Raw genomic sequence first — 140,700 nt, 5'->3', positions numbered from 1 at the left:
TTTGTATAAGCCCACAACCTTTTGCTTTATCCTACTACCTTCTGCTCCGTTTATGCTTCCTCTGTTCATGATATAAACTGTAAACCATGCCTTCAACTGATGCACCTGCACATTCAATGAATAAGAACATTGTTTGCAAGCGAAAGTTAAGAGAAAAATATGCTTCCTTATCAGTGGAAGAAAAAGAAGCTCGTAGAGCTAAACAAAGAGAAGCTTATCAAAAAAGGAGAGCAAGGAAAGCTGCTGCATCGATATCTTCTATGAATCAACAACAAACTGATGGTATCTAATTCAGTTTTGCCTTTATATTGTGTTTTTGTATGTAGCAGAAAGCAGTCATGCATCTTTTGAAATAAAAGAACAATAACGTAGTGAATAAAGGTGCTTCTCATGCATGCAATACTTAAACTATTTTCTTATGAGAAACCTGCTCACAAGATGCAATACTTAAAGAATTTTCTTATGAGAAACCTGCTCACGAAATAACTAGAATTATTATAAGAACCAACCATCAGTAAGACCAATTACAATCATATTACTAATCTGGATTGTAGCGTACAAAAAATATAATACTAAGTGAGCAGTACTTGAAATGTTAATACAGCTAGCAGAGGTCTTAAAATTTATAACAGTTGATGTAAACATTTGTTTTTGCTAAAAACAAACGTAAAACAGTTAGCTAATAAACATGAGATGTCTTCTTGAATTAAATAGCCGCTATTTTAGTATACATGCTTTCTTCATAAAGCATTCCAAAATTTATTCAACCCTGACGACCTTCGTGATGGCGCAGAAATGTTTTCATTGGATTAATTGCTCAAGAAAGTCATGAATGTATCAGCTGTAATTTAATGCATATAAATATATATCCAGCCATAAACGTGATATAAATGCATATCACCATAAACATTTGTTTTTCCCGCTAAGATTCCATATCATCCAGCCCGTCAATGCCATGCACCTCTTTTTCAATCACTAACTTATGCTTCTAAATTACTTTCTTCATAAATATAGAGGAGAAAAAAGAACTTCTGAAAATTTTCAGTGTTCTCTTTTGTTACCTTAATACTGAATAAAAAAAACTTCTATAAGCAATGTGAATTATGAAAATCTTGTAAATCAGGTATAGAACTTCCAGTTGGGTGTGACGTACAGCAGAAGAATGAGTACAATAGCCAACAGAGTATTGCTGTTAAACAACTTCTGCAACAGAATAGAAACAAAGACACTAATCTGCAACAATTTATTGCTGTCAAAAGTAATTCTCTGTGCAAAACCAATGCTAAATCAAAAGGCAAGCTGAAAAACCATGATTCTGTATTTTCAACATTTGAACAAGGTTTGCCTACACAAATTAATTCTGTATTCTATGTTTACACAAGTAATTATGTATTCTACGTTTACCTTAATTCTGTATCTTTTTTGCCCTTCTAGGTTCTTCATCAAAAAGCCGTCCAGCTATAAATGCAGAAGAATCAACAAACGAAATGTGTCAGGTATAACTTGTTATAATAATATTTATCACTCTATGTTTCATATAACAATTTCTTTGTTTTTATCTGGTAGGTGATCCTCCTATATGCGATAGCTGCTCTAATTTCTTGCATCAAACAGTTGATAATCTTGCAGGTTTAACCCTTTAATACTATTTTTACAAATATTTGCTCAGTGTTGGTTGGTTACTGAATTTGATTTATGTTCTTATGCTTTTTTATTTACCTAATCAGGTATATCAATGACAGTAGAGCCTCAGCCAGTAGAAGCCAATGTTTCTAATGTCATAAAAAATCATCCAAAAGGTATGTATAACTAAAATGTATATGAAAATGTTGCAGAACTTATTACTTCCTGACTAGCGACATTATTGTCCTGTAGGCAAAAGTTCAAGCCAGAGGAGATCAGGTATCCGAGCAAACAAAACTTACATGCAAAATAAAGGTACCATTCCTATTTCTTTATGTTATATCTGTTCATATACAAATAGTTATAGTTCTTTCATATGCATATAACATAGTGATAAAAATGCAGCATCTAAAAATGCAGCTGGTGTAGACGCTCTGAATTTCATTAGCCATAATGCAGACCATCTCCCTGATGTACCAGATTGTAAATATTGTGGAGCGAAAAAATTCTATTTAGAAACAGCAAACTTTTGCTGTTCTGATGGTGAGGTTGTGCTCCATGAAAATAAGCTACCTGATGTATTAATTGAACTTTTTACTGGACAGAGTGAAGAAGCTATATATTTTCGAACCTATGTCAGGACCTATAATAGTATGTTTGCATTTACTTCCTTTGGTGTTCACTATGACAATCTCTTTGCAAGAGGACAAACGGAATCTATACATTCAAGATACAAGGCCAAACCTACCATTTTATCAATGAACTAATACCGCATGGAGGATCAGGAATGTATCTTCAGCTTTATTTCCATGACACAAAACATGAAATTTAGAATCGATTAGCCATATCAGAAAGGCTGACAGAAAATATTGTAGTCAAGCTAATGGAAGTAATGAAAGAAAATCCATATGCTTGCTTCTTTAGGAGTTTGAGAAATGTACCAAACTTGGACTCATATCAGATACTATTATAATCTCACTCCGACAATGACCAGCGAGTGTTTAATAAACCCGCTGTATCTCAAGTTGCGGCTTTATGGGTTGAAGGAGACAACGCTAATCAAGGTTATTCTAGACACATACAGATATATACAAAAGAAGGACACAGCCACCGCATTCAATATTACTATGGCTGCTATGACCCTCTTTAGTATCCACTACTTTTTCCATTTGTAGAAACTGGATGGCATCCAGGTATAGAAAGATCAGGAGGAGGCAATCCAAAAAAACGCAAAAGAAAAACTGCGAAACATTCATGTACAGCTACATTGTCCAGCTTTAAGTCGCCAGAAGAAATGATTAATCTTGAAGAAGAAGGTAAGACATTTATACCATTCATTATATATAATTGTATTCAATTGCAGTCACCTCTTCTTTGACAAATATTCTAAATCTTACAGCTTACAAGACATATGAAAACTCCAAGGAATATGTATCAATGAGAGAGTATTATGCATATAAATTCCAGATGAGAAAAAATATTGGGCCAAATATTTTAAATGCTGGAAGAGCTTTGCAACAATATTCAGTTGACATGTATGTTAAAATAGAGACACAAAGACTAGATTTTTATCGAAGTCGACAACAGCAAATACGTCAAGAGCAGCTACAAGGAATTATGGACAGCGTAATACAGGGACAACAAAATGGATTTCCGATTGGACAGCGAGTAATATTGCCTACATCATTCATTGGAGGTCCTAGAGATATGAAAAAAGGTATCTTGATGCTATGAGTTTGGTTCAGAAATTTGGGAAGCCAGATCTTTTTATAACTATGACTTGCAACCAATCATGGCCTGAGATTAAAGAAAATATGTTACAATCAGATGAAGCACAGAATAGGCCTGATCTTATTGCTCGTGTGTTTCATGCAAAGTTAGAAATTATGAAACAAGAGTTATTCAAAAAGTAAATATTTGGAGAAGTAGCAGCATATACTTATGTTATAGAATTTCAAAAACGTGGTTTACCTCATGCTCACTTTTTGATTATCCTCAAGCCTACTTTCAAATTATATACAACAGAAGATTATGATCGCATAGTTTCTGCAGAAATACCTGATGAAGCACAAAATAAGCATCTTTTTAGAATGGTCAAGAAACATATGATGCATGGGCCATGTGATTGTTGACTGTCTTGTCTCCTTTTGAGTAGTGGTAGTAGCTGTCCACTTTAATTTGTCTCTAGTGGTCAGGAATCTGATTACATTAGTTTGATCGCCAAATTCTTGATTGAATCCAGTCCACCATTTTATTTTGAATTCTCTTACCAATGACATTGGCAGAGGTTTTTCCAGTTCTTGATGAATTTTGAAACTCCAGCAAAATATCCATGGCACTTTGAATTCCATGTGGAATAAAATGGTGGACTGGATTCAATATGTGTGGATCCGTTAAGTCTATTGAAAAATTTGGAGCACAGTTAAAATATATTGGTCCATTACAAACATTTGTTTGAATCATTGATAATAAAGAAGGTTTATATCTTTTTATTCTAGTATCTCTTAATGCTAAATATATTGGAGCATCAACTCCTAGATGGAATAAAGGTTTTACAGCAATCTGTATTAAACCTATATGAATATATCGATATTCTTTTCTTAAATATTTTTGAATTGTGCTATGATTTAATAGTTGAATAGATTGATATTCTTCTTGAAGAGATATGGTTTCTTCATGAGTTTTAACTGATAAAGCAGTTTTGAAATCTAAAGGGCCTATTCTATAAATATGTTCTATTTTTTCTTCTGGAATAGTCCAATCTGAATTATTTATAGGCATATGATATTCATGACTTTGTTCTACATTATCTCGTTTTGAATTTGATCCTATTTTAATTGTCTAAGAAATGCAGCCATGTTTATTATTTTAATTAAATTTTTACCTAGACGGGAACAACCGAGCACTATGCCTGGAACATCCTTCTTCGGACTTACCAACGGACTAACAAGGCCTTAAGTCTTACCAACGTTTTCAGTAAAAGTTTAATAAAATAAATGAACATAAATGCATGAAATAGATAATTTAAATAGAGACTAAATTCAAAGTTAGAAAATGTAAAGACGAAGTCTAAATATACTTATGCAAATAAGGGTGTGGCTCTGATACCACTTCTACCCAGGACTTTGCAATTATTCATATACGTTAACTAAAAGCAAATATTGTAGGGGTTTAAAGTGTAATAAATGAAACTTACTTGACTTTTGAGAGTGCACAATCGGAAGCTTGAATTCAACAATGGAAACTTGCCAAACTTTATTGTAATGATGAAATCCACTTCTACAAAAACTTTTGAGTACAATGGTTATTTAGAGTGAGTGGGAATAGTAGGAGAACTAAGAGTGAGTGGGAGTGGTAGGAAAACTAAGACAAGTCTATTACAACTTCTGATATTTGTTCGCCGATCCCTATCTTCTGAATTTTCAATCTATTTATAGAGGCTCTGTTCTGCATTTCATCTTTATTTGAATTTCAATTTTGCTTTCATTTGTTGTGGCCGACATTTTTTTTCAAAAGTCGTTTGGATTTTGTCCACCGATGGGATCATCAAAAGGATCAAAAGTAGATTCGGATGATCCTGCTGGCTCCTCTATTTTGTCTTCTTCTTTTGGCTTTTGTAAATAATTCAGATATTCTTTCAGCATCTTGGGATTCTGCATAATTTGCTTTATCAAAAAGTTACTGGCTGTTTCTTCGGATGCCATTTCCGTCACTTTTTCTTTGTCTCTTTTTGGAGTGACTGGAGTTGGTGTAGTGGTTGGAATGATTGTTGACTGTCTTGTCTCCTTTTGAGTAGTGGTAGTAGCTGTCCACTTTAATTTGTCTCCAGTGGTCAGGAATCTGATTACATTAGTTTGATCGCCAAATTCTTGATTGAATCCAGTCCACCATTTTATTTTGAATTCTCTTACCAATGACATTGGCAGAGGTTTTTCCAGTTCTTGATGAATTTTGAAACTCCAGCAAAATATCCATGGCACTTTGAATTCCATGTGGAATAAAATTGGTCTTGTATATTCTTCCCCCTTTGCTCTTTTTAGGTACGTTTGAAATCCCATGAGAACATTCGGAGGTAGAATTTCGGGTTGAGGTCCGAACCATTTCCACCAGTGGTTGAACCAAATTGGAAATTCTTTGTTACAACTTTCTTTGAATGTAAAAAACCAGAAATGATTGAATGGTCTAAAAAGGAAAGCACGATACCATGCCATTTTGTAATCTTGGTATGTGAATCCATCTGGAATGAAATTCACTGAAAATGATTTTTTCGAATAAAGAGAAGTCCATTCTCCAGGAGAACAAACTTTCTTTATAATACACTTGGAATGACTAATAATGTTTGGATTCTTTTTATCTGGAATGGGGTAAATCTCTACAGATTGAGTATCTGTAAGGATTAATTCATAATAGTCTAGATTTTTTGAAGGGTCATCTGGTTGCCAATAGCATTTTGGAGGAAAGATCCTTTGAGTAACTTGATGAAGAGAAGAGTATATGGGTATTTCTTGGAATCTGGTTAAAGTAATATGTTGAGTAAATGGCTTTGTGAAATAAGTATTTCCTTGAGATTTTTCTGGGGATTTTGCTAATTGTTGAATGGGTCTAATTTGAGAAGCAATTGGAGTAGCAGCTTGACTATAAGTCAATGCTGGAAAATCTGATAATAGTTGAAATCTATTTTGAGAAACAGGAGTAAGACTCATCTCATAATCCTGAGGAGTCTTTGGCCTGGAAGTGCCTGCTTTTGAATCCATTTTCCTGCAAAATTAATAAACAACATCTTTAAGTTGGTCAGATAATTGTCTATTCTGGTCTTGGTAATATTGAATAAATTCGTTGTGAAGAAATTCTTCACTTCTGCTTGCTCTTTGATGGGTAATGAGTCGAATGGTGTTTTTCTGAATTTGTCTTTGAATAAGAAAGGCTCTTTCTTTTGGAGTAATGGTTGCATAAGGGCTTTTTTGAACATAAATTTCATCGTATTTAGGAATTTGGTAGGCTGGAATAACTTGTCTTCCATTCTGGGTCTGAATGGAATATACATATCCTCTGGATTGAATCACTTTTTCTTTGTTCTGAAGCTTTGGAGAATCTCGTTGTGATCTCAAATAATTTGAATATTCACGAGCATTTCTTCGAGCTATCATTGCTGGATCCATGTCCTTGTAAAAATTCTCTAGTAAGAAAATCTGGTAAAGAATTATTTTCTCCTTTGATAAATTCAATCTCGAAATCAAATACAGATAAAATAGCTTGCCATCTAGCAAATATTTGTTTTGAAACTATATTTTGAACATCTTTTTGTAAAATTTCTTTTGCAGATTTACAATCAATTCTAATCAAAAATTTCTTATTATATAAATCGTCTTGAAATTTTGATATGCATAAAACTATGGATAAAATTTCTTTTTTAATGGTTGAATAATTCTTTTGAGGGTCAGACCATGTTCCTGAATGAAACCTAACTAATTCTTCTTTAGAATTATTTATCTTTTGTTTTAGTATTCCACCATATCCTAATTCTGAGGCATCAGTTTCTACTATCATGAATGCTTTAGGATGAGGTAGGCATAAACATGGTAATGACTCTATTTTTTCTTTTAAATATTTTATTTTTTGAGTATGTTCATCTGTCCATGGTTTTGGGTTTTTCTTTAGTCTGTTAAATAATATAGAACATTCTTGTCTTAATTTAGGAAAGAAATCTGCTATATAATTTAAGCATCCTAGAAATCTTTGTAATTGAGTTTTATCTTTTATTTCATTTGGAAATTTAGTAGCAAATTCTAAAGCTCTATTAATTGGTTTTATTGTTCCTTGATATATATTATGTCCTAAAAATCTTATTTTAGTTTGAAATAATTTCATTTTTGGGGCGGAAACAACTAATCCATTTTTCTTGACTACTTTTAAAAATATACTTAAATGTTTGAAATGTTGTTCTATTGATTCTGAGAATATTAATACATCATCTATGTATACTATACTGAATGAGCTGTAAGGATTGAAAATATCATTCATTATATTTTGAAATTCTGATGGTGCATTTTTTAATCCAAATGGCATAACTTTCCATTCATAATGTCCAAAAGGTGTTGTAAATGCTGTTTTGTATCTATCTTTTGGGTCTATTATTATTTGCCAATATCCTGATTTCATATCAAATTTGGAAAATATTTTTGCATTGAATAATCTATTGAGCAAATCTTTTTTATTAGGAATAGGATATCTAATCCATTGTAATACTTTATTTAAAGGTTTATAATTTATTACTAATCATGGAACTCCTCTTTCTTTTTCAGCTTGATTCATGACATAAAATGCAGCACAACTCCAAGGTGATTTTGAAGGTGTTATTAATCCTTTTTCTATTAATATTTTTATTTCCTTCTTACAAAATTCTAGTAATTCAGAATTCATCTGTATTGGTCTAGCTTTTGTTGGAATATTCTTTTCTTCAAAGTCTTTTTCATAAGGTAATTCTATCATATGTTGTTTTCTATCCCAAAAAGCATTAGGAATATCTGCACAAATTTCTTTTTGAAATAATTCTTCTAATTCTGATATTCTTTTTTGTATTTTAATATCATTTAATTGTTCTTCAATTTTTAAATAAGATTTTTCTTCTTTAATATAATTTATTTGTTGTTGTACTTTAGTAATGGTATTTATTGTTTTATATATTGAAGATGTTTGTAAGGTTTGTAGTTCTTTCTGTCTTATTGGAGTTAAAAATTTGAAGGTAATAATTTTTCCCATTATATTTACTGAAATTCCTTCATGACTTACTACAAATGGATATATTTGAATTAAAAAGGGTGTACCTAATATTACATCATGATTTATATTGTTTACAATTATGAAATTATGTTTAATACAATATTCATTATTACATATTGAACCTTTTGTAAATTTATATTTTACTTCTAAATCTTGTCCATTTGCTGCCATTAGTTTTTCTTTTGTTCTTTCACAATATTTAGTGGGAATTATTCCTTCTTTAATACAACTTGTATCAGCTCCACTATCTATAAGAGCTACAAATGTTTCTTTGAAATCTTCTACTGTAATAGTTACTAATGCAAACCATTTTTGAAAAATCATTCTTTCTATAATATTTATATATTGGTCTTCTTTTACTGGGTTTTCTGCTATTGATATTTCGTCTGTTTTGGTATTAGAGGTTGAAGGTTGATTATTATTTATTAATGTTAATTTTGATTCTATTTCTAAATCTTTTAATTTTAATTCTATTATTTCTTGTTGTAATTGTTTTACTTGTATTTTAAGATTATTAATTTCTAATTGAAGATCTTTAGTAGTTTCTTTCTTCATTACATTTATATTTGGATATTTATCTATTAATTTTGATATGCTAAAAGGTTCTATTATCATTGGCATTTTATCTTCTTGAATAAGTAAGCTTTTTAATCTTTCCAAATATTCTTTTTTAGCTATTGGATCGTCAATTTTTTCTATTATATCTAGTAAAAATTCTTTATCTTCTTTTTTAGTTATTACATTGATATATTTTGGAGTACAATTACAATCTTCTTCACTGTCTGAACTGGAAATATCATCTAAATAATCATCTTCTATATTTTGTTCTTTTTCATTTATTAATAAATTTATTAATTTATTTTTTATCTCTTCTTCGTTTACACAAATTTCATTTATTTTTTCTTTTAGTTTACGTTTATTTGCTTTATGTCCTATTCTTCCACATTTATAACAAACAATTTTCTTTTTAATAAATTTTCTCTTTTTAGTTGGTTCATTTTCTTTAGAGTTTTTATACCTTGTTTTCTTAGAGTATTTTTTAACTTTCTTTTTGTATGCTGATGGTGATTTAATTCTTTTAATTCCAAATGCATCACAGAATGATCCTACTTCTTTCTGTTTTGATCCATATTTTATTTGTAATCTTAATTCTGAACATAACATTAATCCTTCTTTTTTCACAAAAGCAAATAATTGTCCAAAAGTAATATTTTCGAATGAAATGACATCTGTTCCCATTTCCTTTTGTAAATTATCCATTATTCTTTGTGAAAATAAGCTTGGTAATCCAGTTATGAATCTTTCTTTCCAGAATGAAGCATTACAATCTGATCTTCTTAATACATTTGTTAAGAACATATCTTTATACCATCTAAAATCTGATAAAGTTGGACATCTTAAATTTGTTAAAAATGTTTTATTAGAATTTAATTCCTCTTTTGGATTTCCTATAAAATACATAACTATTGTTACAATTAAAAATTCTGCAGCATCTGATTGTATTTGAATATTTCCTTGATCATCTTCTATTTCTTGAGTATGATCTAGTATTGATAATTTATCTTGTAATGTTAAAGCATTATCCCACCAATTTTTTAATTGTCCAGTAAATCCTGAAACTAGTAAAGTTGCAATATTTCTTTCTTGAATATTTTTAATTTTATAAGCTAATCTAGCCATTCCCATTTCTTGTAAATTATTTAATACTTCATATTCAGCTTTACCATCGATATTCCATTCATATATTGAATCTCCGTCATATTTAGTCGTTCTAAATTTTGATCTTTTTTCATATTGAATATCTGGAGGACTTGGTCTAGGATAATAATTTTTTGAACTTACTATTTTCCAATTTTTATTATTATAATTCCTTCTTTTTATTCGATTTATTTGATTATCTTCTTCTTCAAATTGGTTTTCTATTGGTAAAAGTATATTTTCTTCTATATCTGAATCTCTTGATTCTTCTGATAAATCTTCTAATTCTTCTGTAGAATTTTCTTCTATTATTTGATCTAATGTATTTATTTTGGGTGTTGTTGGTTTTGAATCTGTAGTTAGATTTTGTAATGCATTAGATATTTTATTTAATAAATTATCTGTATTACTTATCTTCTGATTACTAATACTTTGTACTAAATCTTGTTCTTTTTCTCTTGTCAGACTTCTTGGTTGGAAATGCGGTGCTGATATATCATTAGGGAATTTTAAATCTGGTTTCTTTAATGTATCAATTTTGGTATTTAATACTTCCATATGTTGAGATATTGTATGAAAAATTTGATTTGTATAATTATTTTGTTGGTAAACTTTTTTAATATCTTCTAAATTTATGGAATTATTTGTACTTGATTCAGCTTCCCTTCCCTTTTTAAAAGGTGAGGCTATTATTTCTCCTTGTCCTATATTTATTTTTACTTCTTGTAATGGGGGGTGTATTGATGTTAGTATTTGATCATCTTTTAATTTCCATTTTTTATATAAATTAGTTTGAACATTTATTTGAGGAGTATTATAAACATCATTAATTCCTATTTTTGAAATGTAAAATGATAACCAGGTAAAGAAAGGAAAATCAAATTTTCTTTTTTCTAATTCTTCTTTCCATTCTAGTATTAATTTTTCTTTATATTTTGATTCTAATTGAAAAAACCAAATTCTTTTTTCAGTATTTTCTTCATCATCAAAATCTTCTTGTAAATATTTATGATTTACTTTATATGGTTTAATTATAACATTTATTTCTCCTTTCATTTGTGAATGAGTCGGGGAATAATCTGATTGATTTTGATTTATAACTTCTGGAACAGGAGTTTTATATTTGAAAGTTGAAGTATTTTCTACAGGAAAATTTATCTCAGTAGATTCATAGTTAGAATGTCTAGCTGGTATCCATAAATAACTTGAACTGGGTCTTTCTCTTAATGAAGCAAATCTTATTAAAGTGTTTCCATCAGGTTTTTCTATAATATCTTCAGCAGTAGTTTGTTCTATATTTCTTGCTATTTGTGGGTTTTTGATTTCAAATTCACTTGGTATAGTTATTTCATTCCATTTTAATCTTTTCGGAGTATAAGTTGTAGGTCTATCTGCATCTACTTGTAATAAAGTTGTTTCTTCTTTAAGGGTTGGAGTCATTATAAATTTGGGATTTAAATGAGATGATAAGGGTCTATAATATAATCTGTATATTATTGCAAAATTCTTTGTATGTTTTTCAAATTCATTTCCTTGTAGATGAATATCTAATATGACTGAATTCAATATATGAATGGAATATCGATGGTAAAGTTGAATATGAAGTATTAAATAATTTACAAGAAATGGGAATGGCTAGATTAGCTTATAAAATTAAAAATATTCAAGAAAGAAATATTGCAACTTTACTAGTTTCAGGATTTACTGGACAATTAAAAAATTTAATTATTGGAAACGAGATAGGATCAAATTCAAAACGAGATAATGTAGTACAAAGTCATGAATATCATATGCCTATAAATAATTCAGATTGGACTATTCCAGAAGAAAAAATAGAACATATTTATAGAATAGGCCCTTTAGATTTCAAAACTGCTTTATCAGTTAAAACTCATGAAGAAACCATATCTCTTCAAGAAGAATATCAATCTATTCAACTATTAAATCATAGCACAATTCAAAAATATTTAAGAAAAGAATATCGATATATTCATATAGGTTTAATACAGATTGCTGTAAAACCTTTATTCCATGTAGGAGTTGATGCTCCAATATATTTAGCATTAAGAGATACTAGAATAAAAAGATATAAACCTTCTTTATTATCAATGATTCAAACAAATATTTGTAATGGACCAATATATTTTAACTGTGCTCCAAATTTTTCAATAGACTTAACGGATCCACACATTTTCCACTTCTACCCAAGACTTTGCAATTATTCATATACGTTAACTAAAAGCAAAAATTGTAGGGGCTTAGAGTGTAATAAATGAAACTTACTTGACTTTTGAGAGTGCACAATCGGAAGCTTGAATTCAACAATGGAAACTTGCCAAACTTTATTGTAATGATGAAATCCACTTCTACAAAGACTTTTGAGTACAATGGTTATTTAGAGTGAGTGGGAATAGTAGGAGAACTAAGAGTGAGTGGGAGTGGTAGGAAAACTAAGACAAGTCTATTACAACTTCTGATATTTCTTCGCCGATGCCTATCTTCTGAATTTTCAATCTATTTATAGAGGCTCTGTTCTGCATTTCATCTTTTTTTGAATTTCAATTTTGCTTTCAATTGTTGTGGCCGACATTCTTTTTCAAAAGTCGTTTGGATTTTGTCCACCGATGGGATCATCAAAAGGATCAAAAGTAGATTCGGATGATCCTGCTGGCTCCTCTATTTTGTCTTCTTCTTTTGGCTTTTGTAAATAATTCAGATATTCTTTCAGCATCTTGGGATTCTGCATAATTTGCTTTATCAAAAAGTTACTGGCTGTTTCTTCGGATGCCATTTCCGTCACTTTTTCTTTGTCTCTTTTTGGAGTGACTGGAGTTGGTGTAGTGGTTGGAATGATTGTTGACTGTCTTGTCTCCTTTTGAGTAGTGGTATTAGCTGTCCACTTTAATTTGTCTCCAATGGTCAGGAATCTGATTACATTAGTTTGATCGCCAAATTCTTGATTGAATCCAGTCCACCATTTTATTTTGAATTCTCTGACCAATGACATTGGCAGAGGTTTTTCCAGTTCTTGATGAATTTTGAAACTCCAGCAAAATATCCATGGCACTTTGAATTCCATGTGGAATAAAATTGGTCTTGTATATTCTTCCCCCTTTGCTCTTTTTAGGTACGTTTGAAATCCCATGAGAACATTCAGAGGTAGAATTTCGGGTTGAGATCCGAACCATTTCCACCAGTGGTTGAACCAAATTGGAAATTCTTTGTTGCAACTTTCTTTGAATGTAAAAAACCAGGAATGATTGAATGGTCTAAAAAGGAAAGCACGATACCATGCCATTTTGTAATCTTGGTATGTGAATCCATCTGGAATGAAATTCACTGAAAATGATTTTTTCGAATAAAGAGAAGTCCATTCTCCAGGAGAACAAACTTTCTTTATAATACACTTGGAATGACTAATAATGTTTGGATTCTTTTTATCTGGAATGGGGTAAATCTCTACAGATTGAGTATCTGTAAGGATTAATTCATAATAGTCTAGATTTTTTGAAGGGTCATCTGGTTGCCAATAGCATTTTGGAGGAAAGATCCTTTGAGTAACTTGATGAAGAGAAGAGTATATGGGTATTTCTTGGAATCTGGTTAAAGTAATATGTTGAGTAAATGGCTTTGTGAAATAAGTATTTCCTTGAGATTTTTCTGGGGATTTTGCTAATTGTTGAATGGGTCTAATTTGAGAAGCAATTGGAGTAGCAGCTTGACTATAAGTCAATGCTGGAAAATCTGATAATAGTTGAAATCTATTTTGAGAAACAGGAGTAAGACTCATCTCATAATCCTGAGGAGTCTTTGGCCTGGAAGTGCCTGCTTTTGAATCCATTTTCCTGCAAAATTAATAAACAACATCTTTAAGTTGGTCAGATAATTGTCTATTCTGGTCTTGGTAATATTGAATAAATTCGTTGTGAAGAAATTCTTCACTTCTGCTTGCTCTTTGATGGGTAATGAGTCGAATGGTGTTTTTCTGAATTTGTCTTTGAATAAGAAAGGCTCTTTCTTTTGGAGTAATGGTTGCATAAGGGCTTTTTTGAACATAAATTTCATCGTATTTAGGAATTTGGTAGGCTGGAATAACTTGTCTTCCATTCTGGGTCTGAATGGAATATACATATCCTCTGGATTGAATCACTTTTTCTTTGTTCTGAAGCTTTGGAGAATCTCGTTGTGATCTCAAATAATTTGAATATTCACGAGCATTTCTTCGAGCTATCATTGCTGGATCCATGTCCTTGTAAAAATTCTCTAGTAAGAAAATCTGGTAAAGAATTATTTTCTCCTTTGATAAATTCAATCTCGAAATCAAATACAGATAAAATAGCTTGCCATCTAGCAAATATTTGTTTTGAAACTATATTTTGAACATCTTTTTGTAAAATTTCTTTTGCAGATTTACAATCTATTCTAATCAAAAATTTCTTATTATATAAATCGTCTTGAAATTTTGATATGCATAAAACTATGGATAAAATTTCTTTTTTAATGGTTGAATAATTCTTTTGAGGGTCAGACCATGTTCCTGAATGAAACCTAACTAATTCTTCTTTAGAATTATTTATCTTTTGTTTTAGTATTCCACCATATCCTAATTCTGAGGCATCAGTTTCTACTATCATGAATGCTTTAGGATGAGGTAGGCATAAACATGGTAATGACTCTATTTTTTCTTTTAAATATTTTATTTTTTGAGTATGTTCATCTGTCCATGGTTTTGGGTTTTTCTTTAGTCTGTTAAATAATATAGAACATTCTTGTCTTAATTTAGGAAAGAAATCTGCTATATAATTTAAGCATCCTAGAAATCTTTGTAATTGAGTTTTATCTTTTATTTCATCTGGAAATTTAGTAGCAAATTCTAAAGCTCTATTAATTGGTTTTATTGTTCCTTGATATATATTATGTCCTAAAAATCTTACTTTAGTTTGAAATAATTTCATTTTTGGGGCGGAAACAACTAATCCATTTTTCTTGACTACTTTTAAAAATATACTTAAATGTTTGAAATGTTGTTCTATTGATTCTGAAAATATTAATACATCATCTATGTATACTATACTGAATGAGCTGTAAGGATTGAAAATATCATTCATTATATTTTGAAATTCTGATGGTGCATTTTTTAATCCAAATGGCATAACTTTCCATTCATAATGTCCAAAAGGTGTTGTAAATGCTGTTTTGTATCTATCTTTTGGGTCTATTATTATTTGCCAATATCCTGATTTCATATCAAATTTGGAAAATATTTTTGCATTGAATAATCTATTGAGCAAATCTTTTTTATTAGGAATAGGATATCTAATCCATTGTAATACTTTATTTAAAGGTTTATAATTTATTACTAATCATGGAACTCCTCTTTCTTTTTCAGCTTGATTCATGACATAAAATGCAGCACAACTCCAAGGTGATTTTGAAGGTGTTATTAATCCTTTTTCTATTAATATTTTTATTTCCTTCTTACAAAATTCTAGTAATTCAGAATTCATCTGTATTGGTCTAGCTTTTGTTGGAATATTCTTTTCTTCAAAGTCCTTTTCATAAGGTAATTCTATCATATGTTGTTTTCTATCCCAAAAAGCATTAGGAATATCTGCACAAATTTCTTTTTGAAATAATTCTTCTAATTCTGATATTCTTTTTTGTATTTTAATATCATTTAATTGTTCTTCAATTTTTAAATAAGATTTTTCTTCTTTAATATAATTTATTTGTTGTTGTACTTTAGTAATGGTATTTATTGTTTTATATATTGAAGATGTTTGTAAGGTTTGTAGTTCTTTCTGTCTTATTGGAGTTAAAAATTTGAAGGTAATAATTTTTCCCATTATATTTACTGAAATTCCTTCATGACTTACTACAAATGGATATATTTGAATTAAAAAGGGTGTACCTAATATTACATCATGATTTATATTGTTTACAATTATGAAATTATGTTTAATACAATATTCATTATTACATATTGAACCTTTTGTAAATTTATATTTTACTTCTAAATCTTGTCCATTTGCTGCCATTAGTTTTTCTTTTGTTCTTTCACAATATTTAGTGGGAATTATTCCTTCTTTAATACAACTTGTATCAGCTCCACTATCTATAAGAGCTACAAATGTTTCTTTGAAATCTTCTACTGTAATAGTTACTAATGCAAACCATTTTTGAAAAATCATTCTTTCTATAATATTTATATATTGGTCTTCTTTTACTGGGTTTTCTGCTATTGATATTTCGTCTGTTTTGGTATTAGAGGTTGAAGGTTGATTATTATTTATTAATGTTAATTTTGATTCTATTTCTAAATCTTTTAATTTTAATTCTATTATTTCTTGTTGTAATTGTTTTACTTGTATTTTAAGATTATTAATTTCTGATTGAAGATCTTTAGTAGTTTCTTTCTTCATTACATTTATATTTGGATATTTATCTATTAATTTTGATATGCTAAAAGGTTCTATTATCTTTGGCATTTTATCTTCTTGAATAATTAAGCTTTTTAATCTTTCCAAATATTCTTTTTTAGCTATTGGATCGTCAATTTTTTCTATTATATCTAGTAAAAATTCTTTATCTTCTTTTTTAGTTATTACATTGATATATTTTGGAGTACAATTACAATCTTCTTCACTGTCTGAACTGGAAATATCATCTAAATAATCATCTTCTATATTTTGTTCTTTTTCATTTATTAATAAATTTATTAATTTATTTTTTATCTCTTCTTCGTTTACACAAATTTCATTTATTTTTTCTTTTAGTTTACATTTATTTGCTTTATGTCCTATTCTTCCACATTTATAACAAACAATTTTCTTTTTAATAAATTTTCTCTTTTTAGTTGGTTCATTTTCTTTAGAGTTTTTATACCTTGTTTTCTTAGAGTATTTTTTAACTTTCTTTTTGTATGCTGATGGTGATTTAATTCTTTTAATTCCAAATGCATCACAGAATGATTCTACTTCTTTCTGTTTTGATCCATATTTTATTTGTAATCTTAATTCTGAACATAACATTAATCCTTCTTTTTTCACAAAAGCAAATAATTGTCCAAAAGTAATATTTTCGAATGAAATGACATCTGTTCCCATTTCCTTTTGTAAATTATCCATTATTCTTTGTGAAAATAAGCTTGGTAATCCAGTTATGAATCTTTCTTTCCAAAATGAAGCATTACAATCTGATCTTCTTAATACATTTGTTAAGAACATATCTTTATACCATCTAAAATCTGATAAAGTTGGACATCTTAAATTTGTTAAAAATGTTTTATTAGAATTTAATTCCTCTTTTGGATTTCCTATAAAATACATAACTATTGTTACAATTAAAAATTCTGCAGCATCTGATTGTATTTGAATATTTCCTTGATCATCTTCTATTTCTTGAGTATGATCTAGTATTGATAATTTATCTTGTAATGTTAAAGCATTATCCCACCAATTTTTTAATTGTCCAGTAAATCCTGAAACTAGTAAAGTTGCAATATTTCTTTCTTGAATATTTTTAATTTTATAAGCTAATCTAGCCATTCCCATTTCTTGTAAATTATTTAATACTTCATATTCAGCTTTACCATCGATATTCCATTCATATATTGAATCTCCGTCATATTTAGTCGTTCTAAATTTTGATCTTTCTTCATATTGAATATCTGGAGGACTTGGTCTAGGATAATAATTTTTTGAACTTACTATTTTCCAATTTTTATTATTATAATTCCTTCTTTTTATTCGATTTATTTGATTATCTTCTTCTTCAAATTGGTTTTCTATTGGTAAAAGTATATTTTCTTCTATATCTGAATCTCTTGATTCTTCTGATAAATCTTCTAATTCTTCTGTAGAATTTTCTTCTATTATTTGATCTAATGTATTTATTTTGGGTGTTGTTGGTTTTGAATCTGTAGTTAGATTTTGTAATGCATTAGATATTTTATTTAATAAATTATCTGTATTACTTATCTTCTGATTACTAATACTTTGTACTAAATCTTGTTCTTTTTCTCTTGTCAGACTTCTTGGTTGGAAATGCGGTGCTGATATATCATTAGGGAATTTTAAATCTGGTTTCTTTAATGTATCAATTTTGGTATTTAATACTTCCATATGTTGAGATATTGTATGAAGAATTTGATTTGTATAATTATTTTGTTGGTAAACTTTTTTAATATCTTCTAAATTTATGGAATTATTTGTACTTGATTCAGCTTCCCTTCCCTTTTTAAAAGGTGAGGCTATTGTGAGAACCCTGAAAATGGATATATAAGTTAGTGCATATTTCATTTGCATTTCTTTTATTGTTCAATAAATCCTAGTATTATTTTTAACTGTTCGCAATTAAGTGTGTAAAAATAGGTTTACGTGAAAAATAATATAATTTTTCCAAAGTCATGAAATTTCTTGGTTTTATTTGATTAAATTAGTATCTTTAAGGTTGGTATAATTTTTCGCCTCAAAATAAAATGTTAGATTACTTAGTTCTTTTATGCTAAAATTGATGATAATTGAGTCGTTAGATTTATTATCTTTAAATAAATTATTTAAGTGCTATGATTAATTTCAATTAGTTACTAATGGAATATGTTAATAAGAATTTCCGTGTTAAATTGAAAACCAATGAATTTTAGATAAATATAGTACCAATATATTAAACATGCTTAAGGCATGAAAATTCGATAAATATATCCTTATCTTTCCTTATTTTCAAATAAGTACGTAACAATAAATTTTGTGTGCAAATTGACACCCTTGGATTAAATTACTATTTCATTTGGCCTTATATTACTAAATCAACAAATTTCGAGTTAGACTAACCCCACTTCTTGAGAAATAATAATTGGAAATTCTAATAACTAATTTAATTGCTAAATCAGGTTGGGAACCTTAATATTCAAGTTTAATCGATAATTTATTCGCTAGAAATGGTTTAGGTATGTTAGAGTATATTTAAGCGTTTGAATCACACTTGGGAATAATTTTTAGAATTAAGTAGGATTTGCGAAATTAAGTCGAGGTTAGGGAGTAAAGTGAAAAGACTAAATTACCCTTACCTTACCTTTCCATGCAAACCAAACAAGACGTATGACACAAATCAAATCACAATTGCTTTTAACCATTTCGATACGCAACCGATGTTATACGCAATCCATCCTCACACGTAAACCGCTCTCACAAACTACGGCACCACCATACGTCCAATCTATCTCACGACTTAAGACCACAGATTCATTTCCTTCCCTGCACAAGACCAAAACCGCAAATTATTTCTTCCTCCTTCCAAACCGCAGCATTATATCTCTACTCTTTGTTCTTATACCACAAACCACCCATATCATTTGCTCCACATTTCCATTTCCTTTCTGCCGTGAGCTGCGGGCGGAGTGTCCAAGGGAAAAGAGCCGAGCTTTCAACTTTTCTTTCCTTTCATCCGTGAACTAGAAAAAAAAAATAAAAATGGTGAACCCTGCTGCTCTATACTCGATCCAACCGTGAGGTAGTGAAGAGAGCGGAGAGCTAAACCTTCTCCATTTTGGTTGCAAGCTTGGACAAGAGATAAGAGGGGTGGACGAACTGAAAGTTTGGACGGATCGAGAAGGAAGGATTTGCAGAAGCTAGTCGTGTGAACTAAACTTCAATCTAAGGTAATTTCTGGACTTATATGAGTTGTTGTGGGTTGTTGAAGCTGTCTATAAACATGCATGTGGGCTGGTGAGGTTAGATGAAGAATTAAGATTTGGGAAATCTGGTTTAGAATGAATTGAAGCTGCCGAAAGTTGAGCTGGAAATTGTAACTTTAATTGGATAATCTGTGATGATCTGAGCACTTGAGTGTCATTAGCTGAGTGAAAACTTGAAGATTAAGTCCATGCATGTTGAATTGGACATTCGGATGAAGTGTTAAAACAGAGGAAACTTCTGGTTTGGGTCAAGAAATTTCTGCCGATAGCTTAGCTTAATTATTGCAGCTTAGCTTGGTTCAATTTTGTTGCGGTCAAACTGATTTCTGGTCTGGATATGATAGCTAGTTAATTCAGCAGTTGTGCATGTGAATTTTAAGTGCAAAATACAGGATTTAACCGGGGAAAAAAAAAATTGATTTGTGACTAAACAAATGCTGGAAGAATTTCTGCTTTGACCGAGAGCTTAGCTTAAGATTATGCAGCCTGATTTGGTTTAATGCTGATGTTTAGATTTATAACCATGATTAGATGATTTATAACAAGTTAATTAGGCTCTGCATACAGCTAATTAGTTAGTTTAAACCAGAAGAATAAAATAAAAATGAAATCTGTTGCATGTATGTTGTCCGAAGCTAGCTGTGCAGAAATTCTGGAAATTTTGGGGAATTGCAGCGGTTGTTTGAGTTAAATTTTGAATTGGAGTTATTAATTAGCTAGATGAGTTTTTGCATGACTAATTTGGGTGTTTAAAACCAGATTTTAGCCAAGGAAAAGTTGGATTTTTGAAAACATAGGTGCTGGAAAATTCTGGATAGCAAAGAGGTGTGAGCAGAAATTTCAAATTTGTTTTCTTTTGGAATTTTAACCTATTTTTGGGTTTTCCTTGGATTAAAATGGTTTAGTCATACAGGGAAGCTGTAAGTTTTAAGTGGTATAAGTTGTTTAGCAATAAAATGTTTGCTAAATTGAAGTTGGAACTAGAAATGTTGGGTTACATGCTGGAAATTTCTTATGTGACCGTCAAATGGTGAATTGGAACCTTAACTTGACGTTTGAATTGTTCCTTGAATCATGATGGATGGAAATGCTTGGAAAATGTTGTTTTGAAGTTTTATATGAAGTATATAGAAGGTTTGAATAAAAACAAGTTGGTGTTAAAAGAGAAAAGGCATTTTTCACAAGTGAAAAATTGGAATTTCAGATTTTCGGATGGCCTAACCAGTCTCAGAAAAATGTTTATATCTTGGTGTAGAAAAATCCGTTTAAGGCGCCGTCAGTGGCATTTAAAACTAGAATCATAGGCCTTTGTACTGTAGAAATTTCAGATTTTTCCTACATGTATACTGCTGTCTGTGAATTTTTAAAGTGGACTGTTTTGCAGGAATGTCCTGTTTCTTGGTGAAACAGAAATTGGGTTTTGAATTGAGATTTTAGCCTACGTGTGGTTTAAATTTTTGATTAAATTGTAGTTGGAAATTGTTGACAGTGGGCTCTATGAATTCCCACACTTGGATTTACGGTTGGAAATTTTTGACAGTGGGCTCTATGAATTCCCACACTTGAATTTATGGATGAATTGTTGAAATTGTTTAGAAAGCTGTGAGTTGGTACAAGTATTATATACAAGTGCTAAGTATTGACTAAGCCTTGGTTAATTTTCTTGCGTGTGCTCGAATGATAAATTGTTGAAACCTAGGGCTAATGGTTGACGAAGTCCTAGTAATTTGCTACGTGATTTTTGCCATATTTTGATCTCTAATAATTTCGAAACGGAACCGGAGCTGTGCAAGTCGTTTCGACTTGGTGAACTCGAGTAACTGTGATCAAATCAATCAAAAATATTTTCCAGCTAGTAGTATAATATAAAAACTCAATATCTAGTGTTTCACCTAAAACTTTTCGAAACCGATAAGTTCCTTTAGCTTAAACTAGTCTTGATAGCTATAGTATTTTAATACTATAGCTTTTGAAAATTCTAAGGCGTATTTCAATTTCTTTTCTTTCCTTAAGCTTTACATTTGGATAGCTAACTTTAGGAAAAATTCAAAATACGAGTTTTACAAATTTTAGTGAAAAGTCTGGGAGTCTTGCTCGGCAAGAAAACTCTATTTTTTTTAGGAAAAATAGTTTTTGGGAATAAATCTTGCAAAAGTCGTATCTTTAGAGAAATGTTCAAAGTAACTGTCTAGCTTTGATATTCAGAGGTTTATCGACTTATTTCAATAAAATAATACTAGTTAATTTATTTTAGAAAAGTACTTCAAGGAAAACTATAAGAAATATCTCTTCTACTTTTATCGAGTTTTAATCTAAGGAACCCTTGATTTTTTTTCTAAGGGAAAGTGAACTAGTAATATATTCAATATATCTTAATGTCTATAAGCTTAAAAATTGAGTAGAAACTTATAGTTTCAAATTTTGGTTTTTAGGGTTTTTCGAGGACACGGATTTCGATCCCCAACTTGATATCTGAACTCCACTCTGGGTGAGTGTCCCTGCCTGTTCTATGCCTACTCGTTTAAAGTACTTTCTTGATTTGTTATGTGATAAGTTGAAAAAAAAAAAAAATTGGTTTCTGATCCATCGAAGTGAGCTGTGTGTACTTTATCACACTAGCCGTTCGAGTGGTGACTTGTGCAAAATATTTTCTCCTAAATCCTTGATTCAAAATGTAGTTACGTCGTTGGGTGAATCCCTCGACGCATGAATCTAACTACCATGAATCTAAATGTAGTTACGTCGTTGGGTGAATCCCTCGACGCATGTATCTAACTACAATAAGTCATTGGGTGAATCCTTCGACGCACGTATCTGATTGCAATCACGTTGTTTGGTGAATTTCTCGACGCATGTATCTGATTGCAATCACGTCATTGGGTGAATCCCTCGACTAATTTTATACGGGTATATCTCGAGTATACTGCGTCGGTAGACGAAGTTCGGGCCCGAAGCAGAGGTATGAACGGTGACGGGTTAGGATTAAAATAAGTGGATCTACATGGACTATAAGTAGTGAAAGTTGACGGAGGGTCAACTACGATGGTATCTGATCAAGCGTGGAAAATGGCTCCTGAGAGCCCTGTATCCTACCTTGTGCTGTTATTCGCTTTCCTAATTGATTAAATTTTGTTTAAATTGTTATCCGTTGTTTGATTTATGTAATTGCATGTTTTGGGGCACCACTGAGCTTTAGCTCATCCCACGTTTATTGTTTTCCTTAACAGGTTTTGGAAACTGAAAGCTGGAGGCTTAATTATGTTTTCTTTTGGGCTGTACTTGAATTCTATAACTTGTTCTGTGGGCTGTAGCGTGTTATTGGAATAATGTATTTTCCTTTTTGGATTGCCACTTGAAGCTGGAAAATGTGTAAACCCTAATTCGATTACTTGGCTTGTAAGTTGTATTATGGATTTATGCATGTTATCTATCTGGGTTGTTATGATTTTGTACTTGGTATGTAGCACGTAGGGCGTTTAAGGGCCTCGACTAGTTATTTTATCATTGCTATCTCTGAAGTTAATGTGGTTTTAGGTATGATGCTATTCGGGGAAAAATTGTTTTATAATAGATTAGTTTATTCTTCGAAAAGTTTCTAGTCAGATTGCTCGCGTGAGTCCTGGCGAGAGTTGGGCAGACGGCCCGCCAACCCTTTGGTTCGCCTCAGGGGGAAGTGGGGTCGCCACAGGTGGTATCAGAGCCTAGGTTAGAGAAATTATTTGAAAGACATATTAGTTGTGTTAGAAACCCTAATCCTCTCTAGAAATAAGTTTTGAGACCATTAGAAATACCTTAAGTAATATATGATCCGGTTAGCTAATTAAGTTCTAATTTTTAAGTGTTGATTATTTTACAGGTATGGAGAATGGTAACGGGCATGCTAACGGTAGTAGTGAGGCTAATGGACACGTAGAGCCGCTAAGGTCCATTTCCTATAGACCTCGAGGAGGAGGAGATCGAGTTCGATACTCCCCAGCTGATAGGTACCCTAGGTGCCAGTGTAGGGCCACCTATGCGTATCCCAACACGTTGGTGTTATCTCTTGATGATGAGCGCCGCCACTTGTGGGACGCTAACCACACCTTGACCCAGGATGTGGAGGAGCTGAGTATCATGGTGGATACTCAGTTCGATCGCATAGCTGACTTGGAGATTAGGCTAACTGCTGAGCATAATATGCTGGAGGTTGCTCGTTTGGAGATAGAGAGGCAGAGGTCTAGAGTGACCCGACTTGCTGAGGGGATCAGAGATAGGAGTGCTGGCATCAGGGCTGATGCTTCTATGCTTATGGATGAGGCCACTAGTTACCTTCAGGAGGATGAACAGGCAGGTACCGAGGAGGACCCGGAGGAGGACCCAGAGGAGGATCCGGAGGAGGATCCAGAGGAAGATCCGGAGGAGGATCCGGCTGAGGACATTGCTCCTGATAGCCCTGCTGAGGGTTAGACTGGGATTGACTTGATAGTATTAGCTTGGTAGGATCAGTTCAGGAACATTAGTCAAGTCATCAAGTTTTGTCTAGGTGAATGACTTGCTTCCAAGGCACCATATCCCTAATTTTGTGCTTAAGGGATTATTTGTATGTATTTTTGCTAACTTGTGTGCCTTACTTTAGGAAATGTTCCAACTTGCAAATTGTATGACTGTTCCACGGAAATATATGTTAAGTGTTTCATTTTCTTTTCCTCTATTTCCATGTTGATTTTAATCACGTAACGAATCATAAAAATTAATTATAGGTAAATTTTTGCCTAATTATCTTACCCTTCAGTATTAGGCATAATTAGGCCATGGATCGCCAAATAGTAGGAAGAGGCCGTGGGAGACCCCCTAGACAACGCCCGGAAGCGGGTGGTGATAGGGAACCCGAGGTCAACCAAGACCAAGGGCAAGAGGGAGTGGCCGGAGATCAAGTGGCCACCGCAATTAACCGTATCACTGATGTCTTGGAGCGCTTGACTGAACATCAAGCCTCTGGGCCAGTGCACCGCCAAGGAGGCCCAACTGATTCTGAGGATCGGGCATTGGAGAGGTTTTTGAAATTTGGACCTCCTAAGTTCTATGGAGGACCCGAATCTGATATAGCTGAGGGGTGGTGGGAGAGAATCTCCGACATCTTCGCAGCTTTAAACTACACGGAGGAGCGGCAGGTGACTTTTGCCGCATTCCAGTTCGAGGGAGCTGCTCGCTCCTGGTGGAACCTGATTAGCACTAATTGGGACAGGAATCATACTCCAAGGACTTGGGCGAACTTCACAAGGGAGTTCAATGCCAAATTTCTTCCACCTCTTATCCAAGAAAAGAGGGAGGATGACTTCATAAAATGTAAGCAAGGGGCGATGAGTGTCGCCGAATATGAAGTCCAGTTCACAAAACTATCCCGTTTTGCTCCTGAATTGGTGACCACGGAGCAAAGGCGAGTCAGAAGGTTTGTGCAAGGTCTGAATGTAGAAATACAGGAAGGTTTAGCTGCTGTAAGGATTGATACCTTTGCAGATGCTGTCGAGAAAGCCCAAAGAGTTGAAGTAGCTAGGGCTCAAGTGAAATCTTTTCAGGCTAAGAAAAGATTTGCTCCTAGCAGTAGTCGGGAGCCGACATATGGAAATGCTCCACCAGCTAAAATGGGCCGAGGAACCCTTGGAGCAAATCGTCCTGGAGCACCACGAGGCGCCCAAGCAAGAGGAAACGGGACCAGGAATGCAGGGGGACGTAGTAATGGAAACCGAGTGGGACCGATTGGAAGGGGACAACCCAAGAATACTTCACAAGGAGGCCGAGCAATAGTTTCCCAAGTGAGTTGTACATTTTGTAAGAAATCTGGCCATACTATAGATGGTTGCTGGAAGAAGCAAGGGAAGTGCTTGAGATGCGGAAGTAGCGAGCACCAAATTTCTGGATGTCCAAAAATGCAGGAGGGGGGTACTCCATACGCTAGACCAAACACTTCTGGAGGGAGCCGGCCAACAGTTCCTGCCAGGGTATATGCTATAGATGATCAACCTGTACCTGATTCCTCGGAAGTCGTGGAAGGTACTCTCCCCATTTTCCATCGATTAGCTAAAGTGTTAATTGACCCTGGTGCAACTCATTCATTCGTAAATCCATCATTTATGTCTGGAATAGCCGTGAGACCTGTTAAATTACCCTTCGATCTTGAAGTTAGGACACCAATGGGTGATAAGAGGATAATCGCTAGCTTAGCCTTTAAGGATTGTGAATTCTGGATTGGAGAGCGTAAAATGCTAGTGGATCTAATCAGTCTGGACATAAAAGGGTACGATGTTATCATAGGAATGGATTTCCTAGGTCAATATCATGCTAAGCTGGATTGCCGAGCAAAAGTGGTAGAATTCTGTATACCTGGAGAGGCAACTCTGAGGTTAGATGTTAAGGGTAGGTTAGCATCATCTGCTATGATCTCAGGGATACGGGCGAGAAAAATGTTGTCAAAAGGAGCTCAAGATTTCTTAGCTTTCATGATTAATGCTCCCAGTGATCAAGTGAAGTTGGAAGATGTACCAGTGGTACGGGAATTTTCGGATGTTTTTCCAGAAGAGTTAAAAACTCTACCGCCGGATAGAGAAGTGGAATTTAAGATTGATTTGGTGCCTGGAACGGCTCCAATCTCTAAAACTCCGTACCGGATGGCTCCTGCCGAGCTGAAGGAGTTGAAAATTCAATTGCAAGACCTCTTGGAGAAAGGTTTTGTGAAGGAGAGTGATTCACCATGGGGAGCGCCCGTTCTATTTGTTAAGAAAAAGGACGGAAGCTTGAGGTTATGTATTGATTACCGAGGGTTAAATGAGGTTACAATTAAGAATAAATACCCTCTACCGTTGATAGATAGTCTGTTTGACCAACTGCAAGGATCAGTAGTTTTCTCTAAGCTGGATTTGAGGCAAGGGTATTATCAGTTAAAAATTAAGAAGGAGGATATACCTAAGACTGCCTTTAGTTCAAGGTATGGACATTTTGAGTTCGCAGTCATGCCTTTTGGTTTAACTAATGCACCAGCAGCATTCATGGATTTAATGCAGAGAGTCTTTAAGAAGTATCTAGATCAGTTTGTTGTGGTTTTCATTGATGATATTTTGATATACTCTAAGACTCGAGAGGAACATGTTAAGCACTTGGAGATAGTCTTGCAAATATTAAGGGAGCAGAAGCTGTATGCCAAATTCAGCAAGTGTGAGTTTTGGCTTGATGAAATATCTTTTCTAGGGCATAAAATTTCTAAGGAGGGAATTGCCGTGGATCCAGCAAAAGTTGAGGCCGTTATGAATTGGAAGCAACCAGAAAGCCCAACTGAGATTCGAAGTTTCTTGGGATTAGCAGGGTACTATAGGCGATTTATCAAGGATTTTTCGAAAATTGCTGGACCCATGACCGAGCTAACCAAGAAAGGGAATAGGTTCACTTGGACTCCGAAGTGTGAGTCAAGTTTTCAGGAGTTAAAGAAGCGATTAACATCCACTCCTGTTTTGGTGTTGCCTGACGGAGGCGAAGGTTATGCCGTGTACTCCGATGCTTCTGGAGAAGGTCTAGGGTGTGTTTTAATGCAAAACAGTAAGGTGATTGCCTATGCTTCCAGGAGATTGAAGCCTCATGAACAAAACTACCCAACTCATGACCTGGAGTTAGCAGCAGTGATTTTCGCCTTAAAGAAATGGAGACACTACTTGTATGGCGTGACTTTTGAGGTTTATACGGATCATAAGAGCCTTAAGTATTTGTTCTCCCAGAAGGAATTGAATTTGAGACAAAGGCGATGGGTAGAATTTTTGGAGGATTATGACTGTTCAATTAACTACCACCCGGGAAAAGCTAATGTGGTAGCTGACGCTCTAAGTAGAAAGGCCCAAGTAGCGGGGTTAATGGTTAAAGAGTGGGACATGTTAGAAGAAATAAGTGGTTGGAACCCTCGTTTGGAGAAACTGAAGATATTACTTGGGAACTTATCGTTAAAATCATCTTTACTAGAGCGTATTAAGGAGGCCCAGAAATCGGACCCTGTGACTCAGAAGAATCTGGAGAGAGTGCAAAAAGGGGAAAATCTAGATTTTAAATTGGGGTTTGAAGGTGTATTGAGGTTCCGAGATCGTATTGTGATTCCGGCGGATGTGGAGATAAGAAAAGAAATTTTGGAAGAATCACATCGATCAAAATATACCATTCATCCAGGTGTGACCAAGATGTATCATGATGTGAAGGGATTGTACTGGTGGGAAGGTTTGAAAAAGGACGTGGCAGAGTTTGTTCAGAGATGCTTGATCTGCCAACAAGTAAAAGCTGAGCATCAGAAGCCCTCTGGTTTATTGCAACCGTTAGAAATCCCTGAATGGAAATGGGAACATATTACAATGGATTTTGTAACGGGATTGCCTAGAAGCCAAAAAGGATTTGATGCAATTTGGGTAATAGTTGACCGACTCACTAAGTCTGCACATTTCCTACCTGTAAGCATGACCTTTTCTTTGGAAAAACTGGTCAAGTTGTACACAGAGGAGATTCTAAGGTTACATGGTATTCCTGTAAGTATCGTGTCTGATCGAGACCCAAGGTTTGTCTCACGTTTTTGGCAGAAATTTCAGGAGTCTTTGGGGACCAAGTTGAAATTTAGTACTGCGTACCATCCCCAAACCGACGGGCAGTCGGAAAGAACAGTTCAAACTTTGGAAGATCTGCTGAGGTCGTGCATATTGGATTTTGGAGGTAAATGGAGTAATTATATGACCTTAGTGGAATTTGCGTATAACAACAGTTATCAAGCCTCAATTCAAATGGCACCCTATGAAGTTTTGTATGGAAGAAGGTGTCGATCTCCGATTCATTGGGATGAAATAGGAGAAAAGAGGATTGTAGATCCAACAGCGATACCTTGGATAGAAGAAGCCCAGGAGAAAGTGAAACTAATTAGAGAAAGGCTTCAAACTGCTCAGAGTAGACAAAAGAGCTACGCCGACACAAGGAGAAAAGATTTAGAATTTGAAGTAGGAGACAAGGTTTTCCTAAGAGTTAAACCCTTGAAGAGCGGAGTAATATCTAAAAAGGGTAAGAAGCTAAAGCCAAGGTATATCGGACCTTTCGAAATTTTGAAGCGAGTTGGAAATGTGGCATATCAGCTGAAGTTACCCGCAAGCATGGCTAAGGTTCACGATGTATTTCACGTTTCCATGCTTAGGAAATATTATTCCGACCCAAGTCATGTGCTGCCACTGGAGGGAATTGAAGTGGATGAGACGTTAACGTATGAAGAAGGACCAGTCAAGATTTTGGAAAGAGAGGTAAAGGAGCTGAGAAATAAGAAAATTCCTCTGGTAAAGATTCTATGGAAAAATCATGGACTTGAGGAAGCAACTTGGGAATTAGAGGAAGAAATGCAGAAAAAGTACCCTGATCTATTTTCTTAGAAAGGGTGAATTTTGAGGGCAAAATTCTTGTAAGGAGGGGAGGATGTGAGAACCCTGAAAATGGATATATAAGTTAGTGCATATTTCATTTGCATTTCTTTTATTGTTCAATAAATCCTAGTATTATTTTTAACTGTTCGCAATTAAGTGTGTAAAAATAGGTTTACGTGAAAAATAATATAATTTTTCCAAAGTCATGAAATTTCTTGGTTTTATTTGATTAAATTAGTATCTTTAAGGTTGGTATAATTTTTCGCCTCAAAATAAAATGTTAGATTACTTAGTTCTTTTATGCTAAAATTGATGATAATTGAGTCGTTAGATTTATTATCTTTAAATAAATTATTTAAGTGCTATGATTAATTTCAATTAGTTACTAATGGAATATGTTAATAAGAATTTCCGTGTTAAAATGAAAACCAATGAATTTTAGATAAATATAGTACCAATATATTAAACATGCTTAAGGCATGAAAATTCGATAAATATATCCTTATCTTTCCTTATTTTCAAATAAGTACGTAACAATAAATTTTGTGTGCAAATTGACACCCTTGGATTAAATTACTATTTCATTTGGCCTTATATTACTAAATCAACAAATTTCGAGTTAGACTAACCCCACTTCTTGAGAAATAATAATTGGAAATTCTAATAACTAATTTAATTGCTAAATCAGGTTGGGAACCTTAATATTCAAGTTTAATCGATAATTTATTCGCTAGAAATGGTTTAGGTATGTTAGAGTATATTTAAGCGTTTGAATCACACTTGGGAATAATTTTTAGAATTAAGTCGGATTTGCGAAATTAAGTCGAGGTTAGGGAGTAAAGTGAAAAGACTAAATTACCCTTACCTTACCTTTCCATGCAAACCAAACAAGACGTATGACACAAATCAAATCACAATTGCTTTTAACTATTTCGATACGCAACCGATGTTATACGCAATCCATCCTCACACGTAAACCGCTCTCACAAACTGCGGCACCACCATACGTCCAATCTATCTCACGACTTAAGACCACAGATTCATTTCCTTCCCTGCACAAGACCAAAACCGCAAATTATTTCTTCCTCCTTCCAAACCGCAGCATTATATCTCTACTCTTTGTTCTTATACCACAAACCACCCATATCATTTGCTCCACATTTCCATTTCCTTTCTGCCGTGAGCTGCGGGCGGAGTGTCCAAGGGAAAAGAGCCGAGCTTTCAACTTTTCTTTCCTTTCATCCGTGAACTAGAAAAAAAAAATAAAAATGGTGAACCCTGCTGCTCTATACTCGATCCAACCGTGAGGTAGTGAAGAGAGCGGAGAGCTAAACCTTCTCCATTTTGGTTGCAAGCTTGGACAAGAGATAAGAGGGGTGGACGAACTGAAAGTTTGGACGGATCGAGAAGGAAGGATTTGCAGAAGCTAGTCGTGTGAACTAAACTTCAATCTAAGGTAATTTCTGGACTTATATGAGTTGTTGTGGGTTGTTGAAGCTGTCTATAAACATGCATGTGGGCTGGTGAGGTTAGATGAAGAATTAAGATTTGGGAAATCTGGTTTAGAATGAATTGAAGCTGCCGAAAGTTGAGCTGGAAATTGTAACTTTAATTGGATAATCTGTGATGATCTGAGCACTTGAGTGTCATTAGCTGAGTGAAAACTTGAAGATTAAGTCCATGCATGTTGAATTGGACATTCGGATGAAGTGTTAAAACAGAGGAAACTTCTGGTTTGGGTCAAGAAATTTCTGCCGATAGCTTAGCTTAATTATTGCAGCTTAGCTTGGTTCAATTTTGTTGCGGTCAAACTGATTTCTGGTCTGGATATGATAGCTAGTTAATTCAGCAGTTGTGCATGTGAATTTTAAGTGCAAAATACAGGATTTAACCGGGGAAAAAAAAAATTGATTTGTGACTAAACAAATGCTGGAAGAATTTCTGCTTTGACCGAGAGCTTAGCTTAAGATTATGCAGCCTGATTTGGTTTAATGCTGATGTTTAGATTTATAACCATGATTAGATGATTTATAACAAGTTAATTAGGCTCTGCATACAGCTAATTAGTTAGTTTAAACCAGAAGAATAAAATAAAAATGAAATCTGTTGCATGTATGTTGTCCGAAGCTAGCTGTGCAGAAATTCTGGAAATTTTGGGGAATTGCAGCGGTTGTTTGAGTTAAATTTTGAATTGGAGTTATTAATTAGCTAGATGAGTTTTTGCATGACTAATTTGGGTGTTTAAAACCAGATTTTAGCCAAGGAAAAGTTGGATTTTTGAAAACATAGGTGCTGGAAAATTCTGGATAGCAAAGAGGTGTGAGCAGAAATTTCAAATTTGTTTTCTTTTGGAATTTTAACCTATTTTTGGGTTTTCCTTGGATTAAAATGGTTTAGTCATACAGGGAAGCTGTAAGTTTTAAGTGGTATAAGTTGTTTAGCAATAAAATGTTTGCTAAATTGAAGTTGGAACTAGAAATGTTGGGTTACATGCTGGAAATTTCTTATGTGACCGTCAAATGGTGAATTGGAACCTTAACTTGACGTTTGAATTGTTCCTTGAATCATGATGGATGGAAATGCTTGGAAAATGTTGTTTTGAAGTTTTATATGAAGTATATAGAAGGTTTGAATAAAAACAAGTTGGTGTTAAAAGAGAAAAGGCATTTTTCACAAGTGAAAAATTGGAATTTCAGATTTTCGGATGGCCTAACCAGTCTCAGAAAAATGTTTATATCTTGGTGTAGAAAAATCCGTTTAAGGCGCCGTCAGTGGCATTTAAAACTAGAATCATAGGCCTTTGTACTGTAGAAATTTCAGATTTTTCCTACATGTATACTGCTGTCTGTGAATTTTTAAAGTGGACTGTTTTGCAGGAATGTCCTGTTTCTTGGTGAAACAGAAATTGGGTTTTGAATTGAGATTTTAGCCTACGTGTGGTTTAAATTTTTGATTAAATTGTAGTTGGAAATTGTTGACAGTGGGCTCTATGAATTCCCACACTTGGATTTACGGTTGAAAATTTTTGACAGTGGGCTCTATGAATTCCCACACTTGAATTTATGGATGAATTGTTGAAATTGTTTAGAAAGCTGTGAGTTGGTACAAGTATTATATACAAGTGCTAAGTATTGACTAAGCCTTGGTTAATTTTCTTGCGTGTGCTCGAATGATAAATTGTTGAAACCTAGGGCTAATGGTTGACGAAGTCCTAGTAATTTGCTACGTGATTTTTGCCATATTTTGATCTCTAATAATTTCGAAACGGAACCGGAGCTGTGCAAGTCGTTTCGACTTGGTGAACTCGAGTAACTGTGATCAAATCAATCAAAAATATTTTCCAGCTAGTAGTATAATATAAAAACTCAATATCTAGTGTTTCACCTAAAACTTTTCGAAACCGATAAGTTCCTTTAGCTTAAACTAGTCTTGATAGCTATAGTATTTTAATACTATAGCTTTTGAAAATTCTAAGGCGTATTTCAATTTCTTTTCTTTCCTTAAGCTTTACATTTGGATAGCTAACTTTAGGAAAAATTCAAAATACGAGTTTTACAAATTTTAGTGAAAAGCCTGGGAGTCTTGCTCGGCAAGAAAACTCTATTTTTTTTTAGGAAAAATAGTTTTTGGGAATAAATCTTGCAAAAGTCGTATCTTTAGAGAAATGTTCAAAGTAACTGTCTAGCTTTGATATTCAGAGGTTTATCGACTTATTTCAATAAAATAATACTAGTTAATTTATTTTAGAAAAGTACTTCAAGGAAAACTATAAGAAATATCTCTTCTACTTTTATCGAGTTTTAATCTAAGGAACCCTTGATTTTTTTTCTAAGGGAAAGTGAACTAGTAATATATTCAATATATCTTAATGTCTATAAGCTTAAAAATTGAGTAGAAACTTATAGTTTCAAATTTTGGTTTTTAGGGTTTTTCGAGGACACGGATTTCGATCCCCAACTTGATATCTGAACTCCACTCTGGGTGAGTGTCCCTGCCTGTTCTATGCCTACTCGTTTAAAGTGCTTTCTTGATTTGTTATGTGATAAGTTGAAAAAAAAAAAATTGGTTTCTGATCCATCGAAGTGAGCTGTGTGTACTTTATCACACTAGCCGTTCGAGTGGTGACTTGTGCAAAATATTTTCTCCTAAATCCTTGATTCAAAATGTAGTTACGTCGTTGGGTGAATCCCTCGACGCATGAATCTAACTACCATGAATCTAAATGTAGTTACGTCGTTGGGTGAATCCCTCGACGCATGTATCTAACTACAATAAGTCATTGGGTGAATCCTTCGACGCACGTATCTGATTGCAATCACGTTGTTTGGTGAATTCCTCGACGCATGTATCTGATTGCAATCACGTCATTGGGTGAATCCCTCGACTAATTTTATACGGGTATATCTCGAGTATACTGCGTCGGTAGACGAAGTTCGGGCCCGAAGCAGAGGTATGAACGGTGACGGGTTAGGATTAAAATAAGTGGATCTACATGGACTATAAGTAGTGAAAGTTGACGGAGGGTCAACTACGATGGTATCTGATCAAGCGTGGAAAATGGCTCCTGAGAGCCCTGTATCCTACCTTGTGCTGTTATTCGCTTTCCTAATTGATTAAATTTTGTTTAAATTGTTATCCGTTGTTTGATTTATGTAATTGCATGTTTTGGGGCACCACTGAGCTTTAACTCATCCCACGTTTATTGTTTTCCTTAACAGGTTTTGGAAACTGAAAGCTGGAGGCTTAATTATGTTTTCTTTTGGGCTGTACTTGAATTCTATAACTTGTTCTGTGGGCTGTAGCGTGTTATTGGAATAATGTATTTTCCTTTTTGGATTGCCACTTGAAGCTGGAAAATGTGTAAACCCTAATTCGATTACTTGGCTTGTAAGTTGTATTATGGATTTATGCATGTTATCTATCTGGGTTGTTATGATTTTGTACTTGGTATGTAGCACGTAGGGCGTTTAAGGGCCTCGACTAGTTATTTTATCATTGCTATCTCTGAAGTTAATGTGGTTTTAGGTATGATGCTATTCGGGGAAAAATTGTTTTATAATAGATTAGTTTATTCTTCGAAAAGTTTCTAGTCAGATTGCTCGCGTGAGTCCTGGCGAGAGTTGGGCAGACGGCCCGCCAACCCTTTGGTTCGCCTCAGGGGGAAGTGGGGTCGCCACAGCTATTATTTCTCCTTGTCCTATATTTATTTTTACTTCTTGTAATGGGGGGTGTATTGATGTTAGTATTTGATCATCTTTTAATTTCCATTTTTTATATAAATTAGTTTGAACATTTATTTGAGGAGTATTATAAACATCATTAATTCCTATTTTTGAAATGTAAAATGATAACCAGGTAAAGAAAGGAAAATCAAATTTTCTTTTTTCTAATTCTTCTTTCCATTCTAGTATTAATTTTTCTTTATATTTTGATTCTAATTGAAAAAACCAAATTCTTTTTTCAGTATTTTCTTCATCATCAAAATCTTCTTGTAAATATTTATGATTTACTTTATATGGTTTAATTATAACATTTATTTCTCCTTTCATTTGTGAATGAGTCGGGGAATAATCTGATTGATTTTGATTTATAACTTCTGGAACAGGAGTTTTATATTTGAAAGTTGAAGTATTTTCTACAGGAAAATTTATCTCAGTAGATTCATAGTTAGAATGTCTAGCTGGTATCCATGAATAACTTGAACTGGGTCTTTCTCTTAATGAAGCAAATCTTATTAAAGTGTTTCCATCAGGTTTTTCTATAATATCTTCAGCAGTAGTTTGTTCTATATTTCTTGCTATTTGTGGGTTTTTGATTTCAAATTCACTTGGTATAGTTATTTCATTCCATTTTAATCTTTTCGGAGTATAAGTTGTAGGTCTATCTGCATCTACTTGTAATAAAGTTGTTTCTTCTTTAAGGGTTGGAGTCATTATAAATTTGGGATTTAAATGAGATGATAAGGGTCTATAATATAATCTGTATATTATTGCAAAATTCTTTGTATGTTTTTCAAATTCATTTCCTTGTAGATGAATATCTAATATGACTGAATTCAATATATGAATTGAATATCGATGGTAAAGTTGAATATGAAGTATTAAATAATTTACAAGAAATGGGAATGGCTAGATTAGCTTATAAAATTAAAAATATTCAAGAAAGAAATATTGCAACTTTACTAGTTTCAGGATTTACTGGACAATTAAAAAATTTAATTATTGGAAACGAGATAGGATCAAATTCAAAACGAGATAATGTAGTACAAAGTCATGAATATCATATGCCTATAAATAATTCAGATTGGACTATTCCAGAAGAAAAAATAGAACATATTTATAGAATAGGCCCTTTAGATTTCAAAACTGCTTTATCAGTTAAAACTCATGAAGAAACCATATCTCTTCAAGAAGAATATCAATCTATTCAACTATTAAATCATAGCACAATTCAAAAATATTTAAGAAAAGAATATCGATATATTCATATAGGTTTAATACAGATTGCTGTAAAACCTTTATTCCATCTAGGAGTTGATGCTCCAATATATTTAGCATTAAGAGATACTAGAATAAAAAGATATAAACCTTCTTTATTATCAATGATTCAAACAAATATTTGTAATGGACCAATATATTTTAACTGTGCTCCAAATTTTTCAATAGACTTAACGGATCCACACATTTTCCACTTCTACCCAGGACTTTGCAATTATTCATATACGTTAACTAAAAGCAAAAATTGTAGGGGCTTAGAGTGTAATAAATGAAACTTACTTGACTTTTGAGAGTGCACAATCGGAAGCTTGAATTCAACAATGGAAACTTGCCAAACTTTATTGTAATGATGAAATCCACTTCTACAAAGACTTTTGAGTACAATGGTTATTTAGAGTGAGTGGGAATAGTAGGAGAACTAAGAGTGAGTGGGAGTGGTAGGAAAATTAAGACAAGTCTATTACAACTTCTGATATTTCTTCGCCGATGCCTATCTTCTGAATCTTCAATCTATTTATAGAGGCTCTGTTCTGCATTTCATCTTTTTTTGAATTTCAATTTTGCTTTCATTTGTTGTGGCCGACATTCTTTTTCAAAAGTCGTTTGGATTTTGTCCACCGATGGGATCATCAAAAGGATCAAAAGTAGATTCGGATGATCCTGCTGGCTCCTCTATTTTGTCTTCTTCTTTTGGCTTTTGTAAATAATTCAGATATTCTTTCAGTATCTTGGGATTCTGCATAATTTGCTTTATCAAAAAGTTACTGGCTGTTTCTTCGGATGTCATTTCCGTCACTTTTTCTTTGTCTCTTTTTGGAGTGACTGGAGTTGGTGTAGTGGTTGGAATGATTGTTGACTGTCTTGTCTCCTTTTGAGTAGTGGTATTAGCTGTCCACTTTAATTTGTCTCCAGTGGTCAGGAATCTGATTACATTAGTTTGATCGCCAAATTCTTGATTGAATCCAGTCCACCATTTTATTTTGAATTCTCTGACCAATGACATTGGCAGAGGTTTTTCCAGTTCTTGATGAATTTTGAAACTCCAGCAAAATATCCATGGCACTTTGAATTCCATGTGGAATAAAATTGGTCTTGTATATTCTTCCCCCTTTGCTCTTTTTAGGTACGTTTGAAATCCCATGAGAACATTCGGAGGTAGAATTTCGGGTTGAGGTCCGAACCATTTCCACCAGTGGTTGAACCAAATTGGAAATTCTTTGTTGCAACTTTCTTTGAATGTAAAAAACCAGGAATGATTGAATGGTCTAAAAAGGAAAGCACGATACCATGCCATTTTGTAATCTTGGTATGTGAATCCATCTGGAATGAAATTCACTGAAAATGATTTTTTCGAATAAAGAGAAGTCCATTCTCCAGGAGAACAAACTTTCTTTATAATACACTTGGAATGACTAATTGTAAGGCCCAAAACAACCAATGCAAAAATCATAAACGAAACAATAAGTAAATAAAAAGGAAAGGATTGCAAACCAATTAACTACCCAACTCCTCTTGAGATTGTAGATTAATTGAAACAAGCTACTTCAAGTTGATGAATTACAATCACTCTTGTGTACAAAGGAAGGTTCACCTCCTCCTTGCCCCAAGCAGCACTCGGTCAAGCCAGGACGTTTTACTATCCCTCGGGACAACCCTCACAGAGCTACACTCATGAAAGATTCACTCACAAATGAAAAGCTTACAATGAATCTCACACCACTAAGACTACAAATATTCTTTTTGGAGTATTTTCTCACTAAAATCTCTCTAGATCTTTTGTATCTTCAGTGTGCCAAAGTTGTTTGAAGTGTCTGACCAACCACTATTTATATAGGACCAAGAAAGTGCCTCATTAATGCTTCCAACGGATAGAAAGTAGCCGAACAGTCAACTAGCCGTTGGTAGTGTCGGACGTCCGATAGCCCTGTTTTATGCGTCCGACAGCAGGCAGTGAGTTTCAGAGATTTTCTTCAATTCTTTCGGACGTCCGGTGCAAGCTCTTTATGCGTCCGACAGCAAACAAACAGATTTGAGAAATTATCTTGTTTCTATCGGACGTCCGGTAGAGACATATTCAGCGTCCGATAGGTCCGATAGTTTCGTCGACTTCGAAGGATTCTATCGGACGTCCGAAGCATGCGTCCGAAGTTGTGCAATGATTATCGGACGTCCGATCCTGACATCTTGAGCGTCCGACAGATTCAGCATACTTTGTCATTTTTCAATTGTACTTGATCATGGAATCAAATAACTTCATAACTGAAAATATATCTTGAAGAAACATTAGTATCATCCATTTGTTTTGTAAACATCAAAAGATACGGATCAAGATCAACAATCTCCCCCTTTTTGATGATAACAAAACAATGGATGGAAAGAAACAAAAATAAGTATAAGCTCCCCCTCAATCATTGCAACCAAAACTTTTAAGAGCCAAACTCATAATCTCAGAATAACTCCCCCTTATACATTGCATCCATTTCTCCCCCTTTTTGTCATCATAAGAGTAAAAATCAACTACTATAATCCAGCAACAATAACAGAGAATTCAATATTCCAAGAAAAAATAGAGAAATGACAGCAATCACAGCAAATCATCATGAGATCAGCATTATTCTTTTATCTCTCTTTTTGACATCATACAGATTCAGTAGTATTCAAAGATATCAGCGAAAACTCAGATCAAAGTATCAAAAGAAAAAAATATTCTGAACAAGAATCACTGCAATGAATAGACAAAACCTCCTACTTGTTAAAATTAGCATCATGTCTAACTATCCACATGCATTTCATGCCTTTTTTTATATTCTTTCTCACATAACAATCACTTTTCATGTGACCTTTTTGACAACAGAAATTACACATAATCAGGGAATTATTTATATGAACAGGTTTAATAAATCTTACTTGTCTTCTCCTATGGATAGCAAACTCATTTGCAGCAGAATTTATCTTAAAATGAGGTTTTGATTTATTACTTTGAAAACAGTCCTGTTTTTTATGTTGAAGCAACTCATTTAAATCATCCATTCTTCTTTTCAAATCATCTTGTTCCCTTTTGAACATTTCACAAAAACTTGTTTTTCTATCAAGATCCAAGTGTAAAGCAGTCTCACTTTTTTTGAAGTAATCATTTTCAGCTTTCAACTTTTTGTTTTGTTGAAAAAGATTTGCATTATCTCGAAGCAAAAAACTAATTTTCTGTTTTAACTCCTTGTTTCTAACATAAGATTCTTTCAAACTATCATGCAATTTTATAATGAAAGATTCAAGATCATCATCATTTTCATCATCACTTTCAAATTGAGAGTTAGAAGATGTTACCTCATCATCTCCAATGGCCATGAAAGCCAATTGAGCAGATTGATCTTCCTCTTCAATTTCACCATCGGAATTGCATTCATTCCATGTGAATTGAAATTTGTTTATTCTTGGTTTTCTTCCTTCTTTCTTCTTCATCACTGGACAGTCACTTGCATAGTGTCCAGGTTGGCCGCATTCAAAGCACTGATCAGTTTGCTTTTTGTTGAACTCTAACTTCCCGTTGTTTCTCGAGTTGTTGAACTGATTTGGGAATGAATTGCTAGGTCCACCATTTCTGAATCTCCTCTTGTTGAGTATTCGTTTGAAACTTTTTGTGATGAGAGCGATATCATTGTCGTCACCTTCCACATCTTCTTCATCTAGGGAGGCAGAATCATCTTCATCTTGTGAGGCTTTTAGAGCAATATTCTTTCGCACTTTTGCATCCTCTTCCTCTTGCACCTTAGTCTTAAGTTTCAGCTCATAAGAGGTAAGAGAATTAATAAGAGATTCAATAGGCATAGTATTCAAATCTCTAGCCTCCTCAATAGCAGTCACTTTATTTTCCCAATCATTGGACAAGGCATTCAGGATTTTTCTATTTTTCTCACCAAGAGAATATTCTTTTTCCAGCACCTCTAAATCTTTAATGAGATCATTGAATCTACAATACATTTGATCAACATTTTCATGAGGTTCCATCTTGAAAGATTCATACTTTGTAACTAGAATGGACTTCTTTTGTTCTCTAACATTCTCACTACCTTCATGAATTTCTTTCAGTTTGTCCCAAATTTCTTTAGCTGACTTGCAACCCTTGACTCTAATAGATTCATTTGAGTCTAATGCACAATATAACACATTCATGGCTTTTGCATTTAAGGTGAGATGAACTCTATCCACAGCAGTCAGTTCACTTTTTGTTTTCGGTCTAGATGCATGAGTATTTTCATCTATAAGAGAGGCATCATATGGACATTTACTAATAATAAACCACAATTCGATATCAATAGATTGCAAAAAGATAATCATTCTTTCTTTCCAACTCATATAATTTGACCCATTAAACACAGGTGGTCTAATAACAGAATGTCCTTCAAAAAACATAGCATTATTGGTTGTCATCTTTACTCCAAAGCCGATTGAGCTTAATCTCTAGGAGACCAAGCTCTGATACCAATTGTAAGGCCCAAAACAACCAATGCAAAGATCATAAACGAAACAATAAGTAAATAAAAAGGAAAGGATTACAAACCAATTAACTACCCAACTCCTCTTGAGATTGTAGATTAATTGAAACAAGCTACTTCAAGTTGATGAATTACAATCACTCTTGTGTACAAAGGAAGGTTCACCTCCTCCTTGCCCCAAGTAGCACTCGGTCAAGTCAGGACGTTTTACTATCCCTCGGGACAACCCTCACAGAGCTACACTCATGAAAGATTCACTCACAAATGAAAAGCTTACAATGAATCTCACACCACTAAGACTACAAATATTCTTTTTGGAGTATTTTCTCACTAAAATCTCTCTAGATCTTTTGTATCTTCAGTGTGCCAAAGTTGTTTGAAGTGTCTGACCAACCACTATTTATATAGGACCAAAAAAGTGCCTCATTAATGCTTCCAACGGATAGAAAGTAGCCGAACAGTCAACTAGCCGTTGGTAGTGTCGGACGTCCGATAGCCCTGTTTTATGCGTCCGACAGCAGGCAGTGAGTTTCAGAGATTTTCTTCAATTCTTTCGGACATCCGGTGCAAGCTCTTTATGCGTCCGACAGCAAACAAACAGATTTGAGAAATTATCTTGTTTCTATCGGACGTCCGGTAGAGACATATTCAGCGTCCGATAGGTCCGATAGTTTCGTCGACTTCGAAGGATCCTATCGGACATCCGAAGCATGCGTCCGAAGTTGTGCAATGATTATCGGACGTCCGATCCTGACATCTTGAGCGTCCGACAGATTCAGCATACTTTGTCATCTTTCAATTGTACTTGATCATGGAATCAAATAACTTCATAACTGAAAATATATCTTGAAGAAACATTAGTATCATCCATTTGTTTTGTAAACATCAAAAGATACGGATCAAGATCAACACTAATAATGTTTGGATTCTTTTTATCTGGAATGGGGTAAATCTCTACAGATTGAGTATCTGTAAGGATTAATTCATAATAGTCTAGATTTTTTGAAGGGTCATCTGGTTGCCAATAGCATTTTGGAGGAAAGATCCTTTGAGTAACTTGATGAAGAGAAGAGTATATGGGTATTTCTTGGAATCTGGTTAAAGTAATATGTTGAGTAAATGGCTTTGTGAAATAAGTATTTCCTTGAGATTTTTCTGGGAATTTTGCTAATTGTTGAATGGGTCTAATTTGAGAAGCAATTGGAGTAGCAGCTTGACTATAAGTCAATGCTGGAAAATCTGATAATAGTTGAAATCTATTTTGAGAAACAGGAGTAAGACTTATCTCATAATCCTGAGGAGTCTTTGGCCTGGAAGTGCCTGCTTTTGAATCCATTTTCCTGCAAAATTAATAAACAACATCTTTAAGTTGGTCAGATAATTGTCTATTCTGGTCTTGGTAATATTGAATAAATTCGTTGTGAAGAAATTCTTCACTTCTGCTTGCTCTTTGATGGGTAATGAGTCGAATGGTGTTTTTCTGAATTTGTCTTTGAATAAGAAAGGCTCTTTCTTTTGGAGTAATGGTTGCATAAGGGCTTTTTTGAACATAAATTTCATCGTATTTAGGAATTTGGTAGGCTGGAATAACTTGTCTTCCATTCTGGGTCTGAATGGAATATACATATCCTCTGGATTGAATCACTTTTTCTTTGTTCTGAAGCTTTGGAGAATCTCGTTGTGATCTCAAATAATTTGAATATTCACGAGCATTTCTTCGAGCTATCATTGCTGGATCCATGTCCTTGTAAAAATTCTCTAGTAAGAAAATCTGGTAAAGAATTATTTTCTCCTTTGATAAATTCAATCTCGAAATCAAATACAGATAAAATAGCTTGCCATCTAGCAAATATTTGTTTTGAAACTATATTTTGAACATCTTTTTGTAAAATTTCTTTTGCAGATTTACAATCTATTCTAATCAAAAATTTCTTATTATATAAATCATCTTGAAATTTTGATATGCATAAAACTATGGATAAAATTTCTTTTTTAATGGTTGAATAATTCTTTTGAGGGTCAGACCATGTTCCTGAATGAAACCTAACTAATTCTTCTTTAGAATTATTTATCTTTTGTTTTAGTATTCCACCATATCCTAATTCTGAGGCATCAGTTTCTACTATCATGAATGCTTTAGGATGAGGTAGGCATAAACATGGTAATGACTCTATTTTTTCTTTTAAATATTTTATTTTTTGAGTATGTTCATCTGTCCATGGTTTTGGGTTTTTCTTTAGTCTGTTAAATAATATAGAACATTCTTGTCTTAATTTAGGAAAGAAATCTGCTATATAATTTAAGCATCCTATAAATCTTTGTAATTGAGTTTTATCTTTTATTTCATCTGGAAATTTAGTAGCAAATTCTAAAGCTCTATTAATTGGTTTTATTGTTCCTTGATATATATTATGTCCTAAAAATCTTACTTTAGTTTGAAATAATTTCATTTTTGGGGCGGAAACAACTAATCCATTTTTCTTGACTACTTTTAAAAATATACTTAAATGTTTGAAATGTTGTTCTATTGATTCTGAAAATATTAATACATCATCTATGTATACTATACTGAATGAGCTGTAAGGATTGAAAATATCATTCATTATATTTTGAAATTCTGATGGTGCATTTTTTAATCCAAATGGCATAACTTTCCATTCATAATGTCCAAAAGGTGTTGTAAATGCTGTTTTGTATCTATCTTTTGGGTCTATTATTATTTGCCAATATCCTGATTTCATATCAAATTTGGAAAATATTTTTGCATTGAATAATCTATTGAGCAAATCTTTTTTATTAGGAATAGGATATCTAATCCATTGTAATACTTTATTTAAAGGTTTATAATTTATTACTAATCTTGGAACTCCTCTTTCTTTTTCAGCTTGATTCATGACATAAAATGCAGCACAACTCCAAGGTGATTTTGAAGGTGTTATTAATCCTTTTTCTATTAATATTTTTATTTCCTTCTTACAAAATTCTAGTAATTCAGAATTCATCTGTATTGGTCTAGCTTTTGTTGGAATATTCTTTTCTTCAAAGTCCTTTTCATAAGGTAATTCTATCATATGTTGTTTTCTATCCCAAAAAGCATTAGGAATATCTGCACAAATTTCTTTTTGAAATAATTCTTCTAATTCTGATATTCTTTTTTGTATTTTAATATCATTTAATTGTTCTTCAATTTTTAAATAAGATTTTTCTTCTTTAATATAATTTATTTGTTGTTGTACTTTAGTAATGGTATTTATTGTTTTATATATTGAAGATGTTTGTAAGGTTTGTAGTTCTTTCTGTCTTATTGGAGTTAAAAATTTGAAGGTAATAATTTTTCCCATTATATTTACTGAAATTCCTTCATGACTTACTACAAATGGATATATTTGAATTAAAAAGGGTGTACCTAATATTACATCATGATTTATATTGTTTACAATTATGAAATTATGTTTAATACAATATTCATTATTACATATTGAACCTTTTGTAAATTTATATTTTACTTCTAAATCTTGTCCATTTGCTGCCATTAGTTTTTCTTTTGTTCTTTCACAATATTTAGTGGGAATTATTCCTTCTTTAATACAACTTGTATCAGCTCCACTATCTATAAGAGCTACAAATGTTTCTTTGAAATCTTCTACTGTAATAGTTACTATTGCAAACCATTTTTGAAAAATCATTCTTTCTATAATATTTATATATTGGTCTTCTTTTACTGGGTTTTCTGCTATTGATATTTCGTCTGTTTTGATATTAGAGGTTGAAGGTTGATTATTATTTATTAATGTTAATGTTGATTCTATTTCTAAATCTTTTAATTTTAATTCTATTATTTCTTGTTGTAATTGTTTTACTTGTATTTTAAGATTATTAATTTCTGATTGAAGATCTTTAGTAGTTTCTTTCTTCATTACATTTATATTTGGATATTTATCTATTAATTTCGATATGCTAAAAGGTTCTATTATCTTTGGCATTTTATCTTCTTGAATAATTAAGCTTTTTAATCTTTCCAAATATTCTTTTTTAGCTATTGGATCGTCAATTTTTTCTATTATATCTAGTAAAAATTCTTTATCTTCTTTTTTAGTTATTACATTGATATATTTTGGAGTACAATTACAATCTTCTTCACTGTCTGAACTGGAAATATCATCTAAATAATCATCTTCTATATTTTGTTCTTTTTCATTTATTAATAAATTTATTAATTTATTTTTTATCTCTTCTTCGTTTACACAAATTTCATTTATTTTTTCTTTTAGTTTACATTTATTTGCTTTATGTCCTATTCTTCCACATTTATAACAAACAATTTTCTTTTTAATAAATTTTCTCTTTTTAGTTGGTTCATTTTCTTTAGAGTTTTTATACCTTGTTTTCTTAGAGTATTTTTTAACTTTCTTTTTGTATGCTGATGGTGATTTAATTCTTTTAATTCCAAATGCATCACAGAATGATCCTACTTCTTTCTGTTTTGATCCATATTTTATTTGTAATCTTAATTCTGAACATAACATTAATCCTTCTTTTTTCACAAAAGCAAATAATTGTCCAAAAGTAATATTTTCGAATGAAATGACATCTGTTCCTATTTCCTTTTGTAAATTATCCATTATTCTTTGTGAAAATAAGCTTGGTAATCCAGTTATGAATCTTTCTTTCCAGAATGAAGCATTACAATCTGATCTTCTTAATACATTTGTTAAGAACATATCTTTATACCATCTAAAATCTGATAAAGTTGGACATCTTAAATTTGTTAAAAATGTTTTATTAGAATTTAATTCCTCTTTTGGATTTCCTATAAAATACATAACTATTGTTACAATTAAAAATTCTGCAGCATCTGATTGTATTTGAATATTTCCTTGATCATCTTCTATTTCTTGAGTATGATCTAGTATTGATAATTTATCTTGTAATGTTAAAGCATTATCCCACCAATTTTTTAATTGTCCAGTAAATCCTGAAACTAGTAAAGTTGCAATATTTCTTTCTTGAATATTTTTAATTTTATAAGCTAATCTAGCCATTCCCATTTCTTGTAAATTATTTAATACTTCATATTCAGCTTTACCATCGATATTCCATTCATATATTGAATCTCCGTCATATTTAGTCGTTCTAAATTTTGATCTTTCTTCATATTGAATATCTGGAGGACTTGGTCTAGGATAATAATTTTTTGAACTTACTATTTTCCAATTTTTATTATTATAATTCCTTCTTTTTATTCGATTTATTTGATTATCTTCTTCTTCAAATTGGTTTTCTATTGGTAAAAGTATATTTTCTTCTATATCTGAATCTCTTGATTCTTCTGATAAATCTTCTAATTCTTCTGTAGAATTTTCTTCTATTATTTGATCTAATGTATTTATTTTGGGTGTTGTTGGTTTTGAATCTGTAGTTAGATTTTGTAATGCATTAGATATTTTATTTAATAAATTATCTGTATTACTTATCTTCTGATTACTAATACTTTGTACTAAATCTTGTTCTTTTTCTCTTGTCAGACTTCTTGGTTGGAAATGCGGTGCTGATATATCATTAGGGAATTTTAAATCTGGTTTCTTTAATGTATCAATTTTGGTATTTAATACTTCCATATGTTGAGATATTGTATGAAGAATTTGATTTGTATAATTATTTTGTTGGTAAACTTTTTTAATATCTTCTAAATTTATGGAATTATTTGTACTTGATTCAGCTTCCCTTCCCTTTTTAAAAGGTGAGGCTATTATTTCTCCTTGTCCTATATTTATTTTTACTTCTTGTAATGGGGGGTGTATTGATGTTAGTATTTGATCATCTTTTAATTTCCATTTTTTATATAAATTAGTTTGAACATTTATTTGAGGAGTATTATAAACATCATTAATTCCTATTTTTGAAATGTAAAATGATAACCAGGTAAAGAAAGGAAAATCAAATTTTCTTTTTTCTAATTCTTCTTTCCATTCTAGTATTAATTTTTCTTTATATTTTGATTCTAATTGAAAAAACCAAATTCTTTTTTCAGTATTTTCTTCATCATCAAAATCTTCTTGTAAATATTTATGATTTACTTTATATGGTTTAATTATAACATTTATTTCTCCTTTCATTTGTGAATGAGTCGGGGAATAATCTGATTGATTTTGATTTATAACTTCTGGAACAGGAGTTTTATATTTGAAAGTTGAAGTATTTTCTACAGGAAAATTTATCTCAGTAGATTCATAGTTAGAATGTCTAGCTGGTATCCATGAATAACTTGAATTGGGTCTTTCTCTTAATGAAGCAAATCTTATTAAAGTGTTTCCATCAGGTTTTTCTATAATATCTTCAGCAGTAGTTTGTTCTATATTTCTTGCTATTTGTGGGTTTTTGATTTCAAATTCACTTGGTATAGTTATTTCATTCCATTTTAATCTTTTCGGAGTATAAGTTGTAGGTCTATCTGCATCTACTTGTAATAAAGTTGTTTCTTCTTTAAGGGTTGGAGTCATTATAAATTTGGGATTTAAATGAGATGATAAGGGTCTATAATATAATCTGTATATTATTGCAAAATTCTTTGTATGTTTTTCAAATTCATTTCCTTGTAGATGAATATCTAATATGACTGAATTCAAAATGTGTGGATCCGTTAAGTCTATTGAAAAATTTGGAGCACAGTTAAAATATATTGGTCCATTACAAACATTTGTTTGAATCATTGATAATAAAGAAGGTTTATATCTTTTTATTCTAGTATCTCTTAATGCTAAATATATTGGAGCATCAACTCCTAGATGGAATAAAGGTTTTACAGCAATCTGTATTAAACCTATATGAATATATCGATATTCTTTTCTTAAATATTTTTGAATTGTGCTATGATTTAATAGTTGAATAGATTGATATTCTTCTTGAAGAGATATGGTTTCTTCATGAGTTTTAACTGATAAAGCAGTTTTGAAATCTAAAGGGCCTATTCTATAAATATGTTCTATTTTTTCTTCTGGAATAGTCCAATCTGAATTATTTATAGGCATATGATATTCATGACTTTGTACTACATTATCTCGTTTTGAATTTGATCCTATTTTTAATTGTCTAAGAAATGCATTTATGTTCATTTATTTTAATTAAATTTTTACTGAAAACGTTGGTAAGACTTAAGGCCTTGTTAGTCCGTTGGTAAGTCCGAAGAAGGATGTTCCAGGCATAGTGCTCGGTAGCTACACCCAGGACTTTGCAATTATTCATATACGTTAACTAAAAGCAAAAATTGTAGGGGCTTAGAGTGTAATAAATGAAACTTACTTGACTTTTGAGAGTGCACAATCGGAAGCTTGAATTCAACAATGGAAACTTGCCAAACTTTATTATAATGATGAAATCCACTTCTACAAAGACTTTTGAGTACAATGGTTATTTAGAGTGAGTGGGAATAGTAGGAGAACTAAGAGTGAGTGGGAGTGGTAGGAAAACTAAGACAAGTCTATTACAACTTCTGATATTTCTTCGCCGATGCCTATCTTCTGAATCTTCAATCTATTTATAGAGGCTCTGTTCTGCATTTCATCTTTTTTTTGAATTTCAATTTTGCTTTCATTTGTTGTGGCCGACATTCTTTTTCAAAAGTCGTTTGGATTTTGTCCACCGATGGGATCATCAAAAGGATCAAAAGTAGATTCGGATGATCCTGCTGGCTCCTCTATTTTGTCTTCTTCTTTTGGCTTTTGTAAATAATTCAGATATTCTTTCAGCATCTTGGGATTCTGCATAATTTGCTTTATCAAAAAGTTACTGGCTGTTTTTTCGGATGCCATTTCCGTCACTTTTTCTTTGTCTCTTTTTGGAGTGACTGGAGTTGGTGTAGTGGTTGGAATGATTGTTGACTGTCTTGTCTCCTTTTGAGTAGTGGTATTAGCTGTCCACTTTAATTTGTCTCCAGTGGTCAGGAATCTGATTACATTAGTTTGATCGCCAAATTCTTGATTGAATCCAGTCCACCATTTTATTTTGAATTCTCTGACCAATGACATTGGCAGAGGTTTTTCCAGTTCTTGATGAATTTTGAAACTCCAGCAAAATATCCATGGCACTTTGAATTCCATGTGGAATAAAATTGGTCTTGTATATTCTTCCCCCTTTGCTCTTTTTAGGTACGTTTGAAATCCCATGAGAACATTCGGAGGTAGAATTTCGGGTTGAGGTCCGAACCATTTCCACCAGTGGTTGAACCAAATTGGAAATTCTTTGTTGCAACTTTCTTTGAATGTAAAAAACCAGGAATGATTGAATGGTCTAAAAAGGAAAGCACGATACCATGCCATTTTGTAATCTTGGTATGTGAATCCATCTGGAATGAAATTCACTGAAAATGATTTTTTCGAATAAAGAGAAGTCCATTCTCCAGGAGAACAAACTTTCTTTATAATACACTTGGAATGACTAATAATGTTTGGATTCTTTTTATCTAGAATGGGGTAAATCTCTACAGATTGAGTATCTGTAAGGATTAATTCATAATAGTCTAGATTTTTTGAAGGGTCATCTGGTTGCCAATAGCATTTTGGAGGAAAGATCCTTTGAGTAACTTGATGAAGAGAAGAGTATATGGGTATTTCTTGGAATCTGGTTAAAGTAATATGTTGAGTAAATGGCTTTGTGAAATAAGTATTTCCTTGAGATTTTTCTGGGGATTTTGCTAATTGTTGAATGGGTCTAATTTGAGAAGCAATTGGAGTAACAGCTTGACTATAAGTCAATGCTGGAAAATCTGATAATAGTTGAAATCTATTTTGAGAAACAGGAGTAAGACTCATCTCATAATCCTGAGGAGTCTTTGGCCTGGAAGTGCCTGCTTTTGAATCCATTTTCCTGCAAAATTAATAAACAACATCTTTAAGTTGGTCAGATAATTGTCTATTCTGGTCTTGGTAATATTGAATAAATTCGTTGTGAAGAAATTCTTCACTTCTGCTTGCTCTTTGATGGGTAATGAGTCGAATGGTGTTTTTCTGAATTTGTCTTTGAATAAGAAAGGCTCTTTCTTTTGGAGTAATGGTTGCATAAGGGCTTTTTTGAACATAAATTTCATCGTATTTAGGAATTTGGTAGGCTGGAATAACTTGTCTTCCATTCTGGGTCTGAATGGAATATACATATCCTCTGGATTGAATCACTTTTTCTTTGTTCTGAAGCTTTGGAGAATCTCGTTGTGATCTCAAATAATTTGAATATTCACGAGCATTTCTTCGAGCTATCATTGCTGGATCCATGTCCTTGTAAAAATTCTCTAGTAAGAAAATCTGGTAAAGAATTATTTTCTCCTTTGATAAATTCAATCTCGAAATCAAATACAGATAAAATAGCTTGCCATCTAGCAAATATTTGTTTTGAAACTATATTTTGAACATCTTTTTGTAAAATTTCTTTTGCAGATTTACAATCTATTCTAATCAAAAATTTCTTATTATATAAATCATCTTGAAATTTTGATATGCATAAAACTATGGATAAAATTTCTTTTTTAATGGTTGAATAATTCTTTTGAGGGTCAGACCATGTTCCTGAATGAAACCTAACTAATTCTTCTTTAGAATTATTTATCTTTTGTTTTAGTATTCCACCATATCCTAATTCTGAGGCATCAGTTTCTACTATCATGAATGCTTTAGGATGAGGTAGGCATAAACATGGTAATGACTCTATTTTTTCTTTTAAATATTTTATTTTTTGAGTATGTTCATCTGTCCATGGTTTTGGGTTTTTCTTTAGTCTGTTAAATAATATAGAACATTCTTGTCTTAATTTAGGAAAGAAATCTGCTATATAATTTAAGCATCCTATAAATCTTTGTAATTGAGTTTTATCTTTTATTTCATCTGGAAATTTAGTAGCAAATTCTAAAGCTCTATTAATTGGTTTTATTGTTCCTTGATATATATTATGTCCTAAAAATCTTACTTTAGTTTGAAATAATTTCATTTTTGGGGCGGAAACAACTAATCCATTTTTCTTGACTACTTTTAAAAATATACTTAAATGTTTGAAATGTTGTTCTATTGATTCTGAAAATATTAATACATCATCTATGTATACTATACTGAATGAGCTGTAAGGATTGAAAATATCATTCATTATATTTTGAAATTCTGATGGTGCATTTTTTAATCCAAATGGCATAACTTTCCATTCATAATGTCCAAAAGGTGTTGTAAATGCTGTTTTGTATCTATCTTTTGGGTCTATTATTATTTGCCAATATCCTGATTTCATATCAAATTTGGAAAATATTTTTGCATTGAATAATCTATTGAGCAAATCTTTTTTATTAGGAATAGGATATCTAATCCATTGTAATACTTTATTTAAAGGTTTATAATTTATTACTAATCTTGGAACTCCTCTTTCTTTTTCAGCTTGATTCATGACATAAAATGCAGCACAACTCCAAGGTGATTTTGAAGGTGTTATTAATCCTTTTTCTATTAATATTTTTATTTCCTTCTTACAAAATTCTAGTAATTCAGAATTCATCTGTATTGGTCTAGCTTTTGTTGGAATATTCTTTTCTTCAAAGTCCTTTTCATAAGGTAATTCTATCATATGTTGTTTTCTATCCCAAAAAGCATTAGGAATATCTGCACAAATTTCTTTTTGAAATAATTCTTCTAATTCTGATATTCTTTTTTGTATTTTAATATCATTTAATTGTTCTTCAATTTTTAAATAAGATTTTTCTTCTTTAATATAATTTATTTGTTGTTGTACTTTAGTAATGGTATTTATTGTTTTATATATTGAAGATGTTTGTAAGGTTTGTAGTTCTTTCTGTCTTATTGGAGTTAAAAATTTGAAGGTAATAATTTTTCCCATTATATTTACTGAAATTCCTTCATGACTTACTACAAATGGATATATTTGAATTAAAAAGGGTGTACCTAATATTACATCATGAATTATATTGTTTACAATTATGAAATTATGTTTAATACAATATTCATTATTACATATTGAACCTTTTGTAAATTTATATTTTACTTCTAAATCTTGTCCATTTGCTGCCATTAGTTTTTCTTTTGTTCTTTCACAATATTTAGTGGGAATTATTCCTTCCTTAATACAACTTGTATCAGCTCCACTATCTATAAGAGCTACAAATGTTTCTTTGAAATCTTCTACTGTAATAGTTACTAATGCAAACCATTTTTGAAAAATCATTCTTTCTATAATATTTATATATTGGTCTTCTTTTACTGGGTTTTCTGCTATTGATATTTCGTCTGTTTTGGTATTAGAGGTTGAAGGTTGATTATTATTTATTAATGTTAATTTTGATTCTATTTCTAAATCTTTTAATTTTAATTCTATTATTTCTTGTTGTAATTGTTTTACTTGTATTTTAAGATTATTAATTTCTGATTGAAGATCTTTAGTAGTTTCTTTCTTCATTACATTTATATTTGGATATTTATCTATTAATTTTGATATGCTAAAAGGTTCTATTATCTTTGGCATTTTATCTTCTTGAATAATTAAGCTTTTTAATCTTTCCAAATATTCTTTTTTAGCTATTGGATCGTCAATTTTTTCTATTATATCTAGTAAAAATTCTTTATCTTCTTTTTTAGTTATTACATTGATATATTTTGGAGTACAATTACAATCTTCTTCACTGTCTGAACTGGAAATATCATCTAAATAATCATCTTCTATATTTTGTTCTTTTTCATTTATTAATAAATTTATTAATTTATTTTTTATCTCTTCTTCGTTTACACAAATTTCATTTATTTTTTCTTTTAGTTTACATTTATTTGCTTTATGTCCTATTCTTCCACATTTATAACAAACAATTTTCTTTTTAATAAATTTTCTCTTTTTAGTTGGTTCATTTTCTTTAGAGTTTTTATACCTTGTTTTCTTAGAGTATTTTTTAACTTTCTTTTTGTATGCTGATGGTGATTTAATTCTTTTAATTCCAAATGCATCACAGAATGATCCTACTTCTTTCTGTTTTGATCCATATTTTATTTGTAATCTTAATTCTGAACATAACATTAATCCTTCTTTTTTCACAAAAGCAAATAATTGTCCAAAAGTAATATTTTCGAATGAAATGACATCTGTTCCCATTTCCTTTTGTAAATTATCCATTATTCTTTGTGAAAATAAGCTTGGTAATCCAGTTATGAATCTTTCTTTCCAGAATGAAGCATTACAATCTAGTCTTCTTAATACATTTGTTAAGAACATATCTTTATACCATCTAAAATCTGATAAAGTTGGACATCTTAAATTTGTTAAAAATGTTTTATTAGAATTTAATTCCTCTTTTGGATTTCCTATAAAATACATAACTATTGTTACAATTAAAAATTCTGCAGCATCTGATTGTATTTGAATATTTCCTTGATCATCTTCTATTTCTTGAGTATGATCTAGTATTGATAATTTATCTTGTAATGTTAAAGCATTATCCCACCAATTCTTTAATTGTCCAGTAAATCCTGAAACTAGTAAAGTTGCAATATTTCTTTCTTGAATATTTTTAATTTTATAAGCTAATCTAGCCATTCCCATTTCTTGTAAATTATTTAATACTTCATATTCAGCTTTACCATCGATATTCTATTCATATATTGAATCTCCGTCATATTTAGTCGTTCTAAATTTTGATCTTTCTTCATATTGAATATCTGGAGGACTTGGTCTAGGATAATAATTTTTTGAACTTACTATTTTCCAATTTTTATTATTATAATTCCTTCTTTTTATTCGATTTATTTGATTATCTTCTTCTTCAAATTGGTTTTCTATTGGTAAAAGTATATTTTCTTCTATATCTGAATCTCTTGATTCTTCTGATAAATCTTCTAATTCTTCTGTAGAATTTTCTTCTATTATTTGATCTAATGTATTTATTTTGGGTGTTGTTGGTTTTGAATCTGTAGTTAGATTTTGTAATGCATTAGATATTTTATTTAATAAATTATCTGTATTACTTATCTTCTGATTACTAATACTTTGTACTAAATCTTGTTCTTTTTCTCTTGTCAGACTTCTTGGTTGGAAATGCGGTGCTGATATATCATTAGGGAATTTTAAATCTGGTTTCTTTAATGTATCAATTTTGGTATTTAATACTTCCATATGTTGAGATATTGTATGAAGAATTTGATTTGTATAATTATTTTGTTGGTAAACTTTTTTAATATCTTCTAAATTTATGGAATTATTTGTACTTGATTCAGCTTCCCTTCCCTTTTTAAAAGGTGAGGCTATTACTTCTCCTTGTCCTATATTTATTTTTACTTCTTGTAATGGGGGGTGTATTGATGTTAGTATTTGATCATCTTTTAATTTCCATTTTTTATATAAATTAGTTTGAACATTTATTTGAGGAGTATTATAAACATCATTAATTCCTATTTTTGAAATGTAAAATGATAACCAGGTAAAGAAAGGAAAATCAAATTTTCTTTTTTCTAATTCTTCTTTCCATTCTAGTATTAATTTTTCTTTATATTTTGATTCTAATTGAAAAAACCAAATTCTTTTTTTCAGTATTTTCTTCATCATCAAAATCTTCTTGTAAATATTTATGATTTACTTTATATGGTTTAATTATAACATTTATTTCTCCTTTCATTTGTGAATGAGTCGGGAAATAATCTGATTGATTTTGATTTATAACTTCTGGAACAGGAGTTTTATATTTGAAAGTTGAAGTATTTTCTACAGGAAAATTTATCTCAGTAGATTCATAGTTAGAATGTCTAGCTGGTATCCATGAATAACTTGAACTGGATCTTTCTCTTAATGAAGCAAATCTTATTATAGTGTTTCCATCAGGTTTTTCTATAATATCTTCAGCAGTAGTTTGTTCTATATTTCTTGCTATTTGTGGGTTTTTGATTTCAAATTCACTTGGTATAGTTATTTCATTCCATTTTAATCTTTTCGGAGTATAAGTTGTAGGTCTATCTGCATCTACTTGTAATAAAGTTGTTTCTTCTTTAAGGGTTGGAGTCATTATAAATTTGGGATTTAAATGAGATGATAAGGGTCTATAATATAATCTGTATATTATTGCAAAATTCTTTGTATGTTTTTCAAATTCATTTCCTTGTAGATGAATATCTAATATGACTGAATTCAAAATGTGTGGATCCGTTAAGTCTATTGAAAAATTTGGAGCACAGTTAAAATATATTGGTCCATTACAAACATTTGTTTGAATCATTGATAATAAAGAAGGTTTATATCTTTTTATTCTAGTATCTCTTAATGCTAAATATATTGGAGCATCAACTCCTAGATGGAATAAAGGTTTTACAGCAATCTGTATTAAACCTATATGAATATATCGATATTCTTTTCTTAAATATTTTTGAATTGTGCTATGATTTAATAGTTGAATAGATTGATATTCTTCTTGAAGAGATATGGTTTCTTCATGAGTTTTAACTGATAAAGCAGTTTTGAAATCTAAAGGGCCTATTCTATAAATATGTTCTATTTTTTCTTCTGGAATAGTCCAATCTGAATTATTTATAGGCATATGATATTCATGACTTTGTACTTGTGGCGACCCCACTTCCCCCTGAGGCGAACCAAAGGGTTGGCGGGCCGTCTGCCCAGCTCTCGCCAGGACTCACGCGAGCAATCTGACTAGAAACTTTTCGAAGAATAAACTAATCTATTATAAAACAATTTTTCCCCGAATAGCATCATACCTAAAACCACATTAACTTCAGAGATAGCAATGATAAAATAACTAGTCGAGGCCCTTAAACGCCCTACGTGCTACATACCAAGTACAAAATCATAACAACCCAGATAGATAGCATGCATAAATCCATAATACAACTTACAAGCCAAGTAATCGAATTAGGGTTTACACATTTTCTAGCTTCAAGTGGCAATCCAAAAAGGAAAATACATTATTCCAATAACACGCTACAGCCCACAGAACAAGTTATAGAATTCAAGTACAGCCCAAAAGAAAACATAATTAAGCCTCCAGCTTTCAGTTTCCAAAACCTGTTAAGGAAAACAATAAACGTGGGGTGAGCTAAAGCTCAGTGGTGCCCCAAAACATGCAATTACATAAATCAAACAACGGATAACAATTTAAACAAAATTTAATCAATTAGGAAAGCGAATAACAGCACAAGGTAGGATACAGGGCTCTCAGGAGCCATTTTCCACGCTTGATCAGATACCATCGTAGTTGACCCTCCGTCAACTTTCACTACTTATAGTCCATGTAGATCCACTTATTTTAATCCTAACCCATCACCGTTCATACCTCTGCTTCGGGCCCGAACTTCGTCTACCGACGCAGTATACTCGAGATATACCCGTATAAAATTAGTCGAGGGATTCACCCAATGACGTGATTGCAATCAGATACATGCGTCGAGAAATTCACCAAACAACGTGATTGCAATCAGATACGTGCGTCGAAGGATTCACCCAATGACTTATTGTAGTTAGATACATGCGTCGAGGGATTCACCCAACGACGTAACTACATTTAGATTCATGGTAGTTAGATTCATGCGTCGAGGGATTCACCCAACGACGTAACTACATTTTGAATCAAGGATTTAGGAGAAAATATTTTGCACAAGTCACCACTCGAACGGCTAGTGTGATAAAGTACACACAGCTCACTTCGATGGATCAGAAACCAATTTTTTTTTTTTCAACTTATCACATAACAAATCAAGAAAGCACTTTAAACGGGTAGGCATAGAACAGGCAGGGACACTCACCCAGAGTGGAGTTCAGATATCAAGTTGGGGATCGAAATCCGTGTCCTCGAAAAACCCTAAAAACCAAAATTTGAAACTATAAGTTTCTACTCAATTTTTAAGCTTATAGACATTAAGATATATTGAATATATTACTAGTTCACTTTCCCTTAGAAAAAAAATCAAGGGTTCCTTAGATTAAAACTCGATAAAAGTAGAAGAGATATTTCTTATAGTTTTCCTTGAAGTACTTTTCTAAAATAAATTAACTAGTATTATTTTATTGAAATAAGTCGATAAACCTCTGAATATCAAAGCTAGACAGTTACTTTGAACATTTCTCTAAAGATACGAATTTTGCAAGATTTATTCCCAAAATCTATTTTTCCTAAAAAAAAATAGAGTTTTCTTGCCGAGCAAGACTCCCAGGCTTTTCACTAAAATTTGTAAAACTCGTATTTTGAATTTTTCCTAAAGTTAGCTATCCAAATGTAAAGCTTAAGGAAAGAAAAGAAATTGAAATACGCCTTAGAATTTTCAAAAGCTATAGTATTAAAATACTATAGCTATCAAGACTAGTTTAAGCTAAAGGAACTTATCGGTTTCGAAAAGTTTTAGGTGAAACACTAGATATTGAGTTTTTATATTATACTACTAGCTGGAAAATATTTTTGATTGATTTGATCACAGTTACTCGAGTTCACCAAGTCGAAACGACTCGCACAGCTCCGGTTCCGTTTCGAAATTATTAGAGATCAAAATATGGCAAAAATCACGTAGCAAATTACTAGGACTTCGTCAACCATTAGCCCTAGGTTTTAACAATTTATCATTCGAGCACACGCAAGAAAATTAACCAAGGCTTAGTCAATACTTAGCACTTGTATATAATACTTGTACCAACTCACAGCTTTCTAAACAATTTCAACAATTCATCCATAAATTCAAGTGTGGGAATTCATAGAGCCCACTGTCAAAAATTTCCAACCGTAAATCCAAGTGTGGGAATTCATAGAGCCCACTGTCAACAATTTCCAACTACAATTTAATCAAAAATTTAAACCACACGTAGGCTAAAATCTCAATTCAAAACCCAATTTCTGTTTCACCAAGAAACAGGACATTCCTGCAAAACAGTCCACTTTAAAAATTCACAGACAGCAGTATACATGTAGGAAAAATCTGAAATTTCTACAGTACAAAGGCCTATGATTCTAGTTTTAAATGCCACTGACAGCGCCTTAAACGGATTTTTCTACACCAAGATATAAACATTTTTCTGAGACTGGTTAGGCCATCCGAAAATCTGAAATTCCAATTTTTCACTTGTGAAAAATGCCTTTTCTCTTTTAACACCAACTTGTTTTTATTCAAACCTTCTATATACTTCATATAAAACTTCAAAACAACATTTTCCAAGCATTTCCATCCATCATGATTCAAGGAACAATTCAAACGTCAAGTTAAGGTTCCAATTCACCATTTGACGGTCACATAAGAAATTTCCAGCATGTAACCCAACATTTCTAGTTCCAACTTCAATTTAGCAAACATTTTATTGCTAAACAACTTATACCACTTAAAACTTACAGCTTCCCTGTATGACTAAACCATTTTAATCCAAGGAAAACCCAAAAATAGGTTAAAATTCCAAAAGAAAACAAATTTGAAATTTCTGCTCACACCTCTTTGCTATCCAGAATTTTCCAGCACCTATGTTTTCAAAAATCCAACTTTTCCTTGGCTAAAATCTGGTTTTAAACACCCAAATTAGTCATGCAAAAACTCATCTAGCTAATTAATAACTCCAATTCAAAATTTAACTCAAACAACCGCTGCAATTCCCCAAAATTTCCAGAATTTCTGCACAGCTAGCTTCGGACAACATACATGCAACAGATTTCATTTTTATTTTATTCTTCTGGTTTAAACTAACTAATTAGCTGTATGCAGAGCCTAATTAACTTGTTATAAATCATCTAATCATGGTTATAAATCTAAACATCAGCATTAAACCAAATCAGGCTGCATAATCTTAAGCTAAGCTCTCGGTCAAAGCAGAAATTCTTCCAGCATTTGTTTAGTCACAACCCAATTTTTTTTCCCCGGTTAAATCCTGTATTTTGCACTTAAAATTCACATGCACAACTGCTGAATTAACTAGCTATCATATCCAGACCAGAAATCAGTTTGACCGCAACAAAATTGAACCAAGCTAAGCTGCAATAATTAAGCTAAGCTATCGGCAGAAATTTCTTGACCCAAACCAGAAGTTTCCTCTGTTTTAACACTTCATCCGAATGTCCAATTCAACATGCATGGACTTAATCTTCAAGTTTTCACTCAGCTAATGACACTCAAGTGCTCAGATCATCACAGATTATCCAATTAAAGTTACAATTTCCAGCTCAACTTTCGGCAGCTTCAATTCATTCTAAACCAGATTTCCCAAATCTTAATTCTTCATCTAACCTCACCAGCCCACATGCATGTTTATAGACAGCTTCAACAACCCACAACAACTCATATAAGTCCAGAAATTACCTTAGATTGAAGTTTAGTTCACACGACTAGCTTCTGCAAATCCTTCCTTCTCGATCCGTCCAAACTTTCAGTTCGTCCACCCCTCTTATCTCTTGTCCAAGCTTGCAACCAAAATGGAGAAGGTTTAGCTCTCCGCTCTCTTCACTACCTCACGGTTGGATCGAGTATAGAGCAGCAGGGTTCACCATTTTTATTTTTTTTTTCTAGTTCACGGATGAAAGGAAAGAAAAGTTGAAAGCTCGGCTCTTTTCCCTTGGACACTCCGCCCGCAGCTCACGGCAGAAAGGAAATGGAAATGTGGAGCAAATGATATGGGTGGTTTGTGGTATAAGAACAAAGAGTAGAGATATAATGCTGCGGTTTGGAAGGAGGAAGAAATAATTTGCGGTTTTGGTCTTGTGCAGGGAAGGAAATGAATCTGTGGTCTTAAGTCGTGAGATAGATTGGACGTATGGTGGTGCCGCAGTTTGTGAGAGCGGTTTACGTGTGAGGATGGATTGCGTATAACATCGGTTGCGTATCGAAATAGTTAAAAGCAATTGTGATTTGATTTGTGTCATACGTCTTGTTTGGTTTGCATGGAAAGGTAAGGTAAGGGTAATTTAGTCTTTTCACTTTACTCCCTAACCTCGACTTAATTTCGCAAATCCGACTTAATTCTAAAAATTATTCCCAAGTGTGATTCAAACGCTTAAATATACTCTAACATACCTAAACCATTTCTAGCGAATAAATTATCGATTAAACTTGAATATTAAGGTTCCCAACCTGATTTAGCAATTAAATTAGTTATTAGAATTTCCAATTATTATTTCTCAAGAAGTGGGGTTAGTCTAACTCGAAATTTGTTGATTTAGTAATATAAGGCCAAATGAAATAGTAATTTAATCCAAGGGTGTCAATTTGCACACAAAATTTATTGTTACGTACTTATTTGAAAATAAGGAAAGATAAGGATATATTTATCGAATTTTCATGCCTTAAGCATGTTTAATATATTGGTACTATATTTATCTAAAATTCATTGGTTTTCATTTTAACACGGAAATTCTTATTAACATATTCCATTAGTAACTAATTGAAATTAATCATAGCACTTAAATAATTTATTTAAAGATAATAAATCTAACGACTCAATTATCATCAATTTTAGCATAAAAGAACTAAGTAATCTAACATTTTATTTTGAGGCGAAAAATTATACCAACCTTAAAGATACTAATTTAATCAAATAAAACCAAGAAATTTCATGACTTTGGAAAAATTATATTATTTTTCACGTAAACCTATTTTTACACACTTAATTGCGAACAGTTAAAAATAATACTAGGATTTATTGAACAATAAAAGAAATGCAAATGAAATATGCACTAACTTATATATCCATTTTCAGGGTTCTCACATCCTCCCCTCCTTACAAGAATTTTGCCCTCAAAATTCACCCTTTCTAAGAAAATAGATCAGGGTACTTTTTCTGCATTTCTTCCTCTAATTCCCAAGTTGCTTCCTCAAGTCCATGATTTTTCCATAGAATCTTTACCAGAGGAATTTTCTTATTTCTCAGCTCCTTTACCTCTCTTTCCAAAATCTTGACTGGTCCTTCTTCATACGTTAACGTCTCATCCACTTCAATTCCCTCCAGTGGCAGCACATGACTTGGGTCGGAATAATATTTCCTAAGCATGGAAACGTGAAATACATCGTGAACCTTAGCCATGCTTGCGGGTAACTTCAGCTGATATGCCACATTTCCAACTCGCTTCAAAATTTCGAAAGGTCCGATATACCTTGGCTTTAGCTTCTTACCCTTTTTAGATATTACTCCGCTCTTCAAGGGTTTAACTCTTAGGAAAACCTTGTCTCCTACTTCAAATTCTAAATCTTTTCTCCTTGTGTCGGCGTAGCTCTTTTGTCTACTCTGAGCAGTTTGAAGCCTTTCTCTAATTAGTTTCACTTTCTCCTGGGCTTCTTCTATCCAAGGTATCGCTGTTGGATCTACAATCCTCTTTTCTCCTATTTCATCCCAATGAATCGGAGATCGACACCTTCTTCCATACAAAACTTCATAGGGTGCCATTTGAATTGAGGCTTGATAACTGTTGTTATACGCAAATTCCACTAAGGTCATATAATTACTCCATTTACCTCCAAAATCCAATATGCACGACCTCAGCAGATCTTCCAAAGTTTGAACTGTTCTTTCCGACTGCCCGTCGGTTTGGGGATGGTACGCAGTACTAAATTTCAACTTGGTCCCCAAAGACTCCTGAAATTTCTGCCAAAAACGTGAGACAAACCTTGGGTCTCGATCAGACACGATACTTACAGGAATACCATGTAACCTTAGAATCTCCTCTGTGTACAACTTGACCAGTTTTTCCAAAGAAAAGGTCATGCTTACAGGTAGGAAATGTGCAGACTTAGTGAGTCGGTCAACTATTACCCAAATTGCATCAAATCCTTTTTGGCTTCTAGGCAATCCCGTTACAAAATCCATTGTAATATGTTCCCATTTCCATTCAGGGATTTCTAACGGTTGCAATAAACCAGAGGGCTTCTGATGCTCAGCTTTTACTTGTTGGCAGATCAAGCATCTCTGAACAAACTCTGCCACGTCCTTTTTCAAACCTTCCCACCAGTACAATCCCTTCACATCATGATACATCTTGGTCACACCTGGATGAATGGTATATTTTGATCGATGTGATTCTTCCAAAATTTCTTTTCTTATCTCCACATCCGCCGGAATCACAATACGATCTCGGAACCTCAATACACCTTCAAACCCCAATTTAAAATCTAGATTTTCCCCTTTTTGCACTCTCTCCAGATTCTTCTGAGTCACAGGGTCCGATTTCTGGGCCTCCTTAATACGCTCTAGTAAAGATGATTTTAACGATAAGTTCCCAAGTAATATCTTCAGTTTCTCCAAACGAGGGTTCCAACCACTTATTTCTTCTAACATGTCCCACTCTTTAACCATTAACCCCGCTACTTGGGCCTTTCTACTTAGAGCGTCAGCTACCACATTAGCTTTTCCCGGGTGGTAGTTAATTGAACAGTCATAATCCTCCAAAAATTCTACCCATCGCCTTTGTCTCAAATTCAATTCCTTCTGGGAGAACAAATACTTAAGGCTCTTATGATCCGTATAAACCTCAAAAGTCACGCCATACAAGTAGTGTCTCCATTTCTTTAAGGCGAAAATCACTGCTGCTAACTCCAGGTCATGAGTTGGGTAGTTTTGTTCATGAGGCTTCAATCTCCTGGAAGCATAGGCAATCACCTTACTGTTTTGCATTAAAACACACCCTAGACCTTCTCCAGAAGCATCGGAGTACACGGCATAACCTTCGCCTCCGTCAGGCAACACCAAAACAGGAGTGGATGTTAATCGCTTCTTTAACTCCTGAAAACTTGACTCACACTTCGGAGTCCAAGTGAACCTATTCCCTTTCTTGGTTAGCTCGGTCATGGGTCCAGCAATTTTCGAAAAATCCTTGATAAATCGCCTATAGTACCCTGCTAATCCCAAGAAACTTCGAATCTCAGTTGGGCTTTCTGGTTGCTTCCAATTCATAACGGCCTCAACTTTTGCTGGATCCACGGCAATTCCCTCCTTAGAAATTTTATGCCCTAGAAAAGATATTTCATCAAGCCAAAACTCACACTTGCTGAATTTGGCATACAGCTTCTGCTCCCTTAATATTTGCAAGACTATCTCCAAGTGCTTAACATGTTCCTCTCGAGTCTTAGAGTATATCAAAATATCATCAATGAAAACCACAACAAACTGATCTAGATACTTCTTAAAGACTCTCTGCATTAAATCCATGAATGCTGCTGGTGCATTAGTTAAACCAAAAGGCATGACTGCGAACTCAAAATGTCCATACCTTGAACTAAAGGCAGTCTTAGGTATATCCTCCTTCTTAATTTTTAACTGATAATACCCTTGCCTCAAATCCAGCTTAGAGAAAACTACTGATCCTTGCAGTTGGTCAAACAGACTATCTATCAACGGTAGAGGGTATTTATTCTTAATTGTAACCTCATTTAACCCTCGGTAATCAATACATAACCTCAAGCTTCCGTCCTTTTTCTTAACAAATAGAACGGGCGCTCCCCATGGTGAATCACTCTCCTTCACAAAACCTTTCTCCAAGAGGTCTTGCAATTGAATTTTCAACTCCTTCAGCTCGGCAGGAGCCATCCGGTACGGAGTTTTAGAGATTGGAGCCGTTCCAGGCACCAAATCAATCTTAAATTCCACTTCTCTATCCGGCGGTAGAGTTTTTAACTCTTCTGGAAAAACATCCGAAAATTCCCGTACCACTGGTACATCTTCCAACTTCACTTGATCACTGGGAGCATTAATCATGAAAGCTAAGAAATCTTGAGCTCCTTTTGACAACATTTTTCTCGCCCGTATCCCTGAGATCATAGCAGATGATGCTAACCTACCCTTAACATCTAACCTCAGAGTTGCCTCTCCAGGTATACAGAATTCTACCACTTTTGCTCGGCAATCCAGCTTAGCATGATATTGACCTAGGAAATCCATTCCTATGATAACATCGTACCCTTTTATGTCCAGACTGATTAGATCCACTAGCATTTTACGCTCTCCAATCCAGAATTCACAATCCTTAAAGGCTAAGCTAGCGATTATCCTCTTATCACCCATTGGTGTCCTAACTTCAAGATCGAAGGGTAATTTAACAGGTCTCACGGCTATTCCAGACATAAATGATGGATTTACGAATGAATGAGTTGCACCAGGGTCAATTAACACTTTAGCTAATCGATGGAAAATGGGGAGAGTACCTTCCACGACTTCCGAGGAATCAGGTACAGGTTGATCATCTATAGCATATACCCTGGCAGGAACTGTTGGCCGGCTCCCTCCAGAAGTGTTTGGTCTAGCGTTTGGAGTACCCCCCTCCTGCATTTTTGGACATCCAGAAATTTGGTGCTCGCTACTTCCGCATCTCAAGCACTTCCCTTGCTTCTTCCAGCAACCATCTATAGTATGGCCAGATTTCTTACAAAATGTACAACTCACTTGGGAAACTATTGCTCGGCCTCCTTGTGAAGTATTCTTGGGTTGTCCCCTTCCAATCGGTCCCACTCGGTTTCCATTACTACGTCCCCCTGCATTCCTGGTCCCGTTTCCTCTTGCTTGGGCGCCTCGTGGTGCTCCAGGACGATTTGCTCCAAGGGTTCCTCGGCCCATTTTAGCTGGTGGAGCATTTCCATATGTCGGCTCCCGACTACTGCTAGGAGCAAATCTTTTCTTAGCCTGAAAAGATTTCACTTGAGCCCTAGCTACTTCAACTCTTTGGGCTTTCTCGACAGCATCTGCAAAGGTATCAATTCTCACAGCAGCTAAACCTTCCTGTATTTCTACATTCAGACCTTGCACAAACCTTCTGACTCGCCTTTGCTCCGTGGTCACCAATTCAGGAGCAAAACGGGATAGTTTTGTGAACTGGACTTCATATTCGGCGACACTCATCGCCCCTTGCTTACATTTTATGAAGTCATCCTCCCTCTTTTCTTGGATAAGAGGTGGAAGAAATTTGGCATTGAACTCCCTTGTGAAGTTCGCCCAAGTCCTTGGAGTATGATTCCTGTCCCAATTAGTCCTAATCAGGTTCCACCAGGAGCGAGCAGCTCCCTCGAACTGGAATGCGGCAAAAGTCACCTGCCGCTCCTCCGTGTAGTTTAAAGCTGCGAAGATGTCGGAGATTCTCTCCCACCACCCCTCAGCTATATCAGGTTCGGGTCCTCCATAGAACTTAGGAGGTCCAAATTTCAAAAATCTCTCCAATGCCCGATCCTCAGAATCAGTTGGGCCTCCTTGGCGGTGCACTGGCCCAGAGGCTTGATGTTCAGTCAAGCGCTCCAAGACATCAGTGATACGGTTAATTGCGGTGGCCACTTGATCTCCGGCCACTCCCTCTTGCCCTTGGTCTTGGTTGACCTCGGGTTCCCTATCACCACCCGCTTCCGGGCGTTGTCTAGGGGGTCTCCCACGGCCTCTTCCTACTATTTGGCGATCCATGGCCTAATTATGCCTAATACTGAAGGGTAAGATAATTAGGCAAAAATTTACCTATAATTAATTTTTATGATTCGTTACGTGATTAAAATCAACATGGAAATAGAGGAAAAGAAAATGAAACACTTAACATATATTTCCGTGGAACAGTCATACAATTTGCAAGTTGGAACATTTCCTAAAGTAAGGCACACAAGTTAGCAAAAATACATACAAATAATCCCTTAAGCACAAAATTAGGGATATGGTGCCTTGGAAGCAAGTCATTCACCTAGACAAAACTTGATGACTTGACTAATGCTCCTGAACTGATCCTACCAAGCTAATACTATCAAGTCAATCCCAGTCTAACCCTCAGCAGGGCTATCAGGAGCAATGTCCTCAGCCGGATCCTCCTCCGGATCTTCCTCTGGATCCTCCTCCGGATCCTCCTCTGGGTCCTCCTCCGGGTCCTCCTCGGTACCTGCCTGTTCATCCTCCTGAAGGTAACTAGTGGCCTCATCCATAAGCATAGAAGCATCAGCCCTGATGCCAGCACTCCTATCTCTGATCCCCTCAGCAAGTCGGGTCACTCTAGACCTCTGCCTCTCTATCTCCAAACGAGCAACCTCCAGCATATTATGCTCAGCAGTTAGCCTAATCTCCAAGTCAGCTATGCGATCGAACTGAGTATCCACCATGATACTCAGCTCCTCCACATCCTGGGTCAAGGTGTGGTTAGCGTCCCACAAGTGGCGGCGCTCATCATCAAGAGATAACACCAACGTGTTGGGATACGCATAGGTGGCCCTACACTGGCACCTAGGGTACCTATCAGCTGGGGAGTATCGAACTCGATCTCCTCCTCCTCGAGGTCTATAGGAAATGGACCTTAGCGGCTCTACGTGTCCATTAGCCTCACTACTACCGTTAGCATGCCCGTTACCATTCTCCATACCTGTAAAATAATCAACACTTAAAGATTAGAACTTAATTAGCTAACCGGATCATATATTACTTAAGCTATTTCTAATGGTCTCAAAACTTATTTCTAGAGAGGATTAGGGTTTCTAACACAACTAATATGTCTTTCAAATAATTTCTCTAACCTAGGCTCTGATACCACCTGTGGCGACCCCACTTCCCCCTGAGGCGAACCAAAGGGTTGGCGGGCCGTCTGCCCAGCTCTCGCCAGGACTCACGCGAGCAATCTGACTAGAAACTTTTCGAAGAATAAACTAATCTATTATAAAACAATTTTTCCCCGAATAGCATCACACCTAAAACCACATTAACTTCAGAGATAGCAATGATAAAATAACTAGTCGAGGCCCTTAAACGCCCTACGTGATACATACCAAGTACAAAATCATAACAACCCAGATAGATAACATGCATAAATCCATAATACAACTTACAAGCCAAGTAATCGAATTAGGGTTTACACATTTTCTAGCTTCAAGTGGCAATCCAAAAAGGAAAATACATTATTCCAATAACACGCTACAGCCCACAGAACAAGTTATAGAATTCAAGTACAGCCCAAAAGAAAACATAATTAAGCCTCCAGCTTTCAGTTTCCAAAACCTGTTAAGGAAAACAATAAACGTGGGGTGAGCTAAAGCTCAGTGGTGCCCCAAAACATGCAATTACATAAATCAAACAACGGATAACAATTTAAACAAAATTTAATCAATTAGGAAAGCGAATAACAGCACAAGGTAGGATACAGGGCTCTCAGGAGCCATTTTCCACGCTTGATCAGATACCATCGTAGTTGACCCTCCGTCAACTTTCACTACTTATAGTCCATGTAGATCCACTTATTTTAATCCTAACCCATCACCGTTCATACCTCTGCTTCGGGCCCGAACTTCGTCTACCGACGCAGTATACTCGAGATATACCCGTATAAAATTAGTCGAGGGATTCACCCAATGACGTGATTGCAATCAGATACATGCGTCGAGGAATTCACCAAACAACGTGATTGCAATCAGATACGTGCGTCGAAGGATTCACCCAATGACTTATTGTAGTTAGATACATGCGTCGAGGGATTCACCCAACGACGTAACTACATTTAGATTCATGGTAGTTAGATTCATGCGTCGAGGGATTCACCCAACGACGTAACTACATTTTGAATCAAGGATTTAGGAGAAAATATTTTGCACAAGTCACCACTCGAACGGCTAGTGTGATAAAGTACACACAGCTCACTTCGATGGATCAGAAACCAATTTTTTTTTTTTCAACTTATCACATAACAAATCAAGAAAGCACTTTAAACGGGTAGGCATAGAACAGGCAGGGACACTCACCCAGAGTGGAGTTCAGATATCAAGTTGGGGATCGAAATCCGTGTCCTCGAAAAACCCTAAAAACCAAAATTTGAAACTATAAGTTTCTACTCAATTTTTAAGCTTATAGACATTAAGATATATTGAATATATTACTAGTTCACTTTCCCTTAGAAAAAAAATCAAGGGTTCCTTAGATTAAAACTCGATAAAAGTAGAAGAGATATTTCTTATAGTTTTCCTTGAAGTACTTTTCTAAAATAAATTAACTAGTATTATTTTATTGAAATAAGTCGATAAACCTCTGAATATCAAAGCTAGACAGTTACTTTGAACATTTCTCTAAAGATACGACTTTTGCAAGATTTATTCCCAAAATCTATTTTTCCTAAAAAAAAATAGAGTTTTCTTGCCGAGCAAGACTCCCAGGCTTTTCACTAAAATTTGTAAAACTCGTATTTTGAATTTTTCCTAAAGTTAGCTATCCAAATGTAAAGCTTAAGGAAAGAAAAGAAATTGAAATACGCCTTAGAATTTTCAAAAGCTATAGTATTAAAATACTATAGCTATCAAGACTAGTTTAAGCTAAAGGAACTTATCGGTTTCGAAAAGTTTTAGGTGAAACACTAGATATTGAGTTTTTATATTATACTACTAGCTGGAAAATATTTTTGATTGATTTGATCACAGTTACTCGAGTTCACCAAGTCGAAACGACTCGCACAGCTCCGGTTCCGTTTCGAAATTATTAGAGATCAAAATATGGCAAAAATCACGTAGCAAATTACTAGGACTTCGTCAACCATTAGCCCTAGGTTTTAACAATTTATCATTCGAGCACACGCAAGAAAATTAACCAAGGCTTAGTCAATACTTAGCACTTGTATATAATACTTGTACCAACTCACAGCTTTCTAAACAATTTCAACAATTCATCCATAAATTCAAGTGTGGGAATTCATAGAGCCCACTGTCAAAAATTTCCAACCGTAAATCCAAGTGTGGGAATTCATAGAGCCCACTGTCAACAATTTCCAACTACAATTTAATCAAAAATTTAAACCACACGTAGGCTAAAATCTCAATTCAAAACCCAATTTCTGTTTCACCAAGAAACAGGACATTCCTGCAAAACAGTCCACTTTAAAAATTCACAGACAGCAGTATACATGTAGGAAAAATCTGAAATTTCTACAGTACAAAGGCCTATGATTCTAGTTTTAAATGCCACTGACAGCGCCTTAAACGGATTTTTCTACACCAAGATATAAACATTTTTCTGAGACTGGTTAGGCCATCCGAAAATCTGAAATTCCAATTTTTCACTTGTGAAAAATGCCTTTTCTCTTTTAACACCAACTTGTTTTTATTCAAACCTTCTATATACTTCATATAAAACTTCAAAACAACATTTTCCAAGCATTTCCATCCATCATGATTCAAGGAACAATTCAAACGTCAAGTTAAGGTTCCAATTCACCATTTGACGGTCACATAAGAAATTTCCAGCATGTAACCCAACATTTCTAGTTCCAACTTCAATTTAGCAAACATTTTATTGCTAAACAACTTATACCACTTAAAACTTACAGCTTCCCTGTATGACTAAACCATTTTAATCCAAGGAAAACCCAAAAATAGGTTAAAATTCCAAAAGAAAACAAATTTGAAATTTCTGCTCACACCTCTTTGCTATCCAGAATTTTCCAGCACCTATGTTTTCAAAAATCCAACTTTTCCTTGGCTAAAATCTGGTTTTAAACACCCAAATTAGTCATGCAAAAACTCATCTAGCTAATTAATAACTCCAATTCAAAATTTAACTCAAACAACCGCTGCAATTCCCCAAAATTTCCAGAATTTCTGCACAGCTAGCTTCGGACAACATACATGCAACAGATTTCATTTTTATTTTATTCTTCTGGTTTAAACTAACTAATTAGCTGTATGCAGAGCCTAATTAACTTGTTATAAATCATCTAATCATGGTTATAAATCTAAACATCAGCATTAAACCAAATCAGGCTGCATAATCTTAAGCTAAGCTCTCGGTCAAAGCAGAAATTCTTCCAGCATTTGTTTAGTCACAACCCAATTTTTTTTCCCCGGTTAAATCCTGTATTTTGCACTTAAAATTCACATGCACAACTGCTGAATTAACTAGCTATCATATCCAGACCAGAAATCAGTTTGACCGCAACAAAATTGAACCAAGCTAAGCTGCAATAATTAAGCTAAGCTATCGGCAGAAATTTCTTGACCCAAACCAGAAGTTTCCTCTGTTTTAACACTTCATCCGAATGTCCAATTCAACATGCATGGACTTAATCTTCAAGTTTTCACTCAGCTAATGACACTCAAGTGCTCAGATCATCACAGATTATCCAATTAAAGTTACAATTTCCAGCTCAACTTTCGGCAGCTTCAATTCATTCTAAACCAGATTTCCCAAATCTTAATTCTTCATCTAACCTCACCAGCCCACATGCATGTTTATAGACAGCTTCAACAACCCACAACAACTCATATAAGTCCAGAAATTACCTTAGATTGAAGTTTAGTTCACACGACTAGCTTCTGCAAATCCTTCCTTCTCGATCCGTCCAAACTTTCAGTTCGTCCACCCCTCTTATCTCTTGTCCAAGCTTGCAACCAAAATGGAGAAGGTTTAGCTCTCCGCTCTCTTCACTACCTCACGGTTGGATCGAGTATAGAGCAGCAGGGTTCACCATTTTTATTTTTTTTTTCTAGTTCACGGATGAAAGGAAAGAAAAGTTGAAAGCTCGGCTCTTTTCCCTTGGACACTCCGCCCGCAGCTCACGGCAGAAAGGAAATGGAAATGTGGAGCAAATGATATGGGTGGTTTGTGGTATAAGAACAAAGAGTAGAGATATAATGCTGCGGTTTGGAAGGAGGAAGAAATAATTTGCGGTTTTGGTCTTGTGCAGGGAAGGAAATGAATCTGTGGTCTTAAGTCGTGAGATAGATTGAACGTATGGTGGTGCCGCAGTTTGTGAGAGCGGTTTACGTGTGAGGATGGATTGCGTATAACATCGGTTGCGTATCGAAATGGTTAAAAGCAATTGTGATTTGATTTGTGTCATACGTCTTGTTTGGTTTGCATGGAAAGGTAAGGTAAGGGTAATTTAGTCTTTTCACTTTACTCCCTAACCTCGACTTAATTTCGCAAATCCGACTTAATTCTAAAAATTATTCCCAAGTGTGATTCAAACGCTTAAATATACTCTAACATACCTAAACCATTTCTAGCGAATAAATTATCGATTAAACTTGAATATTAAGGTTCCCAACCTGATTTAGCAATTAAATTAGTTATTAGAATTTCCAATTATTATTTCTCAAGAAGTGGGGTTAGTCTAACTCGAAATTTGTTGATTTAGTAATATAAGGCCAAATGAAATAGTAATTTAATCCAAGGGTGTCAATTTGCACACAAAATTTATTGTTACGTACTTATTTGAAAATAAGGAAAGATAAGGATATATTTATCGAATTTTCATGCCTTAAGCATGTTTAATATATTGGTACTATATTTATCTAAAATTCATTGGTTTTCATTTTAACACGGAAATTCTTATTAACATATTCCATTAGTAACTAATTGAAATTAATCATAGCACTTAAATAATTTATTTAAAGATAATAAATCTAACGACTCAATTATCATCAATTTTAGCATAAAAGAACTAAGAAATCTAACATTTTATTTTGAGGCGAAAAATTATACCAACCTTAAAGATACTAATTTAATCAAATAAAACCAAGAAATTTCATGACTTTGGAAAAATTATATTATTTTTCACGTAAACCTATTTTTACACACTTAATTGCGAACAGTTAAAAATAATACTAGGATTTATTGAACAATAAAAGAAATGCAAATGAAATATGCACTAACTTATATATCCATTTTCAGGGTTCTCACAGTACTACATTATCTCGTTTTGAATTTGATCCTATTTTTAATTGTCTAAGAAATGCAGCCATGTTTATTATTTTAATTAAATTTTTACCTAGACGGGAACAACCGAGCACTATGCCTGGAACATCCTTCTCCGGACTTACCAACGGACTAACAAGGCCTTAAGTCTTACCAACGTTTTCAGTAAAAGTTTAATAAAATAAATGAACATAAATGCATGAAATAGATAATTTAAATAGAGACTAAATTCAAAGTTAGAAAATGTAAAGACGAAGTCTAAATATACTTATGCAAATAAGGGTGTGGCTCTGATACCACTTCTACCCAGGACTTTGCAATTATTCATATACGTTAACTAAAAGCAAATATTGTAGGGGCTTAGAGTGTAATAAATGAAACTTACTTGACTTTTGAGAGTGCACAATCGGAAGCTTGAATTCAACAATGGAAACTTGCCAACTTTATTGTAATGATGAAATCCACTTCTACAAAGACTTTTGAGTACAATGGTTATTTAGAGTGAGTGGGAATAGTAGGAGAACTAAGAGTGAGTGGGAGTGGTAGGAAAACTAAGACAAGTCTATTACAACTTTTGATATTTGTTCGCCGATTGTGCACTCTCAAAAGTCAAGTAAGTTTCATTTATTACACTCTAAGCCCCTACAATATTTGCTTTTAGTTAACGTATATGAATAATTGCAAAGTCCTGGGTAGAAGTGGTATCAGAGCCTCTATAAATAGATTGAAGATTCAGAAGATAATTTGATTTGTCAAAATATTTGCTTCTGATAAATTCAATCTCGAAATCAAATACAGATAAAATAGCTTGCCATCTAGCAAATATTTGTTTTGAAACTATATTTTGAACATCTTTTTGTAAAATTTCTTTTGCAGATTTACAATCTATTCTAATCAAAAATTTCTTATTATATAAATCATCTTGAAATTTTGATATGCATAAAACTATGGATAAAATTTCTTTTTTAATGGTTGAATAATTCTTTTGAGGGTCAGACCATGTTCCTGAATGAAACCTAACTAATTCTTCTTTAGAATTATTTATCTTTTGTTTTAGTATTCCACCATATCCTAATTCTGAGGCATCAGTTTCTACTATCATGAATGCTTTAGGATGAGGTAGGCATAAACATGGTAATGACTCTATTTTTTCTTTTAAATATTTTATTTTTTGAGTATTCATCTGTCCATGGTTTTGGGTTTTTCTTTAGTCTGTTAAATAATATAGAACATTCTTGTCTTAATTTAGGAAAGGAATCTGCTATATAATTTAAGCATCCTAGAAATCTTTGTAATTGAGTTTTATCTTTTATTTCATCTGGAAATTTAGTAGCAAATTCTAAAACTCTATTAATTGGTTTTATTGTTCCTTGATATATATTATGTCCTAAAAATCTTACTTTAGTTTGAAATAATTTCATTTTTGGGGCGGAAACAACTAATCCATTTTTCTTGACTACTTTTAAAAATATACTTAAATGTTTGAAATGTTGTTCTATTGATTCTGAGAATATTAATACATCATCTATGTATACTATACTGAATGAGCTGTAAGGATTGAAAATATCATTCATTATATTTTGAAATTCTGATGGTGCATTTTTTAATCCAAATGGCATAACTTTCCATTCATAATGTCCAAAATGTGTTGTAAATGTTGTTTTGTATCTATCTTTTGGGTCTATTATTATTTGCCAATATCCTGATTTCATATCAAATTTGGAAAATATTTTTGCATTGAATAATCTATTGAGCAAATCTTTTTTATTAGGAATAGGATATCTAATCCATTGTAATACTTTATTTAAAGGTTTATAATTTATTACTAATCTTGGAACTCCTCTTTCTTTTTCAGCTTGATTCATGACATAAAATGCAGCACAACTCCAAGGTGATTTTGAAGGTGTTATTAATCCTTTTTCTATTAATATTTTTATTTCCTTCTTACAAAATTCTAGTAATTCAGAATTCATCTGTATTGGTCTAGCTTTTGTTGGAATATTCTTTTCTTCAAAGTCCTTTTCATAAGATAATTCTATCATATGTTGTTTTCTATCCCAAAAAGCATTAGGAATATCTGCACAAATTTCTTTTTGAAATAATTCTTCTAATTCTGATATTCTTTTTTGTATTTTAATATCATTTAATTGTTCTTCAATTTTTAAATAAGATTTTTCTTCTTTAATATAATTTATTTGTTGTTGTACTTTAGTAATGGTATTTATTGTTTTATATATTGAAGATGTTTGTAAGGTTTGTAGTTCTTTCTGTCTTATTGGAGTTAAAAATTTGAAGGTAATAATTTTTCCCATTATATTTACTGAAATTCCTTCATGACTTACTACAAATGGATATATTTGAATTAAAAAGGGTGTACCTAATATTACATCATGATTTATATTGTTTACAATTATGAAATTATGTTTAATACAATATTCATTATTACATATTGAACCTTTTGTAAATTTATATTTTACTTCTAAATCTTGTCCATTTGCTGCCATTAGTTTTTCTTTTGTTCTTTCACAATATTTAGTGGGAATTATTCCTTCCTTAATACAACTTGTATCAGCTCCACTATCTATAAGAGTTACAAATGTTTCTTTGAAATCTTCTACTGTAATAGTTACTAATGCAAACCATTTTTGAAAAATCATTCTTTCTATAATATTTATATATTGGTCTTCTTTTACTGGATTTTCTGCTATTGATATTTCGTCTGTTTTGGTATTAGAGGTTGAAGGTTGATTATTATTTATTAATGTTAATTTTGATTCTATTTCTAAATCTTTTAATTTTAATTCTATTATTTCTTGTTGTAATTGTTTTACTTGTATTTTAAGATTATTAATTTCTGATTGAAGATCTTTAGTAGTTTCTTTCTTCATTACATTTATATTTGGATATTTATCTATTAATTTTGATATGCTAAAAGGTTCTATTATCTTTGGCATTTTATCTTCTTGAATAATTAAGCTTTTTAATCTTTCCAAATATTCTTTTTTAGCTATTGGATCGTCAATTTTTTCTATTATATCTAGTAAAAATTCTTTATCTTCTTTTTTAGTTATTACATTGATATATTTTGGAGTACAATTACAATCTTCTTCACTGTCTGAACTGGAAATATCATCTAAATAATCATCTTCTATATTTTGTTCTTTTTCATTTATTAATAAATTTATTAATTTATTTTTTATCTCTTCTTCGTTTACACAAATTTCATTTATTTTTTCTTTTAGTTTACATTTATTTGCTTTATGTCCTATTCTTCCACATTTATAACAAACAATTTTCTTTTTAATAAATTTTCTCTTTTTAGTTGGTTCATTTTCTTTAGAGTTTTTATACCTTGTTTTCTTAGAGTATTTTTTAACTTTCTTTTTGTATGCTAATGGTGATTTAATTCTTTTAATTCCAAATGCATCACAGAATGATCCTACTTCTTTCTGTTTTGATCCATATTTTATTTGTAATCTTAATTCTGAACATAACATTAATCCTTCTTTTTTCACAAAAGCAAATAATTGTCCAAAAGTAATATTTTCGAATGAAATGACATCTGTTCCCATTTCCTTTTGTAAATTATCCATTATTCTTTGTGAAAATAAGCTTGGTAATCCAGTTATGAATCTTTCTTTCCAGAATGAAGCATTACAATCTGGTCTTCTTAATACATTTGTTAAGAACATATCTTTATACCATCTAAAATCTGATAAAGTTGGACATCTTAAATTTGTTAAAAATGTTTTATTAGAATTTAATTCCTCTTTTGGATTTCCTATAAAATACATAACTATTGTTACAATTAAAAATTCTGCAGCATCTGATTGTATTTGAATATTTCCTTGATCATCTTCTATTTCTTGAGTATGATCTAGTATTGATAATTTATCTTGTAATGTTAAAGCATTATCCCACCAATTTTTTAATTGTCCAGTAAATCTTGAAACTAGTAAAGTTGCAATATTTCTTTCTTGAATATTTTTAATTTTATAAGCTAATCTAGCCATTCCCATTTCTTGTAAATTATTTAATACTTCATATTCAGCTTTACCATCGATATTCCATTCATATATTGAATCTCCGTCATATTTAGTCGTTCTAAATTTTGATCTTTCTTCATATTGAATATCTGGAGGACTTGGTCTAGGATAATAATTTTTTGAACTTACTATTTTCCAATTTTTATTATTATAATTCCTTCTTTTTATTCGATTTATTTGATTATCTTCTTCTTCAAATTGGTTTTCTATTGGTAAAAGTATATTTTCTTCTATATCTGAATCTCTTGATTCTTCTGATAAATCTTCTAATTCTTCTGTAGAATTTTCTTCTATTATTTGATCTAATGTATTTATTTTGGGTGTTGTTGGTTTTGAATCTGTAGTTAGATTTTGTAATGCATTAGATATTTTATTTAATAAATTATCTGTATTACTTATCTTCTGATTACTAATACTTTGTACTAAATCTTGTTCTTTTTCTCTTGTCAGACTTCTTGGTTGGAAATGCGGTGCTGATATATCATTAGGGAATTTTAAATCTGGTTTCTTTAATGTATCAATTTTGGTATTTAATACTTCCATATGTTGAGATATTGTATGAAGAATTTGATTTGTATAATTATTTTGTTGGTAAACTTTTTTAATATCTTCTAAATTTATGGAATTATTTGTACTTGATTCAGCTTCCCTTCCCTTTTTAAAAGGTGAGGCTATTACTTCTCCTTGTCCTATATTTATTTTTACTTCTTGTAATGGGGGGTGTATTGATGTTAGTATTTGATCATCTTTTAATTTCCATTTTTTATATAAATTAGTTTGAACATTTATTTGAGGAGTATTATAAACATCATTAATTCCTATTTTTGAAATGTAAAATGATAACCAGGTAAAGAAAGGAAAATCAAATTTTCTTTTTTCTAATTCTTCTTTCCATTCTAGTATTAATTTTTCTTTATATTTTGATTCTAATTGAAAAAACCAAATTCTTTTTTCAGTATTTTCTTCATCATCAAAATCTTCTTGTAAATATTTATGATTTACTTTATATGGTTTAATTATAACATTTATTTCTCCTTTCATTTGTGAATGAGTCGGGGAATAATCTGATTGATTTTGATTTATAACTTCTGGAACAGGAGTTTTATATTTGAAAGTTGAAGTATTTTCTACAGGAAAATTTATCTCAGTAGATTCATAGTTAGAATGTCTAGCTGGTATCCATGAATAACTTGAACTGGGTCTTTCTCTTAATGAAGCAAATCTTATTAAAGTGTTTCCATCAGGTTTTTCTATAATATCTTCAGCAGTAGTTTGTTCTATATTTCTTGCTATTTGTGGGTTTTTGATTTCAAATTCACTTGGTATAGTTATTTCATTCAATTTTAATCTTTTCGGAGTATAAGTTGTAGGTCTATCTGCATCTACTTGTAATAAAGTTGTTTCTTCTTTAAGGGTTGGAGTCATTATAAATTTGGGATTTAAATGAGATGATAAGGGTCTATAATATAATCTGTATATTATTGCAAAATTCTTTGTATGTTTTTCAAATTCATTTCCTTGTAGATGAATATCTAATATGACTGAATTCAAAATGTGTGGATCCGTTAAGTCTATTGAAAAATTTGGAGCACAGTTAAAATATATTGGTCCATTACAAACATTTGTTTGAATCATTGATAATAAAGAAGGTTTATATCTTTTTATTCTAGTATCTCTTAATGCTAAATATATTGGAGCATCAACTCCTAGATGGAATAAAGGTTTTACAGCAATCTGTATTAAACCTATATGAATATATCGATATTCTTTTCTTAAATATTTTTGAATTGTGCTATGATTTAATAGTTGAATAGATTGATATTCTTCTTGAAGAGATATGGTTTCTTCATGAGTTTTAACTGATAAAGCAGTTTTGAAATCTAAAGGGCCTATTCTATAAATATGTTCTATTTTTTCTTCTGGAATAGTCCAATCTGAATTATTTATAGGCATATGATATTCATGACTTTGTACTACATTATCTCGTTTTGAATTTGATCCTATTTTTAATTGTCTAAGAAATGCAGCCATGTTTATTATTTTAATTAAATTTTTACCTAGACGGGAACAACCGAGCACTATGCCTGGAACATCCTTCTCCGGACTTACCAACGGACTAACAAGGCCTTAAGTCTTACCAACGTTTTCAGTAAAAGTTTAATAAAATAAATGAACATAAATGCATGAAATAGATAATTTAAATAGAGACTAAATTCAAAGTTAGAAAATGTAAAGACGAAGTCTAAATATACTTATGCAAATAAGGGTGTGGCTCTGATACCACTTCTACCCAGGACTTTGCAATTATTCATATACGTTAACTAAAAGCAAATATTGTAGGGGCTTAGAGTGTAATAAATGAAACTTACTTGACTTTTGAGAGTGCACAATCGGAAGCTTGAATTCAACAATGGAAACTTGCCAAACTTTATTGTAATGATGAAATCCACTTCTACAAAGACTTTTGAGTACAATGGTTATTTAGAGTGAGTGGGAATAGTAGGAGAACTAAGAGTGAGTGGGAGTGGTAGGAAAACTAAGACAAGTCTATTACAACTTCTGATATTTGTTCGCCGATCCCTATCTTCTGAATCTTCAATCTATTTATAGAGGCTCTGTTCTGCATTTCATCTTTATTTGAATTTCAATTTTGCTTTCATTTGTTGTGGCCGACATTCTTTTTCAAAAGTCGTTTGGATTTTGTCCATCGATGGGATCATCAAAAGGATCAAAAGTAGATTCGGATGATCCTGCTGGCTCCTCTATTTTGTCTTCTTCTTTTGGCTTTTGTAAATAATTCAGATATTCTTTCAGCATCTTGGGATTCTGCATAATTTGCTTTATCAAAAAGTTACTGGCTGTTTCTTCGGATGCCATTTCCGTCACTTTTTCTTTGTCTTTTTTTGGAGTGACTGGAGTTGGTGTAGTGGTTGGAATGATTGTTGACTGTCTTGTCTCCTTTTGAGTAGTGGTAGTAGCTGTCCACTTTAATTTGTCTCCAGTGGTCAGGAATCTGATTACATTAGTTTGATCGCCAAATTCTTGATTGAATCCAGTCCACCATTTTATTTTGAATTCTCTTACCAATGACATTGGCAGAGGTTTTTCCAGTTCTTGATGAATTTTGAAACTCCAGCAAAATATCCATGGCACTTTGAATTCCATGTGGAATAAAATTGGTCTTGTATATTCTTCCCCCTTTACTCTTTTTAGGTACGTTTGAAATCCCATGAGAACATTCGGAGGTAGAATTTCGGGTTGAGGTCCGAACCATTTCCACCAGTGGTTGAACCAAATTGGAAATTCTTTGTTACAACTTTCTTTGAATGTAAAAAACCAGGAATGATTGAATGGTCTAAAAAGGAAAGCACGATACCATGCCATTTTGTAATCTTGGTATGTGAATCCATCTGGAATGAAATTCACTAAAAATGATTTTTTCGAATAAAGAGAAGTCCATTCTCCAGGAGAACAAACTTTCTTTATAATACACTTGGAATGACTAATAATGTTTGGATTCTTTTTATCTGGAATGGGGTAATTCTCTACAGATTGAGTATCTGTAAGGATTAATTCATAATAGTCTAGATTTTTTGAAGGGTCATCTGGTTGCCAATAGCATTTTGGAGGAAAGATCCTTTGAGTAACTTGATGAAGAGAAGAGTATATGGGTATTTCTTGGAATCTGGTTAAAGTAATATGTTGAGTAAATGGCTTTGTGAAATAAGTATTTCCTTGAGATTTTTCTGGGGATTTTGCTAATTGTTGAATGGGTCTAATTTGAGAAGCAATTGGAGTAGCAGCTTGACTATAAGTCAATGCTGGAAAATCTGATAATAGTTGAAATCTATTTTGAGAAACAGGAGTAAGACTCATCTCATAATCCTGAGGAGTCTTTGGCCTGGAAGTGCCTGCTTTTGAATCCATTTTCCTGCAAAATTAATAAACAACATCTTTAAGTTGGTCAGATAATTGTCTATTCTGGTCTTGGTAATATTGAATAAATTCGTTGTGAAGAAATTCTTCACTTCTGCTTGCTCTTTGATGGGTAATGAGTCGAATGGTGTTTTTCTGAATTTATCTTTGAATAAGAAAGGCTCTTTCTTTTGGAGTAATGGTTGCATAAGGGCTTTTTTGAACATAAATTTCATCGTATTTAGGAATTTGGTAGGCTGGAATAACTTGTCTTCCATTCTGGGTCTGAATGGAATATACATATCCTCTGGATTGAATCATTTTTTCTTTGTTCTGAAGCTTTGGAGAATCTCGTTGTGATCTCAAATAATTTGAATATTCACGAGCATTTCTTCGAGCTATCATTGCTGGATCCATGTCCTTGTAAAAATTTTCTAGTAAGAAAATCTGGTAAAGAATTATTTTCTCCTTTGATAAATTCAATCTCGAAATCAAATACAGATAAAATAGCTTGCCATCTAGCAAATATTTGTTTTGAAACTATATTTTGAACATCTTTTTGTAAAATTTCTTTTGCAGATTTACAATCTATTCTAATCAAAAATTTCTTATTATATAAATCATCTTGAAATTTTGATATGCATAAAACTATGGATAAAATTTCTTTTTTAATGGTTGAATAATTCTTTTGAGGGTCAGACCATGTTCCTGAATGAAACCTAACTAATTCTTCTTTAGAATTATTTATCTTTTGTTTTAGTATTCCACCATATCCTAATTCTGAGGCATCAGTTTCTACTATCATGAATGCTTTAGGATGAGGTAGGCATAAACATGGTAATGACTCTATTTTTTCTTTTAAATATTTTATTTTTTGAGTATGTTCACCTGTCCATGGTTTTGGGTTTTTCTTTAGTCTGTTAAATAATATAGAACATTCTTGTCTTAATTTAGGAAAGAAATCTGCTATATAATTTAAGCATCCTAGAAATCTTTGTAATTGAGTTTTATCTTTTATTTCATCTGGAAATTTAGTAGCAAATTCTAAAGCTCTATTAATTGGTTTTATTGTTCCTTGATATATATTATGTCCTAAAAATCTTACTTTAGTTTGAAATAATTTCATTTTTGGGGCGGAAACAACTAATCCATTTTTCTTAACTACTTTTAAAAATATACTTAAATGTTTGAAATGTTGTTCTATTGATTCTGAGAATATTAATACATCATCTATGTATACTATACTGAATGAGCTGTAACAATAGTATTTGAAGTCTATTGATTCTGATAATGTATGTATGCAGAGTGCATCAAAGAAGTCTTGCAAGAATAATTATCCAAAAGCATGGGCAGAAAAAACTACACATTCTCAGAATTCATATCCAACATACAAAAGAAGAAATGATGGGAAAAAAATTTTGGTTCGGGGACATTACTTAGATAACAGATGGGTAGTGCTATACAATGCTTATCTGTTGGCTAAATTCAATTGTCATATAAACGTAGAAATTTGCTCCACAATTAAGGCTGTGAAGTATGTGTATAAGTATATATACAAAGGCCATGCAAGGAGACATTTTCAAGTGAATTCAGATGATGGAGCAAATATTGTTGATGAAATCAAAGAATATCAGTCAGCACGGTGGGTATGTGCAGCTGAAGCAATGTGCAGAATATACAGATTTCATCTTTATGAAATGCAGCCTGCTGTAATACAACTTCAACTCCACCTAGAAAACTTTCAATCTATGCTATTTCGACCAAATGACAGTCTTGACAATATATTAAGTAACAGTTTTGCAAAAAAAACTATGCTTACCGAATTTTTTTGAATGAATGCTACAGATGATTTTGCAAAAAGTCTCAAATGTACCTACAAAGAGTTCCCTGAGCATTTTGTGTGGTATCCAAGTTCCAAATCTTGGCAACCTAGAAAACAAAAAGATTCTATAGGCAGAATTGTTGCAGCAAATCCCCTTGAAGGTGAACGGTACTTCCTAAGACTCCTTTTACTGCATGTTAGAGCTCCAACTTCTTATGATGATTTAAAAACTGTAAACGGAGTACATGTTACTACATTTCGCGAAGCAGCTGTGCTTTAGGATATTTAGAATCAAATAACTCACAAGATGAATGTCTAGAAGAAGCTGCCGTTTATCATATGCCATATAGCCTAAGAAGGTTGTTTGCAACATTGTTGGTATATTTTACCCCCTCAAACCCAAGATCCCTATGGCTGAAATTTGAAGAATCATTGTCTAAAGATTACAATAGACTCCCAAACATAACCAAAAGTGATATTCAATTTAAAGATCTGCATCAAATAAGCAATTTTTTAGAGTCTATGGGTCGTAATATAAACAACTATGGACTGGTGCCAAGAGTACTCAAATTTCATGACTCAAACACAGATGCAAGAGATACAATTAGTGAAACAGAGATTAAAGTTTCAGAGGATGACTTGGTATCAATTACTAAACTTAATCTTGGTCAAAAAGCAGCCTTTGATACCATAATGCAGGCATTATACATTAAAGGAAAAGGATGTTTCTTTATAGATGGACCAGGTGGCACAGGAAAAACATTTCTTTATCGAGCATTATTAGCTGAAGTACGGTCAAAAGGCTTTACAGCATTAGCTACTGCTTCTTGTGGAGTTGCAGCATCAATATTACCAGGAGGTAGAACAACACACTCTCGATTCAAGATTCCAATTGATATGAATTCAGTTAACATGTGTAAAATTACTAAACAAAGTGCGCTTGCTAAACTAATTCAAGCAGCTAAACTTATCATTTGGGATGAAGCTCCAATGGCACACAAAACTGGTATAGAAGGTGTGGATACGCTACTAAAAGATTTAATGGGTTCTTCTGAATTATTTGGCTCAAAAATTATGATTTTTGGCGGTGACTTTAGACAAGTTCTCCCTGTTGTCAGTAAAGGTTCAAAGGAAGATTTTGTACAAGCTAGCTTAGTAACTTCATACATTTGGCCACAGCTTCATAAACTATACCTCACAGACAACATGAGAGCAATATCAGATCCAGAATTCACAGATTACCTTCTCCGAATAGGAAATGGACTAGAACCAGTAATACAAGGGTCAAAAGTAAAGATCCCTCTCCCACTATTGATACCATACAAAAATGAAACAGAATCAATATTTGAACTTATCAAAACAGTTTACCCAGATTTAATAGCTTTTTCCAAGAACGATTTTTCATTGGTAAATCGAGCAATCCTTACTACAAAAAATGAATTTGTTGATATGTTAAACAACTTGTTAATTAACATTTTTCCAGGTGAGGCTCAAGAATATATTAGTCGTGATAAAACACTTGACATTTCAGAACAAGGCCTATTTGAAGATTTTTAGAATAGCTTAACGCCTAATGGTTTTCCTCCCCATAATCTTATTCTAAAACCAAATTGCCCAATAATTCTTCTCAGAAACATTGACCCCCCTGAAGGTTTATGCAATGGAACAAGGCTAATATGTAAATCTTTAACTAACAATATTATTGATGCAGTTATAAGTGCTGGAGAATTCAAAGGCAAACAAGTCTTTTTACATAGAATATCTTTTCGAATAGAAAATAATCCTGATTGTCCAATGTCATTTGAAAGAGTTCAATTTCCAGTGCGCCTATGCTTTGCAATGACAATTAATAAGGCTCAAGGTCAAACCTTAGATTTTGTCGGTATATACTTGCGTGAACCAGTTTTTTCACATGGCCAACTATATGTTGCTTTATCAAGAGCAAAAAGCAGGGATTGTGTAAAGATTCTTATACAGCCTTCTCCCTTTGATCCAACAGTTGACTATGCTACCAATAACATAGTATACAAACATATTTTACAGCTTGCAAATCATGATCCTTCATAATTATTGATTACAAGATTGTCAGATTCATATTCATTGCACTTATTGATATTCATAATCCACCAGCAATTCATGCTTAACTTTCTTGTACTAAAATATCTATTTTTTGATACCGCCTCAATATTTAAGCCAACTGATGTTTCAGTATATATGATAAGAAAATTCTTGTATTAAAATATAGCATTAACTAGAGCTTATGCTTTGTTTATAATGCAAATAATGTTAAATCTTTCACAAATACTGCTCCATTTTTGAGTTAGAGGTTAGTGTTCATACATTTCATCTGCCCATATTACTAATTCTTGTAGTCATATATTCAGAATATTCATTATATATTAACATTACTCATTCTTGTAATTGTATGTTCAGAAAATTGATTACTAAGTGTTTATCGTTTTTGCAGTGAAAATGTATATAAAGATGAGAATTCTGCTTATCCAGAATATAAAATGTATAAAGTAGCACTGCTTATCCAGAATTTTATATTCAGAATATAAAATATATATAAAGTAGCACTGGTATTACATAACTTAACTAAGGCTGTTATGTAATTCTTTATGTTTTAAACAGGTTGATCTATTCAATCAGAGATTCTGACCTCAAAACTAAGGCTGCTGAGTCAAATAAAGCAGCAAAGATAGATGCAACATCAAGTCATTATTGAAAGAATGTTTGATAAGTACGTAAACTTCTGAAACATTACATTTTACTATAGATTTCAAATTTTTCTCATTATCTCATTTTTCGACCTCCCTGTAGGTATATAATTAACAGAAGATATTGTATATTCAGAAAATTGATTACTAAGTGTTTATCAGTTTTGCACAGTGAAAATGTATATAAAGATGAGAATTCTGATGAGACTCAGAGGCAAGTACCTACATTACTGACCTCAAAGATTCAAAGACGCTTTTTTGTTGGAAGTTTTTGTTTTAAAGCCCACTTCTATAGACTACTCATCTCCTTCATTAATATTTTAGCATTCATTTTATCAGGTTATATAAACTGCATTTGAAGAATAGGAAGCATAAGTTCTTTTTGCTTTCATATGTATTCATTATTTATAACAAATCTTTATCTCCCCTCTCAGGTCTTTTGTTATTTGAATAAACTGAATCACTCATTGTTGTGATTCCTTGGAGCTGACGTTCTATTCAATGTATCTGAAGATGCAGATTATGTCTGGATTATTCCAGGTAGCATGTTATTATTGAATTCTGCTTTGTAAATTTGTTAAGTATTTCTATGTATTGCATCTATAACAAAATAAATCATGGTTAGATAAATACTGATTTTGCACTATAAAGTAGCACTGGTATTACATAACTTAAACTAAGGCTGTTATGTAATTCTTTATGTTTTAAATAAGTTGATCCATTCAATCATAGATTCTGACCTCAAAACTAAGGCTGCTGAGTCAAATAAAGCAGCAAAAATAGATGCAAGACCAAGTCATTATTAAAAGGATGTTTGATAAGTACGTAAACTTCTGAAACATCACATTATACTATAGATTTCAAATTTCTCTCATTATCTCATTATTGGACCTCCCTATAACTATATAATTAACATATGCTATTGTAATCATGTCTCTCACAATTTTGGCAGCTCTAGAAAATATCAATGTGATGTGATTATATCTATCCAACTACTTGAGATCTCAAAATTTGAAAAATTCTAACCTCAACTACTTTAATGATCCTTTATTGGGATTTCAAATAGCATTTAACCTTATAGAGAATAAATGCTGTCTTGAGAGACTTCTATATACTTGACATTGCAGCTGTCTCAGTATTTTTCCTTCCCGAACATATTCAAACCATTCAACAAGACGAGACTGTAAACATATTCTGTTGGCTTTGCTCGCTTTCTAGCTCATTGTTCTTCTCAGCTTCTTCTCACTCTCTCTGTCTCTGGTCCTTGCCCACAAGAAAAATGCCGTTTAGAGCCAGGAACGAGCATGAAGTCAGAGAGATCGTGAAGCCTCGCACTGACAAAAGAGACTACCGAAGAATCGTTCTTCACAACGCTCTCGAGGTTCTCTTCATCAGCTATCCAGAAACTGATAAGGTACTAAATTTCAATCCATCCAGTTTCTTCTTTTTTACCCTGCTTAATTTCTTTTGTTGATTTAGTATTTACTGAATGTTGGAGTAGGTTTTTTTAGTGATCCAGAAGGTCTTGAAGGCCTCGCGCATTTTCTTGGTATGATATTTTGATTTATTTTCTACTTAAACAAAATTTTGGCTTTTCTTTGTTTCTTCGTTCAGCTTTATCATTTTCCTTAAATAATTTTGTGTCTCTTCATTCTCTACGTCTATGCAGCTGCTACTGTCTTTCTTGTACCATTTTTGGAGAGGAAAGGAAATTTCCTGAGGTGAACTTCAATTTCATTATTTTTGGGTTGTTTTCTTGTGTTGCTTAGGTAATTTCTTTTAACCATGTAATGCGTCAGAATTCATAAAAACACAATAATTTTACAGAAATTTGAGGAAAGTTTCATGGTTTTAAGTATCTTTTACCTTGTTTCGCTTTCAATCTATATGTATGGTAAATCACCCTTGCCGGAAGTCATAAAAGATTTCTTGTTTTGCTTTAAAATATTTGGCTATGGGTTCAACATCAATTTTACACTACAAGCTTCTGCTTTATCCCCGTAGTTTCCTTAATGCTTTATACAACTCCATTAAAGTGTATGTTTTGTATGTAATAATGCCTGAAATGGCCCAATTCAAACATGCTAATTGCATTATCCATGCTGTCACAACTGTGAACACATTACTATGCACCTACTTTCCTCATTCATTTATATGCTGCATAATGATAAAAGTAATTATCTCTATCTAATATTTTGTATTTGTTTAAACTGTCACAATTAACTCAGCAGAGCTACAAATTGGACTAAGTGTAGCGCAACAGTACTATAAGTTATTGACAGCAGCCATCTACAACAACAAAAATCACTAATGGCTTCTTGTCACAGAGTGAGATTGGTGGTGGTGGCAACTATTCAAAAACATAAACATTGGTATTCATCTTATTCCATTATGTAAAAAAGTACTTATTTTTATGTTTCCACTTTTCTACCTTTTTTAAAAAATCATCTCCTACAGGTTATTCACCATAGTAGCTACCTTAGTCTTGGTTTAGCAACATTAGGAACTCCTAATGAAGATATTTTTGATGATATAAAGAACGTTGTGTAAAAGCTTAATAAATTAAAAGCTATCATCTATTTCTAGAATTAGAAGCACGTTATGAATAAATATATGCATTGGCATTGGCTTACAGTAAAACTGCAAATAAGAAGACCATTTCACGCCTGCTACATTTTGATGCATCAGAATTAAGCAACAATCTTATGCAAACAGCAGTTTTGGCACGTAGTTAGTTTCTCTTATGTTCAAGCTTTGCACTTGCTTATCGTTTATCTTCTGGATTATAAGAATATGACACCAAACCTTTACTTCTCCAAACAAAATTTCATATTATGTATTTGCTCTTAACATTTTCTGACCATCTACAAGAATCAATGAAAATGCATAGATTCAATAATTCATCTAATTGAGTTGCTAACCTTAAAATACACATGTTATTGCTGAAGTCTTTAACATCAGATGTAATCGATTTTATTTATGAAGAAGCTTTTACAACAATGGCCTGAGTGATTCCCCTGTTAATGCATTCAGGTCATTGGAAAAAATTATTCTGGTTAAGCATGAGGATGCTATGAACAAGATGCATAAATTGCTTTGAAAGACAAAACATAACAAAGTAACTGCAGTTGTTAGTCTTACTATTTTTAGCCAATCTTGACTCCTCAAATTGTCTCCCTACTTTCAATAACTACCTATGCTTTCATTAAGCAGGTTATAGATTGTAGCACATTGACCTCAAAAAAATTGACAATGACAGGCAGGAAATACAGACCATCTAAAATAAGAGCCTATAACATCAAAAAGAACAAAAATTAAAATTATCAAGTATGTATACAAAGAAGGACATTTAGGAGCGCAGAAATTTATGTACTCAATACCTCCCAGTTACAAAAAAAAAAAAAAAAAGCCTTGTCAAACCATGTAGACAGAATCAGACTTGAAGTCTAAGACAAGATTGCAGACCATATGTACCCAAACATTGGCTATTAATATTGCAGAGCATATGTACCCAAAAACCACATTAAACAATGAGAAATCACATTAAAAAAGGGCAAAAAACCTTTTACTGGGAGGATTTCAACCAAAAAATGCCGAGCAGATAGTTGAAGTTCAATCAGCTGATTTAAAAAGATGCATCAAGAAATTGTACAAACTTCAACTTCGGCTATAAGAACAACACCGCAAACAAAAATTCCAGATTCTCACCTTGATTCTTCAGTTTGCAAATGACTCCAGTATCTCCTATCATCAATGCCTGTTACGGCCTGCCCATTCCACTACTTTTATCCAACCAGACCTTCTGCACAAAAATACATCAAGATCAATAACACAAGACAATATTTCATGTAATCTTGATTCCACAAATTATATCACAAAAAATCCTCTCTTGGAATAACAACACACAAACAAGGGCAAACCCAATTAAGAACCAATTTGTTTTTATCATTTCTATGTTCTTTTTAAACTAAAGATCAATACCAATTCAAAATAAAAAGCCCAGAAAACCAATAAACAAGTACATAGGCTTCATAACAAATTCTTGTACAACAATAGACATGGAACCCAAATTAATTTAAAATAAAAGAGAAGAAAGTTGCTTAAGAAAGATCGAACCCTGGTGCCACCATCGAAAGATTTGGGTCTATAGAACCTAGAATAAATGTCTCTTTTACACAAATTCTTAGGAAAATCATCACAACCTTGTTTCCAACCATCATCTGCAACTCTACCAATAACAGAACCATAATTGAGAGACAATTTTGATTCCCAAACAAAATCAGCAGAAGAAGCCCCCCTAAAAGCCCTGTTCAACATTGCAAGTCCCCTAAGCCTAGCTTTGATACTAGAACTGCAGGGGTGTTTGTGCTTGAAAATAACATGAAAAAAGCAGCGCCCATCAATCAAGAATTTAGCCCCTAGAATGAATTTCTCTTCTTTTCTTTTCTTTTTTTTTGCTTGATTTTCTCTCTTGGTATTTCAGCTAGATCAATTGATTATAGGTCTGCGGAATTTTAAGGGATGCACAAGATATATAAGAAAGTGGAGACAGAAAATTGGAGGGGCAACCAATTTGGGTGGAAACAACAATAACAAACACAACTCTACTACCAGAACCTATTAGAAACCAAACTGATAACTACCAAATACATAGCCTTAGCTCACATCTTCCAAAAAATCACAAATCAGTCCCTCTCGATTCAAATTCAAAATCGAACAAACAGGACAACCAACTCCTCTTTTCACACCACTTGACCCTTGTAATGGATGAAATGTAGCAGTTCTTGATTCGCAATAATCTCTTTCTCCCATAAACAAAAATAAAAATCATATAGCAAAGGTCGGCCAGAAAATCGTATAACAACTTTTCTTTATTCAATGAAGGACTCACATATAGAAAATGATAGATGACCTAGAGAAAAATTAAATACTATTAAACAAAAAATTGGTGGTGTATATAATTGATGGAGCTGTAGAGTCCTTCCTGATGGAATGGAGGGGGAAATCTGAAACAAATTTGCCAAAGTAAGTGTAGCATGAGTCAGAATAATAAAAATTTAAAGGGTTGGTGAAACAAAAAAAACAGATTTCAAGAATCTTGGTTAACGTTAGTGATAGAGATTATAGGCTGGAAATTGGAAGAGTTAATTTAATAAACTAATTGATAAAAAAAATTCGATGAGGACTGTCAATTAGTTCATTTCCAGAACTGGAATGCACTCACGATTGAACCAAATATGGAATCTGCAAAGAGGCATATTGGACATAAACAATTCAAAAGCCAATTCATAATTATTGATTATGCTTCTCAAACCCTCCCAGAAGGCATAAATATAGTACAATTTTTTTTTAATGAAGTTAATGGTTACATTAGGCAGCAACTCACAAGTATTGTATTCCTGCTTAATTTATTGCTTCAGAATTTAGGAACAAAAGCTACATCTTACTTTAGAGTTGCAATACCCAACTCTGGAGACATTATTAAAAATATCTACTTCCTAATAATATGTCCAAAATATGAAAGTTTTAAGAAAGTTTTTATCCTCGTCTGTTGGTAAAGATCATTCAAAGAAAAAAGGCCTGTTTGATGAGAATTAGAGGGACTCATCAATTTCTCAGCTTGCCAAATTATATCTATAGATAAACACAAGAAAAATAAAGGCTAAACAATAGTTGCCACACTATAAAACCAGGAAGATATCTTGCATTATTCAAGTCGTTATTTGGCATTTTTCTCAGCATTGTGGAGACCAGTCAACTGAAAGTTTGATAATATTGTTGATCATAATTATCCCAGACAACAAGACACTCCTATCAATTAGGCAGTGGACATTTCAACAGCCAAAAGAGATATAAATTGGGTTTTTCTTTTTTTTTTTTCGGAAAAAATTGGTTTTTCTTTTGTTCTTGACAATTTCATCAAGTAGTTAATTAACTTAATTAGTCAAGGTACTTGTTAATGGATGTGCATGCTTCATACCAGCTTGAACATTGAAAAAGTTGCAGAAACAATTTTGACTCTAGATCTCCATAATTAAGCTACATATCTTTAATTAGCTCCTTATAGATATAAGCTGGATTCTTGACACTTAAAGGATAACATAGAAAAGAGGGTACAGATTGGCTTGCATTGACAAGTCTTGCAGATTCTAAAGGGCTCATTGCGTTTTCAACTAAGCAGAGATGGGACCAGCTCAGCTATGGACTCTTTCATTCTCCATACAAAATAATTGCAATTCGCTTAATTTGCGTATGTAAATAAAAGTAGAGTGAAGAGGGAATGACTCTAGAATCAATAACCAAAGCATCATTCGCACCACCTGCAATATATCATAGTGAGAAAGGCTACTTTATGGTCTGTTTAATGTAATTATTAGTTTCCTCAATTGAACAAACACTACTGTTTGGTGCATGGATTGTCATGGGTATTACACAATTGAAAAACAGATAAAAATTATGCTATAAAGCTCCAATTTTTTTAAAAAAAATTGAGATAAATACATATTAAAAATGAATTAAAATGTTTGATGTACCATTTTTTACATTTAATTTGCAATATTGATAAATATAGAGATAAATCCGAAAAGAACTAACTGAGGTGACATGTATAAAAAGAAAATGAAGACAGTACATATTCTGTTGCCAATCCTTCATATATATAATGTAACCCGCGGGGAGAGCAGACAATATGGGTTAAGCGTCATTTGGGTTCGTCTCAGTTCAGCCAAAAAGATTAGAAAGATGATCTGCTCACGGCTCAAATATGGCTTCATGTATTTTCAAACCCTATTCCTTAGAAATTATCGGTAAGATAACAAAATTAACCCCTCGGCCAAAGTATCGACCAAGAAATGAAAGGGATGAATTTCCTAGCCCTCCGCTACCCGCCGCACAAAAAACCCAGAATTTGAACAGAAGAAATTAATGAAATTAAATTAGAGAGAAAATATCACCACTGCCAAGATGCAACAAGCTGAGAGGGCGACAAGAATTCTGCAAACACGGAGCGAAGAGTACAGCGCAGTGAGAAGGAGATCCTCCAGTAGCCACAGACCTAAATCTGGACAGCGAAGGTATAATCGACCACGCCATGGATAATATCCTCACCATTGTCACTCTATTTCTCTCTTCCCCACTCACTCCCTCATACATATGACCGAATTTCTACAGAATTTAATTTGTATAAAAAAAAGAAAGATAAAAGACAAATGGATATATGCAGAGCAAAGAAGCTCTTAACTCTGAAGTGAAGCATAGTGAAAGTGTGAAACCAAGGAATTAGATGCGCAAATTATTTGTCCACTGAGGACCCAGGACCCAAAACCCAAGACAGAAATCGTGTGTTCAATTGCTCATCCTCGATCATATTTCAGAAAACCCAAGACAAATGCTAATATCTTTGATTCCTTTTCTCCCTTCACTCATTCCTGCATGCTTGTGACTATTTCAACTCCATACCTTCTGAATTTACAATCTACTTTTTCACTGAACCATGAACATGAACAAAGTGTCCACTTTCAGACTGTTACTATTAAACAAAAGAAATAAAAGCATAACCAATTACAACTCATTTTAGTTGTAACCAATAACCAATAACCAATAAAAGCATAACCAATAACGCTAATATCATTTTATATACTACCTAAACCTCTTTACTTCCACTTGTCTTGTATCAGTAATATTCAAAGCTTCAAAAGCTTCAAAACTCTTATGCACTGCTTACTTCAAAAACTTAACTGCAACAAACATTTTACAAAATATCCACCACTCTGGAAGACCACAGTACATAATCTATTACAGTAGACTGTACTAGCCTCACATGTAATGCTTCTGTATATTTCAACTCTAACTTTTAAACTAAAAGACACAAAAAAAAGACAAACCAATACGATGCACGTGTGAATCACATCTAATCAATTTTCACATCAAACTAATTTCAAACAAAGCTCTTGTACATACAAATTTCGATCTATAAATACATACATTCTATAAACACTTTCTTATCCCAAAGCATGAACAATCCAAACTCTCACCATTCAGCCTCTAGCCCAAACAATACAATTTCCCAGCAACTACTAGCAGATATAGAACTCAGCAACATCCAAACAAATCCAAGCGTCCTTGAATTTGTCAACCATCTTATTTCTAAAAAAAATAAACAAACACTTGAACTTTTCCACCTGAAAAATGAAATACTAAACTTATTTGGAACATTTTACAGCACACCTGCATGGACACCAACGTTTGAAGCTGCTTTACAAACAGATCAACCATTACAAATGCTCCAGGAACTTGCACAGCAAGCTAAAGAGAATGTTCAGAACCAGCATGAAGAAGTAAGAGGCGAAAATTAGTAGTTTAGAAATCCAGTTCAAGTTTTTTTGCTTTTGTACTTCTCAAAAACTTTCATGTTTATATAGCTCATTTTATTATCCTTATTTTATTTTCTTACTTCTGCAAAACAATTTTTTCCTGCCTCTACCTATTTCTAATCATCATAAATCTCATTCTCACACATAACTTTTATCGCAACACACATTCATTAGAAAACTCATAAAAACACTACAAAGATATCCAGGATTTACAATACAATACTTATATTCTTCACTTTGAAAGTCTTCCAGCAAACAGCATCTTAAAACTCCCTCTCAAACTGACGACGATAACCTAAACAATCAAAATTGTCAACTATAAGTGATTATAATCAACAAAACTATTTCAGCAATAATCAATCTATTTTAATGCTTGCTTAAAAATATACGCTACCTTTCAGTCACTCTGATTACCAAAACTATCAGTAGACGGTGGACTAGGAAAAAAATACTTTTCTTTCAATACCTCAAGCCTCATTTTTCTAGCAACCAGTTGGAGAACCAGATAATTTCTTCCAGTTCTCAAAGCAGCTTCCAGAACTGAACTCCAGTCATCATGCCTATAAAATTCCTTGAACAAGTCACATAATTCATTTTTGAGCAAAACATTTGCAACTTGAGCTCGAGCACCAGGTTCAGCAGGTCGATTACGGCATCCATGTTCCATGGGATAAGCTACTCCATGCACAGCTGCTAAGTCAATTATCTCCTCGTCTATCTCTGGATAATATGGCAGAACAGTTGGAAACGTAGAATTTGCACGTGCCATCTGAAAAAACTTTGCACAAAATAACAGCCAAATGCAGATATCACTCTATGTCTCACTCTCTATATTCCCTTATTCTTATTCTCATACATATACTTACATACATCAAATAAAATGTTCTACACAATCCCAACACCTAAAAGATAAAATATATAAAAAAATATACAACCTACCCCTCTGAACAACACAAAAAGAAGAGAAAAAAACAGTCAAACATGTGAAAGTCTTAGGAATATGTGAAAGCTGATAGCTATTACAGTACAAACTATAGATACAGCGTACGAAAAACCCCTTCAAACACAACCAAATTCCTTACACAGCAAATATATTCACTAATCAACTACAACTAAAACTTCTTCCATCAGATAATATATCTACAAACCAACGAATATCAACAAAGCATATGCACGCATCATTACTTTCAATTGGACTGAACTCCAATTTTACAGTTGTAATCACAATTAAATCACTTCAAGTACATCATCTCTATTGTATTCTTATCGCTTTAAACTTCAACTTATCTCTTTTAACTTCAATTGCATCAACAGATGCATTCTTATCGCTTTCAACCACATCAGACAAGTCTATCTCCCTCTGCTTTTCTCTCAACACTTGGAACACAGCATACTACAATCAGGTATCTAAACACCAACTTGTTTAATGACATGTAGTGTTTAATTACAGTTACTCATAAACACCAACTTGTTTAATGACATGCAATGTTTAATTACATTTAGTCCCTCAAAATATTCATTCAATGCACTAAATATTTTGAAAAATTTACCCTTCTCTTGTCCCTATTCTACTACTGCATTTATTCATAATCCGCATGTATTTTTTGTATCTCTTACAATTACATCTCTTGATATCTCTTCATACTATTATTTATCTTCTTCACAAGCAATACAGGAAAAGAATTGACCGTAGCTTCTTAACTTTCAGCAACCTTAAGCCAGAAACAAAAAACTGGATTGCAATCATCCAAGTGGCTGAAAAACTAAAGAGACAAACTTCTAAAGCAAGGAACCCATATCAAAAGATGATACTCCTTGACACTGAGGTATACAAATTCATTCACATACTATTCTATTAATTACAACTTAAACAATATTTTTGCATACTTCACATACTATTCATTCACTCCTTGACGTCAATATTTTGAAACAGGGAAATAGCTTAAACGCCCTCATCTATGGTTCAGACATCAACTTTTTCAAAAGATTCTTCATCGCAGGAAAAAGATACATCATCTCAAATGCTAGAATTCAATATACTGATGAGCGCTACTGCACCAAGGAAAACGAATGCATATGGATAATAGACAATTCATCAGTCGTCCAGGCGGTAGATGAACCAGAGCCACCAGCTTTCCCACCTATCTTCACATTTACCCCTTTCAACAAGCTCCACCGCCATATTGATGACAACACTGAGATAAGTAAGCATCTAAACATTACAACCACTTTTTGCTCAATCAGTATTTTTAGTATTAATGCTCACAGTAAAATTCTGAAATAAGATGTGATAGGAATCGTCATCCAAGTCAAACCAAGAAACAACAAAACACCAATGCCAACTAGAGAAATTGTGCTGATTGATCACAAGTAAGACTTAATTATATACTCATTCTGTACCAATAATAACAACTATACAATTATGCATGCACTACCTAACAAAACTACATACAGCTCTATGCCTGTAGCGCTGACTCTATGGGGTGATTACGAAGCAGAAGAAGGCCAAATATTGACTGACAAAATCCACACTTAACCAATACTTGCAGCCATCAAAATGAAAGTTACTTCTTACCACGGTAATATTCTCCATCCTTACTATACTATGCTCCATATAAAACAAAATACTATACTTACAATAGTTATACTAACAAATCAAATAAACAGCTATGAACATGTCCACCAAGTTTGCAACAACACTTCTCATCAATCTACCCCTTGAAGAATGTGTGCCTCTAAACCAATGGTAACTAATTACCTTTTTGTGATTATTATTCTTTCTCTTCCATTACTCACATACAAAATCAACAGGGCAGCAAAAAATCAAGCTACCATTGCAAACCTCAAAAGCACGAAGAGCCTTTCTCAATAGAGCTAAGCTGCTTCCAATTCCTGATGCTGAAGATGTAACAACAATCAAAGACTTTCTGAGATTTCCGCAACAATAAGCATACTGGGTATAAGGAAGAACCACACTGCTAGACAAAAATCAAAAGCTGTGGTATTATGCATGTCCCCAGTGCCACAAATCCCTCAGATTGCAACCGAACTGGCCAATTATTTGTACCTCTTGCCAGAAGCACATCAACGTTGTCACAAGGTTCAATATCTCCAATTCCAACACTAATTACTGAATACTACATAAACTAATAAGTCACCCATTACTCAATAACAGGTGGAAGCTCACAATACAGCTTATAGACAGCTTAGGGACTCTAACGCTTGACCTTTATGCACAAGATGTAGAACAACTACTCCCCTTCAGCATAACAGATCTCCAGAAAGAAGAAAATCAGGTATACACAATCCAATCCTTCCTCTACAAAAAATTTTTATGTGTAATCACATTTGTCCATGATTATAAAAGTTTCATTATTCTGAATTCCTGCTCAACTAAACAGAATAGTATGCTCTACGACATCATTGAAGAATCAATCAACAAAGCTACCATTGCTTGTTTCCTGAAGAAAACAACAACAAACTACTCCACATTCAACACTGATAGATGCACTGTTATTATAGCCCACAAGATTGACCCCAAACACACTGCAATGCCTCCAACCAATGAAAGCCAACCAATGGTTCCACATGAAAGCACAAAGGCACATGAAGAAACTGCTCAAACTTCTACTAAATTACTCATAGTTGATCTTTCACCTGCAATTGCTCAAGCTTCTACTGAAGTTCCAGCAAAATCTATATCAGACACACTTCACAGCACCCTCCTTGACTCCCTCAAAATTGGAGAAAGTCCCACCAAGAAACAACGTGTTACATCATCCAAGAAGCAAGACTAATGCTGCAGAATATAATGCCTTGCTCTTCCTTTTCTATCTTGTGCCATATCTTTTGAATCAACCACTGCTTTCCTCTTTTGTATCTGTACATAACTGCCCTTTCCTACCAGTACTACATGACTATATGGCCACTCTTATCAACTAATGTATACTACCTAATGTATATTGCTTTTACGTCCTAACCAAACATCTTTTCTGTCGACACTTAGCTCCTCTTATCGACTAATATATATTGCTTTTGCATGGCAGAAAAGCTTACTAACAGGTCTCAAGCTCCCACGCCTCGCGTGGGAAGCAACCCCTAGTATATATAATATAAATGATCGCCAAAAAGAGTGCAAGGTGGCCCTGGAAAATGAATATTTCAGAGTAAAATAATTTATTTCATATTGAATTTTTTCTTTTTTGAAACAAAACGTGCAAAGAAATAAAAGGATCTCTGGTGTCACACGACAACACTCAACTTATGTCACAAGCCAATAAAATCAAGACAGGTACACATTGCAGAACTAAAAAATATACAATAGAAATACTTTTGATCACGTTTGTTTTAATATTGTGAATGTTGTTTTACTGTAAATGTGCATTTTGGAATAAAGTTCATAATTGGAATATTTTGATAAAAGATGATTAAAAAAAGTGATTTATAATATAGCCAATTTTTTTTTTGTTCAAATGGTCCAAACATACTCTAAAACTTACCGTGGGCGTAAATTTTTGTCATTCCCCTTACTATTTTGTTTGCAATCATAACGAACTTTATTTTATGATGAAAATCTAATATTTTCATTATTATTAAATAATTCATTCAATATTTACCATAATTATTATATGTATCATTAATTTTAAGAGTTAAGCTTCACTCTATTACAATACGACATGTTCACGTGTCAAAATTAAAAAATCGTTATAAGGTCACTTAATAAATTATTTTTTAATTTAAATATCATTTATTGTCCCCTCATTTGTCTCATCATACAATATATTACTCAACTAAGAGATTTTCTTCGTCGTGTAGGGTAGAAGAGATTAGAGAATTCAATTATTCAGCCATCAATCTTGAAAAGGATGGCTGCTCAAAAAGCCAAAAAAAAAAGACGTCATTATTATATGCAAAAAGATATTTAAGATGACGTTTGGTAAAAGGGTTTCGGAATGGGGAATTGGAATAAACCCTATAATTCATGTTTGGTTCACTACTATCGGAATTGAAATTTTGGAATGATATCTAAAAATTTAGCATTCTGCCATTCCTTAGTAAGTTGGTGGGTTTTGTCCAAAACCCAAGTGTAATTTCAAAATCTTATAATTACATAATATTTAGTATAATATATTATATATTATATATTTATATGTATACTTATATTGAAGTTGTTTGGATATATCATATTTGGATTTTTTCAAATAATATTTGAAATAGGTGTTTGGATAAGAAAGATGTATACCCAAATTCTATCTTTTGTACAAAGACTCTTTATCTCCACGTGGAGATTTTTGTACTGCCAACACTGACGTGGATACAAATATTTTAGGTCACCTGAACACTAACTAAGCAAAGTTGAAGGCAAGCTGTCTTGACCGTCAACCCATTTTTTTCTACAGCCTTTAACATGCCAAGACCACTGTGTAAAATTTGTAACGTTGTGAACTACCATATGAGTAAAGCAATTGTAAAGCTGCAGCATTATAGCCGTTCCTCAGAGAATTTATTCGATTTTTCTGCCTGCAATTTAATTGTCTTCGTCTTCTCTAATCGGTGTCTGCAAAGCTGTTTCCTACCAACAAAGCTGATGTTGCTGCTATCAACAGTCAGTGAAGGAATCCGATTCCTCTGCCCACTCCAGCGGTACCGTGGTTTGAAAAAGAGGTGAGCATGAACTATCTTAATTTCTATATAAGCTTTGGCCTTGGATTTTAGATCTGATTACCTAAAAACAATTGCAGAAGAGGGCGGATCGATAATCCCAACCTCCTGAGTTTTATTATCAATTGCGGCCTATCTTTGAGCTTTGTCCGCAGTCAGCAAGGGAAGAAGCTGATGTGAATCAGATTGACCTTAAATTTTGTGCCCTAATAACCCACATGCGGAGTGTACATTCTGGTTAGTCAATTGTTCTATTCTCACTTGCTGTTATATTCCCCTTCAATTGCAGTAATGTCCCCTTATTATCTAAAGTGCTGTGTAGTGCATGGAACTCCACATGAATGACTGGTGATTGATAATTGTTGGACCTTGTTAGTGTTTTCGTTTGGCCTTCCCCAAACTCGAATAATTGTGCAATCGATGCTCTTTAAATCATGTTACAGATTGTAGTTCACTTCAGATTGTAGTATGTCCGTGCCTGCTTCATGGTCGAACAAATGATTTCTGTTGCAAATGGAGTGTTAAGATTTGTAGTTCACCATCCCTGCTTCACAGCTTTGTTGAGGATACAAGTTTATATTCTTTTTGTGCCTTACGTTTTGGATGCTGATTTCCTGCCTTTCTCCTTACCATGGATAAACAAAGCAACTAAATGTTTGTATCTAGTAGTGAAGTAAATTTTAGTAGTTCAGTTTTTTGGTCTGCTACATGTCTTGCCAATGCTATAATTTACCTTCTGTAACACCTCACAGCTTCCATTACATTGGATATAATAAAACACCAATTTCCCAAACACTTTTTCATTCGGTCAAGACACATGTCCACTGAATTGTTTTCCTTCCAAATTCTGAAGCACTGTGTGTGAAGCAATTGAGGTGTTCATGCCAGTGAGCAAAACCAAAGGGCAAAGTTCCAGTATTGGTATGATTTTCCACTATTAAATGCTACTATTAATACACAACTTTTCTCCAACTTGCTTTGGTGAAACTTAATCAACTAATACTCAGCTTGTGTGCAGAAACCACTTCCAGTCCTACTTTTTCCGTTAGTGCACATTCGATTTGTGACTCTAACGACTTTCAGCTCAGCCTATTAAATTACTTCGACGTAAGGAGTTTCATGGACAGATTTGCTATAAATTTATTGCGTTACACTTTGTAGATAAAAGTAGAAGTTGATTATTTATTATTTATATGCAGATGGAGCTTAAAAAATATTGGCAACCCTAGGAGGACAAAGTGTATGTTTGCACCTACATTGAGTGGCAGAAAAATGGGAAATGGGAGCCAACTCGCACCACATTTGCGAGCTACACAATTTGGCCAGTTACCTGAGCCAAGAATGTGGCGTCAATTGTACAGCAAGTCAGTGCCAGTCGAAGTATTATCGAATGGTGGACAAATGGAGGTTGTTCACTCATCTCCGAGGAGATTCTGCCAAGTCAGAGACAGGGATAGGGTGGGATGCCGAGCATAGATGCTTCGTAGCGCACAAAGAGCAGTGGGCTTATTTGTCTAAGGTATATTCAATCTCCATTTTTGAGTTAGATATAAGCTTGTAAACGTTTTGGGTGTGTTGATTGTGGTTAATGCTTTAAATCAACAGCTGTTTGACTTCCTAAACATTTCCTATCCTGGTTGTTTAGGATGCAAGAGTTATTTTTTTTGCGGACTAAAAAGGAAATAGAGATGTCCACTTCATTTTTATGTTGCTATTCAAGCTAATGATTGTTGATATGCTACTAGCTATATTCATGCCAACCTTTTCAATTATACCTAGCCATGCTCTCTATCATAAAGCAACATGTGGAGATTCATTTAAGTAGATGGGTTTCTTTGCAAGTCTCTATTAAATCTATACTATCTGCTTAATGGACACGACAGATGGGTGTGGATATATATATGCACTATCTATTAGCTTCCTTAATTATCACATCCTGTTCATTTGAGTGTATTATTAAAAGCTAAAATTATGCTGTAATGGCTCATCCCATGGTTGCTGGTGGTCCGCATTGGTTGTATACAGTTATGAAACTGTAAATTTCTAGCCATGCAGTCCAACTTATTTTGTATGTAGGTTGCTATGTTTACCACCATCAATCCTTTTCGATTAACAATACGAGTAGTCTCCATTGCCTTATACACACAACTTAAAGTTACAGCTGGATTACTACGTCCTTGTCCATTTAAATTACAACTTGGCTAGATGAAACAGTTCATAAATATTTGGTCTTAAAATAAATATATGCACCTCACATCTGAAATGATATTTGGGTAGATGAACAAAGGGTATGTGGAGTTCCAAACTCCAAACAGAGCTGATTTGGTGATGGTTTGGGATGAGGTGGAGGTGATGGATGGCAAACATGCCACTGGCAGTCGAGCTCAGTCTTCGGCCCAACCTCCTGCGCAATTCGTGCCTTCTCGAGTGCGGAGACGTAGGGCTGATTATAGTGGCAAAGGAAAAGGCATGGCTTCAAGCTCCGTTATTGACCCTCCACACCATTTTCTCTCATCTGACGATGATGACAGCCCAGTTGGAACACATCCTGGCAAGCGTCCGCTCTTTACTAGTGCCTACTCTTCTGAGAAGGAGGGATCTAGAAGCTCGAAATCTCGAAAGTCGGGTTCGGAAAACTATCAAGAGGCTCTTAGCAACTTCAATAGTTTCTCGTGCATTGTTTCAAGCGAAAGGGAATCAAATGAGAAATACTCAATAGAAGCAGTGAAGAAAGTTGTTGAGAGCTTGAAATTAGAGGACCAACTACATATGTTTCTGCTGAAGGAGTTACTAGATAAAGAGTTTCGAGCTTTGTTCCTTAGTTTCAGTCAGAGTGAGCAACTGACATGGATTGATATGTTCATAAAGTCGAAAATGGTGTAGAGTGATGCCCTTCTAAGTTTTCCAAGCATGTAGCTGGACAAATGTTTACTATTTATTGTCTATTAATGGTTCTTGTTTTTCAAAAATGTACTCTACTGGTATGGCCTCCTATGGTATTGAATTACCAAATTTTGCTGTTGTTTAGTTTGGCCATGTAACAGATTATAGAACTTGAGCCATGATTGTAGTGATGCGGAAAGGTTACCAAAATGTTTGATGTGGTGAATTTTTTAATGCGTGATTTTCATAAGTTAAGAATTTGCTTGCACAATTTATTTGCAGTTATGACTTGCTGCTCCACAGCCTTCATTTTAAGTTCCATACTTTATCCCTGAAGCACAGACTTGCTCTCAAGTGTAGGCTGTCAAGTGTAGTAGTCTCAGAATAACTAGTTTTTTCCTTTGGAAAGTTAAGCGACTTCATAAGATGTTGCTGTAAATTTTGATTGTTGAAGGAATTTCAGACCTCACATATTGAAAGTAAATTGACACATTGGCAACATGTAAGTAATGCAACCATGGCATAAAGCCAGTTTGTATGCTACCTGATTACCAAAGGACAAAGGACCTATTTGATCAAAAGCATGCACTGTTCTTATGGTAGCAGTAGATTATTGAAAATTTGCCAGCTAGTAGATTCCTGATATATCAGTCTTGTCAATGAGACTGTAGATTCACGAAATTAGAATGCCTTAAAATTTAACCCATTCATGGCAGAGTGTGTGTGGATGTGATTGCCTGTGCAACTGGGATTTGCATATGTTCTTTGGATGATCTTGAGATATCGTGGGCCAGTGCGTATCTATAAGAAGGTAGATATACAACACTTTAATGGTAGACGACAATGGCTAGATGAAATTAATTGATAACTTTGGGGTTCCACAGGTTTTATTTGTGGCGGATTCGATGGAGTGCAACTACCACAGCAATCAATTCTAAAGAAGTTGTTTGGATATCATTTTTTGGGAGTATTATTTGACATAATATTTAACTCAAGTACATTACTGTGCAGATAATCGAAATATTTGTTTGGATAGCAAATATACGTACGGTGTACAGCTGAGTGACTTTAAAAGGCTTTCTTAGTCCACGTGGGTCCAATATCTTCCTTTTGGCTACTTAGCTGTTATTTGCATTTGCCATCATTGTCACTTAACCCTCCATTGCAGATGGCGTTAGATTGTGCAGAGAAACCCATTTGCCATGAAAGACAATATGAGATTACTAGCTAAGGGTAGAGCTGAAAGTCAGTAACAGAGAAAAGGTAGACGAAACAACAGTGAACAAAGCAACCTCCATATTTTGCTGTACAATTAACTGCATATATAAGTTTGGGTTCAATCACCTAGGTTGAGCCATATCGTTTTCAGAGGAGTACGTCGGCCGGTGATATTTATTTTCCAAATGTTGGGTTTGCAGCAAATGTGCTCCTATGGATGACACTTACATACATCTCCAGATATTAAACCAAGTCGATGAGTACAGTAAACGGACCTTACAGAACTGGACTTGTTCGGAGAAAGACTGTGGGCAGAGTTTTATGGGAATCGTGCGGGTGTTATGGTACAGCAGCTCACACGTAAAACGGTTATGCTGTTGAAGGACGAGTATTACCTTCAGTGGATGAGGTATAGAATGAGAAAAGGGGTGAATCAGATGAGGGCTCTGGTGATGGTTTATGTGCTTGCATTTGCATTCCATGTTGGGCCAAGAAGCTGGCAACACAGGTGTAGAACTTACTCACCAAACTATGAGCATTGCCAATCCATTAAAGAGGATTAGACTTCTTTTTACGCTGGCACTATCACACCATAACTACACAAAATAATACAGCGCATTTTATGGAGCATTTATAAGCCATCTCTTCTCTGGAAACGATTGCATATGTTTTATTCAACTGAAGCAGATGCAAATTATTGTAGTAGTGGACTGTGAAACTCAGACAGTACAGTACATAAAATCAAAGGCTATGGTAGAAGTAACTTACACACCTAATCCCATTCATACGCAACAATAGATGCTACTAATCTCCACCTTAACTGAGAAGGCACAAACAAGAGATGATTATTAAGGGCACCGATATGATCGGCAGCAGCTACAGACGGCAGTACACTGGAAATGAGGAAGCAGAACTTGACTCCCATACAAGGAAGCCTCAACAAGCCGGCCAACCATTGTCGATCAGCTACTACCTTCGCCTACGGGAAGCGGCATGCATGGAAGTTGCCATTTCTTCTCTCATTGCCTTTCAAGTTTCAATCTCTTGCGGGGACACAACCAATGGTTGAATTTGTGGATATGGACCTACGCCCCCTTCGTCCCAGACTTGTAAGTCCTCTTGTTCATACTACACAATGTGATTGTCCGAAGGTTGAGTCTCCCTTAGAAAATTATGCAAAGCACAACATGCAATCACCACGTTGAATTGGGTTTGCATATATGAATATGGTGCTGGCCCTTTCAAATATGCAAATCATTGCTTAAGGATGCCGAAACTACGTTCAACTACGTTACGAAGTTGGGAATGATGGGTATTGAATAGCTCCTTCGGACCTTGGGCTCGACCACGTTCTTGTCCAGCTCGTGTATCACGTCCTGCTTTGAATGGTGCTAAGAATCCGGGTTGCATCTTATATGCCGCATCCACGAGGTAGTACTTACCTACATTTAAAAAAACACACTTTGAGAAAGGCTGATCTAGATGTTTAAATGAAGTTTAACATTTGCCGGAGGTTTGGGCCAGGGAGTAAATCAATTGCTTGATCAAATTTGGCACGTTTGGAAGTGGTGGTATTTTATTGCTACTTCAGCTTCTTTAAAGACTTGCCCACAATGGACACGATCCTTTTATTCTTTCATTCTTTCTTCCAAATATAAAATATTCGTTAACTGCATGTTGTAATTATGAAAGTGTGTGAAATAGTAAAAACAAATTTTAAGCAATTTTGTACTAGTTTTGTATACAAAAAAAGGTCAGAACATACTACAGGAGCTTCTAATACTTTGCAAAGCATGATCGAGGTGGGATCGGGAAGTCGGTATGCATTCTAAGTGCACTTTCTAATACTTGAGTATCGTGTGCGCTACCCTCCCACCCTGCATACACATAAATAAAGCGCATGTCATGATCACATACGGCTAAAATATTTTGCGATTGCGTCCCATGCCTATTAGTGTAAGCCATTTGTTCGGCCTGTGGAAACGAAGCAGGGATATGGGTGCCATCCATAGCACCTATAGCATCCTGAAAAATTGAATTTAGGCATTAGACAACAGTCAGCCCTAAAAATTTGAAGGAGTACAATGCCTTAGTTTTGATAGTTCTAATAAATTTGCTATGATTATAGAATATAGTAGCATACTATTATAACTTACTCTCTTATAGTACCTTCTAACTTTCTTATAGTACAATTAAATTATAAAGGATCCTTCCTATCTTAAAGGGGAGCCGAGTCCAAAGTAGTTAATATAAATGGATTGAGATAGCTTATGCCACTAAAAATGAGTCTACTACATGGTTGGAAAACAATAAAGCGGAAGCAATGTGTGGGTGCAAACAAACTTGATTTATATAAATTACTAACCTTAAACCAAGGGTAATACTTTGTGCTATATCTTATTCGTGGGTGCACACCATTTGTTTGTCTTGGCCGAATGATCCTTTGAGCAAATCTACATAAACCCAAAAGTACTTCGGCCACATTTCTGTGAATGGTTTCCGTCGAATGTTGAAATCTCTCTGCCACCACTTGTGTTCGTGTACTATGACTCAACATAACGAGAGTCGTAGCTAACGACTCCTCGATTGACACGTGCTTATGAGGATTTTGTGGAACGTAGTTATTTTACACTAAAACTTCACAAAGTCGTAGAAAATTGTCTACTGTTATTCGACAATTCTCTAATATATGTAGAGGGTGGCCTATTATTAGCTCCTCCACCCACTTCCAACCTGGCATATCTCCAGTTCGGTAGGGCACCTTGATAAGTGGGCCATCGTACTGTTCTGCTTCGGGTGAAAATAGAAGTAGTGCAGCTGCATTGAGTATCACCTCGTCATCATTTTCAGAGCTTTCTCCATAGGAATTGGAGGAGTAGTTGGGTAAAAAGTGGGTCCTGGCTGGAAACGATAAGGATAAATCTTCAAGCTTGGCAAACACTTTGAGAATTGTAAACTAGCGTATGGGACTCGAGAGTATCAGTTTTTTGGGATATTTTGGTGAGCTACATTCGAAGGCTTAACTCTACACCATTTTATAGAGAGAGTGCAACTTTTGCAGAATACGAATTTTATTTTGAAATATAGAAAATGTGTTGACAAGAGGTTGCTGTTGGAGTTATTCACTTTGAAGTTGTTTGGATATATCATATTTGGATTTTTTCAAATAATATTTGAAATAGGTGTTTGGATAAGAAAGATGTATACCCAAATTCTATCTTTTGTACAATGACCCTTTATCTCCACATGGAGATTTATGTACTGCCAACACTGACGTGGATACAAATATTTTAGGCCATCTGAACATTGACTAAGCAAAGTTGAAGGCAAGCTGTCTTGACCGTCAATCCATTTGTTTCTACAGCCTTTAACATGCCAAGACCACTGTGTAAAATTTGTAACGTTGTGAACTACCGTCTGAGTAAAGCAATTGTAAAGCTGCAGCATTATAGCCGTTCCTCAGAGAATATATTCGATTTTTCTGCCTGCAATTTAATTGCCTTCGTCTTCTCTAATCGGTGTTTGCAAAGCTGTTTCCTACCAACAAAGCTGCTGTTGCTGCTACCAACAGTCGGTGAAGGAATCCGATTCCTCTGCCCACTCCAGCGATACCATGGTTTGAAAAAGAGGTGAGCATGAACTATCTTAATTTCTATATAAGCTTTGGCCTTGGATTTTAGATCTGATTACCTAAAAACAATTTCAGAAGAGGGCAGATCGATCATCCCAATCTCCTGAGTTTTATTATCAATTGCGGCCTATCTTTGAGCTTTGTCCGCAGTCAGCAAGGGAAGAAGCTGATGTGAATCAGATTGACCTTAAATTTTGTGCCCTAATAACCCACATGCGGAGTGTACATTCTGGTTAGTCAATTGTTCTATTCTCACTTGCTGTTATATTCCCCTTCGATTGCAATAATGTCCTCTTATTATCTAAATTGCTGCGTAGTGCATGGAACTTCACATGAATGACTGGTGATTAAGAATTGTTGGACCTTGTTAGTGTTTTCGTTTGGCCATCCCCAAACTCGAATAATTGTGCAATCGATGCTCTTTAAATCATGTTACAGATTGTAGTTCACTTCAGATTGTAGTATGTCCGTGCCTGCTTCATGGTCGGACAAATAATTTCTATTGCAAATGGAGTGTTAAGATTTGTAGTTCACCATCCCTGCTTCACGGCTTTGTTGAGGATACAAGTTTATATTCTTGTTGTGCCTTACGTTTTGGATGCTGATTTCCTGCCTTTCTCCTTACCATGGATAAACAAAGCAACTGAATGCTTGTATCTAATAGCGAAGTAAATTTTAGTAGTTCAGTTTTTTGGTTTGCTACATGTCTTGCCAGTGCTATAATTTACCTTTTGTAACACCTCACAACTTCCATTACATTGGATATAACAAAACGCCAATTTTTCAAACACTTTTTCATTCGGCCAAGACACATGTCCATTGAATTGTTTTCCTCCCAAATTCTGAAACACTGTGTGTGAAGCAATTGAGGTGTTCATGCCAGCGAGCAAAACCAAAGGGCAAAGTTCCAGTATTGGTATGAGTTTCCACTATTAAATGCTGCTATTAATACACATCCTTTCTCCAACTTGCTTTGGTGAAATTTAATCAACTAATACTCAGCTTGTGTACAGAAACCACTTCCAGTCCTACTTCTTCCGTTAGAACACATTCGATTTGTGACTCTAACGACTTTTAGCTCAGCCTATTAAACTACTTCGACGTAAGGAGTTTCATGGATAGATTTGCTATAAATTTAATGCGTTACACTTTGTAGCTAAAAGTAGAAGTTGATTATTTATTATTTATATGTAGATGGAGCTTAAAAAATATTGGCAGCCCTGGGAGGACGAAGTGTATGTTCGCACCTATGTTGAGTGGCAGAAAAATGAGAAATGGGAGCCAACTCGCACCACATTTGTGAGCTACACTACTTTGGCCAATTACCTGAGCCAAGAATGTGGCGTCAATTGTACAGCAAGTCAGTGCCAGTCGAAGTACTATCGAATGGTGGACAAATGGAGGTTGTTCACTCATCTCCGAGGAGATTCTGCCAAGTCAGAGACAGGGATAAGATGGGATGCCGAGCATAGATGCTTCTTAGCGCACAAAGAGCAGTGGGCTTATTTGTCTAAGGTATATTCAATCTCCATTTTTGAGTTAGATATAAGCTTGTAAACGTTTTGGGTGTGTTGATTGTGGTTAATACTTTAAATCAACAGCTGTTTGACTTCCTAAACATTTCCTATCCTGGTTGTTTAGGATGCAAGAGTTATTTTTTTTGCGGACTAAAAAGGAAATAGAGATGTCCACTTCATTTTTATGTTGCTATTCAAGCTAATGATTGTTGATATGCTACTAGCTATATTCATGCCAACCTTTTCAATTATACCTAGCCATGCTCTCTATCATAAAGCAACATGTGGAGATTCATTTAAGTAGATGGGTTTCTTTGCAAGTCTCTATTAAATCTATACTATCTGCTTAATGGACACGACAGATGGGTGTGGATATATATATATGCACTATCTATTAGTTTCCTTAATTATCACATCCTTAATTATGCTGTAATGGCTCATCCCATGGTTGCTGGTGGTCCGCATTGGTTGTATACAGTTATGGAACTGTAAATTTCCAGCCATGCAGTCCAACTTATTTTGTATGTAGGTTGCTATGTTTACCACCGTCAATCCTTTTCGATTAACAATACGAGTAGTCTCCATTGCCTTATACACACAACTTAAAGTTACAGCTGGATTACTATGTCCTTGTCCATTTAAATTACAACTTGGCTAGATGAAACAGTTCATAAATATTTGGTCTTAAAATAAATATATGCACCTCACATCTGAAATGATATTTGGGTAGATGAACAAAGGGTATGTGGAGTTTCAAACTCCAAACTGTGCCGATTTGGTGATGGTTTGGGATGAGGTGGAGGTAATGGATGGCAAACATGCCACTGGCAGTCGAGCTCAGTCTTCGGTCCAACCTCCTGTGCAATTCGTGCCTTCTCGAGTGCGGAGACGTAGGGCTGGTTATAGTGGCAAAGGGAAATGCGTGGCTTCAAGCTCCATTATTGATCCTCCACACCATTTTCTCTCATCTGACGATGATGGCAGCCCAGTTGGAACACATCCTGGCAAGCGTCCGCCCTTTACTGGTGCCTACTCTTCTGAGAAGGAGGGATCTAGAAGCTCGAAATCTCGAAAGTCGGGTTCGGAAAACTATCAAGAGGCTCTTAGCAACTTCAATAGTTTCTCGTGCATTGTTTCAAGCGAAAGGGAATCAAAGGAGAAATACTCAATAGAAGTAGTGAAGAAAGTTGTTGAGAACTTGAAATTAGAGGACCAGCTACATATGTTTCTGCTGAAGGAGTTGCTAGATAAAGAGTTTCGAGCTTTGTTCCTTAGTTTCAGTCAGAGTGAGCAATTGACATGGATTGATATGTTCATAAAGGCGAAAATGGTGTAGAGTGATGCCCTTCTAAGTTTTCCAAGCATGTAGCTGGACAAATGTTTACTATTTATTGTCTATTCATGGTTCTTGTTTTTCAAAAATGTACTATACTGGTATGGCCTTCTATGGTATTGAATTACTAAATTTGCTGCTATTTAGTTTGGCCATGTAAGAGATTATAGAACTTGAGCCATGATTGTAGTGATGCGGAAAGGTTACCAAAATGTTTGATGTGGTGAATTTTTTAATGCGTGATTTTCATAAGTTAAGAATTTGTTTGCACAATTTATTTGCAGCTATGACTTGCTGCTCCACAGCCTTTATTTTAAGTTTCATACTTTATCCCTGAAGCACAGACTTGCTGTCAAGTGTAGTAGACTCAAAATAACTAGTCTTTTCCTTTGGAAAGTTAAGCGACTTCATAAGATGTTGCTGTAAATTTCGATTGTTGAAGGAACTTCATACCTCAGATATTGAAAGTAAATTGACACCTTGGCAAACATGTAACTAATGCAACCATGGCATAAAGCCAATTTGTATGCTACCTGATTACCAAAGGACAAAAGACCCATTTGATCAAAAGCATGCACTGGTCTTACGGTAGTAGTACATTATTGAAAATTTGCCAGCTAGTAGATTCCTGATATATCAGTCTTGTCAATGAGACAGTAGATTCACGAAATTAGAATGCCTTAAAATTTAATCCATTCATGGCAGAGTGTGTGTGGATGTGATTGCCTGTGCAACTGGGATTTGCATATGTTCTTTGGACGATCTTGAGATATCGTGGGCCAGTGCGTATCTATAAGAAGGTAGATATGCAACACTTAATAGACGATAATGGCTAGATGAAATTAATTGATAGCTTTGGGGCTCCACAGGTTTTATTTGTGGCGGATTCGATGGAGTGCAACTACCACAGCAATCAATTCTAAAGTGAATAACTACAACAGCAACCTCTTGTCAACACATTTTCTATATTTCAAAATAAAATCCGTATTCTGCAAAAGTTGCTCCCTCCCTATAAAATGGTGTTGAGTTAAGCCTTCGAATGTAGCTCACCAAAATATCCCAAAAAATTGATACTCTCGAGTCCCATACGCTAGTTTACAATTCTCAAAGTGTTTGCCATGGTTGAAGATTTATCCTTATCGTTTCCAGTCATGATCCACTTTTTACCCAACTACTCCTCCAATTCCTATGGAGAAAGTTCTGAAAATGATGACGAGATGATACTCAATACAACTGCACTACTTCTATTTTCACCCGAAGCAGAACAGTACGATGGCCCCCTTATCAAGGTGCCCTGCTGAACTGGAGATATGCCAGATTGGAAGTGGGTGGAGGAGCTAATAACAGGCCACCCTCTACGTATATTAGAGAATTGTCGAATAACAGTAGACAATTTTCTACGACTTTGTGGAGTTTTAGTGCAAAATAACTACGTTCCACAAAATCCTCATAAGCACGTGTCAATCGAGGAGTCGTTAGCTATGACTCTCGTTATGTTGAGTCATAGTACACGAACACAAGTGGTGGCAGAGAGATTTCAACATTCGACGGAAATCATTCACAGAAATGTGGCCGAAGTACTTTTGGGTTTATGTAGATTTGCTCAAAGTATCATTCGGCCAAGACAAACAAATGGTGTGCACCCACGAATAAGATATAGCATAAAGTATTACCCTTGGTTTAAGGTTAGTAATTTATATAAATCAATTTTGTTTGCACCCACACATTGCTTCCACTTTATTATCTTCCAGCCATGTAGTAGACTCATTTTCGGTGGCATAAGCTATCTCAATCCATTTATATTAACTACTTTGGACTCGGCTCCCCTTTAAGATAGGAAGGATCCTTTATAATTTAATTGTACTATAAGAAGGTTAGAAGGTGCTATAAGAGAGTAAGATATAATAGTATGCTACTATATTCTATAATAGTAGCAAATTTATTAGAACTATCAAAACTAAGGCATTGTACTCCTTCAAAGTTTTAGGACTGACTGTTGTCTAACGCCTAAATTCAATTTTTCAGGATGCTATAGGTGCTATGGATGGCACCCATATCCCTGCTTCGGTTCCACAGGCCGAACAAATGGCTTACACTAATAGGCATGGGACGCAATCGCAAAATATTTTAACCGTATGTGATCATGACATGCGCTTTATTTATGTATATGCAAGATGGGAGGGTAACGCACACGATGCTCGAGTATTAGAAAGTGCACTTAGAATGCATACCGACTTCCTGATCCCACCCCCAGGTTCAATCATGCTTTGCAAAGTATTAGAAGCTCCTGTAATATGTTCTGACCTTTTTTTTGTGTACAAAACTAGTACAAAATTGCTTAAAATTTGTTTTTACTATTTCACACACTTTCATAATTACAACATGCAGTTAACGAATATTTTATATTTGGAAGAAAGAATGAAAGAATAAAAGGACCTTGTCCATTGTGGGCAAGTCTTTAAAGAAGCTGAAGTAGCAATAAAATACCACCACTTCCAAACGTGCCAAATTTGATCAAGCAATTGATTTACTCCCTGGCCCAAAACTCCGGCAAATGTTAAACTTCATTTAAACATCTAGATCAGCCTTTCTCAAAGTGTGTTTTTTTAAATGTAGGTAAGTACTACCTCGTGGATGCGGCATATAAGATGCAGCCCGGATTCTTAGCACCATTCAAAGGAGGACGTGATACACGAGCTGAACAAGGACGTGGTCGAGCCCAAGGTCCGAAGGAGCTATTCAATACCCGTCATTCCCAACTTCGTAACATAGTTGAATGTAGTTTGGCGTCCCTAAGCAACGATTTGAATATTTGAAGGGGCCAGTACCATATTCATATATGCAAACCCAAATCAACGTGGTGATTGCATGTTGTGCTCTGCATAATTTTCTAAGGGAGACTCAACCTTCGGACGACCACTTTGTGCAGTATGAACAAGTGGACTTACAAGTCTGGGACGAAGGGGGTGTAGGTCCATATCCATAAATTCAACCATTAGCTGTGTCCCCGCAAGAGATTGAAACTTGGAAGGCAATGAGAGAAGAAATGGCAACTTCCATGCATGCCGCTTCCCGTTGGCGAAGGTAGTAGCTGATCGACAGTGGTTGGCCGGCTTGTTGAGGCTTCCTTGTATGGGAGTTAAGTTCTGCTTCCTCATTTCCAGTGTACTACCATCTGTAGCTGCTGCCGATCATATCGGTGCCCTTAATAATCATCTCTTGTTTGTGCCTTCTCAGTTAAGGTGGAGATTAGTAGCATCTATTGTTGCGTATGAATGGGATTAGGTGTGTAATTTACTTCTACCATAGCCTTTCATTTTATGTACTGTACTGTCTGAGTTTCACAGTCCACTACTACAATAATTTGCATCTGCTTCAGTTGAATAAAACATATGCAATCGTTTCCAGTGAAGAGATGGTTGATAAATGCTCCATAAAATGTGCTATATTATTTTGTGTAGTTATGGTGTGATAGTGCCAGCGTAAAAAGAAGTCTAATCCTTTTTAATGGATTGGCAATGCTCATAGTTTGGTGAGTAAGTTCTGCGCCTGTGTTGCCAGCTTCTTAGCCCAACATGGAACGCAAATGCAAGCACATAAACCATCACCAGAGCCCTCATCTGATTCACCCCTATTCTTATTCTATACCTCATCCACTGAAGGTAATACTCGTCCTTCAATAGCACAACCGTTTTACGTGTGAGTTTCTGTACCATAACACCCACATGATTCCCATAAAACTCTGCCACAATCTTTCTCCGAACAAGTCCAGTTCTGTAAGGTCCGTTTACTGTACTCATCGACTTGGTTTAATATCTGGAGATGTATGTAGGTGTTATCCGTAGGAGCACATTTGCTGCAAACCCAACATTTGGAAAATAAATATCACCGGCCGACGTACTCCTCTGAAAACGATATGGCTCAACCTAGGTGATTGAACCCAAACTTATATATGCAGTTAATTGTACAGCAAAATATGGAGATTGCTTTGTTCACTGTTGTTTCGTCTACCTTTTCTCTGTTACCAACTTTCAGCTGTACCCTTAGCTAGTAATCTCATATTTGTCTTTCATGGCAAATGGGTTTCTCTGCACAGTCTAACGCCATCTGCAATGGAGGGTTAAGTGACGATGATGGCAAATGCAAATAACAGCTAAGCAGCCAATAGGAAGATATTGGACCCACGTGGACTAAGAAAGCCTTTTAAAGTCACTCAGCTGTACACCGTACGTATATTTGCTATCCAAACAAATATTTCGATTATCTGCACAGTAATGTACTTGAGTTAAATATTATGTCAAATAATATTCCCAAAATATGATATCCAAACAACTTCATTATAATATATGCATATATATAATATATTTTAATTATAATATTTTATTATAATTATAATATTTTATCATAATATTAGTATATTATATAAATATATATTATAATTATTTAGTTAAATATATTTATATTTATATAATATCATTATAAACTTATTAATATTATTTAATAATATATTGTATATTTATAAATGTATATTATATGTACATATAATTATAATATATACATGTATATAATATTAATAAATTATATAATTATAATTATTATTTTAAATATAATAATAACTATACTTAATATTAATATACATTATATTTATATAAATTATTAGTACAATAAATATTTATATTATATAATTATAATTATATATTTATATTATAACATTTGTATAATTATAATTAATTATATATAATATTTAGTTTAATTATATAATAGATAATATATTTATATTTATATTTATATTATAATATATGCATATATATAATATATTTTAATTATAATATTTTATTATAGTTATATATTTTATCATAATATTAGTATATTATATAAATATATATTATAATTATTTAGTTAAATATATTTATATTTATATAATATCATTTATTATATATTTATATTTATATTTATATTATAGTATATGCATATATATATATAAAATATATTTTAATTATAATGTTTTATTATAATTATATATTTTATCATAATATTAGTATATTATATAAATATATATTATATATTTATATAATATCATTATAAATTTATTAATATTATTTAATAATATATTTATAATATATATGTATATTTATAAATGTATATTATATGTACATATAATTATAATATATACATGTATATAATATGAATAAATTATATAATTATAATTATAAATATTATTTTAAATATAATAATATATAATAATAACTATACTTAATATTAATATAAAATATTAGTACAATTAATATTTATATTATATAATTATAATTATATATTTATATTATGAAGAATAAGGTCCTGCCCTTGACTCTATTTCTTTTAGAAATAGCGGGCAGGCAAGAGAGCTATTTCCGTAAATTACTATTAAGATCAACAAGGAATAAACTCTACTCTTATAACTAATCTCGTGCATACGAATAGTAGTATACAAGACTGTAATCGAGAAACTATCGTTTGTTCTCCTTACCCAAGGAGAACTCACTCAGAAGCTCTCTTCTTTTTTCTTTTTAGTCCCATGTCTAGCTAAAAATTGAACTCGAACTCATAACTTGGAGGAGGAAATTACTTAGATGATCACAGAAAGTCTTGCTGTTTGAGTCATGAACGAACCTGTGAAGCGCGTTTGAAAGGTTAGTGGGCTTCCCTACCCGTGCGTCCAGAACATTAAAACTCAAATAGCAAGCATGAGACGGCTGTGATTAATAAGAGAAGTGTCTAGAACTAAAAGCCTAGGATAGGCTTCTCTTGTTGCCCAAAGTATTGCAATATAGTCCGGCACGCTGACTGAAGGGTTCGGCTCCATACTGGTAAACCATGGTAGGAGCTCTTTTCTTCATTCTTAATACTAACATTTCTGGGTTGCATCTGCGTAGGCTTAAACAACCCACTTCCCCCACTCGTTCGTGAGTCGTACCTATGACTCACTCTCTCCTTAGCTCTATTCTTTCTCTAGGGTACGGAACAGGCTCTGCTGCCTCCAGTGGGCTTTCCCTCACGCTTGTTGGGCTCACGGGGAAGCCTTTCAAGAGGACGCCTCTTCCTTACCTCTGCAAGAGCTAGTTCGGGCCTCTCACCTGAGACTCCCATCACCACAGAACAACAAGAGCTACTTGTAGCGAGTTAGAACATTAAGGGAAGAAGTCATGTTCGTTTTAAGACATTCCGAGCATCAAGGTAGGTTCTAGAAAGCCCTCCCAGGGCTTCCTAGCAGCCTTAGAAATCGGATTTGAAGTTAAGAGTAGCTACCATACCAGGTGGTGAGAATAGCAGAAGGAAGCCCTCGCTACCATCTGAAAAGTGGATGTTCCACCCGTGTTCAGTAAGGGCGGGTCTACTGTTTAGTCTACAAAAGTGCAAACCCTAATAGTGACACTACAAGAAGGAACTCTAATAGCTCTATAATGAACCGAGGGAACCCTATAGGAGAATAAGAGGAAAGAGTAAATCATAAGATCATAAGAACAAGAGAGACAACAAGGAGCTCATAGCTCATGGCTCATAGCTCATAGCTACAAGGAATGGTACGTTTGGATGTTGAAACAGTTGGCTTTCATAAAGCATTACTTTCATGGGCTCCAGGACCAGTGAAATGATTTTTTTTTTCTGGGTAGAAAAGTGGAGTCCCGTAGAGTAGACTATGTCCATCGGACCTCTCCATGATCATAAGCCCCAATTGAAACCGTGAAGCCATCATGGGGCATAGTAGTGCAGGAACCAAATCCCTCTTTTATGGGTTGATCATCTGCTACGAAGAGTTTTCCCTCTTCTGCTTCATCATGAGATTAGAAGTGAGATTGTCTCCCCGTGACCAGTGCTTGTCATCCCCCCTCGTCGAAGTCCAGTCCACCCCCTCCTACTCTGGATTGAATATCCATCCCTTGTCGACGGCGTCGGAAGAGAGGAAAGAAATCGGATATGGGTCAGCAGTGGGGAGAAGAAGATGAATCTCATGCCGGAATGAGAAAGAAGGAAGGAGAGGTTGAAGAAAAAGAAGGAAAAGGAGGGCGCAAAGGTGACTCTTTCAGAACCTCCCCTTGCTGAAGCTCGAGTGAAGCGAGAGGAGCGTACGAAAGAGAAGTGAAGTTTCCCATGTACGTACGAACAATGTCGCTGAATACGAAACAAGCCTTCACCACTCTCCTCATCATCGAAGGGTGCAAAGCTCGCAGTTACGAATAAGAAAGAAAAGAAACGCCGTTGTTACCGGACAATGATGAATCCATTCCCTTTCGCTTCGTACACTATGCCTTCGGTCGAGCTCTTTAATAACCTGCCCTGTTTCGGCTTTATAATTATAATTATATATTTATATTATAACATTTGTATAATTATATATATAATATTTAATTTAATTATATAATATATAATATATTTATATTAATATTATAATATATGCATATATTTAATATATTTTAATTATAATATTTTATTATAATTATATATTTTATCATAATATTAGTATATTATATATTATAATTATTTAGTTAAATATATTTATATTTATATAATATCATTATAAATTTATTAATATTATTTAATAATATATTTATAATATATATGTATATTTATAAATGTATATTATATGTACATATAATTATAATATATACATGTATATAATATGAATAAATTATATAATTATAATTTTAAATATAATTTTAAATATAATAATATATAATAATAACTATACTTAATATTAATATACATTATATTTATATAAAATATTAGTACAATTAATATTTACATTATAACATTTGTATAATTATAATTAATTATATATATAATATTTAATTTAACTAGTTACAAACTTATAATAATGATATTATATAATTATATAATTATATATTATAATTATTTAGTTAAATATAATTATATTTTAAACTTATTAATATTTTATAATAATATATTTATAATAGATATGTATATTATATGTCCATATAATTATAATATATACATGTATATACTACTAATAAGTTATATAATTATAATAATAATAATTATTTTAAATATAATAATAACTATCTTTAATATGTAATATATATTATATTTGTAAGGATCGAAAACAACCTAAGAGGGGGGGTGAATTAGGTAATTTAAAAAACTAGCCAAGATATGAGTCACCTTTTTGAACTTACTTTCTTTTTCTAAAGGACCTCACAGAGAAAAAATTGATGGACTAGCACAAGTAATTTGTGAGTAAAAGAAGTAAGCAATATATATTGCAAGACAGTAAATAAAGGGATGGAATGGCAAACCAAGTTTCAAACTTGACTAAGTTTGAATATCATTTTATATACCAAGTTTCTTCAAGTTGATCAACTTACAACCAATTTCTTGTGTACAAAGGAAGGATCACTTCTTCCTTGTCTCAAGTCTCACTCGATCAAGTAAGAAAGTTTTACAATCACTCGGATAACCCTCACAAAGCTACACTATTGAAGAAATTGAATCACACTTGAAAAGCTAAATGAAGATTACACAACGAAGAGTACAAATCTTATTTTTGGAGTATTCTTGCACTTGAATCACTCAAGATATGATGTTGACTTAATGTGTAAAAATTGTCTTGAAGAGTTGACTAATCTCAATTTATAGGAGATCAGAAAATTCTTCAATTAATGTTGTCAACGGATAGAAGGCAGTTGGAGAGTCAACTAGCCGTTGGTAGTGTCGGACATCCGGTACTCTGATTTTCTGCGTCCGAACGAAAACAGTGAGTTCAAGACAATTTCTTGAGATTCTTAGGACGTCCGGTCCTTCCATAGTATACGTCCGAAAGTAAACTTGCAAATCTTTTTTCATTTCTTTCGGACGTCCGATACTTCAGTGTTTTGCGTCTAAAGTACCGCAACGTTTGTCGGACATCCGGTACTGAGATATTGTGTGCCCGATCGAGGTTAGTGATCATAGAAGATTTCGCTCATTATTTTCGAACGTCCGAGTGTGAGTTCTTCATGCGTCCGAAGTTACTCAATGGTTGTCGGCCGTCCGATATGGTCCTTTTATGCGTCCGACAGCTATTTCAGTGATTTGCCAAACTTTGATCCTATTTTGGATTCAAGTCTTTGACCTTGTTTTTGTTCCAAATCCTGAAACAATCTCTTCAAAGAATATTAGTAACATCCAATTATTTTGTAATCATCAAAAGTTATGAACTGAGATATACAATCTCCCTCTTTTTGATGATGACAAAATATTGGATGAAGTAAAAGGAAATTTAAAATTTTTATTGCAGCTCCCTCTTGCATAATGCGAGATTCGCAACTCCCCCTCAAATCGACTCCCTCTTCCTTATAGATTCCATGACAAGAATATTCGCAACTCCCCCTCACTTATAAGATCCATATCCATTTTTTCCCCTTTTGTCATCATAAAATAGCCATATGATCAATAGATGAACTAGCCAAATTTATCAACATTCAATAGAAATTATCAATCAGACGAAATAGATCAACATATCAACATTATCAGCAAAACCAAATAGCAAATGATAAAGACATTCATTCACAGCAAAGAATAAAGACATCCATTCATAGAAGAAACATAAAACAAACATCAGTTAACAGAATAACACCAGTTTTACAGACCAAAAGAGGATTATGATCCTCAATACATAGCATACCAAAAGTTTTTCAATGCAAAAGATGAACTATTGTCCTAATGATGAAGTGCAGTGTCATAGTAGTGCTTAGATTGTGATTTTAGATGATCCAGGTCTTCTCCTGGTTAGACGAAACTGCTCAGGATCCACTTGGTCTTCTTCCCCAGTCTCTTCATCATCATCTTCAGTTGACTCCTTAGTTACAGGAGCCTTGCCTTTATCTTTGAGCTGAGAGCTGAAAGCATGTGCCTCTGGAGTGACTTCAGTACCAGGAGCATGCTCTGTGGGCTGAGATCTTAGCTCTTTTTTATGAGCACTTTCATTGGATTCAGGGATTGGAGGCACAAGGAAATTCCTTTTTTCAATAAAAATAGACTGCTGGGCAGGGGACATGGTCATCATGAGACCATTTTCAATAAGCAGAACATGCTGTTTGAGATCCTCAAACAAGGAGATGACCTCAGAATTAGAAGAGAGTGACTTGCTAGCTAATTTTTTTAGGGTGGATGGTGAATGGAGAGATATACATGGACTGATCACGAGGAGTCCTACGAGTGATAGGAGTTTCGTGAAGATTTTTTCTCCTAGTTTCTGCAACAGTCTCTTTATAACACCAATTGTGACGGCACCACCTCCCCCTAAGGCGAACCAGAGGGTTCGGCGGGCCACCTGCCCAGCTCTCGCCGGGACTCAGTCGCTCACTACAGTCCTCAACCCAATTACAATATAAATCTCAAAATTACATCAAATTCTCCAATGATTACATATTACAAATGCAGCGGAAACTGATTCCAATCGTGGAACGTATACTTACATCCATATTAATTTCATATATTTATACAAGACCAACTCGTACATAGAATAGATCCAAACTTAAACTATACACGATATAAGCCATCCAGTCACGTGAATAAGCACTCCAAGCTTTTCTTCGCCTTGAGCCCTGTGGGGGGGAAATAAAACATTTTTGGGGTGAGCTAGAAGCTCAGCGAGTAACCATTAAAATCAGTAATCAATTCAGTTTCACAGTCATTCATTTCAGTGATGTCATGATTTCAAAATCAAATGTACACTTATTGCTCTTGTGAGCCAGCGAAATTGTTGTACTTAAACACCCAACGCTCCAAACAAACATTTAACAGTAAACAGTCAGTGGGGAGCCATTTGCTCCAGATGAACAGTACACAGAAGTGGAGACGTTGGTGTTCAGCACACGAATTCCAAGTACTCATTTAAGCCAAAACATGTCATGGGCCACATGCAAGCACTCATGATATGCAATCAAGTAAATAGTGCAAGAAATGGTTCATAAGTAACTTTAGAAGTAGTTTGAGGTCACTCACCTCCACGGCTCAGAAATCATCCATCATATAACATTTCATTGCTCAAATCCAAGCCTTAGATCACAAACCCAATGCAAACAAGTCCCTTCAAAGTTCGGACAGCACTTCCCCTACATTTGCTAACTTTTCCAGCCATCATGGCTTCATTATTACTTCAGCCAGTCCCAAAGTCACACAAATAAGTTCATCTAATATCCATTCAGCAAGCTCCAAGTAGTACAAAGACAAGTCAAGCTAGGAAAAAGGTCCGGACATGAAGGTTAAGCTCAAAACCAGAAAAACAGTTTTGACGTCATTTTGCGGTAATGGTGTCAAAGGCGCTATGATTGTCGGATGAAGGTCCAAGACCCACCGTTTCGAAGCTAAGAGATAGGGCTACAATATTACAGAAGGTCACTCAACCCAGTTTCGAGTGTAACCAGGTCAAATATGCCAAAAATACCAAACCAGAACCACTAAAACAGGTTCACAAATCCCACTATGCTGTAATTGGTATAACTCGGTCTGTACAAATCCAAATGCATTGATTCCAAAGGCATATGGAAGCTAAGACATCCAGCTACATTTCATTAGAAGACACTAACATCCAAATCCAAAGCAATTCCAGTCAAAATGTCCAATTACAAGTGTAGTTTTCGCATTCTGATCAACCCAGAACAGTAACAGTAAAATCGACATATCTCACTCTACACTAGTCCAAATGACCTGAAATTTTACAAAAACCTCAACCACATCAATACCTACAACTTTCATGTTTTAAGTCAAGGTCAATTCGGCCTCTAACATGGTGCAATAAATTCGGGCAGAATGTAGCTTCATGAACCCTAACTTTCCAAAATTTATTCCAAATCCAAAATTGGTTGCAAATATCAATCATTTCCATCCACTAGAGTCATAACCCCTCATTATCAATCATCATAAACAACCACAACACCATAATCCAATTAAACCAGAAAAATCATCAATAAAATCAAAACTTCACCAAATCACTTCAAACCAAGATAAAACCAGAAATTTCAGCACTTTAATCACTACTAATCATATCTTAAGCATCAATAGGTGTAGGTGGAAGTTTAAGCTTCACTTACCAAGTAAACAAGAGAGGGGAAGATGTTGGACACCTTAACTCTTCCAAAAAACTTCACTAAACCACTTACTAGCACCCAAGGGAAGAATTTTATGGAGTGGAATCTAGTTTAGGTGTTTGTTTGTGAGAGATTGAACCAAATGGAAGCTTGAAAGTTGAAGAAATCTTCTTCCTTCTTGCAAGAGAGAGAGCCGGCCAACAAGAGGTGAAAATGGTGAATTTTGTGCAATTTTTTATATTTAATCCTTTGGTCAAAAAAAGTCAAGAAAGTGAATAGTAATTCTTAAAGTCCAACCAATGAGAATGTGACACTTGTCACCTCATTAAATGCATTCCTATCCTTTCTTTCTTCTCTCACATCAATCATTTCACACACTCTACTTATCTATTAACACCCGATAAATTTTACACAGTATCCGGAATTTAACCTAATTGGCCGAATTTTTTCGAACTTTTCGCACTAGTGGGTCCCACGTCCGATATACGTTCTTAATTTTCTAAAAACTCTACAATACTAGAAAAATTATCTAAAAACTTCAATTACTCATAAAAATTCCTCATGAAAATTTCCTAAGCCAGAAAACGCAGAAAACATGCTATTAAAGGAAGTAAAACCCTCGGAAAAGATTAGGGTTTTTACGGGTTCTCACACTCATACTTTTCGGGGCGTCACACCAATGGCCCTCAAAGAATTTCAGATTCTTTTTTTCAAAATATGCTTGTGAGAAAACTGTTGAGGCACTGTCTTTGGGTGATTTTCCAGTAAAAGGGATTTTAAAATGGGCAAAGATATGAATCAGAAATTTTCCATAAGAGAGATTCCTGCGACTATCAGAGCTAATCTTGAGCAGAAATTTGCACATTACAAATTCAAAGTCAATTCTGACTTTTTCAACAAAACAGTAAAAAAGACAAAGCTCCATTTTGTTCACATCAGTTCTGTGGCCATCAGTGGGCACCAACAGATTTGAAATGATGATAAAAATGATCAAGTTCTGAGGGTTAAGATCTTCTAATCTTGCCTCAGCAGGAGTGTTGAAGTGTGATCGAAAATAAGTCATGAGTTTAGTAATGTGAAAATGATGATAAGCAGATGGATATTCCTCATATGAAATGAAATTTGCAACTTTTCCTTTAAAACTAGCTTCAATACTTGTTTTCAGAATGGAATTCACAATGTCAGGAGTTAACGTGATGTCTAAAGAGTTGACCTTAGAGATGAGTTCAGTGTGTGAATTATCCTTTCTGAAATTTGCAAAGAACTGATAAAGCATATCAGGGTAAAAAGTATTGGGGATGGACAGAAGATGAACCCATTTTTGGAACTCAAAGAGTTTAATAATAGGTTCGAGGTCAAGCTTACGAAATTCAGGAGGAGAAATGGTTCTTTGAGTGATGAATCCCTTTTGTGAGACCAACTCAAATCTGTCTCTGGCCTCATCATCAATGAATTTTGGCAGAGGAGAAGGTTCCTTAGCAGGCTGAGTCACTGGTTCCTTTCCAGAACATTTCCTTTTTGCAGTTTGCTTGGCAGACAACTCAGTGTTCTGAACCTCAGGCCTTGTCCGTGGAGATTTTCTGGTAGATGGCTCAGGGTTGTGCTAAACCTCAGCATTTTTCTCTGCATTTGATTGAGCAGTGCTTCCCTTTTGGGTAGACTTTTTTCTTTTTTCAGATGATTTCGTGACAGTTATTTCAGCATAGGTGGGTTCCTCCATTTCTTCTGCATTCCTACTAACTAGATTTTCTTCAGAGTGATGCTCTTCCATCTGCTCATCAGATGGCTCAACAGTTGGAGCATCTCGCTTCCTTTGAGCAATTTGCTTCACCTTTTCACCTCGATTTGCAGTTTTTTTTTGGATACTTTGGTGGAGGGTTCCATAATTTCAATATCCTCATTCTTAAGTCTAAAAGAGCGTCCGACCCCCGCAGAACCACCTCTAATTCTAACCATGATATAATGTAGTTGGATGTTGATGTAGAGAGTGGTGCAGAGTATATGAGATAGATGAAGAATGCAATATGAATTAATGTTGATGCACGAACCAACCACAAGAAGTCAGTTTTGAAAGCTTAGGGTTTCGGATACAAATTGAGAAAATATGAGGCAGTTGGAAGTTGGAAGAGGTTATTATGTCCAGATAACAGGTAATAGGGGTGTAATGATGTCGATTGAATAAATTTTTTGGAACTTGATTAGAGGAGAGAGTAATTTGAAATTTGAATTTTGAGAGAGAACTGAAGGGTTGCGTCCGAGACAAAGAAAGTAAATGAACTTAATGAGGTATGTGTCTTCCTTATATGAAGCAATTTTTGAGTGTCGGACGGCCGAACGAAGTGACGCGTCCGACACAATCGTCCGAACTAGAATTTTTCTGAAAAAGGGATGAAGAACACTGTCGGACGTCCATTCTAATCTATCGGACGTCCGATAAGAAGTGACCAAAGAGAAACTTAGAGAATTTTTTCTGAGACGCCTAATTTTGTTCTCAGATACACAAATTGATCTAGTGGAAGGGCTTTTGTGAGAATATCAGCAATTTGATCTTTAGAACAAACATATTGAATACAAATTTCACCATTATGGACAAGATCGCGAATGAAGTGATGTTTAATGTCTTTGTGCTTAGTCCTAGAATGTTGAATGAGATTTTTTATCAAATTGATGGCACTAGTATTGTCACAAAACATAGGCACACAATTATACACTAAACCAAAATCATTCAATGTGTTTTCATCCACAACAATTGAGCACCGCAAGCACTAACAGCAATATATTCTGTTTCGGTTGTAGATAATGAAATGACATTCAGTTTCTTGTTGAACCAGGATACTAAGCAATTTCCAAGAAAATTACATATACCAGTTGTACTTTTTCTATCTACTCTGCAGCTATCAAATCAGTATCAAAGAATCCACACAAGGGAAGTTCATGACACTTAGGATACCAAAGGCCAAAATTCAAAGTTTCTTTTAAGTATCTAAAGATTCTTTTTACCGCATTTAAATGTGATTCCTTTGGACAAGACTGAAAACGAGCACACAAGCACACAACAAACATGATATCAGACCTACTAGCTGTTAAGTAAAGTAAGTTACCAATCATACCTCTATACTTCTTTTCATCAACTTTTGTACCTTTTTCATCTTTGTCAAGCTTGGTAGATGTGCACATGGGTGTTCCAACTTGCTTTGAGTCCTCCATTCCAAATCTTTTCAACAGTTTTTTGGTGTATTTGGTTTGATTGATGAATATTTCATCTTGAGTTTGTGTCACTTGGAGTCCAAGGAAGAAATTTAATTCTCCCATCATACTCATTTCAAATTCTTTTTGCATGATTTTGGAAAAGTCCTTGCACAGTTTCTCGTTAGTAGCATCAAATATAATATCATCCACATATATTTGTACAATTAGAAGATCACGCGAACTTTATTTAGTAAAAAGAGTAGTATCCACTATACCTCTTGTGAAGCCATTTTCAATCAAAAAAATCACTCAAACGTTCATACCATGCTCTTGGAGATTGTTTTAAACCATATAAAGCTTTTGAGAGTTTAAAAACATGATTTGGATAATTTTCATTTTCAGAACCAGGATGTTGATCAACATAAACTTCTTGATCTATAAAACCATTTAGGAAAGCACTTTTAACATCCATTTGAAATAATTTAAAATTCTTGAAACATTCAAAAGTCAAAAACATCCTAATAGATTCTAACCTAGCTACGGGTGCAAATGATTTTTCAAAATCTATTCCTTCTTCTTGAGTATATCCCTTACCTACCAATCTGGCCTTATTTCTAACTACCTCACCTTTGTCATTCATTTTGTTTCTAAACACCCACTTGGTGCCAATGATAGGATGATCTTGTGGTTTAGCAACTAATGTCCAAACCTTGTTTCTTTCAAATTGATTTAACTCCTCTTCAATGGTTAAAATCCAATTCTCATCTTTCAATGCATCAACAACATTTTTGGGCTCAAAATATGAGACCAATGTAAAATTATCTATTAGTTGTCTAGAAAAGGAATGTGTTCTGACCTTTTCGGATGGATCACCAATGATAAGTTCCTTAGGATGGTTTTGGACAAATTTCCAGACTCTTGGAAGATCATTAGGAATGGTAGTGTCTCTGTCATTGTCATTCCCAGTTGGACTGTCTTGATTTTCACCTTCCTTTGAATCATTTTCTGATGAAGCTGTGCCTTGGTTACTGATTATCAGCTTCTTTAGTTCTTCTTGAACACCTGCATCATCATCTTCACCACAACTTATGAAAATGTCACCATTAGATTCATCGAAAGTAATATATATAGCTTCCTCTATAACCAGAGTCCTACGATTATAGACTCTAAAACCTCTCTTATTTTCATAATATCTCAAGAAGATCCCCTCATCAGATTTTTTATCAAACTTACCAATACGCTCCTTGATGTTTAGAATGAAACATTTGCAACCAAAGACTTTAAAATAACCAACAACAAGTTTTTTTTATCAAACAACAGCTCATACGAAGTTTTGTTCAAAATTGATCTTAAAAGGACTCTGTTCATAGTATAACAGGCAGTGTTTATAGCTTCTGCCCAAAAGTATTTTGGTAAATTGCATTAACTAAGTATGGTTCTAGCAGCCTCTTGAAGAGTTCTATTTTTCCTTTCAACCACTTCATTTTGCTGGGGAACTCTAGCAATGGAAAACTCATGTGTGATGCCATTGTTGTCACAAAATTCTGGAAAGTCACAAAAATGAAATTTTGTTCCGTTGTCACTTTGGATGTTTTTGATTTTCAAACCAAACAGATTCTGAACCTTAGCAAACAGAGAAACAAAGTTTTTGAAAGCATCATCTTTATGTGCAAGAAATATCACCCAAGTGTATCTAGAAAAGTCATCAACAACAACAAAACAAAATCTTTTGCCACCAAAGCTTGTGATTTGAGTAGGATCAAAAAGATCAAGATGTAAGAGTTCTAAGGGTTTTGAAGTAGAAACACATTTTTTGGATTTAAAAGATACCTTGACTTATTTTCTAAATTTGCAAGCATCACAAATACGATCTTTACAAAAGTTGAATTTTGAAAGCCCTCTAACCAGATTCATTTTGGAAATCTCTTTTAGCAAATTCATATTGAAGTGACAAAGTCTTCTGTGCCACAACCAAGGATCCTCATTTGCTACTTTGAGATAACTGAGGCTGGAAGAATCAATGTTCTCAAGAGTAACTACATAAATGTCATTAACTCTTTTTCCTTTGAAAATAATGTTGAATTTTGAGTCAAGAACAAGGCATTCATGTTTTTTAAATAACACAAACAGATTCCTATCACATAATTGACTGACACTTAGCAAGTTATAGTTTAGGTTATCAACTAAAAGGACATTGTGAACAAAAATTTGACAATTCTTACCAACATCACCGATTCCAACAGTTTTGGCTTTATTATCATCTCCAAAAGTAACCTTTCCACTTGCGTTTAGCTTGAGCTTGATGAACTGTGATGCATCACCGGTCATATGTCTTGAGTATCCACTATCTATGAACCACTTTGATTCTTTAATAATGTTTACCAAGTTCACCTATACAAAAGTCCACAAGATAATATTTGGTACCCATTACTTTTTGGGTTCTTGAGAGTTAGCATTATGTCTAACTATCCACATGCATCTCATACCATTTCTCATGTTTTTCTTAATATAACAGTTGCTATTCATGTGACCGTATTGACAACAAAAGCTGTACATAGTTGATGGATCATTCAAATGAATAGATTTAACAAAACTGACTTGACATCTCCAATGGATGGTGAAATCATTTGCATGATAATTTAACTTATTCTGATGAGTGCTAAAGTGAGACTTTTTATCATTCCTTTGAAGGTAATTCTGTTTCTGATGTTGAAACCACTGGTCAAGATCATTCATTCTTCTTTTCAAATAATTTTGTTCATTTTTGCGTATGTCACAGAAATTTATTTTTCTTTTGATTTTAGCATGCAAATCTAATTCAATCATTTTCAGATTATCATTTTCATTTTCCAAGTGTTTGTTTTGTCGATAAAGATTTGGATTGTCTTGAATTAGAAAACTGATCTTCTGTTTTAGTTCCTTGTTTCTGACATAGGATTCTTTCAAACTGTTGTGAATTTTTTCTAAAAACGAGTTAACATCATCATCAGATTCACTGTCACTATCAGTTAGAGAGTTACACGTAGTTACCTCTTCATCACCAATGGCCATGAAGGCCACTTGGACAGATTCCTCTTCTTCTTCGACTTCACCTTCTGAATTACAGTCATTCCAGGTGATCTGAAAATTGTTGAACCTTGGTTTTCGTTCAACTTTGCTCTCCTTCTTCCTTTTTGTTGGACACTCATTTGCATAATGTCCAGATTGGCCGCATTCAAAATACTTATCAGTTTATTTTTTATTAAATTCTAGTTTCCCTTTATTTCTCAAGTTGTTGTTAGACTGATTCTGAAAGGAATTGCTCGGGCCACCTTTTCTAAATCTTCTCTTGTTGAGTATTCTTTTGAAACCTCTTGTGATGAGTGCAATGTCACTGTCATCACCTTCCATATCTTCTCCATCCAGGGAGGCTATATCCTCTTCATCTTGTGAAGTTTTTAAAGTAATACTCCTCCTCATCTTTGTGTCTTCTTCTTCCTGCACCTTGAATTTTAGTTTCAACTCATAAGAGGTTAGAGAGTTAATAAGAGATTCAATAGATAGGGTATTCAGATCTTTAGTTTCCTCTATGGCAGTCACCTTACTCTCCCAATCCTTTGATAAGGCATTCAAAATTTTTCTGTTTTTCTCACCTAGAGAGTAGTTTTTCTCAAGCACTTTTAGATCCTTGATAAGATCATTAAATCTGCAGTACATCTTGTCAATATTTTTATGAGGTTCCATCATAAAGGATTCATACTTAGTGACCAGGATGGACTTCTTTTACTCTCTCACATTCTTGCTTCCTTCATGAATTTCTCTAAATTTATCCCAAATTTCTTTCACAGATCTGTAGCCTTTGACTCTAATGGATTCATTTGAATCTAGAGCACTATATAAAACATTCATAGCCTTGGCATTTAGAGTAAGATGAGTTCTATTTTCAGCAGTCAACTCACTTCTTGTTTTTTGTCTCGGCCTATGGGTATCATCATCAATAATAGAGGCATCATATGGACTCTCATTAATAATAAACCATAACTCAATATCAATAGATTGTAAGAAAATGATCATCCTTTCCTTCCAACTCACATAGTTTGACCCATTGAACATAAGGGGTCTGGTGACAAATTGTCCCTCAAAGAACATGGCATTGTTGGTTGTCATTTTTATTCCCAAACCGATTGAATTTAATCTCTAGGAGATCAAACTATGATACCAATTGTAAGGATCGAAGACAACCTAAGAGGGAGGGTGAATTAGGTAGCCAAGATATGAGTCACCTTTTTGAACTTGCTTTCTTTTTCTAAAGGACCTCACAGAGAAACAATTGATGGACTAGCACAAATAATTTGTGAGTAAAAGAAGTAAGCAATATATATTGCAAGATAGTAAATAAAGAGATGGAATGACAAACCAAATTTCAAACTTGACTAAATTTGAATATCACTTTATATATCAAGTTTTTTCAAGTTGATCAACTTACAACCAATTTCTTGTGTACAAAGGAAGGATCACTTTCTCCTTGCCTCAAGTCTCACTCGATCAAGCAAGGAATTTTTACAATCACTCAGATAATCCCCACAAAGCTACACTATTGAAGAAATTGAATCACACTTGAAAAACTAAATGAAGATTACACAACTAAGAGTACAAATCTTCTTTTTGGAGTATTCTTGCACTTGAATCACTCAAGATCTGATGTAGACTTAATGTGTAAAAGTTGTTTTGAAGAGTTGACTAATCTCAATTTATAGGAGACCAGAAAATTCTTCAATTAATGCTGTCAACGGATAGAAAGCAGGTGGAGAGTCAACTAGCCGTTGGTAGTGTCAGACGTCCGGTATTCTGATTTTCTGCATCCGAACGAAGACAGTGAGTTCAAAACAATTTTTTGAGATTCTTAGGACGTCCGGTTCTTCCATAGTATACGTCCGAAAGTAAACTTGCAAATTCTTCTTCATTTCTTTCGGACGTCCGATGCTCCAGTGTTTTGCGTCCGAAGTACCGCAACGTTTGTCGGACGTCCAGTACTGAGGTATTGTGTACCCGATCGAGGTCAGTGATCATAGAAGATTTGGCTCATTATCTTCGAACGTTCGAGTGTGAGTTCTTTATGCGTCCGAAGTTACTCAATGGTTGTCGGCCGTCCAATATGGTCCTTTTGTGCGTCCGACAGCTATTTCAGTGATTTGCCAAACTTTGATCATGTTTTGGCTTCAAGTCTTTGACCTTGTTTTTGTTCCAAATCCTGAAACAATCTCTTCAAAGAATATTAGTAACATTCAATTGTTTTGTAATCATCAAAAGTTATGAACTGAAATATACAATATTTATATAAAATATTAGAATAATTAATATTTGTATATATTATATAATTATAATTATATATTTATATTATAATATTTGTTTATTTGAGTACCTTTGTGGTTTTAGTGACTTGTTTCATGTAATTTCATTGAAAAAATGAACTTGTAGTTAATTTCATAACCACGAGAGAAGGTATGATTTAGTTACAAGTATAATTGATTCACTACGAGAGTTGGTTTCATAAACACTAGAAAATTACGTCATAAATAGCCAAGATAAAAGCATTCACTTAATCGGTAATCTCATTTGTAAGAGTAGTAAGGAATTTCATATCTCTAGGAGTTTTCTAGTGTTACTTTCATTACTTTTATATTTATGGTAGTCTAGATAATAAAGGAGTTTGAAAAACACCATTAATTGAAAATCTTTCCCGTGAGTTCGACCCTTAATACTCTATATTCAATCACGACTCGTATACTTGTGAAAAATAACGTGTGGGGTATTTATGATTTATAAATGTAAAATTTGACTGTGGATGAGCTAATTATTTATGTATACTCCGCGCTCGTCAGCGAACAAGGAACATCAAACAAGAACTCTCATTTGAGTTCAAAATAATGAAAAACAACTTGAGACCTTGACTTAATATTGATTAGATGGATTTTAGACAATTGGAATTTAAAATTGGTTTCATCAAGCATATAGCATGCATATCCATTTATCAACATAAATAAATAAATATGCTATAATTAAACATGGATGATTATAAATTTTATTTCTAAACTAGTTTCTTCGAATCAAAAGGAAACTAGATGGTCAAATTAGAGGACAAGAAATATCCCTATGTCCTGCATGCCTTTTATACATCTGTCATGGCGAAATTGGTGCTATCTCCATCTCTTTTATAGACTACAATTGTGAATCTAGTATAAACATTTTAGATCCTTACCATGTACATTATATAATATTGAGAGAAACCTTGAATGACATTCAAAGGAAGGGAAATAAGAAGAGAATTTATATTGAAAATATATAGAGAAGGTAGGACACGCATGCCCTATTTCAAAAAATACTAGAACCAAAAAGCAAAAGTCATTCATACGTTCAACCATTCACAATCACATTAGTCGAAATCCATAACTATCCATTATGCATTCACATTATACACTATTAAATGAAAACATAATTAGGCATTTATTTAAGTCTAATCATGAATTATCATATGCTCAAATTTTAAACATTCTTGAAGTTTAAAATTAAGAAAAAAAAAGTTCTACCTCAGATCTGCCCCCAGATTCGCTACAGGATTTAAAATGATCGACGCACAAGTCTAGATCTAGACTCCTTTCTTATGGATTCACCTCGTGGATTAGATCATCATGTGAAAATCACCCTATTGACCATGATTTAGCTCACAGATTTGCTCCATGTCCAACATGCATCAGAAACCATGTCGAGAATTTACATTGTGGATTTGTGCTTGATCCAAATGGATCTGGTCGTAGATCTATACAAAATTGCAGGAAACTTTTTAAAAATGTATTTAAAAACTTATGGAAAATAGTTTCGAATCTCATTAGAAATAATTTCCAATCTTCAAAACCATAAACAAATATTAGTAATCAAAAGTAAGAATTTTCTAAAACAAGAATTGTTTTTCTATTCAAACTAGTATTTCCAATCCAAGTCTAAAATTCTAGCTTTGCTTAATAATTGAAAATAATCTAAGACCTTTTTGAAATTTTAAATACTAACTTTAGAAAACTTTCGAAATTTAATCTCATTAAATTTTTAAGTTTCTAAAAATATTTAAACACTTTCCAATTCCAACTCCATTAAAATTGAAAGTTTCCAAAGTTGGATTTACTTTTTTATTTTATTTTATTTTTGTTTGATTTTAATTCATAGAAAATTAATTTCTAATATCATTATAATAAATTTTCAGATTTAAAATAATGTACAAAAATTTACAAAATAGAGTAGCAACTTTCGAGACTAAAATTTCCAATCAAACTAGAATTTTCAAGTTTAGAATATAAACTATTTTATTCTTGTGATTTTGAAATTTTCTAAAACTTTTTGGGAAATTCTAAATATTTAGAAACATCCTTAATCCTAATCTTATTAGAATCCTGGGTTATTTCCAAATACAATTTAGTAACCAAATTAGAAATCTTACTCCATGAGGAAACTAATTTTCCTAAAGAACTTTAGTTGGTTTTCAATTTAATTCTAATTCCTTTAAGCACCAAAATTTTGAAACTTTCTCTAATCACAAAGTAACAGATTATCATCATCTTCTGATGAACATTTAACATCAAATCAACCTTAAGAATAAGAACAAATTAGCTACACAAGTAGAAACCTTAAATCGCATGAAGCATGTGATATTTCTTGATTTTTAAATGACGAATTTCAATGTGTTTTTTCTCCAATATTTTTTTTATCAACAATTAAGAAGATATTGAGGGCACAAAAAGAAAAAAAAATCATGAAAAATCATAGCCAAAAATTCTGTAAAAATAGAATACCATGCGATGTGCAAAAACTAGGGTTTTGCTTTCGATTTTGTTAGAAACTTATCTAAGACTTTTATGATGGTGTTTGATAGTTTTCGTCTAATCTTATCACACTATTCTAAGCATAAAAAATTTATTTATGATAAGAAATAAAAATAAGAACCATCACAAATATGTAAAACAAATTTTACAAAATCTTTGATTGTGCTAGTTCGTAAAAACTTAAACTTTTAACTTCAAGAATAGCATATAAATTCAATCATATCAACATTTATGATAATTAAATAAATTTTTTACATGGGTTAAACAAAGTTGGTTTCGATACCATTATAAGGAATCATATGAGTATGCATAGGAAAATTTTAAAATTTTTATTCCTTAGTAGATTATACTTTGATTAATTCCATATGATAAAAAATTAGTTTAAAAAGGTTGCCTCCATGATTGTAGTAAATCTCCTTTAACATTGATCTATGGATGTGTATGAAACCCTTCACAATCCATTTGAAGCTATCCAAACATCCAGTCACTAATGATAATCCATATGAACTCTTTAGCTAGAACCCTTGTAGGTAGAAATCGCTTAAGCTAAAAAATTTCTAGCTACTGCCAAGACCTAAGCACTCAAATTATTCTTGGAGAAGATGAAAAAACACTTAGGGTTTATTAACATTAAAATTGGCTAAAGGTGAAGTGAGAGAAAATGAATTCTATCACTAACCAACTTATTTTCCTTTCTATTTTTCTCACTAGATTTTCACAAAATCTTACGCAACTTGAATTGTGTTCATTAGTCTTATTAGCATAAGCCATGAGAGTATTTATAGACAAATAGGTTATTCAAATCCTTAAAAGAAATGAGAAACTAGTTCCATCTAGATTCAACTTCCTTATTCTAATACAATTCTTTTATTGGAAGACTTAAAACTTATTTTCATCATAAGCCTCTCAAGTTTATTTGTCTTATAAATTAAATTATAATACATGTGACCTATTAGGTTCTCATACACATTGATAATAAGTTATAGTTCTTTTTTTAAGTAATAAGTAATAATTCTTAATAAATAAGAACTAGATAAATTAAATACCTTTAATTTATCATTGATACAACTAATCAATTAACTTATTGTTATAAATCAAGATTGGTATCTAGCAACGCATCATAACCACCCAAATTATGAGAATAGTCAAGTAGATAATTCTATGAACGTTTCTCATGTAATTAATATCCTTCCCCTACTCTATGAACGTTCCACTACTCTATGAGAATAGTCTTAGTGTATGTACCTACTCTATTTAGATTTGTCGCGCCCCATTTTTAAAAAGAAAAACAAATGAAATTTACGAGTTTGGAAAAATGAATTTTGGATTTATTTTTGGGTGAAAAATAAGTTTTTGAATAAATAAAATGGGCCTAAATGGGGTTTAAAAGTACGACGGTTTTGGCCCAGAATATAATTTAAAAAGGGTTTTTAGTAAGAAATAGGAGTCACCACTTGGTATTGAGTTAAGGTGTACCAAGTCACCTAAAATGAATTTTGAATAAAAAAGTAGGAAAACCCCTTTTAAACGACTCCAAATCTTCGAAAATCAGATAAAAGTGTTCGAGAGTCACATTTTGAAGAAAAGGAACGTAAGAATAAAATCCAAGGCACTCTTTCAATCTAGTCAAGGCTAGTTGCGTGATTTAGTCAAGGATTTTCTTATTTTAATCTAAGAATTTATCACATTTGAATGTACTATATGAATGCAAAACTTAAACCTAGGAGGATATCGGGGGGTCGGAATATCTCTTCAAAGTTTAATTGGTGCCAATCACATTAATTGTGATGCTCAAGAGTGACTCTTTGAAGAGGTCACGAATATGCAAAAAATATGAGACTCTAAGAAAAGAAAAGAAAATAATAATATACAAATATACATGACCTAAAGGAATGCATCATAACGGGTGCGGAGAACTAATACTCGTGACTTTAATTTTTCCTTTAATAGAGGAAATACGAAGATGCTAAGCCTATAAAAGCCACACTCGTCCATATCCCATATTCAAGGGGTTTATTTCCCTAATTTAATCAAGCAAATGCACTAATCTATTCCTAGCTTTTCTTAAATGAAATGCAAGTCTAATGTCATGTGTCGCATATGGGGATAAGGGATATATATATAGGAGAAATATGGGATAAGGGATACATACAAGGGAAATGGCATGCAAAATGATTAAAAAACCCTAAGAAATAGAAAATATGCATGAAAATGTAATGATTGCCATACAAACATGATCTAACGCGTGGATGGTTCCTAAAGGTCTAGCGTTGGACTAGCCCATATCTATGAGTTCTCACTAGCATTGGACTAGTGTGGTGACGTCACACATTGATTATAACTAAACCAATCATATAAAACATAACAAAAACAAGTAAACACATAAGATCACATAAACACATAGCACATAAGCATGATATCTAGATGCAAGACCCTAAGAAAGCGAGTAACACGTAAACACAAAAGCATGCAAAACACACAAAGCAAATAAAGCAAATAGAAACCTAACTATTATATTTGGGGGCTCTAACTACAATCTAAAGGGGGGAAGGAATAAAATAAATACTAAAATAAATACCTAACTATTACATATTCTATCTAAATACATGTCTTGAACCCCTAACTATTACAATTTGGCATTTAAATATCTCTCAATTAGTTAAAAATTAAATTAAAATAAATATACAAAATTAAAACAAATAAAGTGGATAAATAAGTAAATAAAATAAACACATTCAAAAAAGCATGCAATTACACACATAAAGTCACATAGAAGCACATAGTGTCAAGTAAAAATAAAAAATAAATAAAGAGTAGAGTGTACCTCCCTTGAATTGGTGACTTAATGAAATAAAATTTTTCTTATTTACCCTCCAAAACAAAGAAAAAGGTCAAGGCATCACTTTAATTAATAAATAATCACAGGAAATGAAAACAAATACGAAATTGAATCAATCAAAGCATTCAAATAAAGGCAAACAACCCACGTTGACACATTAAAACAAACAAGGACCCAATTGAAAGAATTAAAGAAGTTTGAGGGGTCAAATCATTACCATTACAAATATTAAGGGTCTAAAATAAAATAAAGCTAAGGGCTTAAGATGAAGCCTATCGAAACCAAATCCTAAACTTCGCAAAAATGGATCAAAACTCACTTGTTCCACTTGCTAAAACTAAATAACAAAAGAATTACCTAAATCTTTTGCAAAAACCCAAATCAAAATTATAAATCTATAAAAAATTATTAGACTTCAAATTTTCTCCTAAAACCCACATATAATCTGTCCAAAAATCATATTAAGGCATACCAAAGAAAAATATCATGTTAAAGGGACATAAATGATTCACTTTTCCAATTTTTAGGCCATGGTAGCTTTAAACCAAAATTCAGGGGTCAAAAGGCAAATTTTTGAAAAACATTTCATGCAAAGCTACGAAAAGCCTTCTTCTTCAGCAACAATGCTTCTGCAATTCGGAGTTCTCCAATGCGGTTCTCAAACAAAGTCTCAAATAGACAACTAACATCTCAACCAAACCCAAATTGATCCAAAGCAACAAGATCACCAAATATTCTTCACTTTTCAACATAAAATTCTTAGACTTAAACACAAAAATTCAGAAAGAAAGAAACATGCAAAACTGGAAACAAACTTTCTGCAACTTTTCAGATGGTTTTGAAATGTTTATCGAACCTCATACGGCAATCGTTAGCGGCAAATTTTTATACCAATCCCAAACCAGAAAACAACATGATCATCAACTAAGGTCCATTAGAAACTTTCAACACACTTTGACGAACAACATAGCCATTGAAAATCCAAACAAAGACAAAGCATGAGGGACGCACGGGGAAACGAAAATGTAGTTGGTTTCTAATGGAACCAGTGGTGGTTTTATTAGGTGCAAAAGAAAGTTTCCAACCACATCACTCAAAACATCGAACATCAAACCATAGCCATGATCATTCAACAACAAAAAAAAATGCAGCCTGCTAAACCGAATTTCAAAACATGCCAATAAGCAAGAAACCCACGTTCCTATCTGGAGGATTTACTTTTTTTACAGGAATTGAAATGAACAAGAGAGGGCTGGAGAGTTACCTTTCTCTGCCTTAAAGATTCGAAATGGCGGTGAAAATCCCCAGGCAGAATGAGCGAACTTCACCAAGGATCAAGAAACCCAGGTTGCAGACTTTGGTGAAGAGCTATGAAGGTCTGAACTTCGGGCTTGAATTTGACAGATCTGGAACTATTTTTCCCAAATTATTTCTGAACAAATGTTGTTAAGAAACTTCACAGGGAAACGCAGAAGCCAAGAAATTGCTATAAGGGCCTGAGATAGAGTCGGAAAATGATCCAGAAATGAGCTAATGGCTCAACCTGAACACCAGATTTGTCCAGAAAATTGGCTCATTATTTCCTTTCTCTCCCTGCTGTCCCTTACTCTCTTTCGTTCCTTCTTTGGTTCTTTAGCCACCACCTTCCTTCCTTTCTTACTCTCTCAGATTCTATCCTCTCTCTCGGGTTTCCTTTCCTTCTTTTCTCCTTGCCCCGTAGCTCTTCCCGTAGCCTTCTTGCTCTCATTTCCTCCAAAACCCTTTTTCCTCCTTGGTTTCTTCTCAGTACCTCACCCTCTCTCCAGTTCTTCTGCTCCCTTTCCTTAACCCACAGCTTTCCTCTCTTTTCTTTTGCTTTCTTCCTTCTCCCTCAGCCCCGCCAGTCGCCTTTTCCACTCTTCTCCCTTCCTTTGTTTTCGTAACTTCCTCTCGGCTTCCCCTCTTTTCTTTCCTTTCCCTAACCTTTTCTCCACTCAGCCGCCACCCCCTCTACTCTACCTGTTTTGTGAGATTCTGAAATTTTATTTGTCTTTATAGCTCTTATTTGAACTTACTTGCCTTAGATTCTTGGTTGAATGTAAGTCAATGGAGTGAATTTTGTCAAGAAAAGTTTCATAATTTCAAGTCGTTAGAAAATCTAGAAATTTTCGCAGGAGGCTCTATGCAGTTTTGGAAAATTAGCTATAACCTCGTATAGAAAAGTCATAATTGAGTTCCGTTTGTTGCGTTTGAAACTAGACTCATAGGGCTTCCTATGGTAAAAAAATTAGATTTTGATTCAATCTCTATAAATTCCAAGAAATGGGCAAAATTGACTGAAAATTCTGCCTTGCACAAGTAAACATAGGAATGTTGTAGTAGCTTATGCCTCAATTTAGACTAACTTATGAACTGAATTTCTTTGAGGTGTCTTCTAAAGATTATTAGCATTTGAAATCTAGTTTTTAACAAGCCAAGTTGTATGAATTTTTAATATTTATAACTCAAGTTATAATTTTTCTAAAGGAAGGGCATAAGTTAGGATTTTTGTGCATATTAGGGTTTTTTGTGCATTTTGGTAGTGTGATCACTTGGTGAGGTGTGTGTACTAAATTTGGTGGATAAGAATGAGTATTAGATAAGAAAAATGTGTGATTAGATGTGTTAATAATAAGTGAGTGAACCATAAGTTAAAACACTAGTACGCGCAAGTTAAGGAAAAACGGCTTGAACCAACGTGCACCGTTTGCTACCGATCGAGTACCCCACTTGACCACTACTTTCTTACTCTAATCTCCTTGTTTTTATTTGATTTAATTTCTCCTATATTACCCTTAAATCAGCCACCATTTTTGACTAAAGAAAAGAAAGAAAAGAAAAAAAAAAGAAACCATACTGTTGCGACAAGTGTCGCCCATCCAAAGGATGTTGACCAAGCTTATTTCTTTCCTTCTTATCTTCCATTTTGGCTCATTTTCTTCTTCCTTTCTTCATGCTTGGCCGAAACTCTTGGAGAGAAAACACAAGAGAGGAGAAACCTTCCATTTCATCCTTGATTAGCCTTGTTTGAGTTGAAATCTCAAAACTAAACCGATTAAACTTCTCTTTTGGTGGTTGGAAAGTTTTATGTGGTAAAATTTTTGGAAGAGAGGGGTTAGATTTTCACATACAAGCAATTTTTGTAAGGTATAATGGTTTCCTTTCCCTTTCTTGTACTTAATCTTGTTAAAATTGGGAAATAAGCTTATGTTCTTGGTTTCCTATACTTAATTAGTTAGTTTTGAATGATATAATGGACTGGTTAGGTAGGGTTTACATTTTGAACCTTGATTATGGTTGTCTACCTAGTAATTGATGGTATTGAGGTAGTATTTAATGGTTTTGATGATATAGTACTTGATAGCAATGAGCTAGAAGATGGATTTTTAGAGTGGAAGTGAATTTCCAGCTTTGATGATGAATCTGCCCTGTATCAGATCTGCATATTTGTTCATGATAGAGGCTGAATCAGGTCTTGCTCAAAACATGAAAGTTGTAGAGAATGGAGTTAACAATTTTTCTATAAATTTCAGTTCAATCAGAGCACTGTAACTTATAAAATGACTAAATTACCCCTGACTGCCAAATGCCCTATTTCGTGGGCAGATTTCTGTTTGCTCTGAGATTTCACATTTGGATCTTGAAATGCACGAATTGGGTGTTGATGTCTACATAAGAAATGTATCTCTTTGTCTTAGTTTCGAAACTCCATAAAGTGTACCCCAATCCGATAAGTGTAGCTTTAGTTGTGACGAAAACACCAAAAGACGTTGAACCTGCTGTTTAGCCATTTGTCTTGAAAATTGGTTTCTAGCTTTGATTTTTATGATTGCATTGCTAGAATTGCCTTGTATATGGATGACATTGAGGCTAGTTGAAGGGCTATTGTGTTAAGATTTTTTATGTGTGAATTTGGGCTGAGTTGAGGAAAATAATGAAGTCCTAAATTGCTGAAAAATAGCTAAATATAAGTGGCATGCTACCCAAATTTCTATTACTTGCTTTTATGAATATTAGTGAGATGTAAGGTTTGAGTTTAGGGTTAGTTGGATCTTAAGCTACATATGTATCCTTGAATGTTCGTATATGAGTTGTCTTGACCAAGATTTGGTATCAATTAAGATGAAAAGTGTTAGTTTTCTCTCGAAAACTTTGAATTACCTTTACTCACTTCAATTTGGGATTGGTTATTCTTAGGGTTTGTCGATGATCAAGGGCATAATTTGGAAGGAAACTTTTGACGTTATTTTGCTTAAATTGGTGAGTATTCTTTGTAGGTTATGCTTCAAATGACTATGTGAATGTTTGATTAAATGTTAAGTGTTTTCAATGATTGCTAAAATGAATTTTTGCAAGGCAAGTGTGTACTTTATCACACTCGATCTAAATGAACGTGAAATTTTCAATGATTAAATGATTCAATGCTACTTGTACATGAATATATGCCTTTTGGCTAAATTGGGCCCTTTCCCTTCATTGCCAGTAGACTCAAGCCAGAAGCGGACTCGATCAGGCGACTAGTGACCCTGGGATAATGTTTGGTATATTCGAATATGACCACGAAGATTGGTGGAGACTGGCCAGTGAATTGGCTAGTGGTGGGAAATAAAATCAATGAATAAATGTCAAGAATACTAGAGGAGTTTTCACTCACAAATGTTTTCTAAAATTGGAGGGATAAGGAAGATAGTTGGTGAATGAATGAACAAATGGTTCTACGTGAGCATGTATCCTTTTATAAGTGCGTTCTCATTGCTTTTATATTGTAAATGTTTTCTTGATTGATTGTTATTAAATGATTAATGTCCTTGTTTTAATTGCTTAATTATGTGTTTGGGAACCTCACTGGGCTTTTAACCCATTCCTTTAGTTTTGTTTTCTTTACAGGTGATACGAGCGAGGTGTGAGATTGTACAGGCTAGCGTAGTCTAGTTTTTTTGGATTTTACAATTGTACTAGCGCTAATGTTCAATTAGGGTTAGTTGCACTTGGATTGTAAATATCTTGATATATTTGGGCGTGTATAAGCCTTGTAACTGGATGTGAATATCAATGTATATGTTAAGCTTGGAATCATTGTTTTATTTCTTTTCTGTGGTTGTAAGTTCTTTTCTCGAGTTAAACGTGAGTGAGTCCTGATGAGAGTTGGGTAGGTGACTCGCTAAATCCTAGGGTACGCCATAGGGGGAGGTGGGGTCGTCACATGTTCTCCTCTCCTTTTCAAGCCATTCTCTTACTTTTTATATGGAGCCAAATGGATCAAAAACCCTTAGAACCAAGGCTGAGATTCAGTTGGATTTTTTTGGGTTCATTTTTGGAGCCGTTTGATCTATTTCTCTAGCTGCTTCCTGATGATTCCCACTGAGGTGAGCTGTCATTATACTGGAAAATCTTGGGGCAGAATGGATGAAATGGAGAATTGTACCCAGATCCAGCTTTGCGTCCTCATTTCTGGTTTTCTTAGCCGCAAATATGAAGATGGCAGCGCGCATGCAGTGAACTCTTTTTTTTCTCTCTTTTAAACTGATTTTGGTTCTTTTTCTTCCTTTCTAATTCCTTTCTTCCTAATTTTCTTCTTTTTTTTTCTTTTTTTTCGATTTTCTAAAATGATTTTCCTCAAGAAATACAAAAATGAAACAAAATAAATTAAAAATAAACAAAAATATGAATAAAATGATTAAAAATAAAATGATGAAATTTTGGTGTCTGCAACTTGCTCCTCTTTATTTGAGTTTCGAAGAAACTTGAGACAAAGGTGTAGACACCAAATACTTACCTGCATTATTCTAATGGCAAACTAAATCAAACAACATAAAGTGATTAGTTCAATACACTTATTGTTATGCAAAACAAAGTGATTAGTTCAAAATGCTCCAAAATAAAAGATCATAAGTGGGATAAAACTCATGCCTAACGGAAGTAGGAAGACACGTTAGTGGGATAAACCAGATGTTAACAGTGATAAAAAAAACACGTTAATGAGATAAATTCGATGCTAACGGTGATAGAAAGAAAAAACACATGTTAGTGAGATAAACTCGATGCTAACGGTTAGTGAGATAAACTCGATGCTAACGGTGATAGAAAGAAAAAAAACACACTTTAGTGAGATAAACCCGATGCAAATGGTGATAGAAGCCACGTTAGTGGGTTGGACCCAATGCTAACAGATATAAAAGAAAAAACACATGTTAGAAAGAAAAAACACATGTTAGTGAGATAAACTCGATGCTGTCGCGCCCCACTTTTTGAGAATTGGTGTGTGAAAGTAGTGTGTATGTGAACGTGTGTGAAAAATGAAAATAAAAGGCCGTGGGACTTGAAAATGCGACGATTTGGCCAAACGGAGTTCAAAAAGGGTTTTTTGCATAAAAAATGGAGTCGCCACTTGGTATGGAGTTAGGGTGTACCAAGTCACCCAAAAAATGAGTTTTTTTTTTAAAAAAGCAAAGTAAACAAACCCCTTTTTAAGAACTCTTAGGTCTACGTAACCAGAAAAAGGGATCGGGGGTCACATTTCATAAGGGAGAAGGCAAAGGCAAAGCCTAAGGCATTCCCTCACCCTAGCCAAAGCTAGTTGCGTGACTTAGCCCCACTTTTCCTAATTTTTCTACCCAAGGTATGTATCGCATGTTGGATATGACTAATGGATGCGAAAAAGAAAGAAAAATGCAATCCTAAACCTAAAATGTTTCTCATGAGGCTTTTAGGTCCCAACCACATGAATTGTGGTGGCCAATAAGGAAAGCTCTCATGGAAGTCGTGATTAATGCAAGTGAGGACTCAAGTGTAAGTGTGCAAGTGTGAGAAAATAAAGGTGTTTGTGTGTGCAAAT

The 140,700-nt window shown here is 33.7% G+C and overlaps 2 protein-coding genes and 3 long non-coding RNA genes across 8 annotated transcripts; 4 read left to right on the top strand and 1 right to left on the bottom strand.

Annotated features, from left to right (window-relative positions):
* Window positions 1-13,290: 13,290 nt before the first annotated feature.
* LOC140015700 (uncharacterized) lies at window positions 13,291-15,699 on the top strand. Its single transcript, XR_011822323.1, has 2 exons — window positions 13,291-14,367; window positions 15,491-15,699. It is a non-coding gene; the product is annotated as an uncharacterized lncRNA (long non-coding RNA).
* A 23,212-nt stretch (window positions 15,700-38,911) lies between these two features.
* Window positions 38,912-43,279, top strand: LOC140015610 (uncharacterized). Its single transcript, XR_011822251.1, has 2 exons — window positions 38,912-41,947; window positions 43,071-43,279. It is a non-coding gene; the product is annotated as an uncharacterized lncRNA (long non-coding RNA).
* Window positions 43,280-48,926: 5,647 nt separating this feature from the next.
* Window positions 48,927-50,801, top strand: LOC140015653 (uncharacterized). The gene is made up of 2 exons (XR_011822285.1): window positions 48,927-49,469; window positions 50,593-50,801. It is a non-coding gene; the product is annotated as an uncharacterized lncRNA (long non-coding RNA).
* Window positions 50,802-54,994: 4,193 nt separating this feature from the next.
* On the bottom strand, window positions 54,995-70,370 carry LOC113713558 (transposon Tf2-1 polyprotein). 4 transcript variants are annotated; one of them, XM_072069030.1, is made up of 5 exons: window positions 69,370-70,370; window positions 66,847-66,902; window positions 58,480-65,480; window positions 55,957-56,012; window positions 54,995-55,219 (listed from the first exon to the last, which is right to left on the bottom strand). In XM_072069030.1, the coding sequence occupies exon 3, from the start codon at window positions 64,544-64,546 to the stop codon at window positions 59,927-59,929; it is 4,620 nt and encodes a 1,539-aa protein (XP_071925131.1). In that variant the 5' UTR covers window positions 64,547-65,480; window positions 66,847-66,902; window positions 69,370-70,370; the 3' UTR covers window positions 54,995-55,219; window positions 55,957-56,012; window positions 58,480-59,926. The 4 variants fall into 4 exon arrangements, 3 of the variants coding, with proteins under 3 accessions (XP_071925131.1, XP_071925133.1, XP_071925132.1); XM_072069032.1 differs by lacking the exon at window positions 55,957-56,012; XM_072069031.1 differs by lacking the exon at window positions 66,847-66,902.
* A 10,721-nt stretch (window positions 70,371-81,091) lies between these two features.
* Window positions 81,092-82,126, top strand: LOC113714048 (uncharacterized). Its single transcript, XM_027237845.1, has one exon. The coding sequence runs from the start codon at window positions 81,092-81,094 to the stop codon at window positions 82,124-82,126; it is 1,035 nt and encodes a 344-aa protein (XP_027093646.1).
* The last annotated feature ends 58,574 nt before the right edge of the window (window positions 82,127-140,700 follow it).

This window comes from Coffea arabica, chromosome 10c, assembly GCF_036785885.1.
Source record: "Coffea arabica cultivar ET-39 chromosome 10c, Coffea Arabica ET-39 HiFi, whole genome shotgun sequence".
In the NCBI taxonomy this organism is placed as follows: Eukaryota; Viridiplantae; Streptophyta; class Magnoliopsida; order Gentianales; family Rubiaceae; genus Coffea; species Coffea arabica.
The sequence above is the reverse complement of the archived record's forward strand: the minus strand, read 5'-3'. Positions and strand labels throughout refer to the sequence as shown.

What these genes read in the sequence shown, in the direction of transcription:
- LOC113713558 (XM_072069030.1), bottom strand. Translation starts at nt 64,546, where the DNA reads ATGGATCGCCAAATAGTAGGAAGAGGCCGTGGGAGACCCCCTAGACAA.
- LOC113714048 (XM_027237845.1), top strand. Translation starts at nt 81,092, where the DNA reads ATGGGTCGTAATATAAACAACTATGGACTGGTGCCAAGAGTACTCAAA.